The 144,179-nt window shown below is 45.1% G+C and overlaps 1 protein-coding gene and 1 non-coding gene across 2 annotated transcripts; both read right to left on the minus strand.

Annotated features, from left to right (window-relative positions):
• Positions 1-567: 567 nt before the first annotated feature.
• On the minus strand, positions 568-118,889 carry MB21D2 (Mab-21 domain containing 2). The gene is made up of 2 exons (XM_039230389.1): positions 118,257-118,889; positions 568-3,444 (listed from the first exon to the last, which is right to left on the minus strand). The coding sequence occupies exons 1-2, from the start codon at positions 118,465-118,467 to the stop codon at positions 2,180-2,182; spliced, it is 1,476 nt and encodes a 491-aa protein (XP_039086320.1). The 5' UTR covers positions 118,468-118,889; the 3' UTR covers positions 568-2,179.
• Positions 44,461-44,665, minus strand: LOC120230701. Its single transcript, XR_005528124.1, has one exon. It is a non-coding gene; the product is annotated as a small nucleolar RNA SNORA73 family (small nucleolar RNA).
• Positions 118,890-144,179: the final 25,290 nt, after the last annotated feature.

A 144,179-nucleotide genomic window follows, 5' to 3' on the forward strand; every position in this document is an offset into this window, starting at 1 on the left:
AGAGGCCTTAGATGTGGGGTGCGGTGGGGGTGGGGTGGGAGTCTGGTGGGTCATGTTCCTCTTTCTCTTCTCTCCACAGTATCACACAATGTCATTCCATCCTAAGGCCGATTCCAGTTAGGATTATGGGACAGGTGTCAGAGGACAGAGGTCAGCTGCTTTTCCTCCACACCCAGAGGCCTGCTTCTTTCCCAGCATTCTGAGCTAGAGTCCTGAACATGTCCCTCCCTGATTGGGACAGCTTACCTCATGGGACTAATCTGTAATTAATAATTGTGGCCAGGGAAATAGTTATGTCAGTTGATTTATACCAATCAGGATATAATTGTCTGGAGCTGGGGATGGACTCATTTCTGAGAAGGATGTAGAACATGTGGAGGGTAGATAGATACTAGCAGGTAAACTGAGGGCAAGGGCAAATGAATATCAGGTGCTCACTACATGGACATCTGGTCTGAAAGACAATAGCAAACCCAAGGGCTGTATTTACTGAAAAGCACCCCCTGGTATTTACTAATAAGAAAACAGTTCCCCGGTTACCAACAAACAACAGCAATGACAACAAAGTTCCGAGGCCAGTATGTTTCTTTTATTATTTTGTGTTTGACTTAAGATGGTTGGATGATTTCATTTTCAGTTATAAGCATTACATTAATTCCCATGCAAAAACCCAAGACCGCATATGCCTGATTTCAATTGGCCAAAATTCAACTTGTGAGTCTGGACCCTCAAGATCAAATCCAAAATGTTGCTTGACCCTTCCAATGGTAGACATCATGGTCAGCCTTTGAGATATCGGCTGGGCCCCTGACCTCTCAGGCACCACAGTTTGCCATGAGTCCGTACCAAATAGAGAGCCAATGCCTCGTGGTACCTAAACCTGGCAAATGATTTCATTCATGAAGCTAAGACACCTCCAAACAAAGCGACCACCCACAGATACGTCCTTGTTCCTGTTCTATGGAAAAACCTGCTTTTGAACAGGCATGGTGTCTTCCATTCGGGGATTATAAATTCTTTCTGCCTGTCTTCCCCACAACTCCCAGGAGAAGCAAAGAGACTTTACGAAAAAGCTTACCTCTATAACCCCCAAAGCAGTACCTACAAAGATACCTACTCTATCAAGTATATTTTCCCCACCTTCAGATGGTCACCTAGCAGGTGTAAAGCTTTACAAACTTCCCTCGGTAAGACAGGAACCAGGAGTATCAAAGAGGGCAAAACAGGACCCCACAATTAAAGGAGAAGGAAACAAATGCGAAGAACCACTCTACAGATTGAGAGAAATGGGTTAAATGAAAAACCAAATGATAGCATTTCAACAGTGGATGTCAATGTCTACTGAAACACACACACTGGAACTCTGACAATGGCCAAGATTTCATTAGTGCAAATAACAATTATAATGGTATGTTCTTTAATAGGATTTAAATAAGGCTTCAAATAATTACACACGCTAAAACTACCATTTGGAAACCTTAATTCTGTTTGGAAAGTTGTCAAACACACCCTCCAAACCATCCAAAGTTCTGAGCTGACAATTACATTCAATGAAGCTGCTCTAAAACGGAACGGGCAGCATTATCACTTTCAAAGTCTACATTGTTTGGTGGAAAGGTGAAAACTACTCTGGTCACTGGTCAAAGGGAACAAATCCAGCTAATATACCAGGTAGTTTCCGGGTTTGGATGATTCTCAAATATCTGTAGTGATGAAAGCTCATAATAAAAATAAAAAGACAACCCCCCCCAAAAAAACCAACAACCCACAACAGAATCCTGAAGTGTCAGAAAGATCTGTTGCCCTTATCCCCATTCACGAATTTGCGCAAAGCATGAAATAGTACAAAAGCAAGAGAATTCATGGGCATTTTCGTCTATGGCTCAAGTTCTCCTTTAAAAAAAAAAAAAAGCCAAAACCAAAACCAAAACCCAATGCGATAATAACTACAAAAAGTAAACAACAAAATCAGAGGCAGAATATGAAATAGTCATGTACTGTTTCAGAGCCCGCACTGTCCTGCAGAACCAGGAAACGTAAAATGTGTTCTTAACAGATCCAATCTAGGCGGGATGTGCGAAAAACACAAAGTCAGCATCACAAACCGCACTACACGGGATGAGCGTCTGGGAACCAGGAAAAAGGGAGAAAGGAGAAAAAAAAAAAGGCAGCAACACGCTCAGAAAAATTTATCATCAATTCTGAAATGGGGCCTTGTGACATCATCAGGGTTAATAAAGACAGAGATGGATTTCCCCGGGTTCTCAGTCACCAGCTGCTGCAGTTTTTTGGCCAAACGGTCATCAGGCTGGTTGGGGTCCCCTCCATCGGACTGAGGGGAGGGGATGCTGGTGGTGCTCCCCCGCCTCTGGAGCTCCAGCGTCAGCCGGTTGGCCGCCTTGACGTGCTCGATGGCCGTGCGTAAGTGCTCGGCCGGGTCCGAGCGGACGGACGAGAGCTTCCGCGCGTGGAGCATGACGGTCTCCTCCGACAGGTGCTCCAGCATGTTGCACTGAGGGATGAAATAATTGGGGCACATCTTGTTGACCAGGCAGTGTTGTAGGTCATCGATGAGGCCCAGCAAAAAGTGGGCCGCATAGTCTTCTTGGGCCAAGTAGTTGGCAGGAAGTCTGTCACAGGCCCAGAGCATCATGCTCCGAAGGTGATAGGGGCTGATGGCCTTGGGCCGGGACAGGAGTTTAATGATGATGGCTTTGCAGGCTTGGTAGGCCTGCATGAGGCTGCTGGAGATGCACTTCTTCAGCTGCACCTCACTCCTGGCAAAGGACAGCCGCCACTCATTGTCCTTCTTGCCCTTGTATGAGCAAGCAGGCACCAAGTAAAACCCACTGATGACCTCTTCCTCCGTGATCTTCCCATCCCAAAAGTGGTTCTCCATGAGCCAGCTCTGGGCCACCGCGGGCCAGCCCTTGAAAGATACCACAGGGACGATATCGTACAACATGCGACTGCTCCCCACTCCCAGAATGATGGAGATGATGGTCCCGTTCTTCTCCACCTTTTCCACCTTTGGCATCCCTCGCTGGGGTTTCTTCTGGATCTCCGACAAGACAATGCTGATGGAGTCATAGAACCAGTCGGCCACTTTGGTTGGGGAGAAGAAGTAGTTGGTGGCACCATTGATGTGATCCACGATGGAGCAGCAGTCTTTCCACTTACTGATCGTCCCCTCGTCAAAGAGCCGGAGGCTCAGCCAAGAGTGGCACAAAGCCGAGTGGCGCATGTCAAGTGTCACAGGCTGATTACGGTCATGCAGCTTAAGGGCTGGTACCAGAAGAGTGAAGTCCATGTCGTAGTCTGTCCCCCGGGCATAGACATTCAGCTCATCTAAGTCCAGGTCCACCACGCCTTCCCGGACTCCCCCAGAGAGCAACAGGTACTCGTTGGCCACTGGAAGTTTCTGGTCCAGCTTTTGCACCATTCCTAAAAACACAGAAAGAGAAGACACTATTATAGGAAGCACAGACACCAGCGTCTTTTGCATCAATGCAGAAGGTGCTCGAGTTTCCAAGGCCCACTATTCGCTACCAGCGCAAAATCAGATCTCAGACTGCCGCACGGACCCAGCCAGCAGTATCTTGTTCTTTCTCATCAGTGTGAGAATACATCTTTACCAAGTGGGAGAATGACGGTAGAGTTTCCTCTTGTGGCGAGAGCGGTAACTTTCTCAATTGTCAACAGGGGCCCTTCCCCAAGTCATCACCATGGTTAGCAGCGTCGCCATCCACTAGCTCATCCAGGCTGAAAACCTCAGCAAGCCTCAAGTCTTCGTTGGCTTCTACCACCACATTTTATGTCTATAACCCCTGCAACGTTTCTCACTCCTTCCCTGTTCTCCATCTCTGCTGTCATCCTATAAAGCCAGGCTCTTTCGTCTCTTGCCAAAACAGCCTCCTCACCCCTAGGTTCGCCCTGCTTAAACATTCCTCTGTACCAGCGGGTCTGTGTGGGCTGTGGGCACTGAACTTGAGACACTTTCAGGGGGTGGTGAGGTCACAACTCTTTCCATAATAACACTAACGCGTCATTTGTCTTTCCTCGCTGTGTTGCCACCTGAACTGATACTTGATGGTATGAAAGTAAGTGGAGGGACTAACTGAAAGGCATTCGGGAAGACGGCGGCGCTAAGCCACATTGGCAGTCATTGGACTCTTTATTGTTGACATGTACTAGCATTTAAAAAAAAAAAAATTCAGGGGCGCCTGGGTGGCACAGTCGATTAAGGGTCCGACTTCAGCTCAGGCCATGATTTCCTGGTTTGTGAGCCCACCAAATCAGGCTCTGCGCTGGCAGCTCAGAGCTTGGATCTTGCTTCACATTCTATGTCTCTGGCTCTCTCTGCCCCTCCCCCTACTCATGCTCTGTCTCTCAAAAATAAATAAACATAACAAATTTTAATAAAAAATAAATAAAAGTGGCAATAAAAAATTTGATTTCACTCAAGAAAATCCCTAATGGGAAAGAACAGTGAAATGGGTTAACTTATTAAATCCTAACTCTAGAGCCACTTTTTTTTTTTTTTAATATTTTTATTTATTTCTAGGAGACAGAGAGAGACAACGTGAGCAGGGGAGGGTCAGAGAGAGAGGGAGACACAGACTCTGAAATAGGTTCCAGGCTCTGAGCTGGCAGTCAGCACAGAGTCCAGTGTGGGGCTTGAACCCACAAACCGCGAGATCATGACCTAAGTGAAAGTCAGACGCTCAACCGACTAAGCCACCCAGGCGCCCCCAGAGCCACTTTTTTTAATGTCTATTTATTTATTCCGAGAGAGAGAAAGAGAGAGGGGAGAGGGGCAGAGAGAAAGGGAGAGAGAGAAAATCCCAAGCAGGCTCCATGCTGTCAGCACAGAGCCAGACACGGGGCTCGAACCTACAAACCATGAGATCATGACCTGAGCCAAAATCAAGAGTCAGAGGCTTAACTGACTGAGCCACCCAGGTGCCCCTTGAGCCACCTCTCGAACGAGTGTGACAAAATGGGAAGTAGCCAGAATGCACTTCTGTCTCACACTGAAATACAGGAGCTGTCTTCAAGAAAAGAGTTCATGCAGGAGTTGTGGGCTAAGTCAGCTGCTTTGTTCATGGAAGACCATTTTTATTTTAAAAAACAAAGGTAAACTATGAGCATTCACACTTGAATGCTGTGTGCCTTGCTTCAGACTCTGTGTCTCCCTCTCTCTCTGCCCCTTCCCCTGCTTGCGCTCTGGCTTTCTCTCAAAAATAAACAAACATTAAAAAAAAAAATTTAAGTGAACAATGTTAGCCCATCTTCACCAAAAATCAACTAAAGTATTTATTACCAATGAAAAAACTACAGCAGGGGCACCTGGGTGGCTCAGTCCGTTAAGCGTCTGACTTCGGGTGATCATGATCTCATGGTTCGTGGGTTCGAGCCCCGCGTCAGGCTCTGTGCTGACAGCTCAGAACCTGGAGCCTGCTTTGGATTCTGTGTCTCACTCTCTCTACCCTTCCCCTGCTCGCACTCTCTCTGTCTGTCTCTGTCTCTCAAATAGATATATATATTTGCACAGGCGAGTGGGGGGGGAGGGGCAGAGAGAACAAGAGAGCAAGAGTGAGAGTGAGAGCAGGAGCGAGAGAATGAGAATGGCAAGCAGGCTCTGCAATGTCAGCACGGAGCCTGCTCACCAACTGTGAGATCATGACCTGAGCAGAAATCAAGAGTCAGACACTTAACTGACTGAGCTACCCAGGAGTCCCTATGTTCCTATTAAAAACCAGTTTTCAAAAACCAAATTAAGTGACCAAAGATGAAAAGTTACCATTAACACCAAGATAAAGAAAGATTCATTTCTCAATTGCTATTATGTTTCAGAATTAACCTCATCTTCATAATGCAACAAATATCACCACCTCAAGTTTTAGCTATAGCTACAAACAGGTAAGATTTGCTTCTCAGAATCCAGAACGGGTTGGGAAAACCATTTTCACTATTTTATAGGCTCACAGGTAGGCAGCTGCTTTCAAGGAGAAATGCTTGATAACGAAATAATTTGTCATTATTTCAAATATTTTTAAATTCTAGCGGGGGAGGGGGTGTGCCATAACTACGCTTAGGAAACATGTTTGAAATGTTAGGATTAATAAATAAGAGCTGAATAGAATAGCAGTGGTATTATAATTTGGATACCACATCACTGTTCCCTCTTAGGCATGAATGACTCAGAACTCTATACACTGTTTTCCGTCCTAGACAGGATCAAACTGGCTCTGAGCCTACTGCCAAGGACCTGTCTAGACAACCAGAATAAGCTGTGCATAAATAGGCTGGATATAATTTGTGTACAAATGTGCCAGGTAAGAAAAGCTAAACTGGGGCACCTGGGTGGCTCAGTCGGTTAAGTGTTCGACTCTCCATGGCAGCTCGTGCCACGATCTTGAGACTTTGGGATTTCAAGATCCCACATTGGGCTCTGTGCAGGCAGCATGGAGCCTGCTTGGGGTTCTCTCTTTCCCTTTCTCTCTGCCCCTTCCCTGCTTACACTGTCTCTGTCTCTCTCAAACTAAATAAAGAAAACTTAAAAAAGAAAGAAAGAAAAGGCTAAAATTCACTTCTGCCCTCTACTGGATTGAAGAAGTTTTAACATGTTGTCACTTGTTAACATATACCCTAGAACATTCCTGCCAATAATAAAATAACCTTTCCTCCCAGACAGGGTGTATGCACCTGGTTAAAATGCTTCCCCTTTTTTCTGGAGACAGAAAACTATTTGTCTAAATTCTGTTTGGGGGAGTTAGGCTAGTTTTGGACACTTATCCCTTTAAAGGGCAGAGAGAACTTCAGCAGCAGAGAAAATATTGCTGAGGCTCATTTGCTAAGCTCCTGAAAGTTAGAAATAAAGTCCCCAAGGCCAATTGTTCTGGAAGCTAATCCCCTGTGACACTCACATTTACATTTAGCCTGCCTGAGTCCATTTTTCTGCAGTTTTACCAATGATTTGGTAACACAAACTGGAGCCTGCCCCAGCATTATACAAACTCAAATGCCCTCCTTGAAAACTTTCCTAGGATAAGTTTAAATGAAAATAAGCTGACATCAGCTATCATGGTAGATGGGTTGCCATGCAACTGAAATACAGCCAGGGGCTGGAGGTTTTGGAAAAGGCAGAGGAGATAAAAAAAAAAACCCAACCATATACTTTGGCCATGGACACCTGTTCTGACAAGTGCTTCTTTGAATCGATCCAGGGATTCAGGAGGGTGAGATCAAGGGACTGGGTGTTTAGCTATTAGCAAATTATCCAAAACCAAGGGTGAGAATAATAGGAAGATACACACAGAACACTGAGCTTGTCAGCAGGAGAGATAGCTTATTCCCTTGGGTGGGTCTCCTCTTTACCACGGAAGTACTGGCACATGTCTGCTCTTAACACCAAGTCAAACAAACTGCCTCCCGGCCTCTCTTCCTGTACTTGATTCACTGATTTTGCTTTATTCTGTAGTTTCTACTTAAGAAGACTTTAATTACTGGTGTAACTGGTAACTAAAGAGTTAACAGGGCAGCTAAACTAGGCTGCAACTCTTTTACCCAAATCGGTTTGTTCTCAGGCATGCTGCTGTTTCTGTGGCATAATATTCTTGCCTAACACCCAGAGATAACCAAGTGTTAATTCAGTTTTTTTGGAGAGACTCAAGATTTCATCAAAAAGCCATCCAAACCAGTCAGGACCCCTGGCCTCCTCTTTGCGCAAGGAGGAAATTAACAAGGAGAGGAAATTAACACTCTCCTCCTCAGGAGCTTCTCTCCCCTTTACCCAGGCCCCTTTGCACTTGCCTTTAGAAATCCTGGATCCCTCCCTTGGGGAGGCAGATTTAAGGCTTGCTCTCCCACCACCTCGTTTGGCTACTTCTTGAAGAAACCCTTTCCTTACGGCACACTCGGTGTCTCAGTGACTGGTTTTGCTGTGCATCAGACAGATGGACTTGGCTTCTGTTACACTGAGACCTCGAGTTTAAGGAATGACCTCCATGTTATCCACTTAGTCCTTTGTTGATTATCTATAGAATGTCAAGTGCAAAATGGGGGCCCTGTCCCTGGCTCCCTCATATTCTGGTGGATAAAACTTTATCACATTCCACTGACCTCATACTACAAGCCATCTTTGCTCAAGCATACGCTGCCAATGGTTAACAGCAGAACACATGAACTAGGTATGGCTTCCAGCTTCAAAGCTTCAGTCTGGTAGATACATGGGGGACTCAAGGAGGTGATTTAATACATGCTATGTAGATAAGCGAAATTGGTATTTGTGTAGATTCCATAAAAAAAATAAAACAAAAGAAAGCTGTTACCTATGTTGAGGGGAGAAAGATATGTCAAAAAGGTAAAATGTTTATGTCTTATTTTATATAATTTTTTTAAAAGTTATTTATTTTGAGGGAGAGTGAGAGTGGAGTGGGGGAGGGACAGAGAGGGGGAGAGAGAATCCCAAGCAGGCTCCGTGAGCTGTCAGTGCAGAGCCCGAAGCAGGGCTCGATCTCATGAACCGTGAGATCATGACCTGAGCTGAACTCAAGAATTGGGATGCTCAACTGACTGGGCCACCCAGGTGCCCCAATTATATCTTATTATTAAAGCTATAGAATTAGATCAATTTTGTCTCTCTCTGTATCTTTGACTATGAATACAAAAGAGTTCTATGTAGATAAAAAAAAAAAAAGACCTGAATGTATCGATCATAGTCGTTTCCTAAAAATGTGTTCTCTTTTCCACCCAAACTACTGCAGCACACTGATGACAGTGCCTCATGACAGCTGTGACGCTTAATAGTAGGAAGAGCACAGAATGTAATGATGTTGACAAAGTGCTTCTGTGATTCTGATACATCTCCTTGGGGAACTGCCTATTGGCTGTTAATAAATAATATAAAACCTTCCTATAAAAAATTGACTTACACTTCAAAGAAATATTTGTCAGGTTTATTTGACATTCTGAGAAACATTCTGAGAAGTAGGCTTGGCCACCTTATTCCAAGAAAGGCACCAATCTATCAGATTTTTAATGATGCCAGTTTGGGGAAGATTTTCACAGTTTCTTCATTTTTGGCACGAAATCATATATATGGAGTCTCTCACCTTACAGGTGAAAAAACTGAGGTATAGAAAGGCGAAGTAACTCATTCAAGGTCACACAGCCCAAGTGACAGATTAACCGCACTTTCTCTTATTTCCACAGTTGTTACAAAGGTCAGAATGGCATATACATACTGTTTTCATTATGACAACTGAACTTGACATAAATGCAGAATGCCTGAAAGGAAAGTAGCAGGAGGTCTGAAGGCCAAGTATCAACTTTGAGCTTTCACTGGTCAAAGCTGTCGTGTGACTTTGGACAAGCAGCAGATCCCGTCTGAGCATCCACAGTTATCATAAGGAAGAAGAGACCTTATCTATCTTGCAAGAAGCGATTAGTATTCTAAACTAAACAGACTATAAGACACAGGAAATAGAGAAGGAAGACATGAATGGAACCTCCCAGCTTTTCTATAATCTGCTGAGTGACCATTAATGTTAACAGTTATAACTATATATTCCATAATGCAAAGAGTCTGTTTTATTTGGCATATTTCTGAGACAACTGCATGTAATCTCATTCAAATCTTTTAGAACATTGATTACCCCATGTACGGTAATGACCTATTGACGAAATATATATAGTTATAGGGCTAATTCAAAGATACCTCTTCAAAAGCGTCTCCCTTGATCTTTCCTTGTTTCGATACAAATATGCGTACAAGAGCAGTGGACTTAAGATATGCTTGGGTTTAAATGTGGGTTTGTCACTTACTGCTTCAGCAACCCAGACAAGTTATGTAACCTCTTGGGGCTTCCAATTCCCCATCTATTTAAAACAAACAAACAAACCATATGACCACACTCATAGGACCGATATGAAATGTCTAAGCACATAGTAGATTTTTCATTCATTTTCCCCATATGTTCTTTCCTTTCTCCACCACCTATAAAACTGGAATAGCAAACACACCACCTATTCCATAGAATTGTTTTGAAGATTTAACTAAGCCCATCTAAGGCCTCTAGTACGTGCAAGGCATATAAAACTTATTAGATGAAGGGAGACGAATAGAGTATTCTCCTCCTTAGCTGTGCTCAGCCTGCTGCCGGCCCATGGATGCCACCTCTGGTGCAGGCCGTCCGTCGTGTGGCATGGCATACAGCTTGGCAAGTCGAGGGCAGACAGGATTCCAGCCCTTTCTTATTCCTTCTAAGCAAGTGCCCTGCAGAATACCTACCCTGCACACCCCCACAGAGGGTCTTGATCTGAGTTTGTACATTGGCACTTTCTATGCCTATTGAAGAGTGGGCAGTACTCATGGCTTATTTCCCCCTAAATAAGATAACAATAAAAAGCATTTGACACAGTTAGCTGGCAAAGAAGCTCAGCAAATTGTCACAGCCAATCATCCCATCACCTCTGCAGACAGGTTTTATTAGTGCAGTGGCTAACACAAATCCTGGGATCAGAAGGCAAGTGTCTGGTTGCTGTCAATCAACGCCAGGACCCCAGGAACATATCCCAGGGATCATGGGATTTCCTATACAACATAATATGAAATGCTGCCAGCATATATCTGTAAGATCATTTGCTAATAATTCACAAGTGTGAAAGGGGTGCTGGTGGCTCAGTAGGTTAAGCATCCAACTCTCAATCTCAGCTCAGGTCTTGATCTCAGGGTCATGAGTTCAAGCCCTGCTTTGGGCTCTGCACTAGGCACAAAGCAAAAGAAAAAAAAAAAAGCAAAGTCATAGTGGGGGCAAAAAGCCTAATTTTTCATTAGTGTCTTTTTTAAAAACTTAAGTTCTAAAAACTGGTGGGCTCTGTCAGTCTACTAAGCTAGTCTGAACACAGTGAGCATGAGTTAGGCATGAAATCAAGTCTGATTTACCCATGAACAACATAATTAGCCACTCTGGGCACCTGTTGGGGAATGAAGTTAGGGAATGACAACTAAAAGTTGGTTGGGTGGTCACAGGGATAAAAACAACGTGCCCAACAAATACCGTAGCATGTGGTCTGGTATCTATTTGGCATCCAATAAGGACAGAGTTCTAAGCACATGCATACAACACACATTTTCAATATTTTTTCCTCATCTCATAAGTCTTGCCCCCTTTTTAAAAATTTTAGTTCTTAGGGCAGTTTAAAAACTCATGGTTTTAGCCAGTTAGAATTTAATGGCAAGATTCAAAGGGGCATCTTATTAGCTCCACCTAGCAGCTTCCCATAGCCACGACAGGGCATGAAAGGTACATATTATCAATTTGCAAGGAATGTTCACTTTAGAAGGCTCATTCTTGAAAGGTAAAAAACAATAGCAAGTGGAAAGCAAGAATACTGCCAATATGGTATTAAATGGCTACCTGAGGACACCGACATGTATCAGTGATGACCACATCACCTTTCTCCTGATCTTCAGAAGAAGCAATAAGTTTGTGATGGAGATGTTTAGAATGAAGTCAGCTGTACCCCATTCACCTATGCCTGAGACTCAGGTAAGTGTGGTTTGCACTGAAAGGCATTTGGGGATGTCCGTGCAACCACTTACATTCTCTGACACTGGAAAGCTGGGTTGGATTGGGGAAGGCAGTTGTCTACATTTTAGAAGAGAAATAATACAGTAAGCCATGTTCCAGAACTTGCAGAAATGGATAGAATTCAAAACTCAGGTTTAATTTATTCATGCATGCAACACATAGTATTAGTGGGCTTCTCTGAGCCAGGACTATGCTAGATACCGAAGATACAAAGGTGAAGAGAGACACACAGCCCCAATACATAATGCTTATCATTTAGGGAGAAAGCCAGATATAATTATATCGGTCAGGACAGATGCTGTTATGCTGAGTAACAAAGCTGAAGTCTCAGTGACTTGAAACAACAAAGTCTTATTTTTCATTCAGGCTGTATGATCATGAGGGGTTGGCTGGGAGCTCTTCTTTTCTTAATCCAGGCAGACAGAGCAACCTTCATCTAGTGAGAACTTCAGTTACTCACTGAAAGAAAAGAAAGCCCTGGAGAATACCTTTTCAGCAGTTAAATGCTCTGGCCTGGAACTGACAGACATCATTCACATTCATAAATCACTGGCCAAAATCAGCCACATGGTCTCATCCAACTCCAGGAAAGAAAGTGCAATTCTACCTCCAGCTGGGAAGCTAGAGAGCCAGAAATATTTGATAAGGGGCATGAACAGCTCTCACACTAATCAAATAATCATATGCTAATGAACACGTAATGATAAGCTGAGATAATAATACCGAAGGAAAAGAATAAAGGTTGTAGCCACAACACAGAAGAGGAAGAGGAGTGCTTATCATTTAGCCTGGAGAACAGAAAAGTCAAGAAGGCCATGAGATCCACCTTAAAATATTTGATGAGATGCCCTGGCAAAGAAATGGGCTTTACCTACAGGGTTCCAGTAAGTAGAAGACATAGAGAGAAATACTGTCTAACCTGTCAGTGAACGACCTGTTTTATCAAGTAGAATTTTCTAACAATGCTGCCAGTTGACAGAGGGCATTTCCTGTTCCAAGAGACGATCAATCAGACTCTTTGGGGATGCTGCAAGAGACTAAAAACCCAAACATGTGATGGAGTCTGAGTCTAGATGTCTTCCAAGATGGCCGCTCAGCACAAAAACCTACTACTAAAGACAGACAACTACAACATAGACTCCTAAAGCCACCTCTGGCCATCCCGGAGTGGGGGTGGGGGTGGGGGGAACGGGGGCAGAAACAGTAGCAGCAAGAGATCCAAGGGTTCATAATGCTCAAATGCTGTTTGCTGCTCTCTCATCAGGTTTACCCATCTGCATCTTGAATCTACAGCCCAGCTGCGGTCACATCTCTAACTCTGCCAGTTTTAAAAGGAGAGAGCACAGTACTAGCAATAGCACACACAATGGCAAAAGAAGGGTTGACTTTACATAGCACCTTTTCAAGGTACGCATATCTCACCCCAAAGGCTCTCTGAGAAGGGCACATTTATTGGCTGGACAATGCGTCAAGGCACAGATGGAATATTTTACTGGCACCTCATCCAAAGCTCTTGGCATTTCAAGAACGTAATACTTCCCCCATTTTATAGATGAGGAAATCTGGATGAATACCAGTCAAATAAACTGTTCCTAGCCACAACAGCTGAGCTGGGATCCAAATTCAAATTCATTTCACACTATCCCATGCTGCTTCCCAGCATTAAAAGGCTCTTCGAAGAGAATAAACAATTTAATATCTTCAAGACTTTAAAATGGCCACGTACGACATTATAGGAAATAATGGAAGCTTATTTCTCCATCTAAAAATAAAACAGATTCTACTTTGGAATGGAATGGTTTCTAAGGCAGACAAATAGCTGATTTTAGGCATCCCTAAGGAATGCAGAATATGAGTAAAATAGCTGTGGCACGTAGCTATGCGTGCGGGCGCACGTATGTGTTGGATACTTAATTATTAGACAGTTTTCAGAGGGCATTCCACAAGTTGTCTTAATCACAACAACATCCTTGGAATCCGTTCAGGACCCCAAGACAAATTCTGAGAACGTTCCCATCTATTTAGATGCATAGTCTCATTTACGTACTTCAGTTTAACGGTGAAGCCTTAATTTTAAAGTCAAATCCCCTATATTTCTACTACTAAGTTTGGGAGACAGACTGAGGGTGGCTGAGAATGTCATTACCATAGGAAATGTGTGGGAATGTCATTAGCCACAGGGCTGTAAGCTCTTCCTGAGTTCTGAAGCAGGGAAATCTTTTTCCTCTGTGGACACAGTATCGACCACGGCAACATTTCTTCACTGAAAACCTAAGCTCAGACACACTGAGAGCCATGGGGAAAGAAACATGAAGAATCCTGTGCCTTCTGGAAACACAGACTCCCCACCCCCCCCACTCCCTGCCCAAACAAAAACAAAAACTAAAAAGCAACTGGTACCCATGAGCCTGTAGGAAGAGATATCCTTTCTATAACCCAGCAGCCTATGAAAATATGACACTGTTGATTAAAACTGGACTTTAGAGCTGTGATCCACACTATACTGCACACTTAGAGTTGTTACATTACCTCAAAATGATCCTACTGCATATAAAGAAGACTCCTCTAGGGGATTTAATTTTTTTTTTAAATTATTATTGGCTAGCAAAGACCCTGTTTTAAAATTAGTTTACTCTGGAAAATTTCAAACACACTCAAGAGTAGAGATAATAGTCTAACCAATCACCATGTACCCATTGCCCAGCTTCAACAATTATGGTTGCCATTTTTGTTCCATTTATGCCCACATTTTTTTTTTTTTTTTTGCTGTAACATTTTACAGTGAATCCCAAATAGCGGATAGCTTCACCCATAAAAACTTAAAAGTATGTGTCTAATTGCCAAAGACTTTTCTAAAGCTACAACCACCATTCTCATATCTAAACAAAATTAATAAGAATTCCTTATGATAATTATTGCCTTCAGCTTATTTTATTTTTCTAATATGTATGAATATATGAGTAGATGGTGCACGTGTGTGTGTATATGTATGTGTGTGTGTGTGTACACTCATGTGCGCGTGTGCAGGAGATGTTGATACCCTGCCGTGTTCCTGCAGCTGAGGTAGGCAGTATCCTGCAAGCCGACAGCTTCCCTCCTCAAGGCCAGGGAGTCTGCTCCTTTGCCTGGGGGCCACCTCTGCTCTGGCACTACCAGGAAGTATGGGGGACTTAATGCACAACACTGGTGGCAAGCCTCAACCAATGGGGGACAGGAATCAGTGAACCAATGCCCCAGCTTCCCAGATCCTGTTAGGATAATTTTAAAATGGGTTTTACCCAACTTCCTAGAGGGTCTCACAAGATGGATGCGCTCATTAGCTCAATAGCAAACACTTCACTGGCTTTCCTCCTCTGTTTCCATTGCTCTACTCCCTTACTCCTGATTCTTAGTACCACACCCAGGTAGTTCTTGTTTTGGGGACAGCTCACGTGTGTGCATGTGTGTGTGTGTGTGTGTGTGTGTGTGTATGTGTGTGTGTGTAGCAGTACCAGACAGGCACATCTGTAATAATTCTGGATGAAATTATAACATGCCAGATATATAAATGGCCATAAGAATGGAAGCATAATCCAATGATAATGAATTACTCGTCCTTTCCCACAGTCAAAGTATCAATCTAGTATATGTGGCTTATAAAACTATATCTGAGCTTAATTCTTGGAAAGACTTCATCATCTTTCTTGGCTCAGCAAGCTGGTTTTCCAGTTTATTTACAGTTAGCACCTTGCCTTTTAAGGTACTGCTTTGCTGATATTCCAATTCTCATTTTCCAAAGGACATTCTAAAACCTCTTCCAATTCTGGGAAACTTTGGAGAGATGAAAGTTTATAGATTACTTTGAAATAGGCATTTCTTCCTCAAATTACAAAGAAAACAAAAGGGAGTAGGTTTGAGGAGAAAACCCCGGCTTCCCAGTTTACTGCAGGCACCAATCTTCAGAATGGAGCTTGTTCAAGTTCATCTGCCTTATTCACATGTAAAAGGTTGAACCAAATTCAGAAACCAAAATCACCTTTCTCTTTCAGCTCTGACCTGGGATTATTCTGCCTCGTTCCTCTAAATTATATGGGGAAATACTGGTGAATGATGGATTTAATCTCTCCATTCGATGACCTTTGCCCACACTTTCTTTAGTGTAGTGTTTAGACCAAGGATCAATTATTTGTTGACCCGTCAGTGTCCGTTTGTCTGATGAGCTGTGTATCCCCTAACCTAACACGACAAAAGTTCAACAGATGTCAGTTGAATGAACACGTAGATGGTATAACCTAAAGACAGAGTTTATGAGAATCTTCCAGGATGAATTGCCAGGGTGATAAACTTAGACAGATGGTGTCAATCTGACACTGTCATTTCCAGACCCCATGAAGAACTCCAGAGCCACTATATCTGTAAGCAAAAGAATCATCCTACATCTGCAGAAAAGAAGGGAGGACCCTGTTAATGAGCTGACCATACACTAATTGTATGGTAACTACAGAAAGGCATCTTTTATTCTCAAAGAATAATTTAACTCTAGGATATTTTCCAAAGCACCAATTTCTAGCCAACAATCATAGCCATAGATTAGAAGAAAAGCTACTATGTAATTACAGTGTGATCTAAGATCAAAGTCTAATACCTGAATTTTTTTTTTTAATGATAATGGTGTATTTTCCCTTTAATGTGCAAGAACAGACCCTGTAAGTAAATGAATCGTCTTACTAAGCAATTTCCAATAATGGCCAGAAGATGGCACCCACACCCCATTCATTTACCTAGCACTGATGGCTGGGAACCATTGGCAAAGAATTCTAAAATGAAAGCTTTGGGGAAGCAGAGGCTTAGCAAAGCGTTAAGATTTGATAAGACTATATTACAAGCAACCTTCCCGTGGGGGGTGGTAATTCAAGGTACCACCCAGTGACTCAGAACTTTGCCTTCTGGTTTCCCAGTGGAAATCAGTTGGTAATTCAAGAGCTCACAGGCTCTTGCTAGGTTGAGCCAAGACTAAAAGATGCTTGGTCTGGGCAGGCAATGTGATTGACAATTGATTAGCAAAGTATATTGGAAGACCTTGTTGCAAGGCACAGAGTTTCAGCTCTAATTTGCTGCAACACACACACAAAAGATCATGACGAAAGCTTCAGGTGGTAGGAATGAGGGGCTTTAAAGTGGAGGAAAGAAATAGTCCTTGATGTTATGAGGTTAAGATACCACTCTCTCTGGAACCTGTTTGATTCTGACTACAAAGAAGTAAATACACCAAAAGATTTTAGGAGCCAAGGTTATTAATAAAAAGGAAATCGATCTTTTAACCTGGCTTCCATCAACAAAAGTAAAACACATATTGATTTACACTGTATGCTCCGTACGAATGTGTGTCCTGCTGTTCACAGAGAATGGCCAGCAGTCATTCTGTGAAGAGCATTAGAGTTCTCATTGCACAGATATGGGGACTGAGGGTTGGGGCCGCTGCAAAGACTGGGCCAATACAAGTGCATAAAATACCTATGTGGTTCGTCGGTCTAAAGTAGATTAAAAACTAGTGTGACCACACTTAATTATTTTGAAGAAAGGAAATTGCGTCATTCGGATTCCTTACCAGGTTCCCAACTGATGTGTTGCAGGGTGGGCAGAAAGGTGAAAGAAAGGGCTTGAGATGCAAAGCCTGTTCTGCTAGCGGCAATCTACAGATGATAAACCTAGAGGTCGCAGTTATGCCTAGACTGGGTAGGTTATGACGAGATGCCCTGCTTTCTTTCTCTACGCCAGCGAAACAGACATATAGCAGTTCTAGGAAATAACTTGCGTGCAAGTGTCCAGTCAACAGTTATTCATCAACTTTCCACATGACTCATTACTGTAATCCCTAATATATTAATGACGACCCGTTGCCTATGCTGTCTTTATCTTCATTTAAATACTTATTTCAAATACTAATACCCTCAATCAAGTTTCCAAACAAAGTAGTAATGTCCCCCAAATGTGCCGTTTCAAAAAATAACTCAGTTAACAAGTCTTAAAAGTTTTCTCATTATATAAGGCCAGAACGTTCCACATCAAAGTCTGGATTAGTACAAACACATCCATACCTATAATTTAAGGACGGATGAGGGGATCAAATAAGTAGTTCTGAGAAAAACAGACATAGAATAAAAGTACCATCAGCGTGGCAGACAAAGAGCGAAATCTACTTCTGAGCCACAATTGTCTACCTGATAATTACTTCGGTATCTGGGTAGAAACATACTTTATTGTTTGAGCTTGAAAATGTTCACATCAAAAGAAGTCAGACTTACTTAAAAAACAACCAGTCAAAGCCCTGTGGGAGGTTGAAATTTGCAGTTTAAAAGCAGAGTACATCATTTGAAAGAGGGTCAAATTGTTGCAGTGTTTTTAAATCCACGCCCACACAGTAAAGAAGGGAAAGTCAAAGAGAAGGTCAAGAAGTGAATCTCCTAACGGAGGAAGTGGGAAAGTGATATTTTAAGGGATGGCTTTTCCCCCTCCTACTTTTTTTTTTTTTATGGTTTATTGTCAATTTGGTTGCAATGTAGCATCCAGTGCTCATCCCCACACGTGCCCTCCTCCATGCCCATCACCCCCTTCCCCTCCCCCCACCCCCATCAGCCCTCAGTTTGTTCTCAGCATTCAAGAGTCTCCCATGGTTTGCCTCCCTCCCTCTCCCCAACTATTTTTTCCCTTCTTCTCCCCCATGGTCTTCCGTTAAGTTCCTCCTGTTCCACTTATAAGTGAAAACATATGATATCTGTCCTTCTCTGCCTGAGTTATTTCGCTCAGCATAACACCCTCGAATTCCATCCACGTTGTTACAAATGGCCAGATTTCCTTCTTATTGCCATGTAGTATTCCATCGTATAGATAAACCACATCTTCTTGATCCATTCGTCAGTTGATGGACATTTAGGCTCTTTCCATGTTTTAGCTATTGTGGAGAGTGCTGCTATGAACATTCGGGTACACGTGCTCCTATGCCTCAGCATTTCTATACCCCTTGGGTAAATTCCTAGCAGTGCTATTGCTGGGTCATAGGGGAGTTCTATGGTTAATTTTTTAAGGAACCTCCAGACTGTTTTCCAGAGGGGCTGCACCAGTTTACATTCCCACCAACAGTGTAGGAAGGGGCCTGTTTCTCCACAACCTCGCCAGCATCTACAGTCTCCTTATTTGTCATTTTCGCCACTCTGGCCGGCGTGAGGTGGTATCTCAGTGTGGTGTTGATCTGTATTTCCCTGATGAGGAGGGACGCTGTTTTCCCTACTTCTAACTTGTCCAGCAACCATCAAAAAATGGAGCAAGAGTCCATGGTGTGGGGTTAAAAAGGGCAATTCAATATTCTAGCCAGGAATTGTGGGCTAACATAGTAGCTATTAAAGGAAAAGTGAGGGGAGCCTGGGTGGCTCAGTAGGGTAAGTGTCTGACTTTGTCTCAGGTCATAATCTCACGGTTTGTGGATTCGAGCTGTCAGCACAGAGCCTGCTGCTTCAGATTCTGTGTCTCCCTCTCCCCTGCTTGTGCTCTGTCTCTCAAAAATAAATAAATATTAAAAAGAAATATTAATAAAAGAAATTAATAAAATAAAGAAAAAATAAGCGGGTGTATTTTCTTCCTTTCTCTTCCCCTCCCTCCCTCCCTCCTTCCTTCCTTTCTTAACTTAATAGTGTTAAAGATGATTGTTGAATCAGTGGCCAGTTCCGGACTCTTGGACTCCCAGGGACGAGTTTAAGTTGTGCGGTACGTGTGTACCGCACACACAGGACGAATGAGTCGTAGATGACTGGAGCCAGAACTGACCTTCAAGGTTAAATATTCCAACTGTCATGGTTGTCAGATCAGGTTGCTGAGGCCCAAAGGCAAAGGTAACACAGCACCACATCTGGCACAGGTGCTAAAAACGAATTTAAAGTCCTGGTCCTCAATCCAGGGCTCTCTCCGGTCCATATGCGGGTCTCTAACCAGGAGTTTGTGGAAAATATGGGTCCCCAAGGTCCCACTTGTGACTGAAGTGTAATCTCCAAGGATACATCCATGTTTTAAACTAGCAATGTTGAAACGCTTTCAAAAATTGAAACTGTCTACTCCCTCCCTCAATTCCAAAGCAGACAGTTTAATTGCATGGATTCAAGAAAGGCAAAGCTGTCAAGTTAGAGGAAGGGGTTCACCGTACCTGTAATTCTCTAAAATCTTCAAGAGCTGAGATTACCTATTCTTCAAATCAAGAAAGACACAACTTTGATGAAACTTTTGGAAACATGACAGCATCTGGGATTCAGGAAAGACAGGACATCTCCCATCTCCCCACGACTGAGGGATCCATTAACACTGGCAATCTCCCACCCGTTCATTGTTCTTTGAATGTAAAAGATCTGGGTTTTTTTGTGTTGTTGTTGGTTTTTTTTGCTAGATTCCTTCCAGTTACTTTTTTTTTCACACCCTCTCTCTCTCTCCCCACCCATCAGATAGTGGCTGATTTTTGTCCTCTACTTCAATCTCCAACTTGGACAAAGCAATTGTGTAATCAACCGAGAATGCTTGAGGGCTCTTGGCACACTCCACTTCTCACTTGGGAGCACATATGTGGGTCAGTGAGTATCGGCTGTGACGCTGTCTTGGCTGCCACGCAATAAGCCTGTGGTGACGGGCACAATTACAGCTTAGGCCGTGAAACCAAAGATTACACAGTGTGAATAGAAGTGTACAATTTCCAAAGCTATCAACTGTCCCGAAGGCAAATTTAGACACAATGGATTAACTACAGACACTCATGTTTATCCAGTGTCCCTTCCAAAAACCCAGATTAGGATTTACAGTTAAGTGGGGGGAAAGACCAAATGACAAGAGTACTTTCAAGAGACGGTGCTCGCTTGAGAAAGGTCATTCAAAGATTCAAGCCCAAGCACAGTGTGAATCTGCGATGCAGAAGCCCCATTTTTAAGGTAGTGACAAAAATTACCTTTGCACACAGACCTAAGTCTTCTCATGAGAGAAGCTTTCAGACGAGAAATTCCAGAATTCCATTTGAAACCCGGAGAGGAGGCGGTTTGAAGAGAAGCCTTCCAGCAAAACCATGGGAAATTTTCAGTGGTTCCACTAGAGGTCGGGCTTTCCTAATTTTCTTTCTTCTCTTTTCCTTTCTCTTCTCTTTCTTTCTTTCTCCCCCCCCTCCCCTCTTTTTTGTTGTTGTTTACCAGTGTTGGGCTGGCTCCCACCAAAAAAAAAAAAAAAAAAAAAAAAAGAGTCCTAAAGACCGGATAGATTGGATACATATTTTTTCATTCATAGCTGATTTTACAGATACGCTTTCAAAGTGAGCCATAAATGGATTTGGGTTTGAGAAACAGTACGGACTGTCTGATGAATCCAAAATGCCCACATGCTATTTGCAGCAATCCTATTATAAGGGTGGATGTCATACAGCAGTCACCGACAGAATTCCATACTTTGGGATAGAAACGCATATGGAAAAGAAAGCTGCCAAAGAGAAAATATGGATGATGTGACAGAGAGACTATGAATTCAGGATATAGAAAAGCTTGAACGTGAACACCTGCTTCATGATCTATTAGCTATGTTGACATTTGGATGAGTTACTTGACTTTCTGAAACTTTAGTTTCCTCATTTTAAAAAAATGAGGATAATACGATCTCTTTCACAAGCTACTATGATGCTTGAAGGAAAAAGTTACCTAAAGCTCCCAGTATGGTTTCTAGAAATTTGCAGATGTTGAGAAAATGTAATTTTCCTTTTAAAATAGCATTCTGTTCACACTTTTCTAGGTCAATTAGTAACACTGGTCTTTTTATTTGAGCATGTGACATATTTTTTTAAAGAAATGTTGCGGTACTTGTCTATTCAACCATTTCCCTCCCTCCTTGTTCTTTTCTTTGGATTTTAGTTTCCCCAAACTTTGTGTCAAGTAACATGGGCTGAATAAATGGAAAACTCATGACAAACTCTGCCAGCTTTCTAAGGAAAAGAAAACACTTTTTTAAAAAAAGTTTATTTTGAAAGAGAGAGAGAGAGAGCATGAGTAGGGGAGGGGCAGAGAGAAAGGGAGAGAGAGAGAATCCCAAGCAGGGTCTGTGCAGTCAGTGCAAAGCCAGGCACAGGGCTCAAACCCACGAACCATGAGATCCTGACCTGAGCTGAAATCAAGAGTCAGACGCTTAGGTGACTGACCCACCCAGGTGTCCTAGAACAAGAAAAACACTTATTTTATTTTATTTTATTTTATTTTATTTTATTTTATTTTATTTTATTTTATTTTATTTTTTAAATGTTTTATTTATTTCTGAGAGAGAGAGACACAGCGTGAGCAGGGGAGGGTCAGAGAGAGAGACACACAGAATCTGAAGCAGGATCCAGGCTCTGAGCTAGCTGTCATCACAGAGCCCGATGCGGGGCTCGAACCCACGAACCATGAGATCATGACCTGAGCCGAAGTCGGACGCTTAACCGACTGAGCCACCCAGGCGCCCCCAGAAAACACTTTTAATCAAAAGTTACCGGGGCACCTGGGTGACTTAGTCGGTTAAGCGTCCGACTTTCGCTTAGGTCATGATCTCGTGGTTCGTGGGTTTGAGCCCCGCGTCGGGCTCTGGGCTGACTGCCAGCTTGGAGCCTGGAGCCTGTTTCAGTCTGTGACTCCCTCTCTCTCTGACCCTCTCCTGCTCACGCTGTTTCTCTCTCTCTCTCTCCTAGAAATAAATAAAACATTAAAAAAAGTAAAAAAAAAAAATAAAAAGTTACCATGATGCACCTGGATGACAAAGGAAGGGAAAAGTGAGTGGGAGGAAAATGGGAGGAAGAGAAAAAGACAGATGTACTAATGTTTATGGTCAGTTTCAGCTTAATACCATCTTTTATGTTTTCAGATGACTGACAAATGAGCAAAATGTAGTGAAATCACAGATACTGAATAAATTCTGTCTTGTCACCACAGTGGTTTTCTACCTAGCATGCAGAATCATCTGTAGAAACTACTAAGACACAGGTTGCTGGACCTCAGTCCCCAGGGTCCCTATTCACTGGGTCTGGTGCAGGGCTTAAGAGTTTGCATTTCTAGTAAACTCCCAGGTGACTCTGATGCTGTTGGTCCAGGACACATTTTGAGAACCAGTGGTTTAGCACCGAATCTACAACCCAACTGTGGGAAAGAAAATGGAATCCTGATAAGAAACCCTGGCTCTATTCTGATCTTCCATGAATTCACCATGTGATGGGAAAGGTCATGACCTGTCATGCCTTCATTTGCTTCCCTGTGAGGAGGAACAACATCTGTTTACCCATGAAGTCAAACGAGGGTCAAGAGAGAAACGGGTGAACTGGAACTTAGGTTAGAAAATGCTCTGTGGGAACGAAGTATCCTGATCAATAATTCCGAACGACGTACGACAGTTCACTTGAGTTGTCAACTTGAGGGCGTCTGGGGATGCCCAGATTTCTGGTCAAGTATTTCTGGATGTTTCTGTGAGGGTGTTTCTAGATGATACGAGCATTTGAACTGGTGGGCTCAGTAGCTTGCCCTTTCCAGTGTGGGTGGACGCGGACAAAACAAGATGGAGGAAGGAGGAATTGGCCCCTTTTTTTTCTGCCTCACTCCTCAAGCTGGAGTATTTCATCTCCTCTTTTCTCACCCTCCAGCTGGAGTTGACATCACTGGCTCCCCTTCATTCTCACAGCCTTCTGAGCAAATTGCAAATCACGCCACCAGCTTTCCTGGGTCCCCAGCTTGACAGGCAGTGGGGTTTCTCAGCCTCCATAACTGCAGGAGCCAATTCCTCATAATCCATCTCCTTTTATAGTCTATTGGCTCCGTTTCTCTGGGAAATGCTAATACACAGCCATCCGTTAACTTAAAAGGTTTTCTGAAGATTGGGGAGTGACGGCCCTAGGTTCTATTTTGCGTTCTGCCTCTGACTTACTCTGGACACACACCTGACCTTTCTGGGCCATAGCTTTCCATTCTGCAAAGGGTTTAAAGATGGTGTCTAAGATCTTCCAGATCTAAAAATGCATGGTTCTACGGTCAGAACAGAAGCAGAAACTGGGGCTCCAGGCAGTTGGGCAGTTTCAGTTTAGGGGACACTGTCTTCCCTCTGCACACCCGGATCACCTAGCAGTAACCTGATGGGCACGGGCTCTGCCCACTCTTCAGTATCGCCCAGTCACAGGACCCACGTGGGCCAAAGCCCCCTCCAGCCCTCGGCATGAGCTCCCCAACATTCCAAAACGAGGCTCCACACTGGCTATCATCGCCAAACAGTAAACATCATCACCGGACAGGAACTACCAGAGCCCTATACCATCCGTTCAGTGGAAAAGTGCTTGAGGTTCTGCTCTACGATGTCTCGTGCCATGCCCTCCCCATACATCCCACGGCCACTGGGTGTCACCGTCACTGTGGCGCTCAGGCCCCCGTGTCTCTCACGGGGACACCTGCAATACCTCTTACTTGGATCCCACTCCCCAGTACCATCACCCAGCGTGATCTGCCAAAAGGAGCTTCGTAAAGGGCAGCTCTGAACACGTCACCCGCCCCTTGCTCGAAATTCTTTGATGGTGCACCCCTCCCCCACCCCCATCAAGGCCTCGTACATTCAGAGGCCAACCCCTGTTGCAACCTCATCCTACTTTTCCGTTATGTTCCTCAGTGGCTCCAGCCTTAAAGTGAAGCTCCCAAACTATACCAGTGCCCCAACTATGCCCTGTGCTTTCGGGTTCCCGAGCCGTTGCTCATTCTCCTCTCTTCGCCCTCTGTCTTGGCCTGATGAGATCCTGCCTGTTCTACCCCTTCGACAAGCTTTTGCCTCCTCACCCGTCCTGACCCCGGCATGTTCTCTCCTTTCTCTCTGCGCGCTGCCTTTTGACTAACCTGATCTGAGATTTCATGACGTTTACAGCGTGATCAGTACTACAGCTATCTGAGCTCATTTCAGTGTCTTACACAAGATCATGAGGCCTTCCGAGGACACGGACGGAGCCTTCCTCGTCACCTCTGTCCCTGAGTTCGCTGCCTAGGGATTGGGCTATTGAGATCTAGGAGCGGTCTGTCCAGATAGAGAAAGCGCCACTGTAACATGAGCTAGCTGGTATAGGACTGGCATTATGTCAGCACAATGAAGGTAGTGTTAGGGTCATACGTAATTTCCCAGGAATGTTAATATTTTGTACAACCAAGGAACAGCCACTAAACAAAACATGCTCAAACACGGCAGAATGTAACATCCCGTGGAGAGAATGATGCTCACATTCCTCTTCACTCAGACTAGAATGTGATCTGTCATAGAAAGGGCTTTCTTTTTATTATTATTTTTAAAAAATTTTAACACCTATTTATTTTTGAGAGAGAGAGAGGCAGAGAGAGAGGCAGAGAGAGAGAGAGCATGAGCAGGGGAAGGGCAGAGAGAGAGGGAGACACAGAATCTGAAGCAGGCTCCAGGCTCTGAGCTGTCAGCACAAAGCCCAAAACAGGGCTCAAACTCACGTACCGCAAGATCATGAGCTGGGCTGAAGCCGGACCCTTAACCACCTGAGTCACCCAGGTGCCTCTTATTTTCTGATTTGGGTGCATTTTACCTTTGTTTTCAAAATTCAACAACTTGTCTTTTTTTTTTTTTTTCCTAAAACAGTTTTTGTCACACCACCTTCCCTTTTTTTTTTTTTTTTAAGGTGAAGTCCTCCATTGGAGTGATATTTATTTTTCAGTATTGCTACTGCTTTTGTTAATACCCCAGTTCCAAAGGCAAATATGTTCTGAGTGATCTGCACACAAGCCCTGTCGCTTTGAGAGCGCAGTTTTTGCAGAATGCAAGGATTTTAAGGAATCCTCCTTATTCTGTAACTGCATCGTTACATAAATGGCTAGACTGGCACTCAACCAGGGAGAGAAGTCAGACTGCTGTCTGTAAGAAGGGAATGATTACCACGTCCCTCAGTACAATTCCCTTGGATAGCACTTACTCGGCCAGCTCTCAACCAATTAAAAATCAAGAGAGGCAGGGAGGGAGATCTTCCTCTAAAATCCGGAGGTGCCAAAGGAAATGCTCCTGGGGACCAAAGGGCTGCCCTGAGCTGCCACTGGAATACAAATGACTCCATTTTCCTGGAGAGCTGAGCAGTCTGGAGAGTACCAGTGCCAGAGGCCTCCCTGGGCTTCTGAAAAGGGGAGGGGACATCTAAGGGAAAGCAGCATAGAAAAGGGGAAAGAAGAAAAAGATGAAAAGGGAGGTGCGAATCAATATTTACAGAGTATCTGCTATGAGCCAAGTATATTACTCGCTATCTCAATGTTTATTAAAAAATTTTTTTTAATGTTTATTTTTGAGAGACAGAGACAGAGCGTGAGCAGGGGAGGAGCAGAGAAAGGGGGAGACACAGAATCCAAAGCAGGCTCCAGGCTCTGAACTCAGATCTGTCAGCACAGAGGCCGACTTGGGGCTCGAACTCACAGACCATGAGATCATGACCTGAGCCAAAGTCAGATGCTCAACAGGCGCCCCTGTCTCAATGTTGAGATGAAAGAAACTCTTGTAGTTTGGTGTTTTCTATTTCTACTCAACTTACAAGAAAAGAAAATCGGGCTCAGTGGTTGAAGGAGCTGACCACAGTGACCAACACAGGGCTGCCAGAAAGTTCCGAACGCTCACTGGCTGTTCGCTGCAATGCTGGCTTCCAAACTGAGCCCAAGGGCCAGGCCTCCTGGGGAGTCCTATGAGACTGGAGGTGGGGGTGGGTGAGAAGGGTAAGGGGTCCCCGCCATGCCAAATGCACCACAGGGACAGAACCTGGGCCTCCCGCCCACACTCCAACCACTGTTATCTGTTTTATGTATCGGGCTTCCTCTGATGCCTCTCTGTGAAGTCAGAGTACTACCGCTTTAAGAGAGAGGGAGAGAAGGTCTGAAAATCACTGCATCCTATCAAGCTGGCTATTTCCCAATTCTGCCCGAGGCTGGCCTTCAGCAGAAAAATAAATCAGTGCTTACAAAAGATCTACTCTATACAGAATGCTGTTGGGGGGGTTCCCAATTCCCTGCTCTAATCATTCTAAAGCTGTCTAAAACAGACTTCACTTTCTGCCAACTTTACTGGCTCATTTGACTATTTCTACCCCTCTGCAGACCCCGCAAGGTGCTCAGGGCAGGGAGAGGACCTCATGATCCCGAGGTGCAGAGCTCTCTCTGAGGGCGTCACTTTCCATCTCTAGGGCATGTCCTCACTCCCAGGTGAGGGGGACGGACTCGATGGCCTTCACTGTTCTTTCTGACTCTCCAGAGTCCAGACAGAAAGAGTATTGTGTTCCCGAGTGGAGGGGAAAGAGAGGCATGCAGGAGGAGTGAGTCTTTGGCAAGTCAGAGCTCAGAGGTGTAAAGCAAATGCCTCCTAGATACAAGCAGAGGCAAACACAGACCCTCCAGGCAGAGGATCTCTCTAAAATTCATGAGGACAGGGGTGCCTGGGTGGCTCAGTCCGTTAAGCATCCGACTTCGGCTCAGGTCATGATCTGCGTATTGTGAGTTCGAGCCCCAGGCGTTGGGCTCTGTGCTGACAGAGCCTCCTTCAGATTCTGTCTCCCTCACTGCCCCTCCCCATGTTCACCATCTGTCTCTCTCTGCCTCTTGATAATAAATTAAAACGCTACAAAAATTTAAAAACTAAAATTCATGAGTACTAAGGGACATGTGGAAACAAACAAGAAAGGATGACATTCTGAGTGCCGATATCTCTGAAGCAGAATGGGACAGAACGCAGCTTTAATTCCCCTGAAATAACAACTCCTAACAACACGAAAGGGAATTGCAGACCTTTCCAAAGTCCTTTCAAAGTCTAGGGGGGTCTCCGTGTTGCAGGGAAAAGACGCATGTGGACGTTTCTTTGAAGCAGTCAGAAAGGAAACAGCAGGCACTGGATTTACAGGCGGTGTCTGGGCAAGGAACGATCTGTCACCTTCTCCTTCTGGTATTGATTCTCGCCTCAAACAGACGACGAAGGACTGCCGATGAAAGTGTATGGTCCCGCGGACTGCTCAGAATGGATGTGAGCCCTCCTCCAGCATCCTGCCCCAGGTGCTCGCTGCAGAGGCCCTGGGACCCCCTTCCCGGGAGGTGACTTCCTCTGCACACACGTGGAGGTACCATCCCTGAGCGATCTACACGGTATGCAGCTTCACCACCTGTTTTCCGTTCCCAGAAATCTATTGAAAACAATCAGAAGACTCTCTGACACTGGGCACCCTTCAAATGACAATGTACAGGTCACTTACTTGAAATTTCTTTGGCGCTGCCGCCTTCCGGATATTGGTAATGCCACTATCTAATCACCCCTAGACTCCTAATAACATAATCCGTTTGCTGGGCACTGACATTGGACCAAAGGCTGCTTCTGTATTCAGCTTTATGATAGCCCTGGTGGCATGAAGAAATGGAATCCCTGACGTTAAATAATTGCCCAAAGTTACACAGTCTGTAGATCTGGTCTTTGAACCCGGGTACCTGACTTAAAAGACAAAATGGGCTTATAGACATCACGTGGGTGAGAGAATCACAGCTCATTCTCACAACACATCCTCCGCCACTGCCTGGGGAGGTGAGCCTGGAGAAGGACATTCAGGCCTAGTTTGTCTCTCTTTTCCCTCTACTCTCACCAGAAATTCTCCCAGTAAGGTTCACTGTCGCAATTAAAAGAAGAAAACAGAAATTGCTTTTGGGGAGGCAAGGCTCTAATTACCATCTCTATTCCTTAGTATGAATGTGCTCGATCAGAGCGTGACCTTCTCACTGTACTGGAGATCACCACCCGAAATGGGAGTTGTGAACCCGAGTGGACTGAGTGAAGTGTAGGTTAGCAAATCTACAAATGAAGGTGGGTCATCAGAGCGCAAGAAGGCCCTGAGGACAGACGTTAGAGACAGGGAGGCTGCAAGAGGCAGTGCCAGGAGATGACTGTTGTCAACTGCTCCCTTCTCTCTCGCTCTCCCTTCCCACAGCACTGACTCCCACATTTCCAAACACAAGCTCAGAAGACTAGTATTACAGTCCAGCTGCAAACCAAGTTAACACGCACTTGGGAATGTAGACACTACCTGGAATGTTCTTACATAAAATATATAATTTGATTCTTTTTTCTTAAGGTTTATTTATTTATTTTGAGAGAGAGAGAGAGAGAGAGAGAGAGAGAGAGAGAGAAGTAGGGGCAGAGCGAGAATCCCAAGCAGGCTCTGCATGGTTAGGTGCAGAGCCTGATGTGGGGCTTGAACTCACGAACTGTGAGATCATGACCTGAGCTGAAATTAAGAGTCAGATGCTTAACGGATTGAGCCACCCAGACGCCCCTGTAATTTGATTCTAAACAAATAAATACATATGCATCTTCTTGCTAAATGTGAGGCTACCAAGAGGCATCATTAAAAGCAAGCCAAAAGATGCTAATTGCACATGCCCCAAACATGCTTCATAGCATTAATCCAAAGGAAAATAGGGAGTGGGAATCTGCTTAAAGTCTTCAGTCTTAACGGGACTTGTTTCTAAATGTAGTAGAAAAGAGGAGCCTGTGATGCCCTGGAGAGTGGCTTCTACTGCCTCACTGTAACTTTGGGTTTCTCTTCAAAATAAGATTCAATAGGAAAAGTAAATAGGATACCAATTTTGATGACACGGTGGGAGGGTTAAAATGGGATTTTGCTGGGGCACCTGGGTGGCTCAGTCAGTTAAGCGTCTGACTTCTTTCAGCTCAGCTCATGATCTCATGGTTTGTGGGTTCGAGCCCCGCGTTGGGCTCTGCATTGACAGAGCCTGGAGCCTGTTTCAGATTCTGTATCTCCCCCTCTCTCTGACCCTCCCCTGCTCACGCTGTCTCTCTCTCTCTCTCTCTCTCTCTCTCAGAAAGAAATAAAACATTAAAAAGTTAAAAATAAATAAATAAAATGGGATTTTGCCAACTTTTATTACTCCCCCACTTTTATTTTTTTATTTTTATTTTTTACAAATAGTTTATTGTCAAGTTGGTTTCCATATAACACCCAGTGCTCATCCCCACAAGTGCCCACCTCCATGCCCATCTTTTAAATACCCACCTAGAAGTTACCCTAACAGACAGAAGGGAAAATGCAAATGACCAGGCTTTGTAAACAATCCCAGGTAGGTGTTACCAGGGTGACTGTGAGGCAGCAGGAGTGATCCAAAAGAGCTTGGCCGTTCCTATTGAGCTGGTGACTCTCCCTGGGGCCCAGAGCAGGTCACTTTACCTATCGTAGTTTTTCCTTCTCTGTGTGCAAAACGAAAGGAAACATCCCATCGCTCACATCCATCCACCTTAAAAGTACATGGGTCTTTAGAACTTGTAGTCCAACCACTCCATCTGGCATTCATGAGAAGTGAAGGCCTGAGAGGCACTGCTAGTAGCTAAAACTCCCAAAGCTAGGAAGTGCCAAGGTCATGACTAGACCAACACTTCCAAATTCTTAAACCAGTGCTCTGATGCCCAGGTTTAAGAGTCAAGTGCTACATACAGAGGTAGTGAAATGGCTATAAGTAAGTGTAATTATAAATCCTTTGCAGGACAGCCTGACCATCATACGAATGCCAATAATCAGCTGACATTCGATTTCTGTAATTTCTACTAAACAGATATGATAGAATACGATAACATAATATGTTACATTTTTGACACATTTATAAGCTAGTATAGTATTCGTTCACGGTTAAATCTGCATTTTTACGCATATTATTTTCACACTGAATATTCTGAGCTCTGGTTTATTTATAGGTGGCCTGAACCAAGCACGCTTAAAATAAAGAAAAAAAGATTACCTGCAAAGAAATTCTTCTTAGAACCGCTTTAATTCTAATTAATGCCATACCAAAAAAATAAATGTCTGATAATCTCTAAAATGACTTGCAGCTGGAGAATTCCTAACTGCGTCTACTCACAGCTTAACAAAATGCATTTCCCCAGGATAAATCTACTCTTCTAAGGGCTGAAGAGAAGGAAAAAGATTATTCTTGGCTGGCTTGGACTTTCGTATATGTAATTACGAATTTCGTAATTAGTATGTGTAAAAGGTTAATTTTGAAAGTCCATGCCAACCACTTTATTCAAACCGATTTCTCGTTTTGAATAAATTAACATTAAAAGGATGAGAAAATATGAAAATCATGGAATAACCAATACTTCTACTAGAAGGCTATCCCTTCTACATAGGGATCTAGAAGGCTCCAGACCTTTTGTCCAAAAAGACGAAACTCATTGCACCTCGTCTCTAGGCTGCTATGTTTACTAGGAGTTTGTTTCTGTGGGAACTCTGTGAGTAACGGTAGCAATGTCCTGTGTTGGCAATATACCCGGCTTCACCGTGAGAATCCTGGACAGTAAGAATAGGGCCAGATCATGGAGGGACTTAAATCCCAAAGGAAGAACTTAAGATTTCATCCTGCAAAACCATGGCACCCATCTTCCCCTCAGACTGCAAGCTCACTCAGTGTAAGAACAATGTTCCCCGGTACTTAAGGCCGTCGCTATAAAAGCTCAATGAACATTTGTTGGATTAAAGAAGAAAAAAATAAATAACTAAAGAATGTCAGGAAATATAAGAAGACTTCAAATAATGTGGCAAAAACTACGAGGGAAATTTAGAGTTTATTATCAAAGTGGGAAAAAGTAGAGGATGGGAGAAAGCTTTCTAGAAGAGGCAGTATCTTGAGTTGACCTCTAAAAAAAAAGAGGTGGTTTGGGGATGTGGTGTGAGTTCTAGAGCTACTTCTGCTATTAAACTATCTGATTTCTGGGGGGGGGGGGGGACCGAATTAACGTTTCTAGACATCAATTGCCTCATATATAAAACGAGTAGAGACAACTTTTAAAAGATTTTCTACTCTAATAATTTGATTAAAATAGCTGATGTTCATATAGATGTGACCCAGTTTAATACTTATTTAAGGAGAAAATTATAAAAAATATGTTATATATTTTTTTTAATGTTTAGTTTTTGAGAGAGAGAGAGAGAGACACGGAGCACGAGTGGGGAAGGGCAGAGAGAGAGGGAGACACAGAATCTGAAGCAGGCTCCAGGCTCTGAGCTGTCAGCACAGAGCCCGACACGGGGCTCGAACTCATGGACTACGAGATCATGACCTGAGCCAAAGTCAGATGCTTAACTGACTGAGCCACCCAGGCGCCCCTAAAATAAATATTTTTTAAGAGTCTCATTTAAAATTTTTAACCTTTTATAACATCAGCCTTGACTGTTAACTTTTGCCATCCCTTCTCCAAAAGTCATTCTTTTCTCTCTCTACTCTGTGTTCCCACATCAAGCCAGGCCCATGTTTTATGACATTCCCATAAACCCCTTCTAGAAACTACACACAGAAAAGGTGCTCAAAAAGTCCCGGGAGGACACAGAAGAATGTCCATCCAAACACTTCTTCCTCCCAATCTTCACCTTCTTCTTTCAAGAGCAACTTAAAATATTACTGCTCCTAATAGCTTTCCACGATGATGTCCAACCTAGGGACCCTCTTGTGTGCTCTGCTACTGCCGTGTGCACCCCCAGCATGTCCCTGACCTGCTCTACTTTCTCACCTGTCTCGCTCTTGCAATATAAACTCTTGAGAGCAGGGGCCCAGTGTGGCCCTGGCCTACTTTCCATTCTATTACTAGTTCCTAGCACAGTAACTGGCTCCCAGTAAGCATCCCAAGTGCTTTCTGAATGAAGAAGAAAATGAATGGGAAAACACAGGCTTGGATAAATGTGTATGTGGAGAATGCAATTCATTTCGGGCAAATTCTCTTGCCAAGGAAGTAAAAAAAATGGAGCGTGTAAGGGACCTCAGAGATCATCTGGTCCAACCCCCTCATTTTCCCGAAGCCAAGGAATCTTGGCAAAGTGCCCCATGAAATAGAAAGGAATATTTCAGGAAACATGCAGAAGGGTATTAGGAAAAGCAAATATTCTCTCTAATAAATGAGGATACCAGCCCACACAATCAGCAAATGGAACTTAAATCATTAAAAAAAAAAATCGTCGTGCTAATTTTATTCGGCCTTTATTATGCCTTCAGTGAGTCCACCTATTACCTAGCAGTGTCAAGTCTACATCACGCAGGCTCAGTTACTTAGTATGTAGATCAGGCAAGGTTCTCCCTTGTCTCCCTCTTGCGTTTCTCCAGCCTTTCAATGCTCATTAGCACCTCCAACAGAAGGCTGAGGAAATGAAACTCCAATTTATCAATGTCAACTGTTGAACCAGCAAATTGCATCAATCCCGCCCCCACATGGAAGTGTTTGGACAATTCTGAATCAACAAGATGTTGGCAGCTGTGTTCCTATGGTTCAGTAATTGCATTGTTTCCTACTGTGCTCTACGGGTTGCGAAATGAATTTATTAAATAACCAACACAAAGGGAATGTGGTGTGGGCCAATGGAAACAGCTCTGGGCTGGTGTTGGGATTCTGTCTTTATAGTCTCCCACTTTGACCATAGTTTTTCTGGTCCTCACGCTCCTAAATCATTTAAGAAGGTAATCCTGCCCTGGGGTAGTAGAGAAATCTATGGTACCTAAAATATCCTGTGCTTTTCACTCCACATACAGATTTAACATTGGCCATATTCTCTCTACATTGGAACCTAGTATGCTTACTTCTGGCTCATATTATGCCCTTTGTGTATAATATCCATGACCAAAGCGGTACACCATGCTTGATGAATTCGTTGAGTCCAACTGGTCACTTCATACTGGAAGACAATGGTTAGGAAAGGAAATTGAGCCCAGGCACATGAAGTGTATAAATGGTGGAATTTAAACAACCGATTCTATGGTCTTTGGTAAGTTTGCCAGTTGGTGTTTTGCCAGTTGTGTTAAGTTATTAAAACTGGTTGGTGGTTTGTACACCTAAGCCAATAATGGCTGTGCGACAGACTGAGAAAGGTTTTCAAATGAAGATGGAAAACGTTTCTGGTGTGTTATTCCAGCTACAAAGGAAAAAAACAAAACAAAACAGAGAGGTTTAATAAAATCAGCCCTATTCAGTTAGTCTCAAGGCAGCCTCGAAATCTCAGAAGGCAGGTAGGGTTTGAAAGTAGAAAGAATGTCTGCAGAGGGTCACTGCCAAGGAACAGAAGGAAAGTGTCCCTGGCTGTCTGGTTTTAGCTGGGCCCTGGAGAGCGCAAAGTCTCTTAGGTTGTTGGGATATTCTCCCTGGACAAAGAGAGGAGGCTAAGGGGAGGCCACCTTCTCTTCAACTGGGAGTTTGACACTGACTCAGGGTCCACATTTTGCCCTCAACTGTTTTCTCATTCGTTCTTAAAAAGCAAATAGTAATAATGAATGATTATGCTTTCTCTCAAGCTAAGAAGCAGGATTTCATTTCTTCCCAATCTCCCTACCCAAGAGGGAGATTTATAAATACGGCTCAACTCAGATCCGCTATCATTTACTGAGGTCTACACAAAGCCCCGTGATTCTGGCCAGGTGGTAGATTATCTGCAGGCTGATTATTTACCGTAGGCCGATCATCTCCACAAGGGGAGATGGTAAGGACTGGTAAGGTTTAGGATAATTGTATGTAAAGCACATGGCCCGGTGATGAATGCACTAGAGAAGTCTATCACAGCCAGCCTAGGTACTGTATTCACCACTCTCTGATTTAAACCTCATAAAAACCCTGCGAGGTAGGAATTACGGTCACTATCTTAGAAACGGAGAAGTTAAGTGGCTACTCAAGGACAGGAAGTTAGAAAGGAAAAGATTTAGGAACTAAATCAGGTCTGGCTTCACTCTAAATCTCACCTGCTTTCTGCAACAAGATGTTGATGTGAATCTCTAGGATATTTTGTTCTTTCTGGACTGACTGGGTCGCAATGTCCTGTAAGGCATGACTCCAGATAAATTAACCTCCAGATTTTCCTTTTCCCCCTCTTTCCCCCCAAAAAGTGGAATGGAATATGTACATAGGACGCTTATTCTTGGAGTTTGAACACTCTTAGACTCTGGCTAAATTTACTCTATTTGTTTCTAATTAGGAGCCCTCTCTCCAAACTGCAGGTTGACAGCTGTATTCCCAACTCACATCACTGGAGCAAGCCACTTCCTCATCGGGGACAAGTTTCCCCATCTGGAAAATGGAGGGTTTGGGCCGGCTGATATATTTTTTAAAGTCATGTTTCCTGGGGCACCTGCATGGCTCAGTTGGTTAAGTGTCCGACTTCAGCTCAGGTCATGATCTCACAGTCCATGGATTCAAGCCCCGCATCAGGCTCTGTGCTGACAGCTATACCAGAGCCTGGAACCTGCTTTGGATTCTGGGTCTCTCTCTCTCTCTGCCCCTCCTCCTGCTTGTGCGCACGCTCTCTCTCTCTCTCTCTCTCTCTCAAAAATAAACATTAAAAAAATTTAAAGTCATGTTTCCTGAGGTATACTTTATAGACAATAAAATTCATCCCTTTGAAGGATACAGTTTGATGAGTTAGACAAAGGTCTACAGTTGAACTATAGCCACAATTAAGACAGGTTTCCATCACCGCTGCCCCCCCCAACCAAAAATTCCTCATGCTCCTTTGCAGTCAATCCCCTTCCTAAGCCCCAGGCATTTCTGACCTGATTTCTGTCCCTATAGTTTTGTCATTTCCTGAATGGCACATACATGACAAAGAATGTAGGCTTTCATGGCTGTCTTTCACTTAGTGTGACACCTTTAAGATTCATCCATGTCACTGAATTCATCAAATCAACAGCTTGCTCCTTTTACTGCATTCCTTTCACGGTTAGGACATTTTGTTTATCCACTCAACAGCTGACACACAGTTGGGTTGTTGCTAGTTTTTTGCTAGTATGACTAAAACTGTTGCAAACATCTGTGTCCAGGCCATTGTGTGGACATACATTCCTCTTCTCTCACATAAATACTCAGGAGTATGACAGCTGTGCTACTCGTTAGGTGGATCTGTTTACCTGTCTTATAAAGCATCACACTGTTCTCCAAGGTGGCTGTACCGTGTCGCCTTCCCACCAGCCACGTATGGACTGGGTGGTATTTAACAGGTAGCCTCAGATAATGACTGAGATTTCTACCCGTGCTCCGTTAATGTGTGGACGCTTCTTCTCATGAAATGCATCTCAGCGCCCCTCCCCAGCCCCCACAGCACCAAGGACAGATGTAAAGTACGTACACGAACTCAATACCCTTTCAGCCTCAGCAGTTTGTCATTCTGTTGCCTTCCCGAGACATCTTATTCTGTGACGGTGGGCACCAGGTAGCAGCACCAGGCTGAAACCAGGTTGGGACAGACTGCAAAGTTATCGCCGACTAGCTGTATAAGCATATCTCACAGGCTTGGTTTCCTCTTCTGCAGACTGGGGGTGATCATTACCTTCCTCGCCGGCTGTTGGAAGCTTAATGGGGTACGTGCTTCGCACATAGTAAGTACTCAGTCAACAGCAGTTTTCACCTTCTACAGTTACAGATGGGCATGGCGGATAAGGAAGTGGTAGGTGGTACACTTGAACCCTCTCCCAAGGTCCCCGGCGACCACTAGAATGTGAAAACAGAGGCCCCTGCATTCCATCACAAGGCTCAAGGTTGCTCTTACCTGTTAGGATGGTTTATTCACTCCTCTACGCATTTATAATATATGCATGTGTGTGTGATATTACACAGAGAGATGAACAAAAAAGACACAGCTGCCCCCCACCCCATGCTGAGCTTACAGTCTAATAAGCTCCTCTTAAGTGATGTGTAGAAAGACACAAGGCAGAAAGTTTGCCGTGGGCAAGACGAAAGGCAGAGTGCCGGGGCCAGCATTCTAGATCGCAGCAGAGCAGCTTAAAGTGGGAGCACTTATAGGACTTCAGCTCTGATTATCATCTTGTTCAGGGAACTATCTTGCGCGTCTACAGTTTTCCTGAGTGCTAGCTGCTGTGTGTGTATGTGAGAGGGAGAGGGGAGGGGCGAGAAAGGAGGATGAGGGATCTACGCTGGGCATCTGAGCTCTGAATAATGCATTGACACGTTTCATTTTAAGCACTGTTTGTGTTCCGTCCCATCCGCCGCCCCCCACCCCCCGCGAGCTAATTACCTCGCCATTTCGAGCACCCAGCTGTTGCTGTCTGAAACCTGACCTTCACCGTGAAGAGGCTCACAGCTGCAGTGAGCTGCCTACCTAATAATTCAGGGTTCTTAGCGCCTTCATACCTCTCCTTCCCTCAACCAACCTGGTGAAATAGGCGGGTTTCCCTAGTTCCTTCCCCCCAAACCATCTGTCTCTCTGACCACATGAGAGGAAGAGAGACAGAAGCAAGGGCATCATATGGGAGCCGGTCAGAACACAGGATCTCAGGCTGCCTTTAGACCTAGTGGATCAGAGTCTGTGTTTTAATAGGAGACCCAGAAAATCAGGAGGCACACTAAAACTTCCCAGGCGCCAGAGCGGGACCCAAACCCCGAAGAGTTTTCATTCATTCAATCTGAGAACCTAGGAATAAGCCGAGCCGATCAGGCGGGCCAGCGCGATATTGGAAGAGCAGTGTGGTGTGAAGGAAACAGCCGGCCCCCCGGGGAGCCTCCCTTCCTGATACCCATGCCCGCGTGTACCCCCTTCGAACAGAGTCAGGTCTGTGTGGCGAATTGCGTGTGTAAGAGTGACATGATGCAACTTGGGAAGTGAGTCATAATTATAAGGCATTTAACCTTTTCCTGCCTTGGTCCCTCGGATCACTTCCTCTGGGGGAAGATGGTCGCCACGGCGTGGGCACCGGGAAGACCTTGTGGAGAGGCCCACGTGGAGATGAACTGAGGCTTCCCACCGATGTCAGCACCGTCCGGCCAACCGCGCGAGTGAGCCAGCCTGTATGTGGGACCTCCATTTCCAGCCAAGGTTATACATGACCGTACAACCGACATCAAACCTAAAACTTCGTGGGAGGCCCCAAGCCAGAAGACCCCAGCCAAGCCAGCGCTAAATGCCTGGCCCCAAGGAGCTGTGTGAGATCATCAATGTCTGATGCGGCTTTAAGCCACTAAGTTTTGGGATAATTGGTCACTTAGGTATAAATAACTACTGCAGGGATAGAGAGCGGGGTCTGACACTGGGCTCATCCAACTGGCAGTGGGGTTCCATGGTCACGTCACCCTCTCGAGTGTCTCACCTCATTTGTAAAAGGAACAGCTACAGTTTTTCCGATTCTGACACCTTTGAGCATAAAGACGACACTATGACTTTATACATCACTAAGACAAAATAAAGCGTCACCAAATTCATACCTGGTCGATTCTAAAGCGCAGACTAATTTTAGAGATGTAAAACTGTGGGAAAACATGCGTCTTAAATTGGATGTAATGTGGCATTAGCACTTGCTCTGCCCACCGCACGGACACGTTAGAAGGATCAGTGGTGTAACAGATGCGAGGGGGCCCGGGAGGGAACTGACGGGCAGCCTCCTGAAGTACCACGGCTTGAGAAAGGGAAGAGATATTATGGTTCCAGACCAGCTAATTAAACTGGCTTCATCACCTCACTTGCCTCAGGCTCCTATTCCAATTTATGCTCAAAATGACTGTTACAAAGCCCAACTGAGAGGAAGAAACTGTCAAGGAAAACCATTTATGGCAGTGCTCCCTAAACTTGCTTGAGTGTTAAATCACCTAGTGTGTTTGTTAAATATATACCCAGGCCCCTTGCTAGAGGCTTTGATTCAGCAAATCTGGAGCAGGCATGGGATCTATATTTTAACAAGGGCCCCAGGCCGTTCTCAGGAACACACGGGTTTTAAAACACTGATCGAAACACGGTAATACCCATCCGCTTACTGATATTTCTCCCCGCGTTGAATCATAATAGAAAACTACAAACCTAGACTGCCTTAGCTATGTCCCCAAATTTTAAAAATGCCTTCAACCCAGTATATGATTTTACTGAAGGTCACTGTAAAAAAGCTGTCTCACCAAGGAGAGTTTGCCATTGCCTAGAAGCTTATGGAAGCTATGGAAAATTCTACCGTTCAATGTTTACAGTATGCACATTGGTATAATAAATATATTAAAAACTATATCTCCTGACAGGCTGACCTGTTTCCTTTTTTATCAGTCAATGCAAGTTGCTAGGCAACCATTTTTCCCTTCTTTGCTTAGACTGCCAGGAATCTTTCACCTAAAATTCGTGCCCCAAAACAATAACAATATTAACAATAGTTACATACCTCGGTCAAAAAAATTAAACGGGGAAAAAAAAACTTATTGTGAGGTTTGGCTTTGTGTTGTATTGTAATGGTCATGTTACACTCAGGTCTTCTTTTTTCAAAACCTTCCAGTCCTTCTGGAAGGTAGGAAGGGAACAAATTTTTTTTTATTTTATTTTTAAAGTTTATTTACTTATTTTGGGGGGGAGGGGCAGAGAGAGAGAGAGGGAAGAGCCCAAGCAGGTTCTATGCTGTCAACACAGAACCTGACATAGGGCTCCAACCCACCAACCGTGAGACCATGACCTCGGTCGAAATCAAGAGTCAGATGCTTAACTGACTGAGCTGCTCAGGTGCCCCAGAAGGGAACAGATTGTAACATCAATACTGTTAGTTTGGTTGTGGTCTGTTTCTCATCACATTTAGGCTAAGCGGCCACAACCCACTTTCCAGCAACACTTCAAGTCGTGTGGGTTTTCTCCTCTCACGCCAATCTCTTGGCCAGCTTTTAAAACACCGCGGGAATACTAACTGCATCCTGGCATGGAGATTCTATTTCTTATTCAAGCCAAACACTTCAGAGAATAAACAGAAAATAATTTTAGAGCATCTCTAAAAAAGTGTCCTTGTCTTTCTCTGGCGGACAACAGAATATTCGGACAATCTGATCCAACGATGGAAGCACAGAAAAGCCATTAAGATCCTTCCCTACAACAACAAAATGAAACAAACAAACAAAAAACCCTTGCACTTCATTTTAAAACATCTCACTTGTGTGCTTTCAGTTTTGCAACAGAAATTCATCCTTGACCTGAACTTCCCACAAACAATAATTAAGTCGCTCGAGCCCTGCTGTGTAAAGGGCATTTTCTGACAGATGGGGAACCAAGCCAGAGCACAGGAACGATGTGCATTCTTCCCCAGCCTGTGTAGTGAGGAGATCAGAGGCAAGGAGTTCCATAACCCATCCCTGGAAACCGGGGTGCACGTAGATTCCCAAAAGGACACGCCTGCATTATCAGTACTTTAGGGTACGGAATCGGGTCCCACATCATTGTCCCAGGGAGGATTTCCAGTCTCCATGAGTTGTCTTCTCCCTTGCTCGCTGCCCAGGCCGACTTCCCCTGTTGTCTGGTGAAACGTCTCTTCCTCTGTGAACTCCTTCAGACTATGGCCATCTTCCTCCCACCGGGGAGCCCCCAGGGCTAATCCCCCTGTCAGCCATCTTCCCGCGATGCCCACAACACGGCACCACAATGGGCCATGTCCTCTGCTGATCTCTGCTGCTGGATCCCGGCTGCGGGAGGTCAATGGTCCCAGTTAATTCAGGGACCAGGGCCCAGTTAATTTGAATTGCAGGGCCGATCAGATTACCTGGTACACAGTAGGTGCTTGGGCAATCTGTGTGAATGGAAGAATCTAGTTCAGGGACTCTGAGGTAACCTCAGATTCTCTCATTCAGGCAAATAAGGGCAGGAGGCCCCAAGAAGTGAGGTGATTTTTCCCAAAGGCCCACCAGAAAAGGACAGAGAACACACAAAAACCCCAATCCTCTCCTTCCCCACCTGACCTGTGGTTTTCCATTATGCCTCCTTCACGCACGCACGTGCCCTTCCCTCTGTCTGACCCTTGTCTCCTGCCACCACCGCTCAGCTCCCCCTCCCGCACCATTTCCCAACCCCCAAGGAGGTTCCCAGGGAAGCCTGCCCGCCTGGGGAGGCTCCTTACTCACCTGCTCCTGTATCTCCCAGAAGCACATTCCTTTCTTTTGGAAAACGTAGCCCAACTTGCAGATTCACTTTCAAAAGTGCAATTCTTTTCTGAGGGCCTGTCTTTCTCACTACAACGACAGGAGCATGCCACTGTGGTTGTCATTCATTGCTCTGTCGCTAGTGGCGAGCACAGGATGCCTCACTTACGTATTTGCTGGATGAATAAATCATTCTGGAACTCTCTGAAAATAGGCAGCGGGTCTGTGGTGCAAATATTCTGTCTCAGGAACAGCAGACATACCATGAAAAGGGCAGATCGTTCTGGCACAATATTAAAAGATCTCTCTATTTTTGCATTCAGATAATTCATTTTATAATGATAAGTAGCCAGTCCTTAATCACAGATGTCCCTGTTTCAGATCTGGGAAAAGCTGGCTGCCTTTCTCTCAGTAGGTTAACAAGGGTACATGTTACGTATTTTATCGTGGGAGTAAGACAAACGGGAACCATCAATACAATGCTCACAGAATTTCTTTCCCAAGACGAATTGAAATGTCTGTTGAACTATGTAAACTACCGTTTCCTATCACAGGTAGAGATATTATTCTTATTTGATTTACCCGTGATCTTCAAAAAATTTTTAACTTTTAGTGTTTATTTTTGAGAGAGAGAAAGAGAATGAGTGGGAAGGGGCAGAGAGAGGGGCAGACATAGAATCTGAAGCAGGCTCCAGATGCGGGGCTCAAACTCACGAGCTGTGTGATTGTGACCTGAGCAGAAGTCAGATGCTTAACCGACTGTGCCACCCAGCCATCCCTAAACAATTTCTTAAAAGTATACAATCAATATTTGCAAATTTTATTCCACTTAACCCAGAGAAAGTTCCAGGTCACATCTCTGACTCTCAAGCCACTTACAGACTCCAAAAAAGAAATGATAGCAATTTGATGTAATTTCTTAAAACATTTCAACAGTCTGGTGGTTTCTAAAAGCATTAGACACCAAAAATCGTAGTTTCTAGTGCTAACTCTGGAATTAAACGGATCACTTCTATTATTGTTTCTCGCTGTTCTTCACCTGTTTAAATACAAAAAACAAAAACAAAAACAAAAACTCCACCAATTTACAGATATACTACCCTTCATCCTATAACTCATTGTGAGAAAACTGCCCTCCTTTGGGAGAGCAAGAAGAAAGTGTTGAAAAAGCCTCTCCGTGGACACAAAGCTTTTGATTACAGAATGTCACTATTTTTTAAATTTATTTCTGAGAGAGAGAGAGAAAGACAGACAATGTGAACAGGGGAGGGTCAGAGAGAGAGGGAGACACTGAATCTGAAGCAGACTCCAGGCTCTGAACTGTCAGCACAGAGCCCGACGCGGGGCTCAAACCCACGAATCGCGAGATCATGACCTGAGTCGAAGCCGTACGCTCAACTGACTGAGCCATCCAGGCGCCCCAGAATGTCACTATTTTTGGAATGTTCTTAGCACATCACAGTGAAGTACCATTATAGCCTCTCTTCCTTGGAGCCTGGAAAAATGTCATACCACTCCTAAGTTGGGGTGTCTCAGAGGTGTGGAGTGCGGCAACACTGAGGTCAGAAACTATGGTTATGTACGCTGATTTGTCTCTGAGCAGATGTAATTGGGTTATAAATCAAGAGACCTAGTTACAAACACAGTGCAGTCTCTCTAGCCCTCCACTTCCTCTAACATTATATAGGGGCATAACTTGAAGGTCTCCTTTATTGCTAGCATTCTGTGACTTTAACTTGGACTCTACTGAAGTCCAGAGATAATCTCAGAACTTGTTTCTGGAAAAGTGGGGAAACGACCAGCTGTCTTCAGGGTACTGTCTCTATATCTGTTCTACCTCTGCTAGAGACACCCAAGACTGCCCCTTCTTTACCCCCACCAGCGCTTCACAATGGACCTCTAATAATTGTGAAGGTTTTCTGGAAGCTTGTTATGGGCTGAACTGTATTCCCCCCAATTCGTTATTTCGAAGCTCTAACCCCTAGTATCTCTGAATGGGACTAGATTTAAAGATGGGGCCTTCAAAGAAATGATTAAGTTAAAATGACGCCATTAGGGTAGGTCCTAATCCGATCTGACTTGTGTCCTTCTAAGAAAAGGAAATGGGTGGGGCACCTGGGTGGCTCAGTCACTTGAGCCTCCAACTTTTAGTTTCTCCTCAGGTCATGATCTCATGGTTGGTGAGTTCGAGCCCCACATCAGGCTCTGTGCTCACAGTGTGGAGTCTGCTTGGGATTCTTTCATTCCCTCTCTTTTCCTCTCTCTCTGCTCCTCCTGCGTGCTCTCTCTGTCTCTCTCTCTCTCAAAAGTAAATAAATAAATGCACACACTCACAAAAGAAGAGGAAATTGGACACACAAAGAGACGTGAAGAACTCAGGTACAGAAAGGAAAGGTCATGGGAGGCTAGTGAGAAAAAAGGCATCTGCAAGACAGGAAGAGAGGTCTCAGGAGAAACTAAACCTGCTGACACCTTGATCTTGGATTTCCAGCGTCTAGTAACATGAGGAAATAAGTCTGCTGTTTAAGCTACCCAGTCTGCGGTATTTTATTAGAGTAGCCCTAGTCAACTAATACAGTACTGACTGATTCACCACTTAAAAAATTTTTTCTTAATGTTTTTATTTATTTCTAAGAGAGAGAGAGAGAGAGAAAGGGAGGGAGGGAGAGAGGGAGGGAGAGAGAAAGCGTGAGCAAGGGAGGGTCAGAGAGAGAGGGAGACACAGAATCTGAAACAGGGTCCAGGCTCCGAGCTGGCTGTCAGCACAGAGCCCGACGCGGGGCTCGAACCCACAAACTGTGAGATCATGACCTGAACTGAAGGCAGGTGCTTAACCGACTGAGCCACCCAGGCACCCCACACCGTTTTAGATGACAACTTGGCTCATCTGTCTACATCTTTCCTTTCTCTAATGAAAAGACTTGAGTTCTAAAGCAGGAAAGTGACTTTTCCAAGACCACATACCTGTGTGGTGCCAGGAGAGATTTTAGATCAGAGCTCATGCGGGAAACAGGAACATCAATACCTCCACTCCCAGACCTTTTCCCCTTAAAAAAAAAAAAATGGATATCATAGGGCCACCTGGGTGGCTCAGTTCGCTAAGCATTCAACTTGGGCTCCGATCATATCTTGTGGTTCATGAGTTCAAGCCCCACATCGGGCTCTGTGCTGACAGCTCAGAGCCTGGAGCCTGCTTTGGATTCTTTGTCTCCCTCTCTCTCTGCCCTTCTCCAGCTTGTATGCTCCCTCACTGGTATGCTGTCTCTCTCTCAAAAATAAAATAAAACATCAAAAAAAAATTTTAAATGCAGATCAGGGGTGCCTGGGTGGCTCAGTCAGTTAAGCTTCCGACATTGGCTCAGGTCATGATCTTGCCATTCCCGAGTCTGAGCCCCTGTCGGGCTCTGTGCTGACAGCTCAGAGCCTGGAGCCTGCTTCAAATTCTGTGTCTCCCTCTTTCTCTCTCTGCCCCTCCTTGACTCATGCTCTGTTTCTCTCTCTCAAAAAAAAAAAATAAAAATAAAAAAACAAAACAAAAATGCAGATCACGGGGCGCCTGGGTGTCTTAGTCGGTTGGGCGTCCGACTTTCGCTTAGGTCATGATCTCGCGGTTCGTGGGTTCGAGCCCCGCGTCGGGCTCTGTGCTGACTGCCAGCTCAGAGCCCGGAGCCTGTTTCAGATTCTGTAACTCCCTCTCTCCCTGACCCTCCCCTGCTCACGCTGTCTCTCTCTCTCCTAGAATAAAAAAATTAAAAAAAAAATGCAGATCACACAACAAACACTGACACTTGACAGAGACATCCAGATGGTATACATCACTGAAGCTATACCCAGTGTTTAGTCACAGTGTCTGACAAACTAATTTTGTTTCTTGTTTGTTGTTTTTTGAAGATCAGAGACCTATATAGGAGCTTACTAAAAATTTGCCTTTTCATATGCTAGATGTTGTCTGTGTGATTTATCTCTTCAGCCATCGTACACGGGACTCTTAAGAAGCCATAAGAATATACGGGTACAGGCTCCAGACTCAGCCCTAAGTCCACCATTGCGGAAAAGGACTGTATGTCACAGGGCAGAGCCCCATGCACCTCTGTGGCCCCTGGACGGTGCTAGGGAGAGCGACCTCCCACGAGTGTCCATGTTGGATGAAGAAGTAACTTTATATTAGGATCAAAATATTTCACTGAGGAACTAAAAACTCGTCTTTAAAATACGCTCTGCTTGTGCCAGAACTCTGTCAGCATCTACTGATGGGACTGGGACTTCTTCCTTCATTTCTGAAGGCCAATGAGTTCCCCCAGAGTGCTCACCGTGGCTACCAACTCTCTAAGCTCCTTCCTTTTCTAAAGGAGCCTCCTGAAATCTGTATACATGGGGAGACACTCAGACAGAAAACATGCCTAATCTTGAGAATAATACCAGGCAGTAGACTCAACATTTGCACTGGAACCTCTCTTCTCTCTTCTTGGTCCCATGCAATGCCTGAAAGGACAGTCCCTGAGTCCCTGGTCTGACGTGGGCTCCGTGCCAAGCACAAAATGGGGCTTGAAGGGGGCGTCTAGCTGCAGATCTGACAACAGTTCTTCATCCCAAGGCATACTCCCCTACTGCGGAAGATGCTACGAGAGAACGATCCTACGATAGAACTAAACGAAATTAAATCTTCACGATCAGAACCGAAATAAGAGAAAAGTGTTCGAGTTCAGTGGTTCCCAAGTAGTACTCCTCGGACAAGCTCGGGCCGTCTGCATCAGAAGCATCTCTAAAGGGTTTTTTTGAAAATAGAAATTCCAAAACCCCATCCTTCGGATGTTCCACTTCATGGGTCTGTGTGGGGCCTTCAATCGTGGGCTTTAAATGATCCCCAGGTGATTATCTAATTTGGGAAACACTCCAAACCCTTGTACCTATTTCAGAGTCGGAAGAAAACAACGGAGAAATAGCTGGTGTCTATAAATCACAGTCGGTATCACTGAGTCATTAACATTAATGACCAGAAGTATCGTAGGCCTGGAGCTCTTTTGGGTTTGTATCCTGTCATTTCTACGTTAGTGTGTGCATTGTTACATAACAGAACACCCAGGACTTAAAACAAGCATTTCTTATCTTTCAGTTTCTGTAAGGTGGGAATTTAGGCACTGGTGGGGCTGGCTGTTTCTCCTATAGGGTCTTTCTTGAGGCGACTGGTAAGTAATTACCTGAAGGCTTGATCAGGGCTAAATAATCCATTTCCAAGTTCTTGACCAGAGGCCTCGGTTTCTCACACCATGGGCTTCTACATAGGACATCCTAAGTGTCCTCATTACAGGGCAGCTAACTTCCCTCAGTGTGAGTGATCCAGTAGAGAGAGCAAGGAGGAAGCCACAGTGTCTTTTATGATCTAGTCTTTAAAGATACACATTGTCAATCTTTACTTTTTTCCACTTGTTAGAAATGGGTCACGAAGGCCAACCCACATCCAAGGAGAATGGGCTCCGTCTTCTGAAGGGAGTGTCAAAGAACCTGTGGGCATAGTTCCAACGACCATGATTTCCAGTGTCTGTCAATGTCTGTCATATTCTGAGAACGGAATGGAAACTAGAAACGCAAAAGCATCTCTGGCCTTGACCTCATGAAATATGGGAGCAGGAATAAAAGAAAGCAGCAATAATAGAACCAAAAACATATGATTCCCCTTTCACGAAGTCAAGCTGGGGAATGCACAGTTACGTGAGGGACAGAGGCAGGCAAGTGTACTAAATTACAAGTCAAAAAGGCTTGGGTTCTTGGGCGATAAAAGAAGGCTTGGAGTTGAAATTCTGTTTTCCCAGTTTGAGCTAGGTATGCCATTTAGTCACTGAGCTACTACGACCCTCTTTCTTTACAAAATGAACAGGACTCACTTCCTCATGGCAGTGAGGGAGTGGACTTGGGGGTGTGGATGCTGTGAAGCCAAAGATGGAACCCATGTAGTGCTGGACAAATGGCTAATGGCTTTACATACTAATAATTACGATTGCCAGTACCTTTATTATAAGTGAGAATATACATGTCAGAAGGTAATGAGACCAATATGCCAGGTCACTTAATTCCTTTGGTATATATTCTCTCCGGGTTTGTGTACTTTCCCTCCAGGAGCAAAGCAGCCCCTTGGGTGCTAAGGAAATCCTGTCAAAAGGGATGCTCTTCTTCCTGCTCCAAACTGTGTTTTCTTTCTGGTGGACATGTCTTACTTGCGGAATTCCCAGGAATTATGTCTCGGTAGGTCCCATAAAATGTACCTAACCTGTCCAAAGCTACCTGACCAGGTAACTTCTCTCAAGGACTACTAATTGCTCCCCGGAAGTTTCTTTTTTTTTTTTTTTTTCTAGGAGAGAGAGAGAGAGAGAGACAGCGTGAGCAGGGGAGGGTCAGAGAGAGAGGGAGTCACAGACTGAAACAGGCTCCAGGCTCTGAGCTGGCAGTCAGCACAGGGCCCGACGCGGGCCTCGAACCCACGAACCGCGAGATCATGACCTAAGCGAAAGTCGGACGCTTAACCGACTAAGCCACCCAGGCGCCCCCTCCCCGGAAGTTTTAAATGCCCATTTATACTGGGGGGAGGGAGGAAGGGACTGCAAATTAATATGGACATTTCGGGAAATATTTCGTGCTTGCAGGTATATCTCCACATAAATATTTAAGTATTACTTGCAGATAAATCTAGATATATACAAACACAGAAATAAGATAGTGAGAGAAAATGCTACCATCATCAGAATGGGAACTTCCTCAGAGCTCCAGAGAAAAGAATTTGACTCAGAGTACAGGTGCTCAAAAGAATGTCAATCTAGGGTACCTCGATGGCTCAGTCAGTTGAATGTCCAACTTTGGCTCAGGTCATGATCTCACGGTTCATGAGTTCAAACCCCACATCAGGCTCTCAGCCGTCAGCATAAGTCGGCTTCAGATTCTCAGTCACGCCCCCTTCTCTGCACCACCGCCACGCCACTCGTGCTATCTCTCTCTCAAAAGTAAATAACCATTTAAAAGAAGAGAGAGAATGTTAATCTATGTAGAAAACAACTTATTACCACCTCAAAGTACAAAAGTATCTGAGGAAGCTCATTCCCAATTGTTTTTCAAATCCCTTTCCCATCCTCTCTTCCCACCAGTGTTTTTGGACTCTTTAAAGAGATTCAAGAAATTCCACGGCTGTGGGGAAACGCCCTGTGGCAAGATACATAATATTAAATCACTCTATGACCGTGACCGTGATGGGAAAAACAACAACAACAATGAAAAGCATACCCATGTAGAGGAAAAGAGCTTGAAAAAACAATACTCAAAACTTTTCCAGACCTAAGAGGTGGAAGACATACCTAAATCAAGAACGTAAAAAAATATATATATATCTTTAGCCAGTAAGTCAAAGACCCAAAGAACCTCTACTAGAATAAGTCTAAATGTCCCCTGTAGACATAAAAGACGATCATGAGTGGGAACACAAAACTCGAGGTGTTCAAGTTTTAGAAAGCCACCTGCCGTGTTCCCCTTTTTGCAGAGAATAAAGGAAGAACGACTGAAATTAGAAACGCTTGTACTCATTCCACATTTTGAAAGCCAACTATGGGGGCCAGAGTTTTGCTCAAGATGTAAAAGGAAATCAAAGCTCCTTTAACTCAACCACCATAACTCAGTGTTCGAAGGTACAGGGAGAACTTTCCTTTTCCCTTTTTCCCTTTTGTCTTTTCTTTTCTTCCCTTTCCCCGACCCTACAATCACACCAGGCTCTCTGTGAACTGAGTCATGGTATCTAGGACGATATATCAGGAGATACTCCAATTTAAATGATGACTTAATCCCACCAAACCTAGAAAACCAAGAGTCTGTTCTCATTCCATTTGAAACACATGAGCAAGGTTTTGTGATGGGCAGTGTCCTGTGTCCCGCAGAGGAAGGTAACAGGTGACACTTCCTGGGATGACTATGCATGAAAGACTTTTTGAAACAGGGCACTTACAAGGGCCTCTGAAGTTCCCTTGTTCAGTAGAAGAGGCAAATAAACCAGTTTAGGCTTTGCCTAAACACTAGCTGGACAGACGAAAGCGCAGAAGATGAGATTTCAGTTGGTGAGGACAATCTCTTGGAAACTTTGCCTATCTTGGAATTGCTTTGCACAAATACTTCCTGCATCACGGGGTGCTCCCAAATTGTTCCTCTTCATTATAACCAAAGCTGACAGACAGGAAAGCAGGTTGTAGCAAATATTCAACAAAAGTCATAATCGGCAAATCATTTGTACAATGAAAACAACAACAACACCACCACCATAGGTTTTAGATCAGAAAGACCTGGGAATGAATTCACGAACTTTGTCAGATAGTAGCTGACTGACTTAAATAACTAATATCTCGGGGCCTTAGTTCTCTGCGTCTGTTTTAATTAATTTGGTTTTTAAAAGCCCAACAGGTTATCGTGAAGAGAAACTAGGCAGCTCCATGGAAAGCACTTTGAATTAAGTATTGGAGCAATGGCAGTGGATGAGACCAGTCTCTGAACTTTAACCATCTCTGGGCTAGCTGGAAAAACAACATATCTGTGCAAAAAGACAGGGCAGGGGCGGTAACCAACCTCCAATGTGGTCCCAATGACCTCACCTTCTGTTAGTCACATCTTCGAGTGGTCACCTTCCACAGAGTACCTAGGTTGGTCAATGGGGCCAACAGAAGTCATGGTTTTTACTTCCAGGATTAGGTTACAAAAAGCACTGCAGCCACCATGTTTGTCTGTCTGCCTGTCTGTCTTTATGATCACTCACTTTGGATAAGCCAGCTGCCATGTCATTGAGCAGCCCTATGGAGAAGACCAAGTAGAGAAGGTCTGGGGTCTCTTGCCAAAAGCCTCTTGAGTGAGCCTAAAAGTGGATCCTTCACCCCAGTCTAAACTTCAGATGACTGACGTTCTGACTGACGGCTAGACTACAACCTGGAGAGAATTCCTGAGCCACAACCACCCACCTAAGCCATTTACGGAATCCTGACCTTCAGAAACTGTGGCAGACAATATGTGTTTGTTGTTTTACATTGTGGAGTAATCTGTTACACGGCAATACATGACCAATACATTCGGCCAAACTAAGAGCTGCAAGCCTGGGAAGAAGAAATCCCCGAAGCCTGGGAGTTCTTCGTGACAAAAGCAGGTTTTGAAGAGGGGGGTGCGTTTGTGAAGGATGGGGGACTGGTAGCATGCCACAGACATGAGGAAAGCAGACACAGGGGCAGGGAAGTGTTAGCCAAGTTCATTTGGTTGATGCGGAGAGGGGCCTGTGTACCAGGCTGAATGGTCTTCTTCTGACCCGGTGAATGGAGGAAGGATCCTTAAGCAAGGGGATGACTGGGCAGTCACCGGGACTGGGGGATCTGACTGCTGGGCATGGACAAGATGGCGTAGCTACATAAACCCAGAAATTCAAACAGGAGCCTTTTGTAATGATCCGAGGGAGGAAATAAAAAGCGGAACCAGAAAGCAGCTGAAGTAGGCATAGAGAACAAGCGGTTCTGAATACTCACTCAGTCATTTAATCTGTGTGCATATTTAGTTACATGCCTGAGGACAAAGCCACCAAGGGACACATACTTCAGTCACGGCACCACCATTCATGTATGTAACACGCTGTTCGGCTATACAATACATTGCCTACAAAATTAATGCCGTAAATACTGTAGACATTATAGACACAGAATGAGAGTAAATGGGTAAGATCCGTTTTCCCTTAAATCACCTCAGCCTCAAGAACGGACTCCAAATGACTCTGTGATCTTTAATAAAATAAAGTCAAATGCTAATAAAAGAGGACCCACTGCAGGAGTGATCCACAGGCCTTTCAAAAACAATCCTTGATAACAGTGACAGGTCTGAGGAGGAGAGCACAGAGAAACGATATTGGTATTATCAATCTTGTCCGGCCATCCTCTGTAACAGGAGAAAAATCATCAAAATGCCAACGGAGATTCAAAGCACATGTAGGTTGTGGGATCTCTGGGCTCTCGGGGAAGTGGATGCTATCCCAATACTCAGAGGCTTTCAAAGCTGCTGCCCATGTTGGGTGCATTTAGGGCCATTCTAGTGAAATGGACGAAAGGGCCCTACTCTATGGCAGACTGTCCTTCACTAACAGTGTTAAGGAACTGGAGCAAAGGAAGCCACATGCCATTGGGGTGAAAAAACACACCCAGCTGCACAAGGCTAGTGCCCACCTGGTTTAGTGTGATCACTGGGCTCACATTTCATAGCTAGGGACACTGAGGCTACTCTGGCCCAGGTCACACAGGCTGGAGAGTCAATCAGCACTAGCATCCTGGTTTCCTGAACTCCCAGCCCAGCGGTCTGTTTCACTCGATCCCATGGTGGAAAGGAGGAAACTAAAGGAAGAGTCTTCCAAAGAGTCTCCAACGAACGCTCTATGCCCACAGATTTATCGATCTCATGCAGAAATGAAGCCTGAGCCCTTCAACTCAGCAAACGTCGAGCATCTTCTCCACACCCAGCAGTCTGCACGGTCCTGTGACCTAGGGATCAGCATGGGGGCTGAAGGAAGCAGGGAATGGGGCAGTCTAGAAGAGACAGAAAATGGTCACGGCTGACTAACCAAAGGCTGACTACTGGGCAAAGGAGCAGAGATAATGGAGCACGTGACATGAAAAGGGCAATTCGTGTCCTGATAGGGAGGCAGTGGCTTTGGCCATTCACAAAGCCTGGAAGGCTGGCTCTGGGGTGGCCTGAGAGGCAGATTCAAGGGAGGCACAAGCCAAATTGAAGAGGTTTGGAATTTCAAAAGAAGTTTGAACCTTACCTCACAGACAATGGGGAAACATGTATGCTTTTCCCAAGGGACTAACGTGATTCAACCCTGGCCAAAAAAGTGGCTCAACCAGCCACAGCTGGAGCTTGCTAGAGGGTGGCCTGCCACTATGTCGGCCCTTTTGGTGGAACTACAAAATACAAACACTGAGAGCAAGCTCCCTCCCGTCTCTGGCATGTTGTAGCAGAATGCTGATCGGCCTTCCCATGCGGGAAGGTGCTAAGAACCCAGCTTCAGTAACTGGTGCTCCTCCGACTGCTGCGATGAGCCAGGACTGTCACCACAGCTCAGGGGCCACCTCTGCAACCACATGCCGTGCGGGCACTACAGAGATGCCAAGTGTCCTTGTTGGGTCAAAAGTGAGCGAGGTAGGGACATCTGCTCACGAAAACTGGACTTGTCAAATTCACAGAAATATACACATACCTCTGTTTGGGTGACAGTGAAATCTATCAGAGGAAGTGGGTACGGCATGCACACATAAACCAGAGCTGGGGAGGGAAGAAAGAGCTCCGGGCGTTGAAACCGAACACCAGTATTCCCATCCTGGCTCTGCCACTTACCAGCTCCGTAAGCTGCAAGTAAGTTACTTTGCTTTCCTGAGCCTTGGCTTCCCTATCAGTAAAAGAGAAGTAAATATCACCTCCCTCATCCACCGGTCAAGAAGACTACGGGAGAGCAGTGCCTACACAGTCCCCAGCCCAGGCTTGCCAGCAGCCACGGATAGCGCTCCTCCAAGTATATGAGACATGGAACCTTCTGGAACTTGCCCCCCATGTACAGACTGAGTCCAAACCGGCAGACTTGGGCCAGAGCGCTTGCTCTCCTGACTCCTTTCATACCATCCTCACTTCATCTACTGATTATGAAATATGCTCTTAGGGTGCAGAGCTGGGTATCTGCTCAATTCTGTTCCTTCTATGTCTGCCTCCCTTGGCCAGAACCCTCCACCAAAACCACCTGAATGGGTTCCTCCACACCCAGCCAGGCCCTCACGCTTACCTTGTCCCTGCCTCTGTGGTGATCTGGCCTGGATGCACGATGCCCATGAATGTTCACTTTTTAAAAAAAAATTTTTTTTAATGTTTTATTTATTTCTGAGAGACAGAGAGAGACAGCATGAGCAGGGGAGGGTCAGAGAGAGGGAGACAGAGAATCCGAAACAGGCTCCAGCCTCTGAGCTGGCTGTCAGCAAAGAGCCCAACGCAGGGCTCAAACCCATGAACCGTGAGATCATGAGCTGAGCCGAAGTCGGACGCTTAACCGACTGAGCCACCCAGGCGGCCCTCATTCAAGTTTATTTTATTCTACTTTCAACTTTGTAGGAGGGAATGAGTTTAGACAGTTCATCTCCCTGCAGCACTCCATTCCTTCCCCTTTCCTTCCTTTGCACAAACTGACGGATGGGTAAATTAGCAGATGATGCCACATAGCTATCGTGATGCCAAAGCTTTGGATGAAATCCACAAACACAGGTGAGGGAGGTAAACAACATGGCACCATCCACTTCTGTTTACAAGCAGATATCCCCCCCCCCCCCCAAGTCATTTCTCTCCTCAGGCAAATGGAGCTGACAAAACTCACTGAGAGAGATCAGGTAGAAGCTGAGGATACCCCTACGACAGTGCTCTCAATTTCCAACAGGTTGGGAACTCAAGAGGGAGATGAGACGCATCCACCCCCTTCCCTGCCAACGGGACCCCTTCTCCACATTCACTCTCACGGGCGAATCCAGCCTGTTCTGTCCCACACACCACATTTTGCCTGAAAAAGAGAAAGCTGAATAAGCAAAGGCCTCTCTTTGATCCGCAGGAGAAAGTCCACGTCTAAGCCTCCCACCTCTCAACCAGGCAGCTGGCAGCATCTCTCCTTATTTCTTCCAAAGGAATGCCCACAAGACGAAAGCTCTGGCCCATCGGTTCCCACTTGGAACTTTTACAATTGGTGATTAACAGCCTCTTAAACAAGAATGATCCTCTACTCACTATAGACTTGGCTGCTAAGTAAATCTGATGCAAAATTAAAAGAAACACATGTATTCATTGTCCCATTTCCTTGGGAAGCTCGAAATTACAGACTAAGTGATGAGGAAGCATAAAGAATTGTGGCAGAAGGATCATAGGGTGACCGGCACATATTCTTCAAATGACATAATTTACTGAGTAAGGTTTTCTCCTTTTGTATTTAAGAGCCAGGGAAAAAGATACTCCCAACGACTTTCATCAGTGACGAGTCACGGGAAGCACAATGCACCATCCCTAACTCTGGCGAGTGGTCTTGGCAGCCAAAAGATGCTGTTGTCCCAGTACGGGGTCGCTGGTAATCTCCGAGGTAGAGACCATCTTGCATCAATAATCACGGCTGCCATGTGCAGCATGCTTCCTCTCCCTCCCCTGCCTTGATGGGCATCCACACCTATGCTCCAGTCATAAATTCCTACCACAGGACAGCAGGGTGGCATAGGTGTGGAAACTCTTTGCCTCCTTAGCCCATAATTCATATCTCGACTATTAATGTTTCTCCATCCTGTCAGGTTGATAATCTCTGCCATCCACTCCCCCACCCGCCCCCCCCCAGCCCCCCAAGCACTGTAAAGGCCTCACGGGAAGGACACGTCAAATTTCCCTCTGATTACTCCCTTTGCCCTCCACCAGAGGCTTCAAACAAGTAGCACGCAAGAGTCCACATTCACTTTATAGTCTAAAATAATGCCGTTAGCCAAATTCTTATAAAGATCTCATTGGATACCCAACCTTCTCAACTGTCTGAATTACACCGTAATCACAGCCATCCCCTAATTCTATTACTTATGTTACAAAACTTATAGCCTATCTTAGTATTTCAGAAGTCTTCCTCCCATGCGCATTTGATATGCATATAACAGTAAGAGATGCAAAAGAAAAGACATAAAAACCAATATTTATTAAGTACTTACTAGATGCCAGGCCCAGAGCACTTCATACATATTATTTCAGTAGATTTTCCTAATAATCCTATGACATGGGCTGTTTTGGCATTTTGTTTTATTATTTTTAATGTTTATTTATTTTTGAGAGAGACAGAGTGAGAGTGAGAGAGGGAGGGCCAGAGAGAGAGGGAGACACAGAATCGGAAGCAGGCTCTAGGCTCTGAGCTGTCTGCACAGAGTCCGACGCAGGGCTTGAACTCACAAACTGTGAGATCATGACCTGAGCCGAAGTGGGGTTCTCAGCCAGAGCCACGCAGATGCCCCTGTTTTGTTTATTTTTATATCTAATCACCTGGTACACTTCTCCTTCCTTCTTTCTCACTCTCCCCCTCCCACCCTCACCCCCGCCATGCCACAAACCACACATTTGGATCAATGTGCTCACGGGCACAGAGACAAATCCACACCCCTGACCCCCCTCCTCATCCACCCACAGCATTACCCCAGATAGAACTCAGAGATCTGAGACCCCAGACAGATATCTTTTGATTGGAAACACAGCAAAACTACCCTGAACAAAAAAAGGCCATGCAGTTTCATTTAAAATCAGAGAGAGAGCCATCTTTTGACCAAGCTGCATTCAGGACACTGGTAGAAAGAGATCCCTAAGATAATAGAGCCAGGGACTACCTACCACTCCTGCTCCATATATCACAGCCTTTAAGTCTGTGGCCTTACTTTTCTACCATGCCTGCATCAAGATGCAAGAGTGTGGGGGCGCCTGGGTGGCTCAGTCAGTTAAGCGTCAGACTTCGGCTCAGGTCATGATCTCGCAGTTCGTGAGTTTGAGCTCTGCATCGGGCTCTGTGCTAACAGCTCGGAGCCTGGAACCTTCTTCGGATTCTGTGTCTCCCTCTCTCTCTTCCCTTTCCCCGCTCATGCTCGCTCGCTCGCTCTCTCTCTCTCTCTCTCTCTCTCTCAAAAATAAATATATATTTTAAAAAAGATGCAAGAGTGTGGTACAAGCACAGACAGGTGTGTGCATGGGCACCTTGACTCCCGCAAACATTTTTATTAAATGCCAATGGATTTTTTTTCCACTGTGAATTTATTTAAAATCCCCCAGGTGATCTGGTTTCAGGGTTCCCTGAATGCTTTTATTTGGAGGTTAGCAATTACAGGTGGAGAAGACTAACCACCACATGGAGGGAAAAACTCTAATAACAGCCTGAGAGGAGCCATTCCTAAGTCTTCACGGTCTCAGGGCCCCGGAGTGGAAGATAATCGCAGTTACTCGTCAAATCAAGATGGGGCTGAGCAGGTCTCTGAGAACCACACTACTTTCCTGATAAAGTGTTGAAAATAAAGTCATAATCAGGTGAACCCATAGGTTCTCCATTTAATTACCGAGAGGTTAAGAAACATAAGATGTGTCAGAAAAAAAATCTCTTGGGACCTGCTTAACAAATATGACCTTGCTCCTTCCCTGGAGATAACCAGAGAGAGTAAAAAGAACGTGAGCTTTTGAGTAGATTAGAACGAGGTCCAAATCTTGGCTCTGTCACTAACTCTCAGGTAGGGATCTTAGGGCTGGTGTCACTCAAAGGCTAATTTTCCTCATTATAACAGTAGGAATAAGATCAACTTGCCTAAAGAATTGGATTCAACAAGGAAGTAAGGGACAGGATACAGTTCTCGATTCACAACAGCCACTTTACCTTCCTTCATTTTAAAGTTATAACAATGGAACACCCTTCCCCCACAGAGCCCCCAAATCAAAGTGTTTGCAGGACAAACGATTCCCAGTTTAACACAGCACATCAGTTGCCTCTCACACTCTTTACAAACTCAGTAACCTACCAACATAGCTGACAATTTCCTTTAACTACAATATCCTAAGGCTGTTTGCACAGCCCTTTCCCCAGGGAACCAGAGATGGAAATGGTAATTTGGACGCTATCTGAAAAGTATTAACAGTTGGATTCACTTTACATTGGGATGAGATTGTCTAGCCAATAAAGGCAGGTAACACTGACACAAATGAAAGCTCCGTCAACAAAATTCAAATAGAAACTCCATTTGGGCTTCGCTTCAAAGTCCTGAGCACTCTCAAAAATAAAATATGACCAACCAAAGTATATTTATGTCTCCAGCTGTAACACTGACATTAGTGGCAGCTTGTTTACATTCATCGGCCAAGAAATGCTCTTCCATCTGGTCACATACCCAGCATTACACACACATTTCAAAGCTATTCAAATATTTCCTGTGTGAAAACAGAGAGGTTATTTCACGGAGACGGATTTGGAAGAAGTCGAGTGCTAAATATGCTGTAAAGATCCTGCTTAACCCACAGAAACTGACATTCCCCTTTCAGTCTGCCAGTTTACATGCCTACTCTGCTTTTTAATTCATTCGCCCACCTCTACGAACATTTGCATTGACGTTTCGCCAAGGAGCTGGCCCACAAATCAGCAGTGGGGAGGGGAGCAAGGAGTACAACACTCGTAGCATGAACTTCAAACACCGGAGGTGTCTTTGAAGACTTTGGGCCCCATATCAAGCCAGATAAAATAAGCAGCATATGTACCTTTATACAACACTATCATATACTTATGCTATAAGATGGGGTCCTTTCGCAGCAGTGTGACTGCCGTCTGATCTACTTCCTCCTCCCAAGAGAATAAGCTGGGATTGTATTAGAGACGCAGTCTCTTGCAGACTAAAAGTACACTTCTGAATTCATATTTCTAACCTGGAGAAAACCTTGTGAGATGGAATATATCAACTTACAGAAGTTTCATACATTAGCATCCGGGTGCTATGTGTTATATACATACATCTGTGTATGCATACATACACATCTGTATTTCTTAAACTCTATGCTTAAAGTAGGTAAATGATCCAGGACTGACTGCTAAGTCCTCCTACAGCAAACAAATTCCAGAGCCTGGTCTTATCTAGCCAGCCGCAAGAACATGCATCCACCATGACCACGGCACGGCAAAGCTTCGGCTGTAGAAGGTATTCCCTTCCCCCCCGAGGCTCTGATTGACCACAGACAACAAAAGCAATGTATCTGGAAGGTCTAACGAAGGACTCCAAAATTCCCCATGTTCTGGACCTACCACGTGCGTGCTTTTTAGTTTTTTGAGTAATCTGTCTATGGAGCACTTAGCAAACTACAGGCTCAATACTAATAGTCTCAATGCTGCAGCCAGAGGGATGACTTTAAAGCTTATGTCCCAATGTGTCACTCCTCTGTTCAGTCCTAGAAGGCTGTTGTTCCATTCAGAGGAAAAGCCAGGGTCCTCCCACTGGCAGAGGTGTGACAAGTCTCTCCCATCCCACTACTTCCCATCCATGGTCACACTTGCTACATTCACGTCCCCGCTGTTCTGTGAGCATCTTCAAATTCTGCCCTGGGTAGAAGATCCTTTCCCTGATGTTCCTGTAGCTCATCTTCAACCATCTGCAATTTGTCTTAATTTTTTTAAACATTCATTCATTTTTGAGAGACAAAGAGAGACAGAGCGGGAGTTGGGGAGAGGCAGAGAATGACACACAGAATCCGAAGTAGGCTCCAGACTCTGAGCTATCACCACAGAGCCTGACGTGGGGCTAGAACTCATGAACGGCGAGATCATGACCTGAGCCGAAGTCGGACGCCCAACTGACTGAGCCACCCAGGCTCCCCAAACCATCTGCAAATTTTTGCTTCAACAGCTCCTGCTTATTCTACTTAACATTTCAATGTCCTCCCATCCCCTTTACTTTGCTCTGCTTTTCCTTTTTTTAAAAAAATTAACACTAACTGTATTAAATCAAAACAAAATAATTTATTATCATGTCAATCATATATTGTCTGCCTCCCCCCGCCCCCCAACAGAATATCTAAATTCCAAGAGAGCTTGGAGTCCTTATGTAGTTTGCTCAATGATGTGTGTCTCAAGTGCCTAGAATACTTCCGGGCATATGGTAGGGACTCAAATGTTTGCTGAATGAATAACTGAACTGCCAGAGACAGACGTATTCCATCACAGAGCAACTCCCAGGGGCTCTACTAAAGCAAAGACTAGGCCTGGAGAATCCCACCTCCCAGGCCATTCACTGTGCGATGCCATCAGAAAGGGCCCGGATGGTGCCCCCCCAGCCAGGTGCTAGACAGAAGCTCAAGCAGAGTAACCGAAATATGGATAGACTTGGGCAAGACCTACACTGCCCAAAACGCAAGTATGGCATCACCCGCTGCAGGTTTCCACCCCCCCCCCCCCGGCAAAGCCCCTCACTGCATGGGCTCTTCAAGTTGAGGTTCCAGGCTCTCAAATCTGGCACCCGCCCATGGTATCTCTCACTCATTCCACTACTCGTCACACATGTGATAAGCTGGATATGACCCTCTCCCCTGCATATACTGCTCTACATTCCAGCAAGAAAGCGCTGCTTGCTATCAAGTTCCTGCCTGCCCAGCCCCACCCAGGTGCAGGTACGGTCTGAAAACCTGGCACCAGGCTCAGCCCCATCCACTGCCTGAGTCAGCCCAGCCCAAACCTGGCAGTGGATGGGGAGCCCCAGCCCACCTCCACGTGGCCTGATCACGTGTGCTGCCCTGAATCCCCTGAATCCCACAACCCCAAGGGCATGGAAGAATGGTTCAGGGTATAACATACTTCCTGTTGGCCACGCCCAACCACAGAGCATCGCCAAATCTGAGCCACCGACCCCCGCGGTAACGTTAAGACCTGTATAACCTTCTCCTATGTTTATAATAATTTTAGAATATGTCTTATATCCTCTGGCTTGCCAGGTGGGGGTGGAGGGGTGAGGTACAGGGTGGTTAGGAGCACAAGACTGCAGTGACACGAAGCCTGCTCTGCCAAGTACTCACCGTGTGACCCATCGATGCCTACGTGCTTTCGTATAAAGTGGTGACTGTAAGCGTACCTTCCAAGTGGGTTTAACGTGAAGAGAAGGGACTTTAAAATGCCACAGCTCATGGAACAATGACGACAGAAAACATCCAAACATATTAGTCAAGATACTTTTCCCATTAAAAAAATGTGATTATACACACAATGGAATATTATTTCGCTACAAAAACAAATGATGTGTTAGTACAGCCTACAATATGGTTGAACCATTATGCTAAGTGAAAGGAGCCAGACGCAAAGGGCCATGCATTACATAAGTCTGTTTATATGGAATGTCCAGAACATCTAGAAGAGGAAAATCCACAGGTTCAGAACGTACATTAGGGAATGGCAGGGGCTGGTGGGAAGGAGGAAAAGAAAGTGACTGCTAATGGGTATGGGCTTTGTGCCCGTGGTGGTGAAAATGTTCTGGAATTAGATCGTGGTGATCGCTGCACAACTCTGTCAATATACTAAAACCACGAAATTGCACACACACACAAAAGTATCATGTCCCCTTCCTTCCCCCCCAGGACAGTGGCCAAGTCCTATCACTGTACCCCTGAAGTCTCCAATGAAAAGACAAGCTCAATGTCAGAGAAACTAAGTAACCAATGACAAACGTGGAGCCAAGATTTTCGAGGAAATATCAACAAAGGCTGGAAGAACCTCGCAGCTGTGCCGAATGATTGGCCAACTTGAGTACAGTTTTGTCCCCCAGGCACTTGGAGCAGCGCCAGCACACACTCATTCACTGTGGCTGAGGGTCAAAGGCAAGTTCTGCCAACGGGGAAGTGATCAAACAGCAAAGCTTGGACAAACCAGTTCAGGAGGAGAAAGTGGGGGTGGGGGTGGGGCGGTCTCGTCCTCTAGGCCAGGTACAGAACCAGAGAAGGCAATCAGGATGCACAGCCCCTGGTTCCGGCGTGAGGTACTGTTTATAGTCTCTCTTTAATCTGTATAATGGCCACAAAAATAAGTGCACTAGAAAGGAGGCCTGCTTGTAAGGAGAGAGGGCACCACAGGAGACAAATAGCTCCATATTTCAAAGCAACTATTTCTTAGCCTGAGCCGGCAGGCAGTAAAGAACACCTAAGTATTCTTTGAGCACTCAGCAGAGCCATCCTTGCAACCTGTTCCTGATACATGTCCTAAGGTCATTTTCTTAGAGATTTTTAAAGAAGGGAAAAAAGAAAAGAAGTATCACTTCAAATAAGAAGAGGAAACAGTCTCTTCATTTTATGATGGGGAAAAAAAAAATGTTCTCCGGTGCACTTCCTAGAATCCAAAGGCTGTAAACATGGGAAATTTAAAACAATCGGAAAAAAAGAAAGTGTGTCAGTGTGGCTGACATGATCGGGAGATGGATAAAGAAACAGGCAAAGCCCAGTGATCTGGCAAATCCTCAAACTGCACCTTGGAATTTGCAGAACAAAGTCCCCACCACAGACCCTCTGCTCAGTCATTCAGGTCACTTTAATCAAGATACCTCTTATTCTCTGCCTGTGCCACTACATTTCCAAACTACCCTGGGTTGGCCTGCTTCTGCGTTCATGACCAGCCGGAAATCCAGATCCTTGAGAGTGCTTTTACACCATCTCATCACCTTGGATTTCTCCCGGCTACTTTTCTTCCCCATATCACTGCCCTGAGTCCAGGCCCTCATCATCTCGCTCCCTCTGAGACCATTTTAATTGCTTCTGACACAGTTGAGAATACTGACTCTGCTTCATCCTCCACACACCCCATTATGAATGAATGAATGAATGAATGAATGAATGAACGAACGAACGAACGAACGAAAAAGGACTAAGTTCCTTGGCCTGGACTTTAAGACCAATCATCCGACCAGCCCCATCAGCCTTCCATGCTCTTCTCCCAGTTCAGGCCACTTCACTCCATGGCCCCTACACCGTCATACAGTCACTCTAGTCCCTGGGGACCCTGTAGGCACGTGACACTCCTTTCTTTACGGGGCACTTCGGTGACAACTAGGTTTTTACTCTGAGGGAGCATTTAATGCAATGGGACTTTTACCATTTGTCGCTCACCAAATTATAATTCATTGCAAATGTAACCATGTCAGCAATGTCTTACTGAGTGCCTACGATGGGCCAAAATAGAGGTTATGACCGTAGTGTTGGGGTTATAACCCAGCTGCCACTCAGTAAGGGCACACCCAATATGTAAATGAAGAAATGACTCCAACAGAAAAGTAATGCCTGCAAATATTGATTCTGCATGATGCTAAATACGTCACATTCACTTCTGTGTTCTTTTTAAACTAAATCCTCCAATGATCGAGGTAGGTACTACCATCTCCAGAGTACAAACAAGGAAACTGAGGTTCAAGGTTCTAGGATCACAGAGTAAAACCACAGCAAGGCCAAGACTCTATACTCCGTCTGTCGACTCCAGAACCCATTCCTTTGAATGTCAGCCTCCTCTCCCTCCCTCCCTTCCCCCTCCTCCAACCTTTTCTCACTTCATGGATCAAGAGCGGAGCTTGGGAGAAGGTGAATAGCAAGAAAAAGGAAGCACCAGAGATCTACATCCCATAATGTTTCCAACGCTCAGAATAAAGGAAAAGAGGAGACCTCATCTGCACTCGGAAAGGGCTGTCTCCACTGCATCTTATTAGAGGCCAAGTTGGAACATCCTCCTTGAGCATGGGCTTCAATACTAGCCCTGGGGCCTCCACACATGGGATTAAAACCCACCTCCCATCCCTTTCGACTGTGTGAACTTGGGCAGATGCCGCTAGCACCCTGAACTTCAGTTTCCTCACAGGAAAATGAGGGTCACAATGCCCACCCCACACGAAAACTGGGGAAACACAGAGGAATCCAGACTCTAAGCACCACGAGGGAAGAGACCCAGATCATCTTGCCCACAGCTCTACTCTGGAGCCTGGTGTCCAGTTTGGCGTGTTTTGTGAAGTCTGGATCATGGCTTCCTGGGAGTTTCTCTTATTCACTGATAACCTGCTGCCTACTTGAGAGCAAAGTGTAGGGAGAGACTTAAAAAGGAATCACTTTAGGGACGCCTGGGCGGTTCAGTCGGTTAAGCCTCTGACTTTGGTTCAGGTCATGATCACATATTTCGTGGGTTTGAGCCCTGTGTTGGGCTCTGTGCTGACAGCTCAGAGCCCAGAGCCTGCTTCGGATTCTGTGTCTCCCTCCCTCCCTCTCTCTCTCTCTCTCTCTTTGCCCCTCCCCCACTCACACTCTGTCTCTCTCTCAAAAATAAATATTTAAAAATTTAAAGAAAGGAAGCGTGTTAATAATGATGATGTCATCATTCTCGTCATCATTAACACCATTCTAAACAAAGCATAAAGAAAAATACCAAGCCAAAAAAAATAGGAATCCTAAGTTGCCAGACGAGAGAAAGAAATGCCTGCATTTCCCACAACTGCATGTTTTTCACAGTGGAAGGGATTTAAAGGGAGAAGAGACAGGCAAAAAGAAGTACGAATAAATAGATTAAGAACCCTAACTGATCTCCTAAATGTGTAATCAAAAAGAACAGGCCTTGGAATAGAAATTGAAAGATCTGCTCAGAGAGAGCCAAGCGAAGGCCCAAATTGAACAGTTTCAGCAATTTGTGGGAGATATTTTGAAACGGCATAATGTAGGAACAAAGAACAAAGCATTTTTATCTGGCTCCCAAACAATTAAATGCACCAGCCAATTCCATGTGTAGGACAGGCTTTAAAGAACTGCAGGGGAGTCGCGGGAGCGCTCAAAGTCAGTCGGAATTCATTAGATGCCAGAGGAGAAGCGGCTACAGGTTTCCAAACAGGCGTCTCCAACCCAGGCCAGAAGGAGCCCAAGGTGGTCCAGAGCTGCGGACGACCCAAAGGGAAACCATTCTTTCATTATCCGTCCAACGCGCACCCCATGCCAGCTTCTGGGCCGGCTGCTCCTCCCGTAGACGTCACCGGTCCACACGGACACCATCCCCGGGGAATTAAGAGAAACAAGGCTAAGGAGGAAGAAGCCGTGGTTGCGGGTTAGGAAGGCATGTGACCAATCTTTACTCTGCCTCCGTTCAGGCAGAGGAGGAAACTTCCTCCCTCTGAGACCGTTTCCTCATCTGTGACATGGGAAAAAGTGGGAATGCGTTACACCAGGAACTTGGTTCCCAAGTCAACAGGTAAGGCCAAAAACACACGTGTCATAAGCGGCCCTGGAGATCTCTAAGGTCATCTGAAGGGTAGGATCCTTGTGGTTTAATGCACAGACCATAAAAGGCACATGGACCTGAGACCAAAGGAGAGAACAGACCTAGGTCTCCATCCCCATTCCCTGCCCCAAGGGACACCGCCTCACGGTGGGACTCCAGACTCCAGGCCACCAGCACCACTGAAACTGATTACTCCTGGGCGCGCTCTCTCTCTCGCTCTCTCTCGCACTCTCTCTCTCTCTCTCTGCCAAGTCATATTATTGCATTCTGATCATTTAAAAGGCACAAAATACAACTTCACATTCTAGGTCCTGCCTCAACCATAGGGATGTCTGAAGATACACAGGCTAACACAGACGTGAAAGCGTCATGAAGACAACAAAGTATAATATTATTACTTTTTAAATGTTTATTTATTTTTGAAAGAGAGTGAGTGAGTGACGAAAGGGCAGAGAGAAAGAGGGGGACAGAGGATCCTAAGCCGGCTCTGTGCAGACAGCAGAGCATCCAACGCAGGGCTCAAACTCATGAACCCTGAGATTATGACCTGAGTCGAGGCCAGACACTTAACCGGCTGAGCCGCCCAGGCGCTCCACAGATCGTATTATTCATCTGACATGTTGCGAACTTGTAGAGGTCCCATGGGAACAGTCTCTGCAGTGTCTATCACAGGGCCCATCGGACTCTGCAGGCACCCAGTGGACGGACAGACGGATGGAGCTACGAATTAACCAACAGAGCCTGCTACTGCAGCTTACCAGGGGGACAGGGTCTTCCCAGGCTTGTCACATGGGCGCTCACACTCCGGCTGGAGAGGATACTCTGCTAGGCCACACAACACTGAAGGAAATACACCTGCAGGTGCTACGTGCCAGGGGCAGACTGCACGACAAGCAGCGGAGCACTGCGCCAGCTGGCATCATCAGCCAAGGATCCTGCGCTCAGTGACCGGAACTCGGGTTTCATAACGTGAAGTGGAGGGACTTTGTAGCTAGGAGAGCGCTAAGGAGTCGGATGGTCAACTCCCTTATTTTAAGGTTGAGAAATCTAAGCCTTTGGAAGGGGCCCTTCGGGGCGGGGCTTACAGAGTAACGGTAGCACCATCAGTAAAGACCATGGACCCAGAAGGATCCCTGACCCACCCAGGTGCCCCATTCGGTTGAACATCTGACTTCGGCTCAGGTCATGGTCTCATGGTCCATGGGTTCAAGCCTCGTGTCAGGCTCTGTGTTATCAGCTCAGAGCCTGGAACCTGCTTTGGATCCTGTGCGTGTGTCTCTCTCTCTCTGCCCCTCCCCTGCTTTCACTCTGTCTGTCTGTCTCTCTCTCTCTCAAAAACAAATTAACATTAAAACAAATTTTTTTAACATGGCACAATACAGAATACATCTTGCTTCACTTCACTAGGAATGGCAGTAAGACAAGCCTAGTCGACAGTGAAGGCCCCGAAGTCATTCAATAAGCGCCGTAAGACAAAATGGTAGCATGGCAAGTGTGTGCATAGCCTCCTTTCTCCTGCCTCTGCCCCCCCCTTCCCCACCCACATCAGAGCTAAGAGGCGGAGTCAGAGGAAGAAGACAACACTTCCCAATTCAAATAGGACCTAGTGAGTAAGGCCTCCCCCTCCTGGGCCAATGAGCACCCCTTCCAAGTCCACTTTACCATCCTACACCCCACATATACACATTCTCTCTCCTACTCCCTCTCCCCAGGTGGAATGGAAAGGCCATGGACAGCGATCTTTTTCTGTTTTCTTCAGTGCTTCGGCCATAGGACCAAGCACAGAGCATAGCACATATTAGATACTCAGTAAAGTGCTTATTGAAAGTAATGAAGAAATCAATGAGTAAAAACAGAAATCAGAGAAGGCTTTATGAAGCAGACACCACCGATCTCAGGCTTAAATAATGCATGGTATTCAGAAAAGGCAGACACTGATGTCAAGTGGGGGCCAGCGTCGACGTCACAGGCAGAAGGAACGGTGCACCACCAGTGAGGGAGGGGCTCCTTTGTCTGAAATGTAAGACGTATAAAGAAAACTAAAGCAGAGATGCTGCAGACCGGAGCCCCAAGCGTCTGGTAAAATGTATGCAGATATTCCTGTACAGATAAGGGTGGAAAGGTATCACGCCATCTCAGGAAGCTACTTTGGTATCCCCAGACTCACACAGGCCCTGTTAGAAAGCAAGCCAGCTGGTTGGTGGGAGGGGAGGGAGGGATAATCCCCTGAAAGCCAATGACTATTACACAGGCCTTCAAGCCGAGGTGCCCAAGGCCAAGTGGCTCTCTCAGCCAAAACCCCGCCTCCCTCTTCACACTGCTTTGGCTCTCGGAGTTGACTGGCCCAGGAAGGCCAGCCAGGGTCTCCCGAGCACTGCAGAGCAGGGTTTGTTTTTTCTTTACCCCCATTCAGACTCACGCCAAAAAATTCCAGGCAGAAACTCATGGTGATACAGAGAGGGTTATTCTCTGTCCCTTTCCTTTTTTAGTTATTTTATTTACTTATTTCTTTCTTTCAATGTTGCAAAGACTGATGGGGGAAACAAGTACATTTCAAAAGGAGAAAAGCCATTAGCATGCATAAAAAATAAAGGCAGTAGAATATTGATTGTGGCAATTTAGGAGAGCTGGCACAATGCACCTCTCCAATTCACAGGAAATTGAGGGAAAATATAGTCCACGCTGCATATAGAAAATGGAGCTCACATGGCCTCAGAATGCAGGCAGTTGCTGACTCGGTACGGACAGCCTTCACAAGGCTCCTGCCCAGGGGCCCACACTGCCCCGGCCACCCAGCACAAGTGAGTGACATTACCAAGGTCTGGGGCAGCCTCTTCACTTATGTCCCTGTCCGAGAGGGCGACTGCTCCCCGCCAGTCATCCAGACACATCTGAAATAAATCCCAAGAGGCTCCAGAGGAGCTCAGTCCATGTTCTGGTGAGGGAGGTTTTAAGTACCAGTTTTCTTTCCCTTTCTTTACGCTATGAACAAAAGTAGATTGGTGAATGGGTGATTTCTGAAGTGCTTGAGGGGTTTAGACGAAAGAGCCTGGTTTAAGGCGGCATATGCCAAGTAAATCATAGGACTTCTTTGGGCCTCAGTTTCCCTTCCTGACCGCACTTTACTGAAAATTATACAGATCCTATAATCTCATTTAATTGTAACAAACCTCTGAGTTGATGCTATCATTAACCTATTTTTACAAAGTAACAGTTTCCAAAATCACAAACACCCGGTAAAACCAGGAGTACAAATCGGCCTGATCTATGCTCATGCCCTTAATCTAGATCACATACTGCCTTTGGGTTAATGCTGCCAAGTTCCTTCTGGTTTTGACCATCTGTGGCATTCATTTATTCAAATTCATTAGATGTAAACGTAAATTCATTCAAAGAGAAAGGGTCGTGACCACCAGAGTCTACTTGTATCCAATCAGAGGAGACCCCACAGCCAACAGTATGAAGGAGCCATGTCCCACCTCGGTAACCTAGAGTGACCGCTGAAAATCCGAATGCCTTCTCTACAGTTAGTGCCGAATCATATCTGGGCTCTGTGCTGGTCAGCTGCCTGGGGACAGAGAAGCAGCACAGCGGCCTCTAACATAGAGGCCATTTCTAGTGATCGTCCCTCCCTCTCCCCTCCCCCAATGTGATCCACTACCATCCAACGTGCACTGACACCTCTGCGATACGGCTGTTTCAGCAGGCCAGGACTACAGGCCAGGGCAATAGGCCAAGTGCAACAGAGAAAAGTATAATCAATCGCACAAGAGCCAGGTCCTACTCTCGGGGTCAAATTACTAAATGAGAGGAACAGGGCTCAGCAGCATCCCATAAACCCAGGAGTCGATGTTCCCAGGTTCAGGCCTTGGGACATGTATTAGCCCCAGGGCTGTGCTCACACCTATTGCTGGCGGCCCAGGCAGAGTGAGTGCCGCTGCAAGAACAGAAGTGGATTCCCTCGCTGGATGTGTCTCCTTTAATCCGTGTTCATACCATACCTGGAAAAGTCTCAACTAGTTTCATCCACACACTGACAAACAGGAAGTGCCATCAGCATGGAAGGACCTTGGTAATGACACCATCACCTGGAGGAAGATTGAAAGAAACGGAACATTCCGGAGGGACCCTTGGAGGGCAAGAAAACGTCGTCTCCAAAGGCTGAAAGCTTCTCTTCCTCCCCCTGAAGGGATCAAATGTATAGTCTACATTCGCCCTGATTGCAGAGCGATGGAGATGGCAGGCAGGGAGAGTTGGGCCCAATCAGAGGAAAAATTCCCCCCAACGCCGTCACCCACATACAGAACGTGTGGCCTCTGAAGGAAGTAACTCCCCAGCGCCAGAGGCCGGAAATGCTGAAGCAGAGGCTGGACCATCACTGGGAGGAGAGGCCAAGGCGTTGAGGAGTCAAAAGAATCCATGATAAAAGGTCAAACTGCCCTTGTGGTTGATTTACATTCTGCCAAAAAAAAAAAAAAAAGGTATGTTCAGTCCTAACTCCCTAGGCCGCCTCACCTCTGACTGTGACCTTATGCGGAAACGGGGTTTTTGCAGACGTAATCAAGTTGGCATCTTACTGAGCTAGGGTGGGCCCTATATCCAATGCCTGGTGTCCTTCAAAGGAGAGAGAGATGCGGATACCGGCGCACCTTGAGGGAAGGCAGCGGGGTAAGACAGAGGCAGACATGGATGGATGGATGGATGGATGGATGGATGGCAGAAAGGCTAGAAGCCAGTGAATGCCAAGGGCTGCGGGCACGCACCAGAAGCTGGAGAGAGACAAGGAAGAGATTCTTCTTCAGAGCCTTCAGAAGGAGCACAGCTCTGACAGCTCCCCGCTGTCAGACTTCTAGCCTCCAGAGCTGTGAGAGAATAAATGTGTTTTTAGCCATCCAATGTGTCACAGAGTGTTAGCACAGCCCTAGGAAACGAATGCATGTACCAAGGCCTGAGACTGGTGACACTCTGCCCATTTCTTAGGAATGGAGCGTTGCTTTCCAAGCGGGACTTGTGATGAGGCACCAACATTAATTCTTGAATCAGAAGGGACGTTAAGAAACCAGTTTGTTTTTCTTTTTAACTCCTTCACGCACTTCTTAGACATTCATGGAGTCCGGAATGCGTGGCAAAAGTCCTGCGAGGCCCTGAGGACACGGGGACAAGGTGACATGATCCGTGCCTTCAAACGGCTCCCTGTTCACCTTCGACCGTACCTCGGCAGAGGACTTCACATCAGCGCTGGGGGCTGTGACGGAGTCACTGATAAACACAGAGGTAAAGACAGGACAAGAATGATCACCCGTGACCGTGGGGATCGGGGAAGACTTTCTGCAAAGGTTCCATCTGCACTTGGATCTTTAAAAAGTCTGTGTTCTCCCGCTGAACCAGACGGAAGCACTTTCTAGACGTGATAACCCGTGTTCATGGGCCTTGGCCTAAGTCCCAGGCATGAGTGGATGTGGGGTATAAGGAGGGACAAGAAATGAAACTCCCGATCTATGTAGAAGCATCTCCAATTATACACAAACGAGTCCAGGAAGCCTGACAGGTGCTTGGACGGCCCAGCTCCAACTTTGAAGAGGCCTTTTCAGTTAGTAACCTCATACCCAGAGCACCATGTCATTTTCATGTTTCATTTTAGCATGACTAGACCACTTTATTCCCTCCCCAACACTGGCTATAGACTCCCCCTTACAGCTTCAATGGCAGTATCAAAACTTAAAATACTCACCGATGAAAAGCTAGACAGAAGACACATCAGATGGTCTCCCCCACCCCCGACAGAGTTTTCATCCATTCATGTCTCCTCACTCTGGCATATGGAGAAAGGGGTGGCAGAAATGAAACTAACAGCTGCTTCCCAACAGTGGAAGAGCAAGAGAGGATGTCAGTGTGTCATACTTGACAGCTGTGAGCGTTCCCAGAACATAATTATATAACCTCTTGCATACAGAGCTTCCCCCCTTCCAGAACACTCTCACATGTCGCTGGGTTTTATTCTTACAGCAACCCAGGGAGCTGGCAGTGTGGATGAGGCCAGGGGGCAGCCCAGGGTTATGGGAACTGCAAGTTAGAGGCCGACCCAGATTAGATCTCAGTTCCCGACCTTAAGACGCCACTGCCTTCGCGGTTTTGTGTATTACCCTTTTGAAGCGTGTAAATGGGTTCCTGGGATTCTATATGGAGAAAAATGACTCAGAAGGAGCAAATGGAAATTAATCAAATACAGGGACAAAGAGTCCACTGGAAGGGCAGAAAGAGCAAATCCTGCTTTCCTTCGTCTATAAGTAAGAGGCAGGTCACGCACATGATCAAAATGACACAGCCCAGAATCTGGGGGACCCAGGAAGTGGGTTGAGGAGAGTCTGGCATGAAGGCATGGGATGCACGTAGCTGTGGTGGTACCTGGAAGGCAGACCTGCCCTAGAGCCGTCTAACTCCTCCCAGACCCCACCCACCATCCAATATAGGATTTCTCTATCCAATATAGCACTAGATCCACCCCTTTTAAAAAGCAAGAGCCTAGAAGTTGCTGATACCGGGAGTTACAGTGAAATCTACACCTCAGAAACCAAAATCAGAGCCAGTGACCCTTGTGCCCTGTGAACTTTCCCTAAATATCATTATAGTAGGTTCCAGGGCTCAGAACTTCTCCTGCATGCTCAGGAAGACGCAACCGCAAACCTTAAATGCAGATTAAAACTACCAGGCACAAGGGGCGCCTGGGTGGCTTAGTCGGTTGAGCGTCCGACTTTCCGACTTTCACTTAGGTCATGATCTCGCGGTTTGTGGGTTCGGGCCCCGCATCGGGCTCTGTGCTGACTGCGAACTCGGAGCCTGGAGCCTGTTTCAGTCTGTGACTCCCTCTCTCTCTGATCCTCCCCTGCTCACGCTGTCTCTCTCTCCTAGAAATAAATAAAACATTGAAAAAAAAAACAAAAAAAAACTACCATGCACAAGTTTAAGCAGGAATCGCACTCCCCCCGAAGGAACCAAAAACACTGCCGGCCTGGTCCCTTCACCTTGTGAGAACTAAAAACCAAAAAAGAACATCAATTCGACTGCATCCTCCAGTTATATCTATCCAATTAAGGGCAGGGAAATAAATGAAGATTGCATTCAAATAATCTCCTTACCTCCTCCTTCCCCCGAGCCCAATCTGTGTTTTGGGGATTTCTTCGTATCTGATCTACAATGTTAAGGACACAGCGTATCTCTACGCATAGCTGCACGTGCATATGTACACACACAGACATGTGCACATAGGATTCTGAATTGTAATCTTCTTTGCCAGGTGCCCCAGGTTGTAAATAAATTCTAAACTAACTGAATTATCTTGCATTTCCATGAAGACCGTGCCTGCTTTGGAGGAATTGGGGGTGATCGATTGCATGAGACATACAGATATAAAAAACACTATGTCTCCCACAAGGTAAACGATAACTCATGAACAGAGAAGAAAGCTCCCATCATTAAAAGAGGGGAGTTCACTGGTTTCCTAAGAAATTGCTGGAATCCCTGAACTACCACGTTCTATTAGCTCTCTCCTGCCTCAAACACCTCGAAGGAGATGTCAGGTTGTAAATGTTCCCTCCTTCCAGAGGAGAAGAAATGTAGAGGACCACTTCGCTTCCCTCTCCCCTCCTTGAGCGCGTGCACACACACAGGACGGTGCGAAGCCGCAGGCTGGAGGGAGACAATAAACTCAGACAACATGGACATAATTAGGTTTTGGAATGAATGACTTTCAAACAGAAATCTGTCGTTGACCCACCACTTAACAGGAGGTGCACTGGGCGAAGGGAGGAAGAGGCAGCTCAGACAAGCGGCATTTTGTGAGCATCGTATTCGCAAAGGAGAAACTATATACCCCGGCTCACTGGGCCCTGAGAGCCCAAGACTCACCGATTTGCTGCAAAAAGAGAAGGTAGCAAAAGATGGTGAGGGCAGGTGTTCTGGCTGGACAGGGTGCAGGCCTTCACCTGGGCTGTTGCTTGTTTTCATTTTATTTCTGCAAAGAATGCTCTGAGAAATTAGATCAGTCGCTGCTTCTCTGGGGGCCTCGGGTATTTCATCTGTGAACAGAAGAGGCCCTGTCCCCTGGAATCTAGCTGGGTTCTGACGGCCAGATCAACAGAATACCATGGGAGTGATACCTGGCAGATTCTCGAGCCCAGGCCTATAAGAAGCTACCAGCTTCCACTTCCTGTCTCTTGGATCCTTAATCTTCCATGTAAAATGTCTGACTTACATTGAGGCTGTCCTGCTTTGAGAAAGGCCACACTAGCCACACGGAAAGACTGGAGGTGTGGGGGGAGACTAGAAGGAATGAGGGGGAGAGGTGCTTCGCCGGCTCCCAGCTGACGTACAGAAACCACAGAGCAATTATAAGCCATCTCCTTGGTGCTATGTCTGAATTCCTGATTCACACAGTCATCAAATATAATTTGTTATTTTAAGCTACTAGGTTTGGGGCGTAGTTGTTACGCAGCCATCAGTAACTGAGACAGGAGACTGAAAAGCCCTTCTAGCTCCAACAACTGGTTCTGTGACCTTCATGCCTCTGCTTCTTACCCTTTACTCACTAGGACAGCCAAATCAAGAAATGGGAGGACTGGGTCCATGTTGGACCAGAATCTTCTGCAACCCTCCTCCCCATGGCCCAGGAAGGAGACTTTCACTTGAGGAACCATACCGCTTCCCCTCTTTCCCTGCTAATAAAAGAAAAGAATACACCTCCCATTGCTGGGGGGTAATCTCACCCCCCACCCCTGAGTCCTTTGGCTTGACAGCCTTCTGATCGCAGAGACTGTTTCAGGGGTGGGTGACTGATTTATTCACAGCCAGGGAGACACAAGAGGCTTTTGCCAAGAAGGCTAGGGGAGAGGCAGAGCTTTCGCCATCTGGACTTAAAATGGAGAAGAGGCAGGCAGAGCAAGAGGGGAAAATTCCTCTGAAAATGGAGTCAATGCAATGGGAAACAGCAACGGAAAGGGAACACAGAAGGGCTGACTTGGACTGAGGACATAATTTGACTCTTTCCATGTAGCCAGCTATCCTGGACTTCTCAATGACACAGGCTACCAGATTTATATTTTGCTGGAGCAAGTTTGTGCTGAGTTTCCTGCCACTCTGCTGCGGCTGCAATTCCTAACTGCCAGTTAACAGAGAAAGGCTATCGCTGGCCCTTGCTTTCTTCCATTCCTAGCCCACTGGTCATCAGTGGCAAAGAAGGAAGTCAACCTAAGGGGGCCTGGCAGGGGGGCCTACAGGCAACGTTTTAAAACACATCATGGCTCCATTTTTCCAGTCTCTAAAATGAAAAGACGGGAGTGAGCTGCTGCCAAGAAAGGAGAGATCCTAACGTCCTAGGATTCTGTGGCTGCAACTTTTCCATGCTATTCCATGGAACACAGAATAGTGAAAACCTGGAGGTTAACCAAGCAGATTGGTATTAGTGGCCAGCTAAGCAAATTACCATGGGAAACAAGGCCAAAGTAATGCATGTTTGGAGACCATGCTAATAACCAAAAATGTGTCCATTAAATAAAACACTGTATGATTAAGTAGGCCATGGGGTAGTTGTGGGGAAAAAAAAACATAATGTATTTAGCAATGGAATAAGAGGAGGAGAAATAACATGGCAGAATTGAACGGTGGAGGAGACAGACGTAGTGAATGAAACAACCCAGAATCTAAAAAGCTGGCTCCAGCCGAGGTCTGATGCTCCAACCACCCTGTCTCCCTATCAATGGAACGAACTCCACGCACAACCATCCAGAGGCACATCATAGTGGCTGACCCTACCCACACCCCAATCGCAGCTGAGATTCTGGCTGTGCCAAAGGAGAGTGAAGACTGCCCATTACCCCGATGAGACCTTTGCTCTGCAAACCTCCCTAACCCCGACAGTCCTTGACTTCAGCTTGCGTAAGGGCTGTGGCCAGTTCCACAGGAAGGAGCCGCACCTGCTGCCGTCAATGAGCCTCTTCCAGCCTGCACAGGCAAAGCCGCCAACCCGCCACTAACATCATGAATAATGGAGAAGACCGCTGCTCTCTGGGCAGCCACCAGCACTGTCTACAACCAGCTGAACTGAGCTAGGGAAGGGAACTGAGCATCAGGAAACGAGGCAGCTACAGCCTTCACATTATATTAGAGGCAACGTGGAGCGATTTCCAGGGGAAAATAAATTATACAGCCATCGCACTTGGATGGATGATCCTTAAGTGGAGCAAGGGCCTGCCATTTATCAGAACAGCTCACTGAAGAAGGCTAATAATCATCATCATGAAATAAACAACACAACCAAATACTGATGATCTCGGTCCAGGAGGCTTAGACGCACAGCAATCCCCAAACCATGCATTCAGGGCTGTGCCTCCCACCCAATACCCAGAGTGAACCTCCCCGAGGTGAGTCAGGAAATCTGGGTCTGAACTGCAACTCCATTCCCCAGCTGAGTCTTCCCTGGTTAACGACTTCCTCTGACTCTCAGCTTCTCATCCGTAAAACCGGTAGAAACTAGAACATTTAAAGCATCGTGAGCACAAAGGGTAAGGGCACCAGATCATCGGGGCATTTCGGTCATGCTCCCCTGGTAGTTAAAAATGCAAACCCACATTAAAACAGTCAGGTTCAAAGATAACCACTCATCGCATGCCTTGGGTAAGGCAAAAATACATCCAAACTGAGAACGGTCGTCTGTGGCTACTCTAACTTTATACAACTGTCGCTCCAGACAGTGTGGCCTGATGTCATTTCCATCCTCAGAGCCAAGGTTCAGTACAACTGCTCAGCCACACACTGCATGGTTATTGCCAGCAACAGCTCTTATAAGGAGAGGGTAAAGACGTTTGCTCTGCCAAGTTGAGAGGTCATTAGGAGGCCGTCAATGGAGATGATGCAGGTGAAAGGTTCATATTGCAAAGCCTCATCTCACACAGACCATGAGCATGTTCACAAGCCAGGGCTGAGCCAGTCACTTCCACACACAACCCACCTTCTGCCCCCCCCCCCCCCCCCCCGCCCCCGGTGCCAACCACCACCTAGCATGAAAAGTTGCCAACATTTGCGGATTGAAGGTATCCAAACTTATTGGAAAAGGAAAGATACGAACATGTTAAAAACGACTCTTATTGGGGCACCTGGGTGGCTTAGTTGGTTAAGTGTCCCGAATTCGGCTCAGGTCATGATCTCACGGTTTGTGGGTTTCAGCCCCACATCGGGCTCTGTGCTGACAGCTAGCTCAGAGCCTGGAGCCTGTTTTGGATTCTGTGTCTCCCTCTCTCTCTGACCCTTCCCTTCTCACGCTCTCTCTCTCTCAGAAATTAAAAAAAAACTTTTTTTTAAACCTATCATTATCTATAGGTTGATAGTACCTACCAAATATGGGTCACTAATGTCAAAAAGACTTGACTATTGTTAAGGGCACATTTCATTTCCTTTTCTTTCAACAAATCTGTCTCGAGCATGCACTGTTTGCCCAGGGACTGAGAAGATGGTAGGAAACAAGAACAACGCAGAATCTTTCCTCTTGGGGACCATCTTCTATGGAGAAGGACTAACATTTTATAAGTGCTCGTAAGTACAGGTACAGAGGGGAGGAGAATGGAGAAACCTAGCCTCCTCTATGGTCTTGGGGAAAGACCTGAAGAATAGGGAGGGGGAGAGGCCAGATCTGTGGTCCAGAGTGAGCGAGTCAGGCTGAAGGATCTCAAAGGAACCCAGGGTGGAGAGAGCAAATAGGGTGGAGGAAGAAGACGAGGCTCAGGGGGTGGGTAGAGACTGGGTGGTCCTTACAGACAGGTTAACAGGGATGAGTTGATCTGACGCTAATAGGAGCCGTGGGAAAGCCTCAAGCAGGAGAGACAGGAGGGGAACAGAAGTGTGTGGGGACAGCGATTAAGTAGACTCTCAGGTTTCAACAACTAGAAATACCTGTGGGTACTAACCAGAGATATGACAGGATGCTGGGGTATAAAGAAAAAAAAAAATCAAACACTGTGATAGATGAAGGTAGGGCTGACTGAATCTTGTGACACTTCCTAGACATCTCACCTTTTTTTTTTTTTTTAATAATCATTATCCAAGTTTGTCTCTTATAAAACTGGGGTATGGAAATAATTCTTGCCTACCTCCTCGACAGTTCAGATTTAGATAAAGGAAAAAATGTACTCACTTATTAGTTCATAAATGAGTAGAATTCCAAAAAGGACTTGAGGTAGTTTACAATGCGAGGCAGAGAGACAAATAAGCCAAAAGGTTTCCCAAGGTCAAGGGGATGTCATTTTGGCCTTCGGCATTTTCCCTGAGGTGGGGGTGGGGGGCTCAGGATCACAAGGGGCAAAACTCCGACTTTATGGCTGAACATTTCAAAACTGAGACAGAATCATGGGTAAGGGGATGGCTGAAATTAAGAAGCAGAACCAGTTTCCAAGTCTTCTCTGGGCTCATCTCTGGACAAGCCTCTCTGCCTCTATCAGGAGAGCAAAATAGAACAAAGCAATGGGAAAATCAATAATTTGATAGCAGTAAAGACCCGACATTATGTCTTTGAAAACAGAAGCCACAGCCAAGGTTTCATTCATACAAAGACACACACACACACACACACACACACACACACACACAGATGTCATTAAAGATGCCACTGGATTCTGGCCTCTATTCTCTTTTCTCTTATGAGGCTCAGCACAAGTGGTCCATTAGCTCCCCAAAGCCAACAGTTCCCCACACTGGTAATGCTCAGCAAAGCACCCAACATGGAATTCACAAGTTTAGAAGACACACAACCCCAGTAAGCATGCCCCCTACCCCTTGTCCTATACATCCATCAGCGGGGGGAGTGCTTACATGCTTCAATCCCTACTCTCTCCAAAAGGAAACCCTTTCCCCAGCCCCATCTGCCGCCCTGAACCTTAACAATGGAAAGGCCATTGTACACACAATTACTACTGGTATGATCACATGAGTTGACCAACGTGACCAGTACTCAAGTGTATAGGTTTAGACAGTACAGGAAGAATCTCTAGAATGACAGTACTTGATGACCAGAAGAGAGTCCCTGGATACTTCCCAAATTCATCATGTCACAGCACACAAGAGTGCTAATATTTGTATGATGCCAGGGGGAAGGGGAAGGAGCTTCCAGGGCCCTAAGTAAGCAGTCTCAGGAGGCCTCCCTGTTCATTCCTCTCCCCAACTATAACCCAACCACTGCCCCAAACTGAAAAGCTCTGCCTGAAAAAAAACTGAGTTTAACCTAGTCTTCCCACCTACCTTCTTCCCACCTCCTCCATTCAGCCAATTTCACAGCTGCAGAAACCAGATGGCCTCCTTTGTGCCTCTTCCCTGTGACCCTACCTCTGTCACTCTGTCCTGATCTGTGAGCTTCACTCTCTGGAGGCACAAGATACCCCACCACCACCCAGTACATTACCTCCCTTTTCTTCAGCACTGAGCACACCACCTAGCTAACACACTGAAGGTGCTTTTAAAATGATGGAGTCCTCTGGCCCTTTTAGGTGAACAAGTGTTTTATAGTTACTAGCACTGGGGAACCACACCATCCTGGTGTAAATGTCCCTGTACGAAACCCACCCTACTTTGGGTGTGCTTCCAATTTCCTCCTGAGACCCTGACTGATACAATGGTAAAACCAAACGAAAAAAAAAAAAAAGTCATTAGATTACATCTACAACATGAAAACATGATGCACTATGTTTATTAAATCCATTGCATATCTTTCCTCTTAAGTCTTATTGGTTAACTGTTAATATGTTACCCACCCAACCATTCCCCTATACGCCATGTTAGCCAAATGTTGATGAGGATGGGCACTGCTATAACCTCTAATACCATGCATCTGGTCTAGAAGATACTTAGATTCTTTGCCAAATGGATGGATGGATGGGTGGACGGATGGATGGATGGACAAACACAATAAGGTAAAATGTTTGGCAGAAGAAAAAAGTAAAAAAATTGAATATAAATTAGAATTACCATATGGATGTGGAGACAGTTAAGAACATAAAGCTTGAAATTTGTTGTTGTTATTATGAAAAGACTGTGGGTGGATTTTTAATTTTTAATTTTTCATTAAATTTGCTGTGTTTATGCAGCAATAATGCTGTGAAAAGAAAATATTTTTCTGTCACTGAAATCTGGAATGAAAACGGAAGTGTAACAAATATGCATTTATATGTTTTATGAGTACACAAATGGAATACCAAAATAAACTTGTTCACGAGACAACCAAATGATTAAACATTAAGGCTGCCTTTCCCTCTGTATATAGCTATTAAAGAGTAATTAAGACTTTCCACTGTGTTAAGCAACCACTTGCCTAACAAAGTTGCCATAATTGTGTGAAGACAAGGCAGATGGAACGAAATGAGATGTAAATGGGGCGTAGTCCCCACGTGGATTTATGGCCCCCATTTTTACTATCAGCAGTTCTTCTTGTGAATATATCTCCTCATGTTTTCCAGAGGCTACTAAACCCACAGCACGGGGGGAAACATGCCTAGAGATTCGCTGGAGACTTAGAAACTAGACACGGATTACTGGTAAGCAGCTGTGTGACCCTTAGCAAGTCTCCCCACCTCTCTGGACTCTACTTTCCTCACGCGTAACATTCTGGTTTTAACACTCTGCACTCACTACCTCCAGGGCTAGGCCACCCGACAGCAAAGGCGCCACGTCAATATCACTTCTTGGATGTGTCTGTCCCAGGGTCTGCCAACGCCACAGGACCAGTGACAAGCTATTTCACCCTGAAACGTGTCCCCCTTTGATTTCTGTACTCTTCTGTGAATGGGTCCACCATGCGTTCTTGTGCCCCAGACAACAACCTAACCATTGCCTTAGATTTCTGCCTCTTCTTTACCACCCACATCGACAACACTCATCTGAACAACTGTACCTTGTAATTATTTCTGGAACATGCCCAGTTCTCTCCATACTGCTGCTCCTGTTCCAGGCTAGGCTCCTAGCGTCTCCCTCCCGTACTACTGCAATGCACTCCTAACTGGTCTGCCTTCATTTGGTCTATCCGGTCTATTCCCAACATTGTGCCGTGGTGGTCTTCTCAACGTGAAGTGGGTTTCATTCCCCTGCTGAAAGCCCATCAATAATAATCGCCCTACCTTGAGGAGGATGCCCTATAATAAGCAAGGCTGGTGCACAAGGCTCTTCATTATCTAGCCTCTGTTTACTCTTCAGCCTTGCTTCTCACCATTTCCTCCATTCACTCCACCCGTCAGCCACACTAAGCTACTTGTGGTTCCTCTGAGGGCCATGTTTTCCTTGGGCTCAGTGGCCTTGGAATAATCCGCCCTCTGGTTAAAATGCTCTTCCCTTCCCCTTCTTTCTTCCTTCTTGGTCTGGCTCCTTCCCACTGCTCCTTCAGTCTCCGGCTGCCTCCAGAAACTCCCTTAGGGTGCAAACCTGGGTAGGTGCTCTTCCTGTGTGTATCCTCATAGCACCTGATGCTTACTATTCAGAACTGTAAGTCTGTTTTCTGAGGGAAACCCGAGAACAGAGGTTTGCTCATCATTTACTTCCAGGGCCTAGAATGTTGCCACAGTAATTCACTGACATTTATGGATGAATGCAACAAAGAGAAAGAGGGAGAGAGAAGGAAGGAAGGAGGGATGAAAAGCCATCAGTTTTTAACCAAGCCCAACACCCTGTGCTGCAAAGACGTGTGTTAAGATCCCAAGGATTCCACAAAGGGCTTAGCTGCATGCTTCCATTTTCTTAGTTTTCTACCGAAGGAGATGGAATAAATTCCAGAGATTACCACATCTATTATTTTTGTACTTAAACTGCATTACCTTCGAATCATTCTAGATGATTCCAAGCTCCTCTTGAAAGGAGCACTAGTAACTATGACACAATTGAAAAAAAAACAAAAAACTGGACAATCATCCTGAGTCTTCAGACAGAACCATTTCAAACTGCTTACCCCCACCAAACAAGTCGTGTGTACTTTCCCAATATCTGAAACTTTGTTCACACCATTCTTTTTTTTTTTTTAAATAAAAAAGTGAATTTATTCACTCTGACCAAATTTTTTTTAAATACAATTTATTATAAAGTTAGCTAATGTAACAGTGTATATACATTGTGCTCGTGGCTTCAGGAGTAGATTCCCAGGGGCGCCTAGGTGGCTCAGTCGGCTAAGCATCCGACTTCGGCTCAGGTCACAATCTCACAGTTCGTGGGTTCGAGCCCCGCGTTGGGCTCTGTGCTGACAGCTAGCTCAGAGCCTAGAGCCTGCTTCTGATTCTGTGTCTCCCTCTCTCTCTGACCCTCCTCTGCTCACGCTGCCTCTTTCTCTCTCCCAGAAATAAATAAAACATTAAAAAAAAAAGAGTAGATTCCCATGAATCATCACTTACATACAACACTCAGTGTCCAAACCAACAAGTGCCCTCCTCAGTGCCCGTCACCCATTTCCCTGCCCCTCCCAACAACCCTCAGTTTGTTCTCTGTATTTAAGTCTCTTATGGTTTGCCTCCCTCTGCTTGAAACTATTTTTCCCCTTCCCTCTCCCCATGGTCTTCTGTTAAGTTTCTCACATTCCACATATGAGTGAAAACATATGATATCTCTTCACACCATTCTTCACTACTGTAAGCTCTGCCCATGTCAAATATAAACCCATCCCATGAAGTGTCCCTGGCCACCTGTGTCACTGACACTAAATGTAGGCTCTGTTGGTCACTGTAAGCAGTCAGTGACACTAAATCCCACTGACCTCCCACAAGGCTTCATAGAGACATGTTCCCATGTTCTATGCTATTCATCTGTAATTACTCAAATAAGCATTGTTTATCTATAGTTACATGCTGTGTGTGTGTGTGTGTGTGTATACACATTTATATGTATATGTGTGTGTGTGTATATATATGAGTTAAAATGTTATGACATATACACACACACACACATACATGTAACATTTATCTGTACTCAAATGTTTGCTCCAAGAATCTAACTTCAAACTCCTAACCAATGCATCCTTATTAACAAGAATAGGTAACAACTGAGTGATAGCAGGCTACTCACATGGGGGCTTGGCGGGGGGGGGCGGGTATCGAGGGTCTGGTAAGCTCACGTGCAAGTCTTCTAGACGGATACGTGTTTTGCACATTTTTCTCTCCAGAAGTTTCCATGTCTAAATTCAGATGAGTATTTTATTGTTGAAACATGGAAAGGCCAAAGATACCAGTTGCTGGGAATCTGGGGTTCCCCAGTAAATCATAACCTTCCTTTCACACAAACCGATTGTTGAAAAAGGAACAGATCTGGGAGAGAGCATGAGGGTAGGGAGAAGACACGGGATAGACGTCCCTGAGAAAAGTCCCTTCAAACAGTCCCTCTCCTTCATCCCAACACCCAAAATGAGGAGTGAATTAAAGGACTACGAATGGCTTTTTGACTCTGTGGTGTACTACATACTTTTGAATTCCCTTCCCCCAGGCAAATTCAACAGCATGACTAAGTTATTAAAAAGGTGGACACAGATGAGTGACTTTATAGACTTCTTCCCCCCACAGAGAAAATTGGACACGAAATAAAAAGCTTAACTTCTTTGATATCAGGGCTCTACTTATTACCTTCTACAGAATAAAGATTTGTTCAGCAGCATCTTCTGGTCTAGTTTGCCCTTTCATAAAAAAAAAAAAATACTTTTTCTTTTATAAAAGCTTTAAAACGTATCCATTAAGTCAAGTGAGCCTTTTGAATTTCTGCATTTAAATGAACTATGACTTGGAGACCTTACTGTGAGAATCCCAACGGGGCTCTAAAACTAGCATCCATGCTGATCACATGGGGAGCACTTGGTGCTGAGGAGCAGGATCACTGTGTCCCACCCCCACCCCAGGAAAAGGACAGAAAGATGTGCGAAAGAAGCAATGGCCACACCTTCTGCAGGCCTTCCTTATCTCCCGAAAACCTACACAGATTCAGGAATGCACACAGCATCTGCTGGCTACAGCTGGAGGAGGCTGCAGGCAAAATTCACTCAGTCTTGGGGATGAGGAGGGGAGAACAATGGCTCGCTCAGAGAGGGGCGATCCCGAGGGGCCGCAGAGCACACACAGCTGTCGCCAAGCTGGATTCCGCCAGCACAAACAGCAGTGAAACGGAGGACACCACAGGGACCTTGGGAAGAGAGAGGCAGGGTCCATCAGTGCTCTCAGTGCTAACCAAAGCGGCATGGCATTGGAGCACACGCAGTGACTGGGAAAAAGAAAACCCTTAGGCTTCCAGAAGGCACTCTCTGCTTCCTTCACCCTCCACCACCCTATTTCTTCCCAGGCGATTCGCAAGATTATAATGTCTGCTGGAAAAAAAGAGCGACTGGAAAGGCAGTGCCAACAGGGACCATCCTGAGAGGACACCATCCATCCGGCAGCAGGTGTCAAGTCCACAGGGGCTGGGGGGAGGGGGGGGGGAGGGGATCTCAACTCTTAGGCAAGAGCTTTCAATGGTTCCGGGGAAATTTCTCCCAAACCAGATAAATCTTTAACTGATTACTATCAGAAACGATTAAAACCGATTTTATTGCAGAGAACACCATCAGCAACGAAGTCTTTTAAAACGGTGCCTTAAAACCACAGAGAGTCAGCTTTAACACCTGCCCAGGGCCAAACCCCTTCAAGCCCTGTGATGAGGGGCAGAGAAGGAGAGAGTGAGTTCTCTTGGAGAAGAGGGCTGGTTGGGAGCTCCCGAGCCCCCCCCCCCCCACCAGGACCCCAGGGGCCCCGGGATGCCAACACAGGTACAACCGAAGTAGAAGCTCATGCTGCACCATTGGCTACAGAACCAATATTTAAGCAGCAAGATCCACTGTTACAGGCTGAGTTCTCCAGAAGCAGGAGCTAAGATGGAGCCTGGAGTTCAGGACATTTCTTAAGGATCAACCCTTGTAAAGGAAGAGGAAGCAGGTTGGGCGGAGAAAGAGCTGGAACACCAGAGCCATCTGACAGCCTCAGCTTATCCGCGGGACATTCTGGTATCCAGGGAGCCTTCATGTTCCGTATTGTTGTGTGTCGTCAGATGTCACCAGATGCGGGTGCCCCGGGAAGGACATAGCCTGGGGCGAGTAGCTCTGAGCAGCCGCAGCCGAGGGGACCCTCATGGAGCTGACAGCTAGTACAAAGCTGTCTGCAGACTGTGCTCCCCGCGACTGTCAGCAAGCCCTTGCCTCAAAGGGAAGCCAAACGGTGCCTCTCTGCAGCTAGCACACCCACTGCTTCCGAAGACATAACCTGTCTTTATGGTTATGATTAAGTAAGAACGTTAAAAGTTTAAGTTCTGTTACTGGAGATATAGTAATAGGAGTAACACACAATCCAAAAGGAAAAGATTTGCATTTGTACTTAAAATAAGTGGAGTGTCCTTTTTCAAGTTAAAGAAGAATCAAGGCAAGAAAATGATGCTCTTCGCATTTGCTGAAAATTGTAAAGAGATATCCACCTCTTCTTAAGTGCAACCAGAGATACAGATGTAAATCCTTAAAGAGAGGCTTGTCTGGGGAAAGATGTGCCCAAAAATGTTCAGTAAAAGTATCTCTGGAGGCCAGGATTTCAGAGGATTTTTTGCTTTCTTAATACCTTTAAGTATCAACTAAAAATTTTCATTAACAAGCATCTTGCATATCTGTCTTTGTAAACAGATACAATGGTGCAAACTCAAAAGAAAAGCATCCCCCTCCCCCCCACAGAGAATTCCTATATGCCACCAATAAATCCAGGCGAGACCCACCATGATAGAAGAAGGGACCCAAAACGAAACCAAAGCTTCGGATCTAGGAGTGATTCATCACAAGAACACAATCACTACCTGGCTTCTCTGTGCTGAGTTTCTCTGTGCCAGCTGGGAAAGAGGCAGCCAGAAGATCTGCAAGGCTCCTTGCAGGTCCCTGTTTTACAGCTCTAAGACAAATGTCAGCCATGCCCCTCCACATTATTTTCTGGAAGGAAGAATTGAATTAAACTGGCAAACCCTCCAAACACCCTAAATAAATGTATATATATTGGCTGTAAGAAAACTGTACCGACAGCCATGAAATTTGAGCTGTCAGTTACCAAAACCCTTCTGGCGAAAAGCAGCCTTTCTGACAGGTCCATGCAAACTGGTATAACCAGGAATAAGTGCATCTATACCTGTGGCGGCAAACGGCGGTGGGGGGGTGGGGGGGGGAGTGTCTCTGGAGAGACCTGGTGGGACAGGGTCAGGCCATTGGGAGCCCTTCATGTCAGAAGGCACAATCTTGATTCTGTGAAACGTTATCACTAGAAAGGCAGAAATGCCACAGGAACAAAAAGAAGTGGCCTGGATATTGGTCTGCTCTTGTCCCAGAAAGTACCGGCTCTGGTTGTCATTCTTTGTGACATTCGCATTTTACCCTAGCCTTGTAAGCACAGAGACCCAAAAGGGACCGTGAGCCAAAAAAAAAAAAAAAAAAAGAAAAGAAAAGAAAGAAAAGATGATTGCCATTGCTTCTCCCACAATAAAACTGATTCCTGAAAAGAACGCCCTGCATCCCTTTTAGGATGTTAACAGAATAGTCTCCGCGCTCCATGCGAGCAAGGAGCGTCCGACTCATTCAGTTATGTATCTCTAAGTGCCTACCTACTACTTGGCACAAAAGGGACATTCAGTAATTATTAAACAAAGCAAAGAAACGAAGGAATGCATATTAACCGCAGTGAGGACGGTAGAAAACAATATGCAAAGCTTGGAAAGAAGGCAAAAGGAAGGCAGTATGTTCTTTTGATGCCACACTAGAATTTTATCTAACAGGCACACTTAAGGATTATTTTATTTTCTAGGAGATGGACCTGTGTTCGATTTGCTTACTACCATTGAAATGGGTTCAGACTTTGTAAAGTTAGATGTCAACTTCTAGATTTTTTTTCCATTATAGAGCCGTATGATTTCTGATTGACAGAAATGAGGGCCCCCCCCAATGCTGTTTTATTGCCCTGTAGCATATTAACTGTTTCATATCTAACCTAACAACCTTACTCCAAGTAATATGTATATTTGTCAGGTATATATGTCAGTACCTATAACTGCATAGTTCCGCAAATGCTCTCTGAACCGGCTTGATCTTCCAACTGGCTCCCTCATTCATGAGTTCAATACTACTTTGACATGGACTCATTTTACATTTATAGGAGAGTCATGTTTATAACTTTCAAAAAGTTATACATTGACCAGAGAAGGACAAGAGAAAAGATCTAGTTTCTAGCCTCGCACAGAAGTAAAACATGCACATAAACATTTATATTTTGGGTTAGAAAGAGTAGCATAGGAGATAGATGTAAAGAGAGGCCGAAGTGTGAGGAATTTCAGAGATTGCTTCTAGCCTGGATCACAGCTAGGCTTCCAATTTATTGTCAAGGATATAAATTCTTAACCACCCCCTAAAAGAGGGGGGGAAAGGAATCAATCCCCGAGATGTTATCTTAAAACACAGCACAGCAGTTGTATCTCTGCTTACAGTTCAGCGGGAAAAGTGGGAGACTGAGATCTCAGTCCTAGGGATGCTGCTGTAATAAATACTAGAAGAGTCACTCTCTCTGAATGCCGGTTCCAGCTACAAAGTCATAGGATTATTAAATAGTTCCCTGACTCGAAAGAGTTAATTCACCTCTATCCAGCTACCTCCATTCTCCATTAGGGGCATCTCATTGCAGGAGACCCACACAGGAAAGTTCCATTTGTTTAAAAAAAAAAAAAAAAACGAGAGAGTCAGTTCTAGTAGTTTCTCAGGCTTGGTCTGTCTGTACAGTTGCCTCTGGGCATCTGAGACATCTTGTCGCAGCAAAGGAGCGGGCCAGGAGTCAAAACCACTTTGACCCCCAGGGACACAGATTCACGCACATGAACAGCTAGGCCCAAAGTCCTTGAAATCAGAACATGTCCGGTGTGTCAGCCGAGACACTCCCTTACGTCTCAATGTCAGTGTCCGGTGTCTACGCAGTGCTGCTAACATGGAATCGTACCGCATTTCCGCGGCTGCGCCTGGCTTATGTTTTACACCAACACCCCCGCTAACGTCTCCACCATTCAGACACAGTAAATCATTCTGCGAGTCTGCATTAACCCCCTCTCTCCATTAACTTTTGGCGACTCAGAAAAAGTGAACTTTTCCAGCCACAGCGCAAGGGGGTGGAGGGTAGTAGAGGCACACAGATAGGTTTCAAAACCACCAACTGTTTCGTCCTGACCGAAGTCACACAGGAATTCGGAGGTTGCTTTGAGGCTCTCTCGGCATATGTGTCTGTGTGTGCATGTCCCCCTTCCTATGACTCTGTCTCCCTCGGGACATTCCCCATAGCTCCCTCCACAGAAGAGGCATTCCATGCATACCTGAGGAGGAGCTGAATGAGAGGACAAATCCATGAGTCACTTAGAGAAAGGGACAGACAGAGTCTCATTCCTACTCTAAGAGGTAGCAGCGGATACGACATGATTTAGTGTTGTGCGAGTGCCCGGAAGCAGCTCTTCTGCTACATCTGGCATGATTCAGACCCTTAAAGGATAATTATATATGTTTCTGGGCGATTAGAGATATTTGAGAGTTGAGATAAGAGCAATAAATATGATAAAGGGGACAAAAATCGGTTCTGTGAGGGAAATAAAATCCCAGGAGCAAGGGGTGCACTAGACTAGAGACAGACGCCCAGGCTGCCTTCAGGTGCCGGATGGGACTGGAGCTTAGGCTCCATTTAATTACTAACAATAAAGCATCCACAACTGATCTTGATGCTGGACAACCCGCAGAAGTAACACATTACTGAAGCTCTTGGCATGACATCATTCTTGTCAACGGGGCTTAAATCACCAGCGCTCCTACCTGGGCTTAAAAGCCCCAATCTGCCCCATTGCCAGGAAGAACATCCAGGGTGAATGGCTTCCGTTCCACACTCATGAATAAATATCAAATGCGTGCCCTTTACCATACCCTCTGGGCCGGATTATCATAATGAGACCACTGATCAGTCGGCTCCCCCTGCACAACAGGAAAACCCGGATGGGAGGAAGGAAGAGGCGACTGATTCGACACCGACAGCCCTCCGGGAAGCCCCTTCCTCCGTGTTCTTTGAAAGAACCACCTGTCTCCCAGGACTCAGAGCTGTGCTGTCCGCAGACCGGACAGCGACACAGGGAAATGAGGGCAAAGCACGGGCTCAGTGACCAGATGTTTTCCAGGTCACACGGCCACAGCGGAGCGCCTGCGTTGCCACATCTAATCTTCCTTGGAAGCAGCAGAGCTATACATCCCGATAAAATTTAAAAACCAGATCTGGCCTGCTGTTGAAACTCTTTGGTACCTCCCCAGAATCCACAGAGGTAAAACGGACGGGGTACAGAAGACCGCTTGAAAAGTTCCAACACCACACACGTCACAAGTGGCTCTTACTAGGTTTGGGGGTTTCTTACTATTTTTTATTGTGTTTTGTTTTGGGGGTTTTTGGTGTTTGTTTATTTTTTAAATGTTTTATTTATTTCTGAGAGACAGGGAGAGAGAGAGTGAGGAGGGGAGGGTCATAGACAGAAAGGGAGACACAGAATCTGAAGCAGGCTCCAGGCTCTGAGCTGTCAGCACAGAGCCCGACACGGGGCTCGAACCCACGAACCGTGAGATGATGCCCTGAGCCGAAGTCGGATGCTCAACTGACTAAGCCACCCAGGCGGCCCGGTTTTTTTTTTTTTTTTTTTTTTAAACATCTTTAACGCTACCAAGGGTCCCACCACTTAAATCACTTCTCTATTTTTTGTACCCAGTGTCAATTTTTCTTGTTTTTTTTTTTTCAGCATAAAAGTGATGACCTGCGAGTATACATAAGATATACATAAAACATACGTAGTAACATTTCTGAGTACTTGAGTCTACAAAATATTTGCACGTAAACCCACCAGTTTTTAAAAAGTCTTTCTTGGGGCGCCTGGGTGGCTCAGCTGGTTAAGCCTCCGACTTCAGCTCAGGTCATGATCTTGCGATTTGTGAGTTGGAGCCCCGCATCAGGCTCTGTGCTGACAGCTACGAGCCTGCAGCCTGCTTCAGATTCTGTGTCTCCCTCTCTCTCTCTGCCCCTCCCCTGCTCATGCTCTGTCTATCTCTGTCCCTCAATAATAAATAAAAACGTTAAAAAAATTTTTTTAAAGTTGTTCTTCTGCAACATGTCCAAACATATATGACAGAACTAATACAATGAATACCCATCAGGCAGCTATAGTGAATCTTGACATTTTCACCACACTTCCTTCAGAATTTTGGGTAATATAAACTACAGATACAGTCATTCCATGCCCCTTTCCTGTCATTGAGAGAGGGGACTGCTGTCCTAAAATGTGCAGGTATCATTCTGAAGCATATTTTCATACTCTTACCACATGTGTAATCATAAACAATTTATAGTATTGATTGTTGTTCAACATTAAAGAAATGGTGCCATGCTGTACAAAATAGTCTACAACCTGCTTTTTTAAACTGGTTTTGTGGGGCACCCGGGTGGCTCAGTCGGTTAAACGTCCGACTTCAGCTCAGGTCATGATCTCGCGGTTCATGGGTTCGAGCCCCACATCGGGCTCTGCTGACAGCTCAGAGCCTGGAACCTGCTTCAGATTCTGTGTCTCCCTCTCTCTCTGACGCTCCCCTGTGCATGCTGTCTCTCTCTCTCTCAGAAATAAATAAAACATTAAAAAAATAATAAACTGGTTTTGAGATGCAGCCCCCCCCCAGGAAATAGGGCTCTAGTTCATTCATTCTAACTGCTGTATGGTATTCCAATTTAACTTGATTTTCATCGCAATCTTATGTCTGAAACGATGAAAGAGTAGGTATTTTGCCCAATTCTAAAAGCAAGGAGTGACTTCAGTCTTCGTTCTTCTTCATCAGAAGTCCACGCTCTTTTCACTATAAAACTCTTGATTTCTGGAAATAGAAGAATACCGGAAATTACAAAATCTTCGTGTGAAACCCTGCCAGGCTCCCGAGTGGGGAAGGAGAAACACCACCAGCCACTGTCTGTAGATCCTTCCCTGAACAAACAAGGCCGCCAGCTTCACGGAGAGAAGACATCGAGCTGAATGCCTTAATTTCTTTATACAAATTACATCGTGGGGTATCCGAACACTGATCGGGTACTTGACATTATTAAGAAGTTAACGTTACCTTTTTTTTAACATGTGACAGTCTGTGGTTACGTTCACGAGGGAAAAGATGTTGTTTAATGTTTATACAGACTTTCAGTTTTGCAAGATGAAGACAGTTCTCGAGCTTGGTTGCACAGAAAAGTGGATGTACTTCACACCACTGAGGTGCGCACTTGAGAATGTTAAGATGGTAGGTTGCGTGTTATGTATATCTTACCACAAGTTTTAAAAAGGGAAAAAGAAATGTTTAGGGATAAATTATATGGCTGGGATTTGTGTCCCAGGACGGGGTGGGGTTGGGCTGAGAAACAAACTGGTTTGGGTTCATAGCCGTTGAAGCTGGGCGAGAGGTAAACAGGGGTCAACAGACTAGCCCCCCTACTTACATATATTTGAGGGTCTCCAAGATAACGAGTCTTAAATGAAGGCTGAGCCCAACCAAAACAAATTTCATTTCATAATTTTGTTTCTACTTTGACAGAGGAATAAAAAGCAGAGTATTTTTCAAATGCTAACAGTTCTGAGACCTGCCTCGCCTGCTGTGGTTCTAGAATGGACAGTGCGCTTCTAGACCTTGAAGGTGCATGTGATGTGCCCTGGGACCTTGTTACGATGCGGGTCCAGTTCAGCGGGACTGCGACAGGGCCTGGGAGGCCGCCTTTCTGAGCAGCTCCGAGGTGAGGCTGGAGGTCCAGGAGTCACACGTCGAAGAGCAAAGCAGTGCAGGACTCAGGGAAGCAAGCGGGCGTTTGCAAGGGGCGAGGCCAGCTAAGCTTTCTTCAGATTGCTTCCCTGGGGACTAGAAGGGCACCTTACATCTATGTTCTGGAGAAAGGTCTCCCGGTGCCCTTGCACCACCCCAGCACCAGGCATCATTATTCACTCCGTGGTAACCACCAAAACAGAAGAAGGTACAAAAACAAAAGAATCCCAGCAGTCAGGTTTGCTGTATTTTTTTCCCCCCCAGGGCCAGACCTGTACATCTGAGTTCATTAAATAACAATGAAACATGACTGCCCTGGGGCGCCTGGGTGGCTTGGTCCTGTTAAGCATCCGGCTTCGGCTCAGGTCACCATTTCAAGGTTCATGGGTTTGAGCCCTGCGTTGGGCTCTGTGCTGACAGCTCGGAGCCTGGAGCCTGCTTCAGATTCTGTGTCTCCCTCTCTCTCTGACCCTCCCCTGCTCACACTGTCTCTCTCTCTCTTTCTCTCTCTCAGAAATAAATAAAACATTTAAAAAATTTTAAAGAAAAATGCCCTGGTAGATGTGAGTAAACAAACAAAATAAATAAATAAATAAAAGTCTAGATGTCAAAGTTCAGAAGCCAAGGCAATCATTAACAAAACGTAAGAAGGTTATGAGAGCAAAATATCATGGAAACTCTAGTAAACTCCACTTGAAAAAGAAATAAAATCCAGTGAAGCATAAACGTTCCTAAACAACCATCAAATCTCTAAAGAACCAAAAAAAAAAAAAAAAAAAGATTTCTACTCATAAAATATCATGTCCATAAAATACCATAAAATGCAATTAGTTCCTCTAATGTCGTATGGTCATCAGCTGGACGTGACCAAAGTCTTCTGTCCTCAGAGACTGCTCTATTATCCATTAGACTACACATGTCCAGAGGGCAGGGATTATAATCGAGGATTCCCTCCTTTGGCCGGTAGGATACACGATTAAGCCGTTACGCGGTTTATATGAATCACTTCACTTAAAATGTTTTGTCTCCACTCATTGTCTTTGGAAATCTCATTAGAAGCTTCTAAATCCCTCCCCTTTGCAAAAAATGTTTCCAAAAGTGTTCATTCTCGCTTCTCTCTCCCTTCTCTCTCTCGGCAAGGAGTGATATAAAGGAGAAGGTAGTACGCCCTCTGTCCTGGGAACTCCAGCCCCAGATCAAGGTCTAGAGCAACAGCTCAGACCATGCCCCTCCCTCCCTCACCATTCACACAGGGAGCGGCCACCCGGAGGGAGAAGGAAAAAACCACACAGTCCTGTGGACTGTATAGTCCAGTGGAAAAGTCACCAGCAGAAAGCTTAAAATAGAATTTATTTATCTGCTCAACACACACACACACACACACACACACACACACTAATTCCATTCAGAGCAGGCAGATACTGACAGAAGGATTAAGCAGGTCTCCTTTAAGATAGTTTTCAGGCTGGGCCTTAAAATACTGGTGCTTATGATACATGAAGAAGGAAAAACACAAACTAAGGCACTGAAGCATGTTGAGTAGCTTGGAATGGCTGGAATGCAGAGGCCCAGACTCCTGAGGCTTCTTAGAGAAGAAAATTCAATGTCCGAGAAGTTTCGTAGCTCTGAGTCTCTAATATCACACTTCAGACTTGATTTTTTCCTTGATGTAGGTTATTCTTTTTAAAAGTCTCATTGTAGGGGTGCCTGGGTGGCTCAATCGGCTAAGGATCCGACTTTGGCTCAGGTCATGATCTCACTGTTCGTAGGTTCGAGCCCCGCATCAGGCTCTGTGCTGACAACTAGTTCAGAGCCTGGAGCCTGTTTCAGATTCTGTGTCTCCCTCTCTCTCTGACCCTCTCCTGTTCATGCTATCTCTCTCTCTCTCTCTCTCAGAAATAAATTAAAAACATTTAAAAATTTTTTAAAAAATCACCTGGCTTTTAAAAAAACTAAATAAATAAAATAAAAGCCTCATTGTACCAGGACACCTGGGTGCCTCAGTCAGTTAAGCATCGGGCTCTTGATTTCGGCCCTGGTCGTGATCTCACGGTTTGTGGGTTCGAGCCGCGCGTCAGGCTCTGTGCTGACCATGTGGAGCCTGCTTGGGATTCTCTCTCTCCCTCTTTCTGCCCCTCTCCACCCCCATTTGCATGCCTTCTATCTCAAAATAAATAAACTTTAAAAAATAATAAAATAACAAATAAATGTCTCTTTGTGCCTAATCTCAGAAACTTCTGTGAGACTGCAACCTGCAGAGAAACTACAAGACACCTGCCCAGGCCAGTCCCTGCTTGCCGAAGCCCTCAAGTATATCACAGAATGACAATGAAACATGGCTAAAAACAGTTTAATTTTTTTTTTTAACATTTATTTATTTTTGAGAGACAGAGACAGAGACAGAGCACAAGTGGGGGAGGACAGAGAGAGAGGGAGGCACAGAATCCAAAGTAGGCTCCAGGCTCTGAGCTGTCAGCACAGAGCCTGACACGGGGCTCAACTCACAAACTGTGAGATCATGACCTGAGCTGAAGTCGGACGCTTAACCGACTGAACCACCCAGGCGCCCCTAAAAACAGTTTCTAGAGGCTTGCTCCAGGGAGGCAAAAGCCCAAGCCAAATTGTCACCCCCTCCAAAATGAATAGGGAAACAAAAAACCATATACCCAGAGTAGCAAAACTTGAAAAATGTTGTGTGGATTATTTGTAAAATGTACAACGTGACAATAAAACATCACGGTAAAAGTCTTCACACCCACACTTGATCATTCCTAAGATTAAATCCAGTCCTATAGAAAGACTTCAAGTCCTAATCCCCTGCGTCCAGAGAAGTGGCCCTCAGGTTAATAAGATAACATAATAAAAATGCTGCTCAGTCAATAAGAAACCCAAATAATCCAAAATTTGACTTCAGAAATGTCTTTGTTGTGAGGGTGGATTTTAAGAAATAAACGTGTAATGCGATTTTTGAAACTACAGCTCACCAGAAAAACCATTCTTTTCACTTTGCTTTACTCCCAGAGTAAGCAAAAATAAGAGCAACTTTTTCTTGACATCATTTGGTGCTTCTGGAAAAACACGTCCTTCGGATCAGGAACGGAAGCACGTTCCTGCCTCCATCACAGGAGAGGTATGAGGACCCAATATGCAAAAGTGGCTTCAGATGGCAAAGTAATATGCAAACCAGCGCAAATCTCATGGCTATGTAGCTTCTCTTCACAGATCACAGTCATCAGGGGAAATACCCATCAGAAATAAAAGTGTTTTCAACTCTCTAAACTTTGGGAGACCATGATTTGCGTGCACCTTGAAAAGTCAAGACACCAGATAAACAAAAAGCTTACTAGTCCTTGAAAGAAAGCCAGGGTTGTAGAGGGTGGCCGGCTTGGCTTCTGATGACAGGATGACCAAAGGTAAACCTGACCTTCCTGCATGATGGTATGCCAGGTGCTGAAACGGTCAGTTGCAGTCTGGTTTATGAGCATCGATGAAAAAAAAAAACCTTACCTATAAAGTTAACAGGTGGCACACCATGCCTCTTCTTGACCGCACAGGTACAGACTCATAAATTCTGAAAGCCACAAAGCCAAGTGACGGTGGTCTATCATAAAATCCTCTGAAACATGTGAATTTCAGCAAAAATGATATACAGTGTGAGAATATGTCATGAAGTCAGAATGACCACCCTCCCGTCACCCATGGCAGGTGGCTACTGATATAGGATGTGCATGCCTCTCAGAAGTCCCTAAATACTCCATCCAGGCAGAGCAGTGACGGAAGCAGAAAGGTGATTTTAAAATATTAATAAAAATTCAAAGATTGTCTTGATTGGGGGAAATGGTGGTGACATACTCAAAGTTCTTATATTTTCAGAGGTAATTTTCATCATTTCTTGACAGCTTATCTCAAAAATCAAGAGCACCACTCAGCAGAAGATGGATACAAAACACACATCATCTCTTCTAACTTGCCCAAAGTTCTTCTGGAAGCTTCCTGCTCAAATTCATTTGGTGCACCATTTTATCTCAAATAAGTAAGTAGGTCCTGCCTTGATATTCCTGAACTTTCTGTCTTAGTTCACTCCCCAACAAAGGCAACTCAGTTTGGACCACAATAAACATCCATCTCCTCCCCATGCACTTCACCCTCTCCTCCCCATCACACACCCACACTGGGAGGTGACAGCACTAGGTCTACACCCCACAGCCAGTACTTACCATCCACCATTCCTGTCTCTCTAGACTTCCATTTCCTTTCCGTGACAATGGTCACTATTTTTCTTTAGAACCAAGTACGTGTCAGGCATTGTGCTAAGAATGTTTTGTACCTGGGATGCTGGGGTGCTCTAGTTGGTTGAGTGCCCGACTTCAGCTCAGATCCTGATCTCCCAGTTTGTGAGTTCAAGTCCCGCATCGAGGTCTCTGCTGTCAGCATGGACCCCTCTTGGGATCCTCTGTCCCCTCCCTCTCTGCACCTCCCTGGCTCACCCTCTCTCTCTCCCTCTCAATAATAAATTAGAAAACAGTTTTAAAAATGGTTAATTTACAAAAAGGATGCTTTTTACTTAATTTAAGCCAATGAATTGCCACAAGAATTAAGGAAGTTAAGACTCACGCCAACAGTTAGATAGGAAAAGGCAACCCAGGGAGATTCAGACCAAGGACTCTCCAACTCAAGTGTCCTAGCTCTGTGCTCATCCCACATCTTGAGAAAGTGATGAGCCCGATGACTGCAAAGGGCCCTTCCAGACCTGACATGTTATTTCCAACAGTTTAATCTCAAGGTCCAGAACTCCATGTGCCTGAACTCACCCCAGTCTGTGCCTAATCATCTGCCTGCGGCGTGCTCTGGATGAGAATGGCCAGGGACGAGAGCCACAGAACGGCTCGGGCCCTTGTAGGCGCTTGCTTCTGTCCATCCGGCATCTCACACACGGCCCGGGGCTCAGCAGCCTCCCATCACCTGTCTGTCGGCACACTGCCAGCCCTCCATCGCCTTCATCCAAGAACACAGATCATCCCCTAGGCTGCGTCCAGGAGAAAGTTTTAGAAAACAGTCTCAACTAAAAACCGCAAGCTAATATAAGCTGACACTCCGCCTGATGTTTCATGTGCGCTCGCTCAGGAAGGTCTCAAAAATCCCCCCATCTACTTATTTATTTATTCACTCACCCAGCAGAAACATTGAGGGCCTTCTCTATGGCAGGCACTGTTCTGGGTGTCGGGAAATAACATGAGCCACATTTTTATATACTTATGGAAAAGGCTCAGAGAGGTAAGTGGCTTGTCGAACAAGGCACAAAGTGGAGGAGACCAAAGATTTAAATGTATGTCATGAGCTTGAAATGACGAGAAGGTAATAATGCTCCCAAAACATCCCCAATCACTTACTGGCTCAATAGCCAATAATATACAAAGTGCTTTCACATACATTATCTCATTTAACTCATCAAATCTATGGTTTGTTTTAAAGAAACTGCTGTTTGTTCGTATTCCCAAATGCTGACTAGGACAATAAAATGATTTTATCAAGAGTAGCTCTGAGTGTATCTTTTAACTTTTGATGAGTCATAGGCCTTCAGGCACAGGGACAGAGCTTTTCTTTCCTTAAATAATAGATTAAGCCCAATATACCCATCTGCCCAAAAAGAATCAGGAGACATGGTCAGCTCACAGCAAATATTCTATTGCCAAACTAAGACTATTTCTAAGCCAATAACTTTAATTCAATTCAACATCCACCTTCCTAAACTTCTTCTCTACACCCAAATGTATTTATTTTTCTATCTTCTATAAAGTATACATTCTTAGGTACCACAGTCTGTCAGGCAGGAGGTGGAGAAAGGAGATAGGAGATAGGGGGTAAAAAAAGGAAGGTCATTTCCAGTCTAAAGGGAGTAGTTTGATGCTGGTAGGTGGATAAGCAAATCCCATCCTGCAACACTTTTTCATAAGAAATCCCAAATACCATATGTTTGCACATATAGGAGGATTAGGAGGAACATAACGGAGACCGCGAGGGAGAAGAAGGGAGAAAATGGTGTGGGAGGGGGAGAGAGGCAAACCGTGAGAGCCTCTTGAATGCTGAGGGCTGATGGGGAGGGTGGGCGAGGGGGGTGATGGGCACGGAGGAGGGCACTTGTGGGGATGCCAGCACTGGGTGTGTTATACGGAAACCAACTTGACAATAAACTATTTGAAATAAATAAATAAATAAAATGTTTATTCATTTTTGAGAGACAGAGAGAGAGAGACAGAGCAAGAGCAGGGGAGGGTCAGAGACAGAGGGAGACCCAGAATCTGAAGCAGGCTCCAGGCTCTGAGCTGTCAGCACAGAGCCCGACGCGGGGCTCGAACCTACCGACTGCAGGAACATGACCTGAGCCGAAGTTGGACCCTCAACCGACTGAGCCACCCAGGCGCCTCTCTAGTCACCTGAAGTTTTGGATGTTGTCACCTAACTCAATTTCGTGTTTGTTTTTAACACAACCAGGGCCCAGTATGATAGGTCTGCCCGCTAAATTCAGGCTGCAGGCAGCTGACCTGTAACATCACAGAAAAGGCATAGAAAAGGCAGTGTCGTATTAGACTAAGAAAAGCATCGTAAAGAGGAGTCTTTTCCAGATCAGTAAGAGAAAAGCAAAAAGGAGATGCTGCAAACGACTGTGAAACCAGGAAGGATGCGAGGAGTTTTCTGGCCCCGCGGAACATTTTCCAGAGCCTCCCTCCCAGGGAGGGCACCGCCAAACGAGGTTCTGAATGGGCTTTACTTAACGCAGCGCCTGGCTCCTAGGTCACAGTCAATGCTTTCAGTCCTGCTTTTATTCCTAGTAGCACAGAAATCGCTCAGGTGGGGCAGTCCCGTGAACTGTGTTACCTCTGGCCAGCTAGTCAACATCTCTGTGCCTCCCTCTCCCCATCTGTACCAAGTGCCGGCATAGGCAAGCTTCAATAAATGCCAACCATTCTTATTGTCCCAGAGATGGTGGAAGCCTTCCCAGAGTCAAATGTGATAAATGAGAAAGAAAAGCTCCAAAGGCTGTGAACCCAAGCCAAAACTTTAGCCAAGTGTTTTCGAACAGTTTAGTCTCATTTTAGGCATACAACTTAACCCATCGATGCCTTAATTTCTTGGTAGCATATAGAAAACAAAGCCACTTCCCTAGGAGAGTTTAGGGGTAAATGTACTTTGTACGCGCTAATGTGTCCAACACATGTAACTATCATCAGCCCAAAGGTTAAGTATAAAATTTCTGTTCCACGAAACACACGTATAAGGCCGCCCAGAAGCACGTAACAAAGTGGTGGCCTCTTGCTGCCCACACTTCGGGGATTGTGCTAACACCCCCCCACTGCTGGCCGTTTGTCCATCCATCATCAGCTTCCAAAGTGCTTTCACACCCAACAGGCCCTCTGCCCCTCATGCCCACCAGTGACGGGGGAGCTCAGATAGCCGTGTTCCCACTTTCCAGACGAAGATTTAGAAGCGGGGTCTCTGAGCCCCTAACCCAAAGCACATCCTCATGTATCACCTTCCCCACCTGTGTGTAGTAAGTGGCGTGTGACTGCGAGGAAGAAAGGCTTGGAAGAATCTGAATTTAGGAGTCTGCTGAATTCTTTTTAATTTTGAGTCATTACTTATTAATATGCTCAGTGCAGGCAGACTGAGGGTTAGTATTACGGCAAATGAAAAGCAGAGAGTAGTTCTCTAGCTACCCTAATGTTTCTAACAGAACTACACAATGAGCATAGAATTATGTATGGGGGTGGGGGGTGCGGGGGGGGGGAACTGTATTAGACACCACTGAACCTTTGAAACTATTATCTGGAACCTTGACAGATGAGCAGCAAGTATTTTTTTTTTTTTTTACAAATAGCTTATTGTCAAATTAGTTTCCACATAACACCCAGTGCTCATCCCCACAAGTGCCCTCCTCCATGCCCATTCCCCCCCCCCCCCCCCCCACCAGCCCTCAGTTTTGTCAGCATTAGGGTCTCTCATGGTTTGCCTCTCTCCCTTTCCCCCACCATTTCCCCCCTTCTTCTTCCCCTTGTTCCTCAGTTAAGTTCCTCCTAATCCTCCTATACGTGCAAACATATGATATATGTCCTTCTCTGCCTGACTTATTTCGCTCAGCATAACACCCTCAAGGTCCATCCATGTTGCTACACATGGCCAGATTTCATTGTTTCTCACTGCCATGTAGTATTCCATGGTATAGATAAACCACATCTTCTTGATCCATTCGTCCGTTGATGGACACTTAGGCTCTTTCCATGTTTTAGCTATTGTTGAGAGGAGCAGCAAGTATCTTAAAAAGAGAAGATGAAGTCCACATTTGGTGACCTACTTTAATTTGTACAAAAATATTTGGCTGTCACCTTCGGTGTAAAGTGCCTTCTTGGTGTTTTCCCTGGCGCAGCCACAGTCCACTGAGCTTGCAGCCCTGAGCTTCTGGACCAGTAATAGCAACAGTGGCCACACTTCCCTGGGTTCAAGGAGTCGCCCTTTAGGGAGCCACAGGAGAGGACCTGGGCTTCCCTGGGAGTCTGGTGATGCAGAGCCATGACTTCGAGTGAGAAGAGAAACCACTCTCCATACAGTCCCTGCAAAAAATAACTGCCCCCAAACCAACTACCTTGGCAAATCTCCACATCTATCCCAGGAATTTCAAAAGTGCAGGTACTCGATGCAAGCTTCCGGTATCAATTACTTACGGAATCCTAAAATTGTAAGCCTCGGGCAACCCAATTTTCTCATTTTACAGTGAGATAGGAAGTGACTTCCTAAAGACAACACAGTAAGCAAGAGAGCAAGGTCTCAAATGCCTGTGGTATCACAGGATAATCCTCCATTGCTTGAAACAACTGGGAAGCATCCTTGGCAATTCTTAGTCTTGTTGAGGCGGGCTTGGCTGCCCCTTCCTCAGGGCCCCCACTGGTTTTCCGGTAGAGCCTTGCCTCCTTCTCCCCTTCTCCTCCGCCCTCTATCTGGATCCCTCTGAAGATAAGTACATCTCTCATCTCGGAGTTCTCTATCTCTTGTAACAGCGGAGAGACAACACGGGTAATGGAAGCAACAAACTCAAGAACATTTAGAAGCTGCCAGAACCTTACAAACTTGTTGTCTGGGGCCCATAATGTTCAGTGACATTTCTTTTCTGAAGAAGCTTCTATTCCTGAAAGCAGAGATGAAGCTCCACCCCTCCATTCCTTAAGAGCCATCTTGCCCTGCCCAGCCAGCACCCCGGCCCTCCATCTCCCACCTGGGCCACAGGAGCTAGCATTCTGATGAATGGCCCAAGTGTACCTCCAGGGAAAGACTTTCCTTCCAGCTTTTTCTCACCCAATCGCAACACAAAAAGTAACGATTAATAACAAAAACAAGCATGCATTAAGAAATTTCCTCTTTGATCTCTCATGGAACATCCCCAAGGTCTTTGCAGTTTCCACAGGATCCTTCTGGGTGTCCAACTCAGCATCAACTCCCAAGTTCACTCTCCACAAAATCAGCCAGTCCCTAACTCCTGGAGACTGTGTGATGGGTAGGTGAATGGGGTACCTGCTAGGGCATCTCTTCATGGCTCCCACTTCTCAAAAGACATGGAGGAGAAGTCTCTTCTTAATATGTCTGATCCAGGGCCCCCCTCCTTCATTTCACCAGCAGGTGCCCAAGCTCCTAATTTAGGGCACCACCCTAAATTCTCAAAAGTATGAGTGCAATTTTAAACTCACATAGACTTTTGAGTGTGCATGCCACAGTCTCTTGTACCTGAGCATAGACACCAGTCATCTCCAGGTCAGGTCTCCCCTAAATTCTCTCCCTCTCCCTCTCTTCGGGGTGAAAATTGGTAGAAATATCAAATTTTAAACCTCAACTTTATTTCACTTACTTTAATCCAGGCAGCCAATCACTGTGGAATGGGGGGTGGGGAGGAGGGCACTGTTCCCCTCCCAAAGGCCCTGTGAGCTGGGTTTACAGGGTGGCTGGAATGAGCATCCAGTTGGGCCAATCATACCCTCTTCAAAACATCTGGAAAACTATTTTTTTTAATGTTTATTTTTTGAGAGGGAGCGAGACAAAGAGCATGAGTGGGGGAAGGGCAGAGACAGGAGGAGACAGAATCTGAAGCAGGCTCCAGGCTCTGAGCGAGCTGTCAGCACAGAGCCTGACACGGGGCTCGAACCCAAGAACCGTGAGATCATGACCTGAGCCGAAGTCGGATGCTTAACCGACGGAGCCACCCAGTCCCTGCAAAACTATTAAAGGCAGAAGAAATTTCCTTTAATTTCCTGAAAATCTACTTTTGTTTATTTACAAAGCTTAAAAAAAATCACTAGGAGCTCCATTCTACCTGCTCCAGAGAACACTGAGCCAAAATGCTTGCACGAAGAATAACACTAGACCTTTATTCAGACAACTTTATGCTACTTCTCTGTTCACAGGCTGACCCACAGATCTTATTTAAAGGAGAGGAAAAAAAAGCAAAAAAAAAATGGATAAGAAAGGCAATTTCATGTACAGGCACACTGTTTCATGTGCTTCCCTTTACTGCACCTTGCATGTATTTATTGCCTTTTCTTTTTCTTTCTTCTTTCCCCCCACAAATTGAACGTTTGTAGCCACCCTACACCAAGCAAGTCACTGGGCGCCATGTTTCCAGCAGTATCTGTTCACTTGGCATCTCTGTGTCACATTTTGGTAATTCTTGCAGTATTTCAAACCTTTTCCTTCTTACTATATTTGTTATGGTGACGTGTGACCAGTCACTTCCACTCGCTGAAAGCTCGGATGATGGTTAGCATTTTTTAGCAATGAGGTATTTTCAAGCCAAGGTATGTGCATTGTTTTTTGTTTGTTTTGTTTGTTTTTTTTTTTTGACATACTGCATAATTGCACACTTCGCCTGCAGTATAGTGTAAACATGATTTTCTATGCATTGGGAAAACCAAAAATTTCCTTTAACTCGCTTTATTACACTACTCACTTTATCACAGTAGACTAGACCCGCACCTGCAGCTCTGAGGTGGGCCTGCGTCAAATTAAAAGAGGAGACATTCTCTTTGATTCCTGTTTTATTAACAAAGAAACAGGCTCAGAAAGTTTGCCCAAGGTCACACAGCTATCTCATAACAGACTCGGGTTTGCCCGACGCCCAAAACAACATTCTTTCCTTCCACGACACTGCTTTGCTTCGTGTAATCCCAGAGACTGACACTCCTGTTTATTTCCTTTTCTGTGGCATTGATGCCTACTGTCCCTCGCAGATCCAGAAGGACAAAAGCACTGGTATTGTTCCTTACAAAGAGTGAAATTTAACGCATAACCACAAATGTTGCCTATGAGGCCAGTGTCACTGAAAACTAAATCCTCCACGCTAGCCTGGTACCCAGGTGGCATTTCAGAGATGTTAGCAGCACCACCGCTGGCCGGTTACTGAGTATCTCAGTAGGAAATAATGCAACTACAATTCGTTGATATTTGAAGTTCAACTTTGACGTGCCTTGGGTGTCACTGCAGTAGCTTGGGTATGGCCGTGGGACCCCCCACCCCCAACCCTCCGCAGGAGCAGAGGACGTGGAAGAACTTCTCCAGGCAGGCCAGGGGTAAAAAATGGTTGGGGAGAGAAAGAGGGTGCCCCGAGATTTCCTTCTCGTATTACTGAAATGAACAGCAAGGTGTGATAACAGATGATAAATCCCTCCATGAGAGGCACAGACAAAGAAACAGAACATGGGGAGTGAACAACAAACAGGCTCCTACTATCAGACCAAACAACACTGTGAGGTCCGGGACGCGTTTATTCAATTGGTAACGGATGACAATACTGAGGCTCAGACTGCATATCTCCTTCAAGGCCAGCAAGCTAGTCCATAATAGCAAGGGGACACGGATCCAGGCTTCTCGACTCCTGGCCCAGGGCCCTTCCTATTCACCAGCCTCATCAGACATAGACAGGAGGCCTCCTTCCCTTAGGAGGTGAGATCACCAGGTTTCTAGGTCGCATTTTACGAGCAACTTGCTCTACAGCCATAGAAAAAGGTGAGCACCGTGACAAACAGAAGAAAGTACGGCACTTCTCAAGGAGTCGCTTACTGGTCAGTAGCAGGTGCATAAGGCCATGTGGAACATAGGGCCCAGTCTCTCTAATTTTTTGTGAAAACTCTCCCAGCTTTTAGACGTTTGCTCTAAATTTTAAAAAACACCATGCTGGTCAAATTAAACATATATACAGAGAAAAATAAGCTCCCAGGAAACCAGTTCTAAATCTCATGCAAATATAAATTAAAGAACCAATGTAAATGGCTAGTTCCTGAGAGATCACAGAAGCATGGAATTATTGGTACTATAAATCCATAGGCCCACGAAGCACACTTTAATGCATACACACCACTGTTTTTCAAATACATGTAGATGCTATTATGAAAAAAATTCAATGCAATTTTCATAGTTAACTAAATCCATTGTAGCTTTCCATAACTATTCATTTTTCCCCCAATGAACTGACAGCAAAAATATAACCACTCTCATTTAAACCTTTATCATTTACTTCACAGAATTTAAAAAAAAAAAGACCCTTATGTCTAGAACAGGTTGGAAATGACTGGACTACATAATCTCTAAAGTCCACATGTTTATAATCTCAAGGCTACATGCTGCAGAGAGGTGGGAAACCAGGGGAAGGAAGACACACGCCCTCACCATGTCAAGGCATGTACTCAGAACTCCCCACCCACGTGGCCATCGTCATAAACTCACCATGAACTGTCTACCACCTAACTACTAAAACAAAGGCAGATTAGCCAACACCACCACCAATATGTATGGAGCCCCTTCCACATATTTATTGAACAGTTATAATTCAGGCACGTAAAAAAAGAACAGACACACCAGAGACAATTGACAAGCTTCTGTGGCAGTGGGAAAAGTCAGACATTGGTCATGAGTCACCGCGAATTCATAACTGACCAGTGCAACCAAGAAGCCCGCGAAGCCAGAAGGTCAGTTCAAGAGAACTTGGCCGGTTCTGGGCTGGCCTGAAAGGCCTCCCTGAGAAGTGCTGATTTGATCGAGCTGAGATCTGAGCTGTGTGGGCATCTGGTGGGAGGGAGGGGACATTCCAGCAAAGGGCCTCAGTGGGTGCTGATGGGATGTTTCCTAAGAAAGGAAAGGTCAGTGGGATGGACACCAGGTCAGTGAGGTTTGAGACGAAGCGAAAAGGGCTGTAAGAGACAGGACACTGAGGCCTTCCAGTCACATTCAGAATGTCTGGGTTTTTACTTTGAGAACGCGAGGTCGGTACCTCACACAGGGCCTATCTCACAGTAGGCGTACAGGAAATAAACAGTAAAACTGGCAGGGGGCGAAGCCAGAGCCATGAGCGAGTTGGGTCTCCGAGGCCCTGTGAAATACACTTGAGCAGTGTGAACTTCACGGGAAGAATGACGGGCTACCCCGGAGGGATTTAGGCATATTGGAAAGATGACTCAGCTTGGAGAATGGATTAAAAACATGCAAGATTGGAAACAGAAAACCCAGTGAGCAGACTACTGTAGTAATCTAAGAAACGGAGGTGGCCCCGACTTAGGGCGGTGACGAAGTGAATGGAGAGAAGGAAGTGAGGTCTCAAAGAAGGAGGCAGGATGGGCCGGCCTCAGTTCCTCTGCAGCTCTGGGATGGGGGGAAGAGTGGGGAGCTCGGGATGACTCCCAAGCACCTGCCTTTGGCACTTAGGTCAACAGTGGTGTGGCCGGCCGAGGAGAAGCTGGTTTGGAGCACAAGTTCACTTTGGAACACTCAGTCTGTGGCACCTCTGGGCCACCCAAGGGGAGCTGTCCAAGAGGCAGTAAAGAGTTCCAGGCTGGGACACTGGGGGCGGCAGAGACAAAAAAAAAAAAAAAAAATGCACTGTGAGACAGGTCAGAGAAAGTGAGGGGGGAAGAGACAGAGGCAGTCACCAAGGGTGAGACAAAACCATTCTAGTCTGTCCCTTACGTGGAAAGCTGAGAAACTGGAGAAAACCGGCAAGAGTATGTTGTCATAGAAGCCACGGGAAGAGAGTTTAGGGGAGAAAGGTCAACAACGTCAAGCTGGAAAAGGCATGACAAATCACAGCAGTATGCTCTGCTCTGTTCTGGTTTTTCCTTCAGGACTTTGATCATAATATGTGCATTTTCTTTTCATTGTCCATCTGCTCCTAAGACTTTCGTCAACAACAGGAAGGTTTGTTCTGCACTGTATGTCTACTGCCTGGCAGAGGGCTTATTGCTGAGGTCCTCCAAGATCACCAATGAAAAAAATATAGAGAATGGACACACAAACGTGTAAAAAGGAGTAGCTGCAGACAAAAGAAGCAGGAATAATCCCTAGAGCCTCAGCCAAAGCAGCCTGCAGAGGGAATGGGATCCAGGAGACAGGAGCAGGGGTCGGTTGGTCTTGAGCGACAAAAATACTGAGTAAAATCGTTTCCCATCAGTCCTCTCTTCCCCAAGAATTAAACCTTATAAAATCCTTTCCCAGGGCGTCTTGGTGGCTCAGTCATTAAGCATTTGACTTTGGCTCAGGTCATGATCTCACTGTTTGTGAGTTCAAGTTCCACATCGGGTAAGCACAAGCCCCACATCGGATGAGCCCCATTTCTCTCTCTCTCTCTCTCTCTCTCTCTCTCTCTGCCTCTCTCTTTCTTTCTCTCTCTCCTTCTGCCCCTCCTGGGATATTCTCTCTCTCTCTCTCTCTCTCTCTCTCTCTCTCTCTCTCTCTCTTCCCCTAGCTCACTGGCATCTTCTCTCTCTCAAAAAAAAAAAAAATCCTCTCCCATGAGTTGCTACATTGTGCAGATGGGTTCACCAATCTGGGATACTTCCATTGCCACGGAGAGTCTACTGTGGGAAACCAAGAGTAAGTAGGTTGAGAATGAAGCTTCTGTAAGGATTCTAATTCCAACCTCCTATATCATGAGCACCAAAATCTCAAGAAGTTGTTTCATCCCCATGACTGACCTTTGCGGCACGATGTCAATGCTAAGGACAAGTCAGTGTACAAACCCCCGCCCTTACAAAGCAGGGAAACTGGGCAGGGTGATTTACTGGAACAAATAATCATTCACGTTTCAAAAACAGTCACAGCGCTGAAGAGGCAGATGCCTCGGGTCACATAAAATCCAATTCCATTTATAAATTTTGATTCCAAAGTAACTTTGTCAAGAGTACCTTTGGCCTCTGCCTTTCCCTGAAAAGAGCTCTGCTCCCCATTCTCCCCACAACGATAGACTACATTAACGATGTCCTAATTAAGTGCTCTAAATCTGGAACAAAACCCACTGGGGGGGGGGTGGAATTGGAAGAGAGAGAGAGAGGAAAAAGCCTTCATAAAACTGCCCTAATTTACTTAGTATCAAGGGCCCAGTTGACCTTTATGCAGCTTTAAATCAATCACTCAGCTGGGACACACCTTCTTTCTTTCTAAACCAAGAGACTGTGGAGAAGATGCGATGTAATACAAACGACTTTCAATAAATATAAACCACAGGCCTCAAAGGAATGTTTGCCCTGACTGTTGCCAAGGAAGGGCCTAATGATGGAAGGACAAGACTCTGGAGCAGGAACCGGAAGAACCATATGAGCCACTGGCTTGCAGGGTAACACAATCCCCATCGTCTCCACCTTGCCCACCACGCTCTGCCTCCCATCCTCCCCTCAGAGTTTGGCACCACCTCACGTTTAGATACCAGCAATCAACACAGAGCCCGGGAAAGCGAGGCTACTTGTGCTCTGGAGAGGTGCAAGGAGAGAAGGAGCCAGGTTCCTGGGTTGGAATGGGGTCCCCACGGCCAGCTTGTGCAAGTGACTTAACCTGCCCTGGGTTCCTTATCAGCAGAGTAGCAACAGAACGGGACCCTCATTGCAAGACTGCCGTGAGGATTAAAGGGGTTCATGATTATAAAGTCCTTGGAACAATCCGTGTCCAGCAGCTGGGATATATTTCCCAACCACCACCATTCAGACCTTGAGCAAGTCATTGTCCACCATGGGGTGAAATTTCCCCGCCAGTAAAATGCTGGGGTGGGTGAACTGAACTCAGGAAGATCCCCACTGGCGTAACTTGTCTGTAATTCTCTGAATCCTATTACAACTCTCTAAATCCTCCTGAGGCTCTGAGCCCCCAGCCCGGCAGCAGGGAGGGGCCAGTAGCTGGCGGTTCTCCTTTAGCTCCCAAGATGGCGTCCTCGCCCGCAGAGCTCCTCCCAAGCACAGGCTGGCCCAGAGTCCTCCCTAACTATACACACAGGGTGTTCAGAGATGAACGTGTTTACCGTGAGGCTCACAGCTGTGGAAACGGCACGGGTGTGAGAAAACGACACACTTCCCAGGAAAGACACTGGAAGGGGAGAGACAAGGAACAATCAAAAGACAAAGGTAAACATGACAGACCAGAAATACTCTGTGCCCAGGAGGTTATTTATTCAGCATCCTTCCTCTAATAGCAATTAAGACACCTTCAAACAACACAAGGTGGCTCTGGGGCAAGGGGATGCTCCCTGCCTCTCATCTGCCTCGCCTCCCCTTCAAACCCGGGCAGACCCTTCCTCGGGAGCAAAGGCTACTGAGTGACCCGTCTCCGGGGTAAGCACCTTTCTCAGGAACCAGTCACCTGCTGGACACTTACCTGACCTCCACGCTGCCCAAAAGTAAAATCCGTGTTCAAGATGATTAAGGCCCCTCTCCTTTCTGGGTCTCCATTTCCACTTTGGTAAAACGGAGGAGGGAGGGACTCGGGCCAGCTAATTTCTACATTTCCTAGCATCATTAGTTAAAACTGTAATATTCCATCAGTGATTTCCATTTTGCAGGAGGAAAGTGTTTTCTGTTTGTTTAATGAAGTACAAAAGAAGGTTCTTAATGATTTGCTGCTCTCTGCCTGAAGCTAGATTTCTGGGGTTCCAATCCCGACTCTACCAGAAACTCTGTGACACTAGACAAATATTCAACCTCTCTGTACTTTGGAATGCTCATCAGGAAGTAAGAATGGGAAGAATAACCTTTCTTCATAGGGCTGTTGTTAGGACTGAGTTAACACACATGAAGTATAAAGTGTTGAGAATCGTGCCTGGAACTGGGTAAAAAATTATTTCACTGTGATTATTATTTTCAAAGTTATATAGTGCTTACACTCAAAGGGAAAATTTATTTGGGAGACAATATGCTGGATGGGACTAACACCAACACACACACACACACACACACACACATACACACACACACACACACAGCAGGTAGACTAGTCCAGATTCTGCTGCCAAGCTAGCTATAGGCCATGGATGAACAACTGCCCCTCCCTGGGCCTCAGTTTCCAGAGCAGACAGCACATGCATTCCTCTGAAAGTATTCAGATCAGAGGTGCGACTCTGGCAGCCACGGTGCACTATCTGACCTCCAGTTTTAAAGCACATGATGTTCCTTTAATATTTGATTTTAGTCTCCATATTTAAAACTCGAGAGATTTCGGCCAAAAATCCAGATCCATCATCGGGTGTCTTAAGAATTCCAAAGTCCAACCAGTCCCAGCTCCTCCGCGTTGGTTCTGGAAGCGTGGACTCTAGACCAGCAGCAGGTGCATCGCCTGGAAACTTAGCAGAAATGCCGATTTGCGGGCTGGATCCCGGACCTACTTTAGGAAAAGCTCTGGGAGCGGGGCCGGCAACCTGCTTCAACACAGGAGGCTTGTAGCCCAGGAACGACGGGCCAGGTGGGCACTTAGCGGCAGTGCCATCCCCACCACCTGAGATAAGAGGTGAGCGCGATCCATATGCCGGTGCATCACTGCTCTCTAGCATCCCTGATTCAGACACCAAGGACCAGCTGGTCCAAAGTCCCAGCGGCCCTGATCTGGAGGGACCACCCCTTCTCACGGCAGGGTTAGGGGTCCCTCGGGCACCGGGCACCATTAGGACTGCATTGTTCCGAATCTGAAACAGAGCCTGTCTGCGAGCAGGCTGTGCACACCAAGGGCGCAGTTGAAAGAACAAACTGTTGAGTTTCCTTTATTAATCACGACCCAATCCGCACAAGCAGCTGCTATGAAGAACAGCTGTGGCTGCTAACAGGGTGATCTTGAAGCAGCCTAGAAAGTGCTTACAAGCTGAATACCGGTAACAGGCACGTGCAGCCTCCCAGTCGGTTGGCTGGGTTCCTCCTCCGGGCCCTCCAGGGCCTCCCTGGGGCAGAAACCCTAGCCCCCTCCACATCCTGAGACACAATGGGGTGGGGGCAGGGGAAAAGGTTTTCAGAAGTAGCATAATACAAAGAATCTGGGAGTGAGCTGCCGAGGTGCTGGGTCCTTCGGTCCCACCTGAACCATTTGATGGCTGTGGGTCACTTCTCTCGACCACGGGTTTCTTCCTAAGTTAAAATAACCACCAAAAAACACCTACCTCTGAGGGCTGCTGTGAGCAGTCAAAATGAGATTGTGCATATGCAAGTATTTTGTAAACGGTGGAGGACTAGATATCAAGAAGGGCTTATTATTAGCCCTGAAGTTGGACCCATAAATCAACTCATATAGGACTCTCTGTTTCTAGCCCAGGGCTATCGGAGGTGAAATCAGAGAACCGCAAGACTACAAAGGGCCTTTTGAGAACCTGTAGCCAACCTGTCTACCTGTAGACACTGTCTACCCCCTCCCCCTAATCCCTGAATACCCTGAGCAAGTGCCTAGCCAAAGGGCTGTCCGCCAGGAAAAAACCTCTCTACTTGCAGGAAGTTCCCTACATTCCAAGGCGGGAAGCCCATTCCTTCCACCTCAGACCTAAGGGATACCATTCATTCCTCCTTGCAGAGGCCAAATCAGACTTGCTATAATTTAAGCAGCTTTGAAAACTGCTTTCAAATTTACCGCCACCTAAGGTCTCTGCGCGGGCTGTTCTGTTTACCTAGAATACTCCTTCAAAGCGTCTTCCTTTGGATGGTCGGCTCCTTCTTATCTTTCCATTTCTTCTTATCTTTCCAAACAGACCTTTGTCTGTTTCACAAAGGTCTTCTCTACGACTCTTCATTCCATCCTACCCTCAGTCTTACCATCCTGTGCCTCTTCGAATAGCGCACATCCCTATTTGTTTGCATGCTTAAATCTTGTTGAATTCCCCAGAGAACATTCGTCCCTCGGAGGCAGTGACCTCGCTTCTCTTACCACTCTGTGCACTTACATAGAAACAGCACTACACTAATTAACACTAGTACATGGTCAGCACTCCCGCATCCGTTGAATGAATTTATCAATGGATGTTTCCACCATTCAATACTCACTATAGATATTCAAACACTAGTTAGGAGAAACAAAAATCTCAACAAAACTTACACCACCTGCTATTACTGACTTAACTCCCCAACAGTAATCATGTCTCCTTGTGTTCAGGAAAAAATATTAAAAAAAAAAAAAAGACTAATTGAACAACAGCTCCCCGTGTTCGCTTTGTTCATAGCGACTCTGTACCTAGTTATCTGTCTCTTTATCTTGCGCAGAGGGCATTTATGAAAAGACACCTCAGTGGATAAATAATGCAAACAAACATAGCTATTTCCTAGAGACAGAGCCTCACATAACAGCATAATTACGAATGTCCTTAAACAGATCACTCAACTGGTAAGTATTCAGTCAGGTCCCTTGTGAACACTGTCACAGACCCTAGGAACCAGTTGGGCCGGGCCTAACAGTCAGACCTGGGGAATGCACGCCTATGGGGCACGTACTTACCCGTTCGGATCTCAGCAAGCCTCTCTCGCTATATATCCTTGGCCCAAGGGGAGAGCAGAAAAGCCCAGAGAAGAATGAAAACTGCTACCCTTGCCCTTGTCTGGGAATACAGACTCACGCCAGCAGCGCACAGATGTCTAAAGGTAGAAACGTCCACGCGTTCTTTGCAGACCGTGTGCTGTAACAAAAGACGCTTGAGATCTGGGCTGAGTCCTGCTCTACAACTAAGTCACAACACCTTCCAGAGTCTCCAGACCCCAACCCGTAAATGAGGGCTCATACTTGCTACACACGCTTTCTCAAAGGACTGTTCAGAGAATGATAGTATACCATGTCAAATATGGGTATGTACTATAATCTATAAAGCACTGCACAATGGTAACTTATTATGGATGGCAAATAATGGTCGTTTATCATAAAGAATTGCTAGAATCTGGATTCCAGAGTAGGCATTGGAGGTTGACTGCTAAGCAGAGGCAGCACCTTCCTGGGAAGGAAGACTTGTGCCCTCTCTGCAATTTGTAAAGCCCCAAAGGCAGGCATGCAGGAGTTCGACCACTACCCTAGATGGCCATGGAGGTGCAGTCAGCGTCTACAGGAAAATGGACATTCCCACAACTCTCTGTTGGCTGCTTTTGTTCAATAAGCTACAGCAATCAGTTGGGACATTTCTTAAATTGCCCTGCAATCTGTCTTAAGGATACCCTTCTTGGATTCTAGAAAAAATCTCTCCTACTAAATCAAAAGACAAGATTGAGATTTTCTTGACTCCAGAAAAGATGACTGAGCATGGCTTTACAGAAGGGAAAATTCTTAGAGACAGTCTCCGAAAGCGCTCCCTCCTTATACTGAGGCTGAAATAAGAAGCTTCATACAGAAATCCAATCACTTAACACTCTGCGAGCGCCTACTGTTTACCTGACCCTACTGAGTGCTCCAAAGATAAATAAGTCTTGGATTCTTTAACCTAGCGTGGGGTAGAACGTGCTGAGGGCTATAAAAGGGGACCAAGTGTTAGAACACGGAGGCAAGGTAAATTGTTTTCTCCTTGGAGAGTTTTAGGAAAGCTTCATGAGTAAGGGGCATTGGAGCTGGAGCTAGAAGAGGTAAATGGAGCAAAGGTAAGGTGTCATTGCTTAGAAGCTGAGACTCTCAGGGCACCTGGGACGCTCAGTCAGTTAAGTGTCGGACTCTTGATTTTGGCTCAGGTCCTGATCTCAAGGTTCTTGAGATGGAGCCCCATGTCAGGCTCTGCACTAAGAGCATAGAGCCTGCTTGCGATTCTCTCTCATGATTCTCTCACTCTCTCCGTGTCCCTCTTCTTGCCCCTCCCCCATTTGCATGCAGGCTCTCTCTCTCTCTCTCTCTCAAAATAAACCTAAAAAAAAAAAAAAAAACGAAGCTGAGACTTTTTTTAATGTTTTTTATTTATTCCTGAGAGAGACAACGTGAGCAGGGGAGGGTCAGAGAGAGAGGGAGACAGAATCTGAAACAGTCTCCAGGCTCTGAGCTGGCTGTCAGCACAGAGCCCGACGTGGGGCTCGAGCCCACAAATTGGGAGATCATGACCTGAGCCGAAGTCGGACGCTTAACCGATTGAGCCACCCAGGTGCCCCGGAAGCTGAGACTTTCAACTGTCTCTGTGACATAGATTATCTTGACGATCTGGTGAAGCCTATGGACCCCTGTAAAAAATAGTATACTTGCATGAAAATGATAAAATTACATAGGGCTTTAAAGAAAATCAATATATGTGTGTATATACACATCTTTTTTGAGAGAGAGAGAAAGCACGAGTGGGGATGAGGGGCAGAGGGAGAGAGAGAACAGAGCAGGGCAGAGGGGCAGAGGGAAAGGGAGGGAGGGTGAGAGAGAGCACACACACACTGGAGGGTAGAGGGAGGAGAATCCCAAGCAGGCTCCATGCGCAGTGTAGAGCTCGACACTGGAACTCAATATCACGACCCTGAGGTCATCAAGATCATGACTCAAGCCCAAATCAAGAGCTGGATGCTCAACCGACTGAGCCACCCCAGTACCCCTATAGAAAATCAATATTAAAGCACAGATCTACATTTAAAAAGTAAATCTGTGATAGAGTACATGTGACTCTTTACTAATGCATTAAATAAAACCTTGCAGCAAGTCTAAGAAACACCATAATTTCAAAGCAGCGATAAAAAATTTTTTGAGATATCTGCAACAATTATAATGTGAAATGAACATATCTGATTTCTATTGACAAGAAAAGGAAAAAACATAGGTACTGCTTATACTACTATGATCTATTACCTACTTTCATAATGGAAGAAAATGCTATGTATCAGTTAGAGATGAATGAAAATAAAGATGTAATTTTTTCCATTCAAGTTCAAAGATTCTGTTATGACTTCCATGGACCTAGATTAAGAAATACTCATAGAGAAAACAGTCAAAGCAAAGGAAGGAAGTGAGAAACACGAGTAGTATTCTGTGATCACACCGAACATGCAAACACACAGATAGGAGATGGCAGTGAAAGGCAGGTAAAATCCTCACAAATCGTCAAAGTTAAAGGTTCAACGTCCCCAATTATTGAATCACAAAATGTGCTTAAAGGTCTCGAACAGTATCTCTTTCTGGAATGAAAGATGAATGAAAGAAACTAGGAGTACATTTGTCCACAGGTTTTAGTTTAGAACTTCATTTTCTTTTTGAAGGCTCTATTTATTTATTTATTTATTTTTATGCCTACTCAGTTTTTTATTTAGATTTACTTTTCAAGGTATACTTAGCTTTATTGTTTTAAGAGCTGTTTTAGGCTTACAGTAAACTTCATTTTCTAAAGTGTGGTCGGGGCACCTGGGTGGCTCAGTCGGTTAAGCACAGACTCTTGACTTTGGCTCAGGTCATGATCTCATGTTCGTGAGTTCAAGCCCTGCATCGGACTTTGCACTGATGGCACAAAGCGTGCTTGGGATTCCTTCTCTCTCTCTCTGCCCCTCTCCTGCTTGCTCTCTGTCAAAATAAAAAGAAAGCAAACATTTTTTTTAAAGTGTGGTAGATGACAGAATATGGATAAATTTACCAGGAGAAATCATGTATCCATAGGATACAAAACGAAGTGCATGTAAGCATGTGTGGGTATAAGCATGTGTAGAAACATAGATGTCTAAGGAGAAAAATGCATGTCAAAATATTAATAGTGATTTGAATTGGGGATGATTTTAGTTTATTCCTTGTATATTATATAATTGGGAAAGGAGTAAAAAGAGGTTCCAGAAAGGTTAGGAGACTTATTCAGGGAAACTCACACACTACACAGTACGAAACAGAGCCGGTACCAGATTCAGAAATGTCCTGCACAAAAGTTTTCAGATCTAGAACTGAAGGCACCTGAACACAGGAGATAGCTATAATTATTAGCCCCAGTTTACATATTCAGAAACAGAGGCTCAGAATCTAAGTGACTTACCCAAAGTCACACAGCAAATCACTGGAAGAGTCGGAGCCAGCACCCAGCTCTCCTCCCACTTCTGACCATCGAGTAGTGTCTTTGTCAAAAGCAAGGGTTTTGCAGCAGCCCGACCCCAGTGAAGTCCCAACTCCACCACTTCCTTCTTGATAAACTTGGGAAGTTCCCAAATTTTCCCCTGTAGTTCTTGACGTCAAAGGGTTATGGTGGAGGGGCGCCTGGGTGGCTCTGTCGGTAAAGGGTCCGACTTCAGCTCAGGTCATGATCTCACGGTTCATGGGTTTGAGCCCCGCATCGGACTCTGTGCTGACAGCTCAGAGCCTGGAGCCTATTTCGGATTCTGTGTCTCCCCTTCTCTGCCCCTCCCCTGCTCATGCTGTCTCTCTCTCTCTCTCTCAGAAATAAATAAAACATGAAAAAAAAAGTTTAAAAAGGGTTATGGTGGAGATTCAATGATACAATGATGGGAAGCCCTATTACAACATCTCATGCAGAGTGAACACCCTAATCGTCTCTATCTCCAGGCCTCCCTGCCTCTGTCCCAAGTGGAAAGACTCCATCTCCAAGAACCAGGAGGCGATGTCCACTCATTAGGCTCAGCAGCCTGGGTCTAGCCTCCACAGTCAAGTGGGATCATGTTCACTGTGCATAGGGGCAGCTCTGGTGGATGGGAAATGAGTGGCATCAGGCCTAACACAGGACAGGATGTCAGAGTGCTGATCAGACAGTTTAGGGATCTCCAGGGATTCTGATTCAATAGGTCTGAAAGGGGACCAAAGATTCCAAATTGTTTAAAAAAAAAAAAAAAAAAAAGCTGCGGGAGACTCTAAAGATCTAATATTCAATGACAAGGTCTCGGTTTAACAAGAGAGAATCCAATATTTCTGTGTAAACATAAGGGGTCCAGTCTAATCATGAGCAATGCATTAATCCAATGGCCAGCAGAACAAGGCATCATGGGAGGAAACAGAAATGATCAACAGTCCTAGGGCTCCTCTGTCAAGGATGAAGGTCAACAGTGCCCAGAACCATAGAGGGAGAACTGAAACCAACCCCAACGAGCGGCCAAAATAAATGGTGATCTCCCTGCTCTAGATGCATAACACTTCCAGCACCAGAGCAGACTTCAGATATGATCCCGACCATCACACGGATATAGCACGTTAGTGACTACAAGTGCAAGGGACTTACCGAGACTTGGAGGCCCACCAAGCAATGGCAGAATAAATTCCCTCAGCAAATACTGCTGGATAGATTCATTAGGAGAAAAATGACATTCAAACACTGGAAAGATGGGGCTTCAAAAAGGGCTACTCTGAAGACGCGGAAAGTGCTTAAACCTACGCTAGATCCGGCAGCAACTCGGAAGCACTATGCTGTAGGATTCTCAGGCGGCTACAACGTATTTACGGACCTAAAAGGAGACAAGAGCCAGCAAACTACTTTCCTCGAGGTGGTGGGCAAAGGAGAAGAGGAAGGGGGTCTGCAAGGGCCCATATGAATTTCTCAAAGTCTCTGCTCACTACACTACCCTCAGGACCCCGCATCCTGTTTGGCAAGCAGTTCAACAACCAGTTAAGTATTTGTTAAAGGCACAAGCATGATAATATTTACCCTCACAAAGTTTTTGGAAGAAAATTACACAAATTAATGGATTCATGCAAAATAGTTAGCACAATGGCCAGAGCATGGTATGAACTTGAAAAATGGCAGGGCGCGTTAGAATTAATCATGCCTTCTATAGCCAGAACCTATATTCTCCTAGGCTGCCTCTGATTCTACTCCCTAGTTCTTTCTGACACCAACCTGCAGAAATAATATCAGGTCAAGTTCACTAGATTTCTGAATAATGCCCATTTATTTAAATAAATAATAAAATGTATAATAAGGAAAGTATACATTCGTTTTCAGTTTACAAAATGACTTCACACTCACACGCAATTCAGAAATGATACATTACTGTTATCCATGTTTAATAGATGAAAAATCTAAGACCAACCACCCCGCTATCAGAGAGGCAGGTTAAAACGGGGACCAGAACTACAGATTTTAACGTTTTATTATTAACGGCCATTATTTTGTCAACCAGAAATTCAAACAAGTGACTTTATTATGGAATCAAATACCTGAACTCAGACTGTTCCAGAAATCAGCTCCGATGCTGTTTGGCTCACCCTAACTCCATAGCTGAAATCAGAAACAAAATCCTAAAAGAAGAGGTAGTAATTTTTTTTAACGAAGCCTGTACTCTGCACTTAATGTGTTTATTCTTAATAGTTTCTCAAGTAGGAGAAGAGGAACATGTCTTATTAGAGGCAGGCTACTGTGAGTTTGAGCATCGTCCGTACCACGTATTAGCCGTGAGAGCCTGGATGAGTCTTAACCCCAGGAAATTTCAATATCCTCATCTGCGTAATGGGAAAGCAATACCTACTCCTAGGACTATGTGAAGTTCCTGGCACTGAGAAGGCAATCAGAGAGCTATTCTAGTAACTATGCCATTGTATCCGCCATATGGACTGTAGGGTAAGTGACCGCTCGGCTCCTTCCTGACTTCTATAGTTCCTGCATACGCCCTGTTCTGCATCTGTTCAATGGGGACACAACCAGTCTCCATCCGACCTCGCCAGGGAATGAAGATAACAAAAGAGCTGGCAGAGACATTATGCAAATACCAAATATTATTAAAACATTAATGAACTCTGGCAATTTCCCTGAATTTTGATAAATGGTGTTTATTATGCACCGCCAGCCTCTCACACAATCTGGGCTCTCAAATATTAACTAGATAATAACAGCAATCATTCTCCTAAAAGACCAAGGTGTAGAGAAATAAAGAGTGAGTCTAGATGAACCCAGCCAACATCTGCCTCAAAGGAATCAGAATCTCTGTACAAACGCAGAATGTCAAGACAGATCACAGAGACCACAATGACCACCAACTGCCTCAGACCAACCCCAGGGCCTATTAAGAGCCCTGCTTTAATGGGACAATGGACTTTCTTGGCGCTGACAGGTCACTGATTATGACAACTGCCTACCACCACTATACTCTTCTGCATAAAGTTGCCTCCAAACTAGACAGAACAAAAAGGGCCTGAGAAGGGGGCTATGGTCCAGACTAACAATCTTATAGACAGAGAGTGGCTGCTCCCTCCCAGCTGCCTAAAACCAGAGGTAATGTTATCCACAGCTCCATTAAAGGGGTTGGCACCAAATTCCTCTACTGTTTCATCCTGCGTGAGGGGATACTGTTTTTAAACTGCTGACAATCCACAGGTATGGCCAGTTCAGACAGAGGCAGAACAAAGCCCAGAGGAGTCACCCCCTTTCCCCCCCAAAAAAACCCTCCCAGAAATAAGGGCCTGGTGCCACCCCAGTGACACCTTAACAAGCTGAGGGTCATTAAGACAGCTCATTTGCATATTCATGAAAGACTCAAGGCTGTGGCAAGTGAAACAAAGTGCACAGAAAGACATTTTGTGTTTTAAGCCAAGCGAAAATCCGCTTTAGAAAAAGTAAATCCACATGGGGACCCTGGCTGTCGCCAAACCCTCACTTGTCTGAGAGCAGCCGGCACCTCATTAAAGGAAAGCAAGGAACTCACAAATGAATGCAGCACCACACACAGGCAAGTTCATTTTGCCATCCGCCTTCTAGTGTCCAGAGGGGCAAAAAGCTTAAATGACACTCTCCTGAATTTCCTCTCCTGCAGGTGGAAATAGCAAATCCTCAGGGGGGCAAGAAAGCCTCCTCCTGCAAGGTCAACTGGATAAAAAGGAATAGAAGGGAATTTAGCTTACCTGTCAACACAATGCCTCTGGTGACATTAAACACATATATACTAAGCACCCCAGAATAATTTACCCTTCATATCTGGGTGAAGGCTTTGCTAAGTCAGTGTCTCAGCCATGGGTTAGCAGAGAAGCTCTAAATGAGCTGGGTATTTAAACTTACCCCTCCCCATCCCCACCCATTTTCTGTTCCTTGACTATCCTGAGTGATGGTGACCCAAGCACCTTTCTCAAGAAAACAACCTAGAGCAGGAGACACGGAACTGATGCGGGGGCTGTAAGAACACAATCGCAGACTTCCATTATTTACGGCGAAGAGAAAAGGCCGTGGTTTAAGCAACCGAAATCACCGCCCTGAGCCTTCTCTGTGTATCCCCACCCTCCTGACAATCACTGTACTTGTTTTCAGATCTGGAAGCTCACTCCCACCAGGTTAGGGAGTTACTGAAAAAAATGAAAAAAAAAAAAAAAAAAACAGAAAAGAAAAGAAATACATTTAATTCACCTAAACAGTTGAATGGTCGAGCGTCTCCTTAGGGAGTTTTTCAACCTCATACACAATTTAGGATCCGCTTGGGCAGCGTGAAGCAAAAGGTAAAAATCCAGCCCCAAGTTTCCACAGACTTTCTCCAACTTCCCAAAACATTACTATTACCCGCCCCCACACGTTCAATGTTTATTACCCCCCCCATGTGGACTTGGGCTTCTGGGAGGAAGAAAAAGAGGGAAGAAGGTACCCCATGATGGGACCAGCAACGACGGCCAGGCAGCTGACATCCAAGTAAATGGTAGCAGGAAGGCAAAAAGCCCTGTTTTCCTCGGGGGTCAAGGCCATTTTTCAGTAAAATTTTCCACGGCCTGGAAAACTGGCTGAGGACCTGTGGAGGGCACAGAGCCCCCGTTAGGGCAGCGCCACGCTCGAGTCTCAGTTCCGCGCGCCCCCAAGGGTGCCCTGGTGGGCCGCACGCCACGCGGGAGGGCAGCTCCCAACAGCGGACACCCCTGCTCTGCACCACAGCATCAATAACTGGAACGACAGGGCACTTGGGCAGGGATCTGCTCTCCAGGTCCGCTTCGTTACTGTCCGTTACCCGCCATCCGGCAATCTGCTGAAGGACCTGTTAGGTGCCCGGCTTGAGGGTGGGAGTGGCGGCGTGATTCTACCGCCCCCCCCCGCCCCCCACCCCCCGCCCCCAGGTCTCCAGGATTCGAAACTAAGGGCGCCTGTCTGGGCCGGCGCACGGAAATTAACACAAAGAGGAGGGGGCTGGCGCTTCTTGGGGTCCGTGCTCAGAGCCTTGCCGTCTTCGAGCCGGGAACGAGGGATTCCGAGCTGGGCGAGGGCTCCCGAGCAGCACAGGAAATGCCTCCGAGCGCTTCAAGGGGAAGTCGATTTGCAAATCAAAGTTGCAGGAACTCCGGGCGCCCGGCGTCCGCGAGCGGGCTCCTAGGGAACACCCAGCAAGTTTGGGCGCCGGGGGCTGGCGTGACAGCGCCGCGCCGCGGGGCCGGAGCAGCTCCGGGTCGCTCGGGCGCGCAGCCGGGGCCCCGGGCGGTCTCCGCGCGCCAGGCTCCGGACCGGACCCGAGACGCGGCGTTCGGAAGGCGCGGGTCCGAACCTCCGCAGCCAAACCCCTTCCTGGACAGGCGCCTCCGGGTCTCCCCTGGACCGCGCGGTTTCCAGGGGGCTCCCCTCCGCCCCAACAGCGAGAGGTTTCACCACCAACACTTCACCTGCCTACAAGCCTCCGGCCGGTGAGAATTAACAAAAGAGCCAGCGAACGGGGTTGGAAGGGAACCCGGCGCAAAGTAGACTAAGGAAGGCAGCTGGGCTTGCGGCGGAGAGAGAAGGCAGGAGCGGAACCGGGATGGTTCTACCCCAGGCACCCGGCTCAGGGAAGGGGACCCAGAAGGAGAGAGCGCGCGAGAAGGGGGAAGGGGTTCTCTACCCCTCTTCCCATCGCACACACGCGCACACACACACGCACACGCACACACACACCTCCCCCTTTTCCCTGCTTACCCAGCATGGAAAAGATGAAATCCTTGGCCGTGTGAATCTCCAGCGCTCTCTGGTCGTCATATTCCCGCTGGTCGTGCTTCGTGAATTCTTGGATGAGTTTGTTCAATTCCTCCACCCGAGCTCCCGACCTGAAATCCAGCTCCGGGAACGTGGGCTTGTTGTTACAGCCCAGGGAGGCTGCCTTGCTGGCGGTGGGAGCCGCCATCTTCATGCAAAACGCGCCGAGCAGCAGCTCCGCGGCGGCGGCTGCACCCACCCCCGCCCCCCACCCCGCCCCCCCGGGCCTCCTCCCCTCGCCGCCTCCCTGGCTGCGGCCCCGGCCCGTGGGCGGGCGGGCGTCTAGGCGGGCGGTCCCGGCTCCGTGCGCTCCGGGCGTCCGGGCTTCGGCGGCAGCTGACTGCAGCGAGGGTGCGTGTGTGGCCCCAGCACCCTGCCCTGCGGCCCCGCGCGGCCCCGAGGCTGCAGGTCCCTGCCCGACTCGGGCCCTCGCTGGCAGCGGCGACTGTGGTCGTTCGGCCAACCCGAGCCTCCCCCCCGCCCCGAGCGAGGAAAGTGAAGTGGAAACAATGTGAAATTCACCAGCTCCGAAATCAACAAGCTGCCGGCTCCGGTGTTACGGAGCCAGCAGCAGCGTCCCCATTTAAAGGGACAGTGCACCCAGTGGAAAGAAAAATAAATAAATGACAGAGGTCTGCGCGCCTATGCCACTTGCCCGTCTGCACTCAGGCAGACGTGAGAGTTGTGGACGCGTTCTTTCTCTACGTCCACCCCCTTTGGGGGCAGGGCTTGCCAAGCTCATTCAAGGAGGGGGGGAGTCTTCCTCTGTCTGATTTTAAGGGCGGTGTTCTGAATGAGGACATCTCGTAGGGAGCATTTCCATCTCAAAATCCCCAGTGCCTTTAGATGGTGAAGGAACCTGCCTTAAGGAATAAATAAGAAACCAATCTTCTGCCCTTTTCTGCAAAAACTGCGAAACATGATAGAATTAAAAGTATCCAAAAAGCGCCCAGCACCTGCCGTATAGACTCTCCCGTTAGCCACTACAGTATCCCTATCTTTGCCCTAAGTAATTAATTTTCCAGGATAACACCTTATTCAACTTAACATCTAATGAATTAATGAGGCACAGTCTGCTGTAATATGAAGATAGAAAAACTAAAGGGTTGGTGTGGGTGGGGGAAAGGGGGCACAGAATGAATTACCCCAGGTTGCAATGAACGTTGAATGAGGAGGTGAGAATTCTCTCATTGAACTTACACCATGTGAGCACCCGCCATTTGCCCGGCAGAGTGCCAGAATCTGGGTGGACAGTGATAAGACAAAGGAGTTCTTGCGATGGAGTTATAACTTACTTGACAAGGCAAGTTCCCTGTAAGTCATGGTCCTTTAGGCAGAATAGGATCTCACAGATTTTTTTTCAGTGCTTATGAGGTTTTTGACTCACTTCAAAGGGTCTGTTGGTTCTTAGAAACAGGTTGTCTTCCTAATTCTCTAAAATCCTTCTCCTCTATTTCGCAGTTCCTGACTCAGAGAGGGCCCTTTTCATTTTCTTATGACTGTTCACTGCCGATAATACAAGCTGTTTGTTAGTGCAAGTTCTGTCATACCTTTCCTTATAAAACGGAGGTGGTAATGCCTATCTCAGAAGTCCTTTTAATGATTACATGAGATAAAGTTGGCCAAACGCTTAGTACAATGCCTGACATAATAGGTAATTAATTAAATGTTAGCTGCTACTACCGTTATTATAAACTTAATTCTTTTCCTTCTCGAACCTGTTCTCCATATTGTTGCCACAGTGATATTTACAAAACACGGGATCTGGCCACTGACATTTCCCTGGAATTTGTCTCCTCCTTAACTCTCTTCCCCACGTTCCACTGAAGGCAATTCCATACCTGCATTTTCCTGAAAGCGTTCCCTAACCCCGCCCCCTCAACCTGGTGGCAAAGTCTCTCTCCTTTGAACTTCCCTTGCACTCTCTTAGAAACTTTCATGTGGCACTGATGAATTTTGACCTTGCTTTATCATGGTTGATGCAAGTTTCAAACAATGAGATTCTTTAGGATAAGGACTACATCTTATCTATCTTCCTATTTCCAATAGCATTTAGACCTGTACAAAGGTCCTCATAGTTTATTGAATCAGGGACTGAGTGAAGAACTTAGGCAAAACCAGTTACTTTATTTTGTTTTCAGTTTCCTTCTCTTGGAAACAAGCTTTCTCACCCATTCAGTATTAAAGAAGATATATGACCAAATAAAGATGCTGGATTTTGCAGGTCTGCTCTATGGCCCTGACTTCTCATCTGAGAGGGTTATTAGGCTGTGGTATACACTATGCGACTGATTGGAACTCCAACACAAATTGATCTGCTCCCATCTGTCAGTGCTTCTCTCATGATCAATGGTAAACATCTGTGAGACAGCTGCTGAGGCACAGTCATTCCATGAATTGGAAAGATCCTAGTTCACCCATGCAAGTAATAACCTCCAACCTACATGATAACGGTTTGAAACAATTCAGGCAAAAAAAAAAAAAAAAAGTCAAGACACTTTGTCTTTGTTGATTTCCAGAAACATAAATAAGGCGTCGCTCTTCTCTCTTTTCTACCTTTTCTTGTGACACTTCTATTCACAGAGAGAAAACAGGTAGTTAGCAGAAATTGCTCTAATTGTGCCTTAGCCCTGGGCCTTGGATGTTTTGAGTGAGTGAGGCAATAAATGGTCACTCTGTTCTTCCATATTGTCTGTTCTACTTTACAGGAGCCAGATCAGAATTCTATGAATCATTGACCTTTAATGAGCCTATATATTTAGAGAAAGTCCTGAATAGAAAACAAAATACCTTGTATAGGCTCTTATAGAACTCTGATAAGGTGGTATAAATATCTCTTGTTGAAATGGCAAAATAAGAAAGAGGATCAGGAACCATAATTTCCCAGATTGGTCTCTTGGGAGGCTTTTTAATCTCTGGGCCCTAGTAAACTCATGCGCTCCTCAAGGGCAAATGCTGTTTCTCTCCAGCTTTGTAAACACTGCATTTGATACAGTTCCTGGCCCATCTTATGACCTTAATTAGTATGTTTGAATTAATTAATTAATTAATTAATTAACAATATCATTTCTCAGAGTCTAGGAAGTCAGCATTTAGGTGGCCTTTTGCTGCCATTAACTATCTCGGTGTAAACTGTGGCTTCCCAACAATCACTTCAGAATTGTTGTACATACAGGTATTTCTGCTTGAATTTAATTCAGTGCTTCTATTTTCATGCCTTTTCTCCCCCTCTGTAAAAGAAAGAAGGGAAATCGAGGAGAAACTGAGGAGAGAATAATTATTAGAGGATATTAAAGAGTGTCACAGTCCTATAATAAAAATGCCCATTTCCAGAGTTTTGACAAATGACTCCGGAAAGGTCAATGGCGTCTACCAGCTAAACAAGCACCAAAGAGGGTCATTACTTTACTTGCTCCCCCAGCATCAAACAGAGCAAAGAAACTCACTGCCTTTCCAAGCTGCTGTCCAGCTTAGAGGTAAAACTTGCCCCTCTACTTCCCCACTCCCAAATTTTATTAGCTTGTGAAAGCAGCCTTGTGAATATTGCTTCTGTGGGGCTGTTTGTTTTTAAATTCAGCTCTAAAGTTCTGTGGCAAACTCTCAGCCATGAATAACTGGGCTGTTCAGAGCATGTATTAAAAATAGCAGGCTCCACATCCACATGATGGATTAACAAAATATAATTTTAAACAAAGTTGCTCTGGTCTGACAGAGATTTAAATAGCAGCCCAGGCTACAAGATCAGGCCTTGTAGGGCAGTTGGATTTTCAATAAAAGTCTAACAAACAGAAATCCAAGCTTCTTAGATTTGCAAATGGAAGCAGGAAAAAGAGAGACAAGCATCACAGACCCATGGAACGTTGGTGGTGGAGAGACAGGAGTTAAAATCCCATCGACCATCTCCATTTTTTTGCAGGTAAGAGAAGCCAGGCACAGAAAGGGAAAGTAGACCTGCGTAAGTGGACAGTGCTGTTTCTACTTCTCAAACTAACTTCAAATTTAGTAAACATTTATTATGTTTCCAGACCACCGGAGGGGGCATGGAAAAAAAAAATCCCATGAAATTTGACCAGAATTAATAAAACAACAAGACGAGCCCTCAGGCAAAATGCACTCATTGCTCTTAAAAGTTAAATCTCAGTAAATCAGGAATTGCTGACATTTGAAATTGCTTGGCCACTGCTTTTCCCCCACCATCAGGACTAGCTGAGCTGAATCCCCTTGGTATCTCACAAAGGCTCTTAAGGGCATGCACCCTGGTTGGGGTAATTTTACCTCCGGTGAGTTTGGGGCCATGGAAATGTTAGTGAGGTCCCCAGAACAGTCTGGATAACCATTTGACCTAGTCTGTTCTTTCTATCAAGGTGAACCCCCAAGGGAAGTGCACCCCATCGGACACTCGAGAGCCATGTTCCCCCCTTGCCTTCAGCCCTGAGGACCTGGGACTCTAGCTATAAGGAAACTGTAGCAGCGTAAATCTCTGCACCCAAGTCTGTCCTTTTATTCTCTCTCACGGCTCCTGCTGTGCTCAGGGGAGCCAGATCCGAAGGAACGAAAGCGTGGAAAGAAAATGGAGCTACGATCGGAGATAACAATATCTGATAACGATTATTAACAATTGTCATTTCTTACAATGATAGAGCACTTTGCTGTTCAACATAGTGCTTATCATGAAAATCTGTTTATGGATCCTCACAACCTCCCACGAAAGCAGGTGAGTGGGGCCTGTTATTATCTTTCCAATTTTAGAGATAAGAAACTTAGGCGCAGAGAAAGGGTGATTTTCGGTGAGGCCACCAGCTAATAACTGTCTTCCTTCAGCTCTCTAGTTAGATGCCGTTTCCTGCAAATGGCTTTTCCCCGACATCTTCCACCTGCACGTGCCCGAGTCTAGGTCACACGGGCTCCTTACAGCCAGCCGCTCATTGCCTTTGATTCTGTCACCATATTTTCACAGATGCCATTAAAGCTGCCTAATGACTTGTCTGTCTCTCCCACAAAACTGTGCTGTATGTGTGCTGTACTTATGTCCATCGGGCTCACAGATGCATTCCCAGTGCGCATCGCTGGGGATGGCGCATAGTGAGTGTTCAATAAATGTTTGATAAATGAAAGGGGAACCGAAAGGGTGACTGTTGTCCCCAACCCGTTGAGTTGGTGGCAGTGGTAGAAAAACGCCATCAATCTCTTCTGTCTTGGAGAGCCTGACACTTTACCCGGCATTCCATAGACACAATCTGATCCCAAAGCTCGATTCAAGTTCCATCATGGCAAATAAAACCTTTGGTTCCTCTTCTCTCTACTTTAAAAGCTGAACACAGGCCATTTGTTTAATACATTTTCTGACAAAAATAACATAATGTGATGAAACATTTGAGCTCTCCCTTCTTTTGGGGAAATCCTGTCGGCTTGTCCTCATATATCAGGCGAGAGAAAGCAAACTGATGAACTGCTCTGGAAATCCTTTCTACGGATGCCTTAACTTCATCAACTGTTCTGGGGAAACTGAGGGCCCCCCCCCCCACTTACCAATCTCTTGATGGTGTTCCATCCCCTTCCAGCCCTTAAATTTTCCAAAAGGCCCCGCTCCACGTCCTCCACACCAATCTTGTGTTGTATTTTCCTGGATACTGGGCCGTGGACTAAGGGGAGAGCATAATACCTTGTCAGTATAGGCTAAAGATGTTTGGTTTGTTTTGCTGTGAATAATTGAATGAAGGGTTATCACCGGGGAAAATTAATTTGTGTTGTTTGTGGGTGGCTATAGAGGAGGGAACACAGAGAGACCGGTGGCAGCTACAGAAATACAGCCTTCAGCTCAGGATACAGAAGCATTTTCTAACAGGGAGAGCCACTCTGCACAGAATATGCTGCCTTGTGAATTAGGAAACTCCGCATCACAGGGGGGTGTTCGGAGCCATGTCACCCACTTGTCAGGGTTACAATAGAGGAGAGTCCTGAGTTGGTAAGGAGCTTAGACTCTGACCCCTGAGATGCCTTTCAGCTCTAAGAAGCTATGACTCTATGAGTCTTTGTCAGTCAGTGTAATAACTGAGAACTCCTTTCACACAAGGATCCACCGCACGACAGAACTACGTTCTGAACTCTTTACACAAGGTGTTTTATATCTATTTTCACATAAGGACCCAAGATTGAGGACTGTGTCTTGCTTTATCTAGGCTTACAATATATTCATATGTCATTGTTTCTGGCTTCCCTGTGGTCTTATTCTAGCAGGCTATTTTTTCCTACCCCATGATATAGACATGCCACAGACATCACACCCACATCCCACACTCAAATCCCCATTCCAAAAGCTCTCGGGGGAAACAGAGAGAGAGGGAAAAAAAGGTATTTCCTTTAGCACACTTATTTACACACTTATTTTATAATGATAGAAGCTGGCTCTCTGAGCAGACCTATAAAATTGAGCGGGGAATGCCAATGATGCCTGTTTTGTTTTCTAAAGCTCATAAAAAAATGATTTTCTAAACCCTGCACTATATAACAAGCTTATTTGAAAAACTTGGCTTTTTTCCCCCATGCCCAGTGCAGTACATGAATAGAAGGAGTTATTTCCCCTCATCTGAGACCTGGTGGGTTGAGCTGTGGTCCAAAGCTCATTTTAAATTCCAAGTTGCAAAACCTAGAGAGAGGGCATTTGAGGAAAATGCTGACACTCCTTCAGCTCTGACAACATTATCACACACAACTGTAAGTGTACTTCCTGGACCGCACCTTCAGGTTGTGCTTTCTCCACAAGTAGTTTCTGGGCCTGAACACACACACACACACCGCAAAGAAACCCTCAGATAGATTCTCCAGTGCTTCTACCTTGTCTAGTGGGAAAACAGGAATAAAAAGAAAAAAGAAAAGGAAAGAAATATAAAAGGAGGAAACAGAAAAGAAAACCGCACAGCCCCTCTATTTAATTTCTAATGATTCATGTCTATTACACTGCCCTGGGGATATGAGTATGTGCATTTTATTATAATTTGCCTCATAAAGTTTTTTTTTTTTTTGGAGGGGTGAGGAAAGCAGGGACACATAGATCTGCATTATGAATAAATACATTTAGATAAAGTCAGTGGAATGGAAGCCAGGAGACTGATTCTAGCCTGGCTTTCCCCCTTTAGTGAGTTCCATGATCAGTGGAAAAGCCTCTCCTCTTCTCTGAAGCTCTTTTTCCTCAAGTGTAAATGAATAGAATAAGGTCTCATCCAGGCATAACATTCTGAAACTGTAACTCTGACATGAAATGACAAATAAAGCGATCTTGTGCTGGGTACAATTTCTTGGTACATTTTGTTTGTTTGTTTTTCCCCAGTCTTCTCTTGCACTTGCACGTCTTCCATGGTCGGACGTTCCAAGAATTTTTGTTTTTAGGAAGTCAGCTCTGAAAGAATCAGCCTGAGATCAGGAGAGGAGAGTCTGTAAGTGCATTAAGACCCCCTCCTTGGCAAACGGTTGGCTAATAGCCTCTTATTCTCCACTGGTGGGGGTGGAAGCAAGACCTGCCGCTGACATTCACTGAGCACTTGGCCTTGGGGCATAGACATATGACCTCTGTATTTCTTAGGGCCCAGCTAGGGCCCAGCAGGTATGTTCAGACTCCAGAAATCCTTTTCCCCACAGGATGAGAGGAAACAAAAGGTACCCAAAGAAAGCACTGCAGGAAGTATTTATAAGAGGCTGCAAACGGTTATAAAATAATTTCCTGGCCCTAAAATTAGAAGCAAAGGTTTGAAGTTCAGAAGCCCAGGCGAGGATAAATGTATACATGGGCCTTTATAGCCGGCTTGTAAAGCACTTGCAGACAAGGAATCACGGTTCTGGTAAAAACCTTAAAGAGTTTATTTATTTCCTTACAACTCAGATATGGAAGAAGTCTGGTCCTAGAAATGTAGGCTGAAGTTTTGTTGTTTTTTTTTTAAGTACTTTGGAAGAGAGCAACTTTATAAATCTTAGGTAGTAATTGATGACAGCATCATTGATAATGAAAGAAATTACAACCATCCTGTAATAAATAGTATTCGAGTGCGTACGATGACAAAAAACAGATGCAAAATTAAGGATCTTATAGCCATGCATCAAAAGAAAAAAAATGTCAAAGAAGGGTGAGGGGGAGTTAAGAGTCCTACCAGATGAAAATTTTAATCATACAGATGAAGAAGATGAGGTTCAGAGAATGGAAGTGATTTGCCTATGGGAGCACCTGGAGTGGCCAGATTGGGATAGTTTTCAGCCGTGGGCATCAGCACGAGAGTCAGAGCACATGTGGGCAAGTTTGAACCTAGTAAATGGTTGTCAGTGGTATTTTCCATAAAGCTGTCTTTTTGATTCCTTTCCTTATTCAAGCAAATGTTTATTGAACTTCTATTATGTGCCAGGCGTGGTTCTAGGCCCTGGAATAGAGCGGTGAACAAAGCCAAAATTTCATGTCCTCCTTGAGCTTATGGTCAAGTAAGTCACTTAATTTAAGTGATCAGCAGGGTCTAATGTGCTATCTCTATCAGTCAGTGTTCTCTGAAGAAACAGAGCCAATAGCACATACATACACAAGGAGAAATATTTCAAGGAAAAGGCTCATGCAGTTGTGAGGGCTGTAAGCCCCCAGATCTGTAGAGCAGACACATCCAAACTCCATCGGGCAAATTTTCAGGCTGGAGACTCAAGCCGGAATTGATACTTCAATCTTGAGGCCCAATTCCTCTGGAAAAGTCTGTTCTAGGAACTTTCACGTGATTGGATAAGGCCCACCCACATTATTGAAGGTGATCTGCTTTACTTAAAGTCAATTGTAGGTGACAACCACATCTATAAAACACTTCCTCAGTAATACCAGGTATTGTATAGTAATATACTATATAGTATTCTATAGTATATAGTAATAACTAGGTATTATATATAACTAAATTAAATAACTAACCAAGTTGACATATAAAACTAACACAAACTAACCGTCACTCAATCCATCCAAATAGCATTTATTAAGTGCTTATCACATGTTAATTTCTAAGATAAATCAGATATAGTCCCTGCCCTCTAAAGGAAGAATGTAAGTTATTTATTTAAATAAATACATAAAAATATGAGGCTCTACCAATCCATAAGGGAGGTACAGAACAATAGCTGTCTTTGAGGGTTTGAAAGAAGAAATAGTACTTCCAGGTAAAGAAATCCAGAAAGGCTGAAAATGCAAAAGACAACTGACTTTGTCCTTAAAGAATGGGTAAAATTAGAACAAGGAACACAGGAGGGCAGATTCCTAGTGGAAGAAATGGCATAAGCAAATGTTGTGGAGTCAGGAAAATGTGTGATGTATATAGAAACATTGAGTGGTTCAGTTGGGCTGGAAATATAGAGCATTCATCAAAACCTCTTTTATTTAGCCAGTGATTACTCAGTGCTTGTTCAAGTACTCATTCCAAGATATTAAAATATTTGCTGATGAAACAGAGAGATCAAGAGACTCCTCCAAAGTCACACAGAAAATCTTCACACACAAGTCAATGCCATTTTCTTTCAGAAGCTAGATACTGTTGACTCTTCCAAAATGAGTTTTACCATGCCCGAGAAAGGAGCCTCTGCTTTATCTTCGTTGTTTCAGGTTATCCTTAAAATAGTCATTTTATTCCTTGATATATGGGAGAAATTTATTAGGCCCTAACTGTCAATGCATATAAAGTCTCAATGCCCCAAACAAGATGTTCAGGGCTTTCTATACCATAAAATTGAAACCTTGCTGCTTTTACCTCTCAATTGAGGATATTGCTTGGGGTTTTTTTTGGTTTAACTATAATTAAATCCCTACGGTTAAGGCAATGACGTCCAGGGAGAAAATATACATAGGAGCCACAGGGGTCACAAGAAAGTTAACAGTCATTCAAAGACTTCTTTTATTTCACAATTGTGTGCTTTGTATATTCCGCTTATTACATGTTTTCTCCGCCATCTTGTTTTCATGCCCCCTGGCCCCTCCCTTGTTTTCAGGAAGAGCTGTTGGTCTAGCAAGTGACACGTGGGCTGTGCCCTATTCCACTACCGGCCTTTCTCATCCCTGCTTTAAACTCAGTCATCATTTTGCCTACTAGGAATTCATGTTTTCTACTACTAAACTAAGCATACATGGGTTTGTTCCCAAAATTAATGGTTTTATGGTTCTCAAAACAATGTGCTTGGCTTTGAGGCCAATGTAACATTTTAAAAAATTAAGATAATTATAGGAATTAGAGGATTTCAGACACTTCCCAAACAAGTCTTTATTCAGTTTCATACCACTGTGAATTGAGCAGAAGTAAATTGTACCTCTTCTTCTCTCTCTGTCTCTCCCACTTCCACTTTGTGAAGGGGAAGCTGAGGACCCAAACCAGGAAGTGACATCATCAAGTGCCTGGTTTCATATCTCCATAAAGTACATTCGTTTAATTAAAACTATCAAAGAGGCTAGTAAAAAGGAGACTAGGGAGAAATAAAGTTATTGATCAGAGGTTAAGTAATGGATAGCACCAAGAAGTGGATGTTCAAAGGCATGCGGAATGCTCAATGGGGATCAAAGTTCAACTTCCTCAGTAATAGCTGAATATTTGTCTTGTGGTGACGTTCTTCTATTATTTCCAAGGGTGGGGAGATCTAGGAAGTGTCCAGAGGCTTGGAGTCATAACTTGACTTCAAATTTACACAATATTTTCGGTTCATTGTACACTATCTCATTTTAATGCTAATCCCACAAGAGTCCTGTGGATAGGCTGACCTTGACTCACAGCCTGTTGGAACACATTTTGGAGGGAGGGCGGAGTTTGACCCTCCCCAGCACATGAATAACACCTGGCAGACATGTGTCTAGAAAGGGACCTGTGTGTATTTCAAAACTACAGATATAGAGAGATAGACACGGAGCATCTTGGTGAAGAGAAATGGTCACACTGACTAATTAATGGTCTTTGTTAAATAACATTTCTCCTCCACAAGTGGGTATTTATCTATTGTAACAGGTTTAGCTTATTGTGTTTCATTCCACCTCAGGATAAGGTCCCATCCCTTTGGATGGAGAACAGTCTCCCCTAAAAGAGTAGACATCCTTACAGACCATCATCAGGGCAGAATCAGAGCCTCAAAAAAGTACTTAGCTAAGGCAGGTCGGAGGCAGGAAGAAAAGAAGCTTCACTCAGTTGGGGTTGGAATGTGAAGAATATCAAAACTCAAAATTTATTTTCGGTTGGGGCAGGCTCCAGAGGGCTGACTGGGAGGCAGGGGGGCACATGTCAGGGGGAGAGGCATCTGTTCCTCCCAGGAGGTGACCCCATCACAGAGTGGGGTGGGAAGAGCAGCGGGTGTGGGTGGTCATTAAAGGAAAAAGTGCTGTCATGTGTGGGTGTGCAACCAGGGCCCTGGCAAGAAATGTCTAAGGAATCTCAGGTGGCCTGGGGTTAGCAGAGGTACAGTCCCTCTGCTCCAGGATCCTAATGCTACCATTGTTCTCCTTGGGAGATCTCGGTTGGAGTTCATACTCAGGCGGGTTCCCTCCTGTATTCTCCCAGGGATAATATTTCAATAGTAGTGTTATGGAGCTGGGGTAAAATGCCAGCAACATCTTCTCCGTGTTCACCAAAGAAGGTGCGTTTCCATAGTAGAAGTCCTTCACAGTACATTAAATAGACAAGATAACTATTTAATCTAAATAGAGTTCGAAGCCCAGTTTCAGACCTGCCGTAACCACGTTTTGCACCTGGCTAGCTCCCCATTTCCTTGACAACTTTGCCCTTAGTAGCTAGCATTTTCTAAGCACTTATCAAGCCTCAACCACTGGGTCATTCAATCATTAATATCTCTTTAGGAGGTTGTGGGAGTATTCCTATTTTCAGGGGCATTCTTAGGAAACTGAGGTTTGAATCCATCATGTAACTTGTCCAAGGTCACATGGTAGTGAGTGGCATACCTGGACTTTCTCTTATGTCTCCTTCAGTCCACTTCTGTGATCTTGACCCCCACCCTATGCCGCCTGCCTGGTTGCCTCCCAGAGCATGTGATTAGATGGTAGGTAGGGCATTGGGCAGGTGCTGACACCTTGGGTCTGTTGTTGTTTGTCGGCTGTATGACCTTTAGGTTCCCTGGAGTCTCTGGGCTTCAGTTTCCTCTTCTGAAAAATGGATATTATTATTCTTTCTCAGCTACAAAATTTCTATGGAAGGCATGTGAAACAATGGAATGTGAATAAAAACTATAAAAATACTTAAAGATCTGAGGAATTACACCTTGATTTTATATTTTCCTCATATTTATCAGGAATAAATGATGTCTGGGGCGCCTGGGTGGCTTAGTCGGTTAAGCGTCCGGCTTTCGCTTAGGTCATGATCTCGCGGTTCGTGGGTTCGAGCCCCGCGTCGGGCTCTGTGCTGACTGCCAGCTCAGAGCCTGGAGCCTGTTTCAGTCTGTGACTCCCTCTCTCTCTGACCCTCCCGTGCTCATGCTGTCTCTCCTAGAAATAAATAAAACATAAAAAAAAAAAAAAAGGAATAAATGATGTCTGGGGTTGGGGAAAAGAACACAAGGGAAGGAGGAAATCACTTATTCGTTCAACAAATACCATACACCATGGCACGCAGGAGTAGTGAAGAACAGATATTTAACACCTTCAGGATACCTGATCTGGGAAGAACTTGATTTCTTCTTTCACATTTAAAAGGGACTACCACATTGGGGTGCCTGGGTGGCTCAGTCGGTGAGGCATCCGACTTCGGCTCAGGTCATGATCTCATGGTTCGTGGGTTCGAGCCCCGCGTCGGGCTCTGGGCTGACAGCTAGCTCAGGGCGTGGAGCCTGTTTCAGATTCTGTGTCTCCCTCTCTCTCTGATCCTCTCTTACTCACCCTGTCTGAATTGCTGCCTGAGCTATCACTGTATTGAAAATGAAATAAAGAAAAAGGTGACCTTAATGCTGGCCTCCAAGAAGGCTTTGGTCAATTCAGCAACCCTTTTCAAGCTGTAAATTCACTCCCAAAATTGTCTACTTAGTGTTTCCCTTCTCTGGAAGAAAAAAATGTAGACTCTTCAAAATTAAAAGTCCGCTTCCCTAAGAAATATCACTGGGGGAATGTAATTCCACAAGTATTAGCTGAGTGTTTTATGAGTTCTGTACCAGGCTAAGGGTTGAACGATCGCAAGGGCTAGAAGAATGGATGGTGATGTTGACTACTATTGTCTGTGAAACCGGGTCCCAACTCTCAAAGCAGTAATAATTTCCACTGGAACTGTGCTAACATATGTAAAATGTTCGAAGTTGAGACAGGTTCAGACAGAAATGGACTAAAACCAGATGTCAATATAAGAAATAAGTGCTTGGGCATGCTAAAGTTTATGCTCTTGGATTAGGAGGGCAAACCCTTTTTGTGAAAGGTTCTGGAAGTGAAGCAGAGGCACTTCCATTTGGCTTTCTGGGCAATTAATGAGCCATTAAAGGTTTAAGAACAGGACAGTAAACATGATGAAACGTTATGAAAAATTCAAACCAAGTGTCATAGTTAGGACCCTTTTAATTTTGAAGGTTTTATTATCAGAAATAAATCAGATGAAGCAAAGAAAAAGAAAGGTGTAAGTGGAGAAGTTTATTGGCTCCTGTAGCTAAGTTCAAGTAGTGGACTTTGGCCACCATTGTCCAGGCACTCAAATAATGTCATCAGCTTTCTGATTGGCTTCATTTTTAGGCTTTCCATGTAGTAGTAAAATGGCTGTCAATAGCCTGAGGCTTACAGGTTTTGGAGATGTTGGCCCCAGAGAAAGCGTCTCTGTATAAAAGGCACCTTGGTGAACTCTGATTGACCCAGGTTAGGCAGAGTGCTCATCCCTGAAAACTCGCTATGCTCAGAGGGATACAAATGTCTGATTGGCCCGGAGTCACATGTAACCCCTGAGGTAGGGAGAGGGCCCTGGTCAGTTTTTCACCTCCCCCAACTCCTTTAGCTCCAATTAGGAAGATATTTACAGAATGGGGAAGGGGTAATTTCTCAAAGGAAGAGATACTGGACACACACACACACACACACACACACACACACACACGCATTACAGCTTGACTTGAACACATTTGCAATCCAGAATAGAACCCTTCTCTTTTCTTTAAACTGTAGTTTGTTCCTTTATTATTTTTTTTTAATATTTTTATTTTATTTCTAGGATAGAGAGAGACAGCGTGAGCAGGGGAGGGTCAGAGAGAGAGGGAGTCACAGACTGAAACAGGCTCCAGGCTCTGAGCTGGCAGTCAGCACAGAGCCCGACGCGGGCTCGAACCCACGAATAGCGAGATCATGACCTAAGCGAAAGTCGGACGCTTAACCGACTAAGCCACCCAGGCGCCCCTAGTTTGTTCCTTTAAACATTGCTTTTATTCAGTCATTTTATAGGCACTCAATGCTCTGAGTCATGGCTCCTATTTTCGAGTACATACCACAGAAGTTTCTCTACTTCTCTATATGCAAATAGATTAATTAGGATCTGAGGAGTTCCTTCTGGAATCAGAAGGTGTGGCAGAACTTCTGCCATAGACTCCTTCCTAGTGTAGGGTTTCTGTTAGCGTGTGATGCCGGGATCCTCCTTCTTGCTCCTGGCCCGATGCATTTCCGGTGGGAGCCATCTGGCTGATTCTTGCCAAAGGGAAGTGTAAGGAATTGCTGGTGTGTCTCTTCCGGGCCGGATGGCAAGAGGTGGATGTGCCTTCCCCACAGCCCCCATTTTTGTTTACCTTTTAGGAGAATAGGGAGAGTCCTGGGAACTGAATGAGGGCCAGGCCATGAGATAGAGACCTCTTGGCTCCTGCACATTAACTCTCACCCTGCAAGAATCACCCACAATGAATTACTTTTTAAATTATTTTTTTTTAAAGGGAGAGCCTGAGTAGGGGAGGGGCAGATAGAAGGGACAGAGGATCTGAAACAGGCTCTGTGCTGACAGCAGAGAACCCAAAGCAGGGCTTGAACCCACAAACCATGAGATGATGACCTGAGCTGAAGTTGGACGCTTAACCTACTGAGCCCGGTGCCCGGACCCACATTGAATTCTTACATGAGTGAGAGAGAAATATATCTTTACTGTGTTAGGTCAATGAGAATTGGAGTCTTCCCTTAACAAACACAGTCTGGCTCAGTCTTGTTGTCCATCTCCTCATTTCCGCCACGTAGAATTATGAGTGTGACCTTCCAAGCTTTAAAGCCAAGAATTCACCCTTTCTTACAGGTCTACCTTTTCTCCATCTCTTCCAAAAAACAACCGACTTATTTCATGTGCTGGAAATCTGCTGAGTCAGGTCACCTCCCTCCTCGATAATTCCTCTAAGTATTGTGGGGGAATCTGTTAGTAGTAACAGTGCCTACACTCACTCTAGCATTACTGGGATCCTTAAACCCACGAACTCTTCGTAGCTTGTGATGGGTCTCATCAGCAAGGTTGCCATGTTTCTTTCACCTTTAAATACTTTTGACAAACTCATGGCCTTCTCTTGAGGGAACATACTTTTGTGAGTGCTAGTGTCACATTCAAAGGCATTCTTGCTCATCAATCACTTTCCTTTTGCTCTTAAAAATTATTGCTGATTGCAGAGGTAGAGACAGAGCCTGGCACCTGCTGCATAAATAGCTCTTTGTCTTCAGAAATTTGCCTGCAATCCAGTGAATCATGCCACTTAAAATTTTAAAACATACCCCACCTTGCTTGCATAATTACCATGTGCCTTTTCTTATTAGTACTTCTAACACTTTCCTTGCTTTTGCATTTATTGGATGTTACGAATCAATAGTCTTTGCAGAACGACTCAAACCCCAGACACATGAGGCAAATATGCAGTAGAATGTGAAAAGAAAAAAAAATATATATATATATATATATATATATATTGGCTCCATGACCAGAGACTGATGTCCCTTGTTGATGGTGAGCCCAACTGATGTATTTTTACATTGTTCTTGGCTTTATGAACATGTAGGCATACCCTTAAGTTGTAGTATCTTAGAATGCCAGACCTAGAATGGTTATCTCATCCAGTTAAATACCATCTCATCCTATGTTTTACACATGAAAAAGAGAAACAGAGATTGATTGACTGAGAGACGAGAGCAACTAATTCTTGATCACGTGGCTAAAAATTTAATGCAAATGTGAATGAAACAGAATTTAGTAATATGTGAGGTTTTCTAGATTTCTTCCCGTCTGCTCCATCAGCTTTTACGAAAGACACTCTCTTGTCCCCAGCACAGCTTCTCACCCCAGTCTTCTATGAAGATATGACCTTTGTCTTGCCTCCAGAAGGAAGCATGGACAGAGATCCATCTGGAGACCCCGTAGTACCTGATCTGCATTCTTGTATGTTCCATCAGTTCTTAGGCTGGGGGTGGGGAAAGCAGAGTAGCTTAAGAGGTTTGTATGATCAAGATCTGAGAAAGAAAAAAAGGGGAAGATTTTGGTTTGGGAGAGAGATGGAAGAACTCTGAAGGAGCTTTGGAGAGAATTCAAAAAAATGAAACCTATCCTTTCCCTCTTTGTTCTCAGAATCCAGTGCTAATTAATTTGAAAGATAGCCATTTCTGAGCGAGAGCCAATTATCCTCAGAACCACTGAATGTTTCAAAAATCATTAAGCAAACTATGCAAAGGCTCCTTTTCAAACTTTTATTTAAAATATCCCTCGTGTTGGGGTGTCTGAGTGGCACAGTCAGTTAAACGTCCCAGTTTCGACTCAGGTCATGTTCTCATGGTTATTGGGTTCAAGCCCCGCATCGGCTCCGTGCTGACAGAGCCTGGAGCCTGCTTCACGTTCTGTGTGTCTCTCTCTGTCCCTCCCCTGCTTGTGCTCTTGCTCTCTCTCTCTCTCTCTCGCTCTCTCTCCTCCTAAATAAATAAATAAACATTGAAATATCTCTTATGCCAATGGAAAGAGAAATTTTATTCATGGGTCTAGAGATGAAGCTCAAGAAAGGCATTTCTGTTACCTTTATAATGTATCAGGTTAAACCATATGCAACTGCCATTTTTATAGGCCAAAAATGGTTGAATATTGGTAACTGCATGTATTTTCACCAAATATAAGAATTTCTTCTGTTCACAATACAGGTGTGCTTGTTTTAATATAAAGATAGGATTTTCAATTCCTTATCTTTGAGGTTTTATGGACAGAAAGGTATCCCATGTTCAGCCTGTGGCTTTAAGGACCCTCTGGCAGTTTGTGGGTGTAAAAGAAGCAAGAATTCTCTGAGATACCACTTGAGGCAGCTTAAATACCATCAGGAAGGGCCCTGCTTAATTCAAATTCAAACAATGATGGGCTTTGCAGGATATCAAGAGATTGAGGTATAAGAATGAATAGAATGAAGTTCTTCCAAATAATCTGGTCTTTAAGGTTTATGTCACCTCTGCCACACTGAGTATGCCCTGTGTCACTCACTCCTATGAAAAGTTCAGAGATGCCCGGTGTGGAGTTCTCAGAGACAAAATGTGCACTCTTAAGGGCCAGGAACATCGATTTTGTTCTTGATTCCTTCTTCCCGTGTGTGTATCTGAATGTGTGTATGTGAGCGTGTGTGAGTATAAGCGTGGTAGGGGAATTTCCCTTTGTGGAAATGGGATAATGCTTTATTGGAAAAATGAAAGTAAAGGGTAGAAAGCAAAGGAATAGAAACTGGACACTAGCTCTGGACACTGGCTCCACTTAGTAAGATGCCAAAAACTTTCTATCGTCTTCATGTAATTTCTGTTCGCTGGTATCCCTCCCCCATCCTAACTGGTAGTCAAACCCCTTGAATTAGAGCCCTGGTGTCTTATCCATGGGATAGAATGGGAAGCCGTGGTCACATCTAGAAGGGGAGAGACAGCAGGTTAAGTTATATGAAGTCTAAATCAATGGAGATAAAAAGATCCTAGGTCTGAGAAATAGACCTAGAACCAGCTGTCAAAAACATCCTCATGGAGGTGCCTGGGAAGGGCATGGATAATTTTCCCCGACTCTGGTCATGAAAGTGAAAGTACAGCCACCTATAAGTTTACGATAAACTATTTGTAAAAAAAAAAAAAAAGTGGGAAATAAAAAAAAAAGTGTTCTGATCAATGGAATCAATAAAATAAAGAACATAAAAGTGACCAACTTGGAAAAAAATTATGATTTATTGTCGAGGCGTCTGGGTGGCTCAGTCGGTTAAGCGTCTGACTTCGGCTCAGGTCGTGATCTCACAGTTCGTGGGTTCAAGCCCCGTGTCGGGTTCTGTGCTGACACCCAGCTCAGAGCCTGGAGTCTGTTTCAGATTTTTTGTCTCCCTCTCTCTCTGACCCTACTCTGCTCATGCTGTCCTCTCTCTCTCTCTCTCTCTCTTTCTCTCTCTCCTCTCTCTCCCAGAAATATTTAAAAACATTTAAAAATTTTAAAAAAGATTTATTGTCAAATTGGCTTACATATAACACCCAGTGCTCATCCCAACAATGCCCTCCTCGATGCCCATCACCCATTTTCCCCTCCCCTCCACCCCCATCCACCCTCAGTTTGTGCTCAGTATTTAAGAGTCTCTTATGGTTTGCCTCCCTCCCTTTCCATAACAATTTTCCCTCCTTCCTTTTCCCCATGGTCTTCTGTTAAGTTTCTCAAGATCCACATATGAGTGAACACATATGATAACTGTCCTTCTCTGCCAAATGAGTTTTTCTTGACTCTTGCATAACATCTGGTACTTCTCCTTTAATATATTTTCTTGGTCACTACCAGGACTTTAGAAAGAGCTCTCCTTTGATTTTTAAAAGGTAATTAGCAAACTGGATATCTATACAAAAGTAATTTTGTACCTCAGCAAAAGAGCGTAGTCAGCAGATAATTCACTCTTGTGACTTTTCATTAGCTAGCTCTCCCTCAGGGCAATTTAGAGGTTAAGACCCTCCTCTTCTATGTTCCCCTGCTGCTGTTAGAATTACTAGAATTACCTCTGCAATTTACCTGACAAGTAAAAAGACAAAAACAAAAACAACCAACAATAACAACACACACACACACACACACACACACACACACATCCCACCTCTCACCAGAACTAACTCTTGTAATAAGGTAGATGTCATTTATTCTTTTATATGTTATTCATTTTATTTTAGGTATATTATTTAATCCTCTCAACATTCTTATGAGTTAGAGCTATCCTCTATTTTAGTGAGTAAGAAACAGGTTTTGAGAAGTAAGTGCCATCCCCCAAATCATACAGTTAATAAACGACAGAGTTGTCACAGTCCTTGTGGCCTAGCGTCCATTGTCTCTGCTCTGCTTCCTGGCCTTAGGGGATTCTCTTCCTTTAATCTTGTACATGGGATAAAAAAAAAATCTCAACCACCATTATGGTTAAGAGAGTCTAAGAGGAAATGCAAATACTTCAACTGCCAAGAGCAATAAGTGACTCCATCGCTATATTAGTGTTCATATTTTTTTAATTCAATACGTCTTACCCGACATGTACTTATAAGGCAGAAACACGTGTTATTAGCGTACATTTATTTGGAAAGTCCTAACGTATAATGGCTGCTTGGTATAAAGAAGTGAGCTATTTTTATAAATATGAAAATTTGAAATTGGGGTAAAGGTGGCATTTTTTACTTTTTAACCGTAACTGTTAATGAAGCACAAAATATTTGCATATTTCCCAAAGCGTCTTCTGAAAGTCATTACTTTAGAATCCTTTCTTCCTTCTCTTCAAAACATACCAACTATCTTTCTGGAAGAATCAGAAATTGGGGGAATGAGAAAGACATCCGGCTCTTAAGAACTCATGTTTTAATCAAAAGAGACACAGCATCATCAGATAATGTAAGGATGAAAAGTATCAAGGGAAGTACAAAATATTCTGGGAGTTTGGAGCATGCGTAACTGTTGGGCTGGGCATGGGCTGAGGTCCTTGGTAGATTCTGGAAACAACATAGCTTTTCAAGAGTGGTAGGAATAATATATGTTGTGATGGAGAATGGCTTTGAGATGGAGGTAGAGACGTGGTGATGGGGGAGGAAAAGGCAGATGATGGAGAGAACGGGCAATCAGAGTAGTGCATGGAAGAGAGTCAGGGGTATAGGACTCAAAGGTGAGTTGCAGTCAAGGTCTATGAATGTCTTCCTAAGGAAGTTTGGCCCAAATGTGGCCCTTATGCTCTAGGTAATAAGGACCATCAAAAAAAGTTTTTGAGCAGGGAAGTGAAGATAATCAAGCTGTCCTTTTTATGAGATTAGCCTGACAGCAGGCTCTTGTGTAAAATGGATGGAAGGAGGGAAAGCCTATTGTCAAAGAGAACAATGAGGGTAATTATCATGACTACAGTGAAGGGGAGTCATCTGTGTGTGTGTGAGGGGGCGACATAGAGATAATAAACAAGGCACTGCTATTAACGCAAAGGTCTTGCAGACATGGTCATCTGCTTCCTAACTCTCCTAGTATCTAAGAATGCTGTCATATTTCTTTTAAATCTCCAGAGAATGACAATGATGACTTCATTGCTTTGGCTGTTTTAATCTCAGCTGCTCAAAGATTGAAACTTAGAATAAGTAGGTCAGGACAAATGCAGAACAAATGTGTCAAATGTTCAGAAGCTCTAGCCTTAGAACTAAAGGAGAAGAGTTCTCCAACCGAGATAACTGCTGCCTCGGGAGAGGCACTTGATATGTGTTCTCGTCATACAAAATATTACAAACTGCTTAAACTGGGAGACAAACCCATCAGGTCAGTTAAGTTCATCTCTCTTTGTTTTAGGAAGGACTAACACACGCGTCACACAGAAAGAGGGGAATTTGGTTGGCCAGCACATTTCTTAGAGTCTCTGGTCAAGAAACATGCTTCCTTATTTCTAGACTCACGGAAACTCTAAAGATACAAAAGCCCTCACTGACTTATTTAGAAAATTGAGATAGTACTTCAATAGGTTCTATCTCAATGCTCAAAACCCCGTGGAGATCGAAGCCTACCTGTTCATTTGGGAGATGGCAAAGGTGATCCTCCAGACAGGGGAAATAACTTACCAAGAATAAAATTAACACGAGAAGAAATCATATAAAAAAGACTTGGAAAGATGTTTGACTTATTTAGTTAATCGAGGAATGGAAAAGAAAAATTTTGTAAATCTACTTTGTATCTATCAAATCCCCCAAAGTTAAATATTTTATATATAATTTTATTTCATCCCAATGATGATCAGGGAAGGAAAGGGGCACACTCATCCCTTGAAGATCTAATAAATGCATGAAATGAGTAAGATTATTTTCAAAGGCAATTGTTTATTTATTTATGTATGTATTTACTTTTGAATGTTTATTTATTTTTGAGAGAGAGAGAGAGAGCATGAGTGGAGGAGGGCGAGAGAGAGAGAATGGGAAACACAGAATCTGAAGCAAGTTCCAGGCTCTGAGCTGGCAGCACAGAGCCTGACCCAGGGCTCAAGCCCACGAACCATGAGGTCATAACGTGAGCCGAAGTTGGACGCTTAACTGACTGAGCCACGCAGGCGCCCCAAAGGCAATTGCTAATTTAAATCACAAGTCATATAAATGATCCTACCCTATGATCCAGTAGGTCTAATTTCTGCGTTTACATCCTAAGGATATGTAAATTTTTTTAAAAAAAATTTTAACATTTATTTATTTTAGAGAGACAAAGAGAGACAGAGCATGAGCAGGGGAAGGGGAGAGAGAGAAGGAGATACAGTACCTGAAGCAGGCTCCAGCCCCTGTGCTGTTTGTTAACATAGAGCCCGACGTGAGACTTGAACTCACAAACTGCGAGGTCATGACCTGAGCTGAAGTCAGATGCTTAGCTGACTGAGCCACCCAGGCGCCCAGGATATGTAAATTTAAAAATATATATATTATTTGTTCAAAAACTTTTAGGATAATCATATTCAGAATACAAGATCTCTAAGGCCAGGTAGTCTGAGCTCTTTCAGAAACACGTGACAAGTTGAAACCCAGACAGAAATGATTTTCCAAGTTTCTGAGCCATGTCAGAATCAAAGATTCTTATCTGATAATCTCTCTGTTATGCTCTGAGGCATTTCAGTGAAAACCTGAGAACCACTCAGATGTCCCCAAATCGAAGGACTGCTTTAGCATAATGGTTAAGAGTCTGGCTTTCCGGGTTCAAACATGGCTCCACCATTACTAGCTGAGTGGTTTAGGGCCACTAGTCACTCTCTGTGTCTCATCTGTAAAACTAGTGCAATAACAGAATCTCTTGTCTATTTCCAGTCATTACTGGCACTTCAGGTTTATGTGGACCCTGACTGACGTGGTGACTTTGCAGGCAAACTACAGAGCACCTCGCATCAAGCTCTCATTTCTGAGGCTTCCCTGCTGAAACTGAGGTGTGCCATTTGCCAGCCCTGAAGTGCACGTGGATAAAATTCTCAGGGGGCAGATGAGAAGTGGTAGATAAGCAATCCCTTCCTTCTGGGTGACCAACTGACATGTGGTTGATGCAGCTTTTTGCAGGACGTTCTCATGGGAAGATGATTTTGTAGGAGGGGCCAATCCATCACACTTGGCGGGAAGCAGCTCGATAACACACCTTCACGTTGACTCTCCCCCTTTCCTTGTCTCCGTTCACTTTTCTCTGGCCCCTGCTTCCCTGGGATTGCACCCCGAATAAAGTAGTGTATGAAACCCTCGGCTTCAGCCTCTGCTTTCTTTTGAAGCCAGACTAAGACAGATGGTACCCACCTCAGAGGGTTATAGGGAGGAAACGTTAAGTGAGTAAAAATAGGTAAAGCACTTGCCTGACATACAGTAATTACTATGTAAGTGTGAGCTATTCTTATTCTTCTGTATCACTGTGTGGCTCTGTAAATGGTAAATATTTAGACTATGCTGCTACATGGAAAAATGTATGCGAAATAATGTTAAGCTAAAAACAGAACACTGGGAAGCAAGCATCACAGGGATTATAACTCCATAAAAATTATATACACACACTGATGATAAAGAGGTGACATAGAGCTGGAAATTGTTACTGTGTAATGGGAAAGAAGTGTTTATGTTTCCCCAGAGGTGGGTTATTTACCCAAGGTGGAGTTTAAATAAACAGAATGAACACAGTCTCTTAGAGGCTCTGTATGCACCTTTGATCAGAAATGCAACGCAGTGCTTATAACTCCTCATAGCTGGAAAATCCTTTCATGCAGTACTTTTATTTTTTTTATATTGCAGTTTTAAGCCAATTTCCTTTAATCCACTGTTTATGAAGATTGGAAACCGCAGAGCAGTAGCTGTGACAAAACAACTCACTCTACCTGTAGGCAGATGTGTGCTTCTACTTTCATGGGGCTGTGATATAGCAGGTTTTTGTCTCTCACCCAGGCCTCCCCGCCCCCACTGCAGCAAGAGACCGAGAATGACCTCCTCTCTCCTCTCAGTCCAAAGTCCAGGCTAGGAAGGGTTGATATGCAAATCATGAGGACAGAAGCCCTGAACATGGCTTCTTTAGAACTGCACACACGTTGTTCTTGTGCAGAGAACAATTTAATGTGGGCAAGGGACATTTTTCATGGAGATGGAGATTGGAGAGATTCATTCTATTTCTCTGTCTGTGTTTGTCTGAAAGCCCAGTATATCTTTGGTCCCGTAATCCATCTTGTTGGTTTTTTTTTTTTTAAGTTTATTTATTTATTTTGAGAGAGACAGAGACAGCATGGGTGGGGAAAGAGGAGAGAGAGGGAGAGAGAGAGAGAATCCCAAGAAGCCTCCCCACTGTCAGCACAGAGCCTGAACTCATGAATTCATGAGATCATGACCTGAGCTGAGATCAAGAGTCAGACTCTTAACCAACTGAGCTACCCAGGTGGCTCGACCCATCTTGGTTTAAACTCTCTATACACTATGAAAATAATAAAAGTAAGTGCTAATTGTATGAAACTCTTTGTGAATCATATTTCTGACCAAAGGCCTGTATTTAGGATATATGTAAAGAACTCTTAAAACTCAATTGTAAGTAAGTAACTCAACTTAAAAAATGGGAGAATAAAAAAAATTAAAAAAAAAAAAAAGCGCTCCTGGGTGGCTCACTTTGGCTCAGGTCATGATTTCATGGTTCATGAGTTTGAGCCCCACTTCGAGCTCTGTGCTGACATCTCAGAGCCTGGAGCCGGCTTCCGATTCTCTGTCCTCTACTCCCTCTGTGCCTCCTCCTCTTGCTCTCTCTCTCTCTTCATCTCTCGCTCTCAAAAATAAATAAACATTAAAAAACAAAAATAAAAAATGGGAGAAAAACCTGAACAGACACTTGGGTGAGAGTAAGTATAAATAGGAAATAAGGACATGAAGGAATGCAAGAGGCAAGTGTAAATTAAACAAACAACAGATACCACTACAAACTTATTGGAATGGCTAACATTTTTAACTTTTTTTAATGTTTTACTTATTTTTGAGAGAAAGAGAGAGAGGGAGAGAGAGAGAGAGAGAGAGAGCAGGGGAGGGTCAGAGAGCAATGGAGATACAGAATCCAAAGACAGGTTCCAGGCTCTAAGCTAGCTGCCAGCACAGAGCCCAATGCGGGGCTCGAACCCACGAACTGTGAGATCATGACCTGAACTGAAGTCGGACACTCAACTGAGCGAGCCACCCAGATGCCTCCATTTTTAACTGTTTGAAAAATAATCACTAACAATACCAAGTGCTGAGGAGGGTGTGGAGCAACTAGAATCCTCTTGCATTGCTGGTGAGAAGGCAAAATGATATGGCTATTCTGGAAAATAGTTGGTGGTTTCTTACGATTAAACACTTACCTTTTGAGTCAACAAACTAGTCCTCAGTGTTTAAGGAATTGAAAACTCATGTCAACACAAAATTTATATGCAGAAATGTTTATAGCAACTGCATACACAATCACCTATTTGTTATCTGTTCATAAACTGAAAAAAATCCACACTTTTTTCCCAAGTTGAGTGGATAAACAAATGTGGTGCATCAGTACAGTGAAAAATCACTCAGCAATAAAGAGCAATGACACGGAAACAACAACATGAATGAAGCTCATAGGCATTATACTGATTGAAAGTAGCCAGTTTGAAAACATACATACTGCATGATTCCACTTATATCACAGTCTCAGAAAGATAAAACTACAGGAATGCCCATGTGACTCAGTCGGTTAAGTGGCCAACACTTGATCTCTTGGCTCAGGTCATGATCTCGTGGTTCATAGGATCAAGCCCCACGTTGGGCTCTGCACTAAGAACGCAGAGCCTATTTTGGATTCTCTCTTTCCTTCTCTCTATGCCCCTTCCCTGCATGTGCTCCCTCTCTCTTTCTCTCAAAATAAATAAATAAACATTAAAAAATAAAAACAAACAACAGGACCACAGACCAGATCAGTGAGTGCAGAGGTTGGCATGGGAGGAGGGTGTGACTACAAAGAATACCATGAGGAAACTTCTTAGGGGCACGGAATTGTTCTGTATACAGACTGCCGTGGTAGTTTCATGAATCCATACGTGTGTTAAAATTCATGGAGCATACCCCAAATCTCAGTTTTATTATATGTAAATGTTTCAAAATAAAATTAAGAAAGATATGAACTGACACCAGGACCTTAAATCCAGATTCCATTGCTTTGTCGCTGTGCTCTCTTGGACCAGGTACTACTTTCTTTAAACCCTACTTTTCTCATTACCGAAAATGTATACACTCGAAACACCCACATCTCATAGGGATGTCTGTCTGGTGAACTCAAATGAGGCGATGCATACAAAGTTGTAGCAAATAGTGAGCACACAAGAAGTATTAACTATTAATATGGAATCACTATTTTCAGAAGAAAAAGTCTTCAGAGGAGGCTGTGTGACATGCTGAAAAGATAAGCTCTGTAGACAGTCATTCTTAGTGTT

Source organism: Hyaena hyaena, unplaced genomic scaffold, assembly GCF_003009895.1.
Source record: "Hyaena hyaena isolate Hyena2069 unplaced genomic scaffold, ASM300989v1 scaffold_45, whole genome shotgun sequence".
Classification (NCBI taxonomy): domain Eukaryota; kingdom Metazoa; phylum Chordata; class Mammalia; order Carnivora; family Hyaenidae; genus Hyaena; species Hyaena hyaena.

Excerpts from the sequence above, each read along its gene's own strand:
- MB21D2 (XM_039230389.1), bottom strand. The coding sequence starts at position 118,467 with ATGAAGATGGCGGCTCCCACCGCCAGCAAGGCAGCCTCCCTGGGCTGT. Across the intron at positions 3,445-118,256 it reads TTTCATCTTTTCCATGCTGG|GAATGGTGCAAAAGCTGGAC; the intron begins GTAAGCAGGGAA and ends CTGTGTTTTTAG.